At 40.3% G+C, this 144179-nt stretch overlaps 2 protein-coding genes across 2 annotated transcripts; both read left to right on the top strand.

The window, feature by feature from the left end:
* The first annotated feature begins 58911 nt into the window (after positions 1 to 58911).
* Positions 58912 to 95561, top strand: n4bp1 (nedd4 binding protein 1). The gene is made up of 12 exons (XM_076733052.1): positions 58912 to 59417; positions 69019 to 69246; positions 69826 to 69999; positions 74804 to 75312; positions 78553 to 78898; positions 80074 to 80409; positions 82035 to 82267; positions 89533 to 89663; positions 90104 to 90200; positions 90815 to 90922; positions 92938 to 93039; positions 93249 to 95561. The coding sequence occupies exons 1-12, from the start codon at positions 59106 to 59108 to the stop codon at positions 93622 to 93624; spliced, it is 2952 nt and encodes a 983-aa protein (XP_076589167.1). The 5' UTR covers positions 58912 to 59105; the 3' UTR covers positions 93625 to 95561.
* Positions 95562 to 113386: 17825 nt separating this feature from the next.
* On the top strand, positions 113387 to 143906 carry siah1 (siah E3 ubiquitin protein ligase 1). Its single transcript, XM_076732829.1, has 5 exons — positions 113387 to 113542; positions 135792 to 135848; positions 139609 to 139790; positions 140848 to 141144; positions 141663 to 143906. The coding sequence occupies exons 2-5, from the start codon at positions 135839 to 135841 to the stop codon at positions 142032 to 142034; spliced, it is 861 nt and encodes a 286-aa protein (XP_076588944.1). The 5' UTR covers positions 113387 to 113542; positions 135792 to 135838; the 3' UTR covers positions 142035 to 143906.
* Positions 143907 to 144179: the final 273 nt, after the last annotated feature.

Raw genomic sequence — 144179 nt, 5'->3', positions numbered from 1 at the left:
GCTTTTTTGGAGGCACTTTTATTCGGTTTTACCCATGGTTACCACAGACATCCATTGTTTGGAAAAATACAGGAAGCTGTTTCCCCGTGGAGCTCCAGCAGTGCTCAGAGGGCTAAAAAAAAACTTCCCCTGACATCTTATCAGCAAGGTGGTGAGTTGATGATGACTATTTTCATTTTTGGGTGAACTATTCCTTAAAGGAGTTATAACCACCAGCAGTAAAAAAAATGTTTTTGCTGCACCTTAATTAGATTAAATTGAAAGACTATTCTTACTTAAAATCTCCTTTGAAAATATTTCTTGCAGATGCATTGGACCTGTAAGCAGTGCCTCTTTTCCTCAGACAGAGGAGGACAGTTGTTAAAACACTGTCGGCAACAACCAATACCATGTCTTCATATGGATTGCTTGTGCGTTTTCAAATCTTTTAATGCACTCAAAGTTCATTTATCTGTTTGGCATTCTCAATCAGACATTGGGCAAGCAAGTAAACCCACAGTTGCATTTCATTGCCAATTATGTGAACTCAGGGATCCCTGCACTGAAGATGAGTTTTTCAAACATTTACACAGCCATTTAAAACTTAGACAAAGAGTTCTGTGTCCATATGAAGGCTGCAATTTTCAGAGGAGTGCAACATTTAATGCACATAAAAGCAGAGCACATAGTGGGAGTGCTACATCACAGTTTAAAACTGGAATAATGTCAAACATTCAAGGTCGAGATCAGCTGACTGAAGTAGAGGAAGAAAACCCTTTAAAGGATGACATTGAGGGTGAGTTTGAGTCCGTAGATGACATACAGGACTTGGAAATCCAACTGGAACGTAACCTGGCTGCACTTTTTTTGAAAATGCAAGCAATCTTACGCATATCTGAAAGTGCTGCACAAGAAGTAATTCAGCAGATCAACCAGATTCATTTACTTTCACAGCCATTACTACAAAGTGCAGTCCAGAGGATTATCAGTCAACGTTGTGGTGATGTGGATAATTCCATAGTGAGTGAGATTTTAGGTGTAGTTTCACAAAGTAATGTCCTGCTGAAGTACACCAATAAAGGAGGATCCCTATCAACAGCTGCCAGGAGAGCATTTTATATACTGCGAGAATTTCCAGTTGTAATGCCAGTTGAGTTTCTTCTTGACAGAGATAGTCAGTCTGTTGTATATGTCCCCATAATGAAAATGCTACAGGCTTTGTTAAGCAATAAGGATATTTTGGACAAGGTGCTGTGTGGAGAGATGAATCTATCAGAAGGATACCACTCATTCAGAGATGGCTCTCATTTCAAAGAAAATGTTCTTTTGAATGTGGAAGAGTTTAGGATTGCTCCTGGGTTATATATCAACGTTTTTGAAATGGCTAATCTACTGGGAACTTCCAAGAAAAAACACAAACTATGTGCCATATATTGGGTACTTGCTGATCTTGACTCCAAATATCGATCAGCTCTTCACTCCATTCAACTAGCACTTTTGTGTAAGGTCAACACTGTGACAGAACATGGCTATCCAGAGATTCTTCGTCCACTCCTTCAGGATCTTGCAACTCTTGAGGAACATGGTGTTTATATAGAACAACTAGCCGAAAGTGTCAGAGGCACTGTATTGTATGTAGCAGCAGACAACTTGGGGGCTCACTCTCTGGCAGGATTCAAGAAGAGTTTTGCAGCAGATCAGTTTTGTCAGTTTTGTCTGTGTAAGTGAGATGACATACAGGATAAAGAGGTCCAATCAGGTCTACACCAGCCAAGGGCAAGAGAGAACCATGATTCACATGTCCAAGAGGTTATACGTGACCCTACTGCTGCCATGATGTTAAAAGAGTGTGTCCATTACATGACTTGACACACTTCCATGTGGTGAATGGTTTCCCACCTGACATTCTGCACGACTTTTTAGAGGGTATAACACCAGCAGAACTGTCACTATGTCTAAAGGATTTGATTACCAAGAAGTATATTTCTTTAGACTCTTTGAATAAGGCTATTAGGCAGTTTCCTTACATACAATATACATTTTGTGATAAAGCTGACCAACCACAGATCATTCCAAAGACCTTCATCTCCAAGGGAACTACTGGGGGAAATGGCCATGAGAATTCCCTCCTGAGGCTGATTCCATTGATGATAGGCCACGATATCCCTGAGGGGGACCAAGCATGGGAGATTCTGATGCTTCTTAAAGATATCCTGGAGTTGGCTATGTCATCACACTTTACAGATGAGTTAATCCACGTCCTGGATTGCAAAATCTCAGAACATAGAGGATTGCTGAAGGAAACCTTTCCAAACTACAAACTTCATCCAAAACATCATTTCATTAAACACTACCCTCAAATGATAAAAATCTTTGGCCCGCTAGTAGATGTGTGGATGATGTGTTTTGAGGGGAAGCATAAATTTTTCAAAAAAGTGGTGCATGACACTCGCAATTTCAAGAATGTGGCACATACCTTGGCTGTAAGACACCAGAAGATGATGGCCTTTCACTTAGACTCCACAACATTCTTCAAGCCTCCTTTGGAAATTGATAAAGTGAGATCGGTTTTGATCGTATCTTTCCCTGACAATGTTCAGAGTTTGCTACATCAGCGAAATGCCAAGCAAAGTACAGCGCTAGTTGTATCGTCTGCTTATGTTCATGGTGTTAAATACAGCACAGATATGATCATTTCAGTTGGCAGTTGCTCAGGTCTCCCTGAGTTCAGGAAAATGACACACGTTGTTGTCATCAACACAGAAATCCTGTTTGTCTGCAGGCTTTTGACTGCGTGGTACGTTGAACATATACATGCTTATGAGTTGTGCCCCAGTGGGGCAGGTTCTCTCACTGTCACCCAGTTGTCTGAGCTGAATGACATTTTCCCCTCATCTTCCTACCAAGTAAAAGGCAACATGTATGCGACACTTAAGCATTACATATAATGCTGAATGACAGTATGTGGACTATGCGCTAAAGTTATATTCACTTTTTCTAGGACCATGGAACGCTACAAACTGAGAGTCATCATAACGGAACAGGACATACAGAAAGTGTCACTAGATGGAAAACCAGAAACGGCTGAAGAACTGAAGACCAAAATCAAGGAAAAATGCAAGCTGCAGTATGACTTCAGTGTTATGTATGAAGATCCTGACTTTGATAATGCCCTCTGCAACCTCGATGACATAGGGGACTTGCCAGCTACAAGAGCTACTGTGAAGGTGAGACATGGCCAAAGTTTTTTGACATTCCGAATTTCTCAGTTGATATGGAATTTAGACTGCAACAGGCTAATCTTGCATATCTACGAGACAAAACACACTGGAATCCACCAAAAGATGTGATACCTTGATACCTACCCAAGTGTTAAGCGGCTCCAATCTGTGGCACTTGCACTCATCATTAAACATTCCTGTTTGAGGGAACCAGGTTCACCAGATGGGTGTTCTGGCTGGAAGCATAGCTTGAAATTCAAAATGGGGAACTATCGCGGTAAACTGAGAAGGGCAGGATGTATAGAGGTTGCGATAAATGCTGGGAAAGGAGGTAGACCACAAATGGCTTCGAAAGGCCTCAAGAGACCCAAAATGTATGAGGGGCAGAGTGAGGATAGCCTAGAGGTTGAGAGAAAACTCCTGGTTGAAGAAATGAAAAAACGGAACCCCAGTGGAGCTGTCATTGCTTCAAAAATGGACCAGACCTTCCCATTGCAGAGAAGAGAGATTGTAGAGGCCGGACCTCCAGTGAAAACTTTGAAGGAGCGGTGGCCAGCTCTTTTTACGGAGAGACAAGTAAGTACTGAAATTATAATAGTAATAATATAATAAAGTAGTAAATAAAGTAATAAAGTAGTTTTTGCTTTGTGAGCCTTTTTTTTGCAGTACTCCACCCCCTCTTCTGAATTGTGACTTTAATCTCAGAATTCCGAGAAGAAAGTCAGACATCTGAGAAACTCTGACTCTTTTCCTCAGAATTCTGATTTTTTTCTGATTTTTTTTTAACCCCTGTATTATTGTTATTTATTTTTTTCAGTGGCCCTAATACTCTTCCTGTCTTGCGTAGTTCTGTCATTCTGCCTCACGACTAAATACTAAATGGCAATCTGCCAATTACTGTTGTAATAAAATTAAACTATTAACAGTTGTGAATGTATTTTTCCACACTGGCCCAACCCTATTTAGTCACCACGCTTTTTGATGTGTGTTGCAGGTGTATGCAGAGTTCAATAGGGTAGTCACCAAGAACCTACAGGTGGACTTCTTTGAGGCCCTGGACCGCCACACACCACGCTTTATCGAGATCTTCAAGGAAAAGAAAGGAAGTGTGGGACAGACCCTGACAGAGTTGGTGCAACAAGTTGATGCAGGGGTAAGTCTATGAAAGGCTTCTTCTTTCTTTATTTCTCATGGTAAGTTGACAGTGATTGCTGTTTTGCTGCTTCTTTTTTGCAGCAATTGTTTTGTACTGTAGCTGAATGCTGCATTATTTAGAGCTTAATGTGTTCATCGTCCACTTCTAGAAACCAGACTCCCTGTTCTTCCCCGTGTTCACCTGGGGTATCCTCCATAAAAATATACCCCCACTAAAAACATGCAAGAAGATCACCACCTGACCAATGGTGACAAAAGGATGGCAGCCCACCGCTCCTGGTCTGCCGCGGAGGAAGGATGACCAGGATGGGTTAAAGGCGGAAGACAAATTTCACCAGTGCATGGCGTGTGTGTATGTGCATGTATCTGTGTGACAAATAAAGGGGATTGTCCCTCTGATTCTTCTTCTTCTTCTTCTTACTTGGTGATGACCCCGGTGACTTCTACAACACCTGCCTCGTAAGTTCTCATAGGAGCATCTTAAAGGAGCTCACACAGTTATGGGGAAGGGGGAGAAGGAGAGGGGGAGAGGAGAAGGGAAGGAGAGGGGCAGAGGAGATGAGAGGAGAAGGAGAGGGGGAGAGGAGAAGAGAAGAGAAGGAGACGGGCAGAGGAGAAGGAGAGGGGGAGAGGAGAAGAGAAGGAGAGGGGAAAAAGAGGAGAGGGGGAGGGGAAGAAGAAAAGAGAGGAGAAGAACAGGAGAGGGGGTTTGGTTTTCAAAATCCCTTTATTGAGCCATTGCAAGACCTACTGTACAACAATAACAACAACCAACGTCAAACCCAGAGGAAACAAATAACTTCAATCAGAAGTTTACAATCAACTCCTCATCCTCCCCCACAGAGCACAGAACCCCCCCAACAGCCCATATTTGACGAAAAGCCAACATATTGTCCGTCATCCTATAATAGGCATGTTCTACTCTTAGTCTGGCTTTTAATAGGCCCTCCAGAACCGGCATCGGTTCCACACTGCCGACACTTTGCGCCTGGTTCTTACGCGTCAACCAAATGGCCAACTTGGCAGCACCAGATATAAAGTTAATCAGTGTGTGAGCACTCTTCTTCCGTGCACAGTACTTTGGGCCAAAGATGAACAAGGTGAAAGAAAAAACCTTCCCAAACCCCTGAAACCACCCTTTTAAATGTTCAAACAATGCCAACAGCCGAGGACACGGTACAAACAAATGAAACAAAGTCTCTGTCTGTGTACAGAAAGTGCACTCCTCCCCCACCCCTGGATCCAGGTGCGCTCTGTATCTGTTCGTGGCTATTGCACCATGTACAACCCTCCACTGGAGATCTGCGGTCCCTGTACAATGGGCAGCTTGTACAGGGACCGCCAGCTGCCTTTCGGGGAAACGTCTGTGCCAAAAAACTCAGTCCACCTCGATTCCTTCAGCCCTGTCAACTTGTGCAGGTTCAGAACCTTCACGCACACATGGTACAGTGCTTTTTTCCCTGCATCCTTGAAATTGTCCAGGTGAGGGGTTGCAAATGACAGCAGCTGACCTCCTCCCTCCTGCCACGCCCCCACTGCTGGGGTGATGAGTAAGGAGCGGAAGCTGTATTCACCCTCCTCAGTCCATTGATCGCACAAAGTGCGGCTTTCTGCGACCTCTCTCAGGTGTTGCCGCAGGGCAGCACAGACTTCCTGCACCACTTTGTTGATGAGCCTGACAGAAGTAATGTTGCTCCTCATTCTCAGTGTGTCCACAGTTGTCTTGATCAGATGGCCCAGTTTGGTGCATCCAGCTTCTCTGAGGCTGGCTCGCAGGCTGGCAGACTGCATCGTCTGAGTTCTCAGAAAGTTGTTAAAAAACAAAGGCTCCTCAAACAACCACATACCCGGACTTTCATCCAGGGTACGTGCAACCTTGAAAACCCTCCATGCCTGCAATATGGAGCTGTAGAAAGGTGTCAGGCCAACAAAGTCCACATCTTCATACTGTAAGAGGAAGAGCTGTTTATCATAGCCTAGGCGCCCAGCTCTCCTCAACAGCAGACGAGCCGTCCCAAGCCAACTTGGGCCAGAGGCATACAGCAGTCTTTGCGCAGCACGGAGTCTAAAGGAGGCAATCTTGGACTGGATGTCAATCAGCCCCTGTCCCCCTTCAGCCACAGGCAGATAGAGGGCTGCTGCCCGAACCCAGTGCTTTCCTGACCAGAAGAAGTCCACGATGGCCCTCTGAATGTCCTCCACCAGACTCCTTGGTGGCGTCAAAACGTTGAACCTGTGCCAAAGGGCCGAGGCGACCAAGTTATTGGCAACCAGAACTCTTCCCCTATATGACAACTGGGGTAGCAACCATTTCCATTTAGACAACCTCTCGCACACCTTCTCCTTAACACCCTCCCAGTTCTTAGCCTGAAAACCCTCTGTGCCCAAAAACACACCCAGCACTTTTAACCCCTCCTTCCCCCACTGAAGTCCTCGAGGCAGACTGGGCACTGCCCGATCCCTCCAATGACCCACCAACAACGCTTCACTTTTTGCCCAGTTCACCTGTGCAGTTGAGGCCTTTTCATACAGGGACAGGGTGTCTTGCAAACATTGAACATCCCTCTGGTTTCTAACAAAAACACTGACATCATCTGCATAAGCAGACACAGTTAGAGGATGATCAAGATCTAAGGACCCAGGCAAACAGAGACCACTGAGCCGATCCCTCAACCTGCACAGCAAGGGCTCAATAGCCAAGCTGTAGAGCTGACCTGAAATCGGACAGCCTTGCCTGATCCCTCGCTGTACAGGGACTGGCCGACTCAGCCCTGCCCCTGCCTTCACCAAACATTGAGCCCCACTGTACAATAAACCAACCCAAGCCTGAAAACCATCACCAAAACCAAAAGCCCTGAGTGCAGAAAACAAATATGAGTGATCCACCCTGTCAAAAGCCTTCTCCTGGTCCAAACACACAATACCAAAATTAACATTGGTATCAGACCTGCAAACATCAATAACATCTCGAATCAGGAAAATGTTGTCCATAATTGTCCTGTCAGGCACACAATATGTTTGGTCCATGTGCACAATCATTTCCAAGGTGTCCTTAAGTCTATTTGATAAGGCTCTGGAGAGTACTTTATAATCTGTACAGAGGAGGGCCACTGGCCTCCAGTTTTTAAGTAAGGCCAGGTCTCCTTTCTTGGGCAGCAGAGAAAGTACTGCTCGTCGACAGGAGACAGGAAGAGATCCTGCTCTGAAGCACTCCAGAAAAACAGCATGCAAATCAGGGCCAAGAATATTCCAGAAACGCTTAAAAAAGTCAGCAGAGAGACCATCGATCCCAGGTGCCCGTCCTGATGCCAACTGGTTGACAGCAACTGTCAACTCCTCCAGAGTCAGCTCACAGTCCAACGCAGATTTCTCTTCCAGGCTGAGCTGAGGAAGCCCCTCCAGGAGCTCCTCACGACACTCCATACTGCACTGCTCCGCCCTGAAGAGGTCAGTGTAAAAGTCCAAAGCATGGCTCCTCATCTCACCAGGGCTTGTGGTCACCCTGCCTCCTGGAAGATTAAGGCAGGTCATCTGCTTCCTCTGTGCCACCGATTTCTTCAGATTGAAAAAGAAAGAAGTTGGGGCATCCATGTCCTTTAGCTGGAGGAAGCGGGACCTGACAAGCACTCCCTTCACTCTTTCCTGCAGGAAGGAGCTCAACTCTAGCTTTTTCTCCTGCAGCAGATGACCCATAGCAGGGTCAGAGGCCCTATGCAACCCTTCCTCAATGTTCTTAATGCTGGCTTCAAGTTTCTGAACTGCTGCCTTGATTTTAACAGTGGAATGGGAGGTGTATTGCTGACAAAAAACACGAATTTGTGTCTTCCCAACCTCCCACCACTGCTTCAAAGAACTAAAACTGCCTTTTTCCCTTTCCACTGCTGCCAAAAGTGTTCAAAGCTCTGACAGAAAGTGATGTCTTGCAACAATTTGTTGTTGAAAAACCAGTGGGACTTAACCCTTTCTCCTGGTGAGCTGACCAGGTCTATGGTGACAAAGTGATGATCAGTGAAGCCAACTGGGCTGATGTTACTATGAATTAATCTGGAACTTAGATTCTGAGAAATGTATAACCTGTCTAGTCTGGCTGCACTCACCCTGTTATTGCCAACTCTCACCCATGTGTATTGTCTGGCTTGTGGATGCTTGACCCTCCAAGTGTCTAACAGGTCCAAGTGTGTGATGACATTATTAAGGCTCTGAGATGACTGTGGGTGGGGCTCCTCACCTGTCCTGTCCATAGTGAAATCCAGAGTACAGTTAAAATCCCCACCAATAATTAATTGATCCTGATGATAATTAATCAACTCATTTTTTAGCAAGGTAAAAAAACCTACTCTTTCAGATCCCTGATTTGGGGCATACACATTGACAAAACAAAACACAGAATTCTCTATTTCAGCCCTGACAATCAACAGTCGACCTTTCACTACTTCAGTAGAAGACAAAACCTTTGCATTCGTTGCTGGACTAAATAAAACAGCTACCCCTGCACTGAAATTGGTGCCATGGCTAAGGGTGTATGAGCCCTCCCACCATAAACCCCAATCTACCTCATCTACTGGATTACTATGTGTCTCTTGTAAAAAAAAAAGCACATCTATCCTTTTCTGAGTCGAAACTTCAGAAATTAAAGCGCTTTTCTGTCTGTCCCTCCCACCATTAATGTTTAAAGATCCTATTTTAAGGTTCTGCATGGAGAGGTGAGAGAGGAGAAACAGGCAAGAAGAAACAAGCAGAGAGTAGTGAAGATAGAAAAACACCGAGTGGTACATGATCATTTTACTTTTTTATTTGTCTAACAGGTCTACCAGTTTTTGCCTTTCTGAGAGTTGTAATGTGCTTTTTAAGGCGGAAACGTTTTTTTTTCATCCAACAGATCGAAACCAACCAGTCTCTTCAATATGTCCACAGATTTGATGAACTTTTCAGTGTCACTAAAGTAATCACTCACTTTGACAGACTTTTTGAAAGTTACATCAAGGAAGTTATTAATGTCCTCTAAAGAATAGAGATCATCTACATTCCTGTTGCTTTCACACACAGATACAGTGTCTGACTCTGATCCAAAGTCCATATCTCCTCCCTCACATGATGCCTGGCTATTGAGCACTTCACTGCAAATGACAACATTTTCTATGCCTGCAGAGCTCGTAGAAGCTGCTTCCTCTGCAGCCTGAGACTGCATCTCAGTGCCTGCAGACTGAGAGCTGCCCAGGTTCTCTGTGTCCACCAAGGCCTGTTGCTCAGACTGGATATATTCCTCCCTGTCATGACATTTACTAGCTGCGGCACGCACATCACCGCGCTCCGCAGCCGCACTCGCAGCCACAGGCCCAAACTCAGGCTCAAGAACCGCAGCGGCATCGGACGCAGCGTCAGGCACGGCACCTAGTGCAGCCGCGATAACGCTCACGGCGTCATCCACCACCGCGGCACCCGGCACAGCATCAGCAGCCGACTCGGCACCGCGCACAGCGTCATCTGCCACCGCGGCATCAGCCGACTCAGGCTGAGCCGTGCGGGCAACAGGTGAACCGCCCACCGCCCCCTCCCAAACTTGCCGAACCACGGAGCTCGTTTTCTAACGACTCGTTAGGGATAAACGGCGGAACACCGGACACGGTGATCCGCGTGGAGGGAACTGACAGCGGGGATACCTGCACAAACGCATCCCTGATAAATAGTGGTGCAGATTGCTGAAACAATCTTTCACTTGGTGATACAAGCACCAAAATTGGCACACAGGTGCTTCAGAACTCCCTCTTTCAGAAAAGCACGTTAGCCAACGTCAAAAACAAAATGGCTGCCATTTTTCAAGATGGCCGCCATTCGTACCAGTACGAAACAGTATTTGCACTAAATATTGTCAAAGTAATGACATTTTGATGATCTGTACATCAAAATGTATGTTTTTTGACACGAGGAATCGAATTCTGCAATCAAAATTTCAATATCATTAAGCGTTATAGTGATATGATGACAATTATATGAACTAGCACTGTCTCAGTGAAGTTACCGATGTGGTATCTCAAATTGTTGTGACAGAAGCACAATATACTACAACAGACTGAAGTGACTTGCTTGAATTTAACCTGGATCATTGTTTTATTCTTTGCATTTACAGCTACACAGTTGTGTGCACTTCAGGGTGTAGTGATAACATTTGCATGGTCCCCGACATTCACCCGTGCAACGACATTTTGTCAGCTGCTGGCAGGACTGAGCAATGGGTGGGAGGGTTGACCAGAGAACTTCCCAGGCTTCACCTTTTCTTTGCCAGCCCCAGTTGCCAGGACTTTCAGGTTGCATTGTACATTCTGTTGACTGGCCCCATATGCAAGCAGCTTGGAATGCAGATCGTCTAACATGCTGAACGAGAGATGCACTAGTGGGTGGAATGGAGTCATAGGGTCTTTGCTTCCGAGCAAACAAGTGCAGTCTTGCCTCATCAACCTTGGTAGTGTTGCTGTGTTTGTCATACATAGTGACAACAAATTTCTCAAGAATGTTGAGATCAGCATCTTCAATGGGTGGCACAGTGGCAACACTGTCGCCTCACAGCCAGAAGGTCCCGGGTTCGATTCTCGCTGCGGGCACCGGGGGTGTGTCCTCCACCATGCCTTCGGTGCCTGCTGCTTGAGGAAAAAGGTCTTTCTGTGTGGAGTTTGCATGTTCTCCCCGTGTTCACCTGGGGTACCTGGGGTGCCTGCTGCTTGAGGAAAAAGGTCTTTCTGTGTGGAGTTTGCATGTTCTCCCCGTGTTCACCTGGGGTATCCTCCATAAAATATACCCCCACTAAAAACATGCAAGAAGATCACCACCTGACCAATGGTGACACAAGGAGCCGGTTGGATGGCAGCCCACCGCTCCTGGTCTGCCACGGAGGAAGGACGACCAGGCGGAAGATAAATTTCACCAGTGCATGGCGTGTGTGTGGGCATGATGCATGTATCTGTGTGACGAATAAAGGGGATTGTCCCTCTGATTCTTCTTCTTCTTCTGGTAGGTGGGTACTGACTCAGTTTGCTGAACACTGGGCCCACTTCAGGACAAACTGCCCATGTTTGCCATGCAGTTGTCTTCCCTCTACCTCGAAAGGCCGAGACCACGTCACAGCCAACTACACTACAACTAACTACAATTCTAGTTGAGATGCATAAGGGGCTAATTAGATAGCATTTGGGACACTTATAGATACTACTGTCTAAAGTTAGTTTACCACCACAACAGTTAGTAACTACAACTACAGTTAGTACACTACAAGCCGACGCAGAACCCCATGCTGAGTTTCACAGCAGTGATGTCACCAGTGTGCCCTGGTTGTGCTTTGACATCACTCTTAAGGTATCACAAGCCAAAAGCTTTAATATTAATCTACATTAGTGTAACAAATAATTGGCAGTGAACTTTTTCACCACAGACTCGGCACAGAGCATAGAAACAGGCAAGGTTATAGTTGAAAACATCACTACATACAGTAATCTATGAGCCGCCATTTTGAAAAATGGTGGCCATATTGAAATTTTCAAGGCATAATTGGCTTAATTATATGAGAATACATTCATTTCATTTTTGGACCATAAAGAAATTGTGTTAATCGGAGATCCTCTTCAAAAATTGAAATTTGTCAGGTTTGCTTCTGCAGCCATCTTGAAAACTGGCAGCCATCTTGAATTTTCTGATGGCTAACGTTCTTTTCTTAAAATGTATGTTCTGAACGTCATTTGTGCCAATTTTGGTGCTTGTATCACCAAGTGAAAGATTCTTATGGAATATTGAGATAACCTGCCCCACTAAAACACGCCGCTCTCTATCAGCTGACACACTTGAGCCTCATCTTTCAGAAACACAACCACAGCCTTGTTCATTCGGGATGCAAATGAAAGATTATCATGGCCTACCTGTTCACCGGCAGCAAGCAGAACCTCCTCAATGGTGACATTATTATCCGGCGGCACTATCCGTACCCCCTGCCGGATCGACGGAGGTGGCGTCTCAGAGGACACCATTCCTCCCGAAAAAAACACCGGACAAAATCACTGATCACTCAGCCAACACTCAAAAAGTACTGAAAAAAGCTTACCTGATCATGTACATAGGATAGATGAAGAAAACAGAGAAATCCAGAAAAAAAAACGCAACAGAAACCCCTTCAAACTCCGCGCCACTCGCACGCCACCACCACGACTCGCACTCACACTCACTGGAAGTGGGAGGAGAGAGAGGAGAGGAGAGGAGAGGAGAAGAAGAGAGGAGAGGAGAAGAGAAGGAGAGGGGGAGAAGAGAGGAGATTAAATGGGGACATTTTTGAATTGACAATTTACAACACTTCCCTGATGTAATGTTTTTGTTTGGTTTCATCACAGGATTGTGACACTGATGAGACCTGGGCTCAGGTATCTGTCGGAGTGCTGACTGTTGTCCGTGAAGATGTGCAACTCATTCCAAATCAGCTCCACCTACACCCAGTGTCTACTGCCATCATTGTTGAGGGAGGTATTGTAATGGATGATCTCCAGAACCTACCTGAGGCACTTTGCCTTTTGTTCGGACTTTCATACGCATTACATTTAGAGTACCCTAAAGCCATGAAAAACACTTTTGGCTTCATTCAAAGAGTGATGCTTGGCCTGGGAGAGAATAAACTCTCGCCAAAATTGCCAAGTCTTAAAAATCTCTTGTTGAGTTAGAATGCAAAGGTACGAGTGGATTCAGTTGTTTTTTTATTGTTCACTAAGACACTCCACTCAAATTGTCAGCCCATGGGTTCATTAGCAAGTTGCTAGAGGCTGTAGATGTACTTATATTCATTCACACATATGTGAGATCCATTGCCAGTCATTACCCTCTCAGGCTTTTGTGCTCATTGAAAGAAGCCACTTTACACTTGATAGCATGTTTTTTTGTTTGTTTGTTTGTTTTGTTTTGTTTTTAATAATAATTGTTATTTAGTGATTTTTGAAGTGCACTTGTCAGCATGTTGGTTCTTTACCAAGGGTGGTCTTTAAACTTAGTGATATCAAAGTATTAAAGCTTTGTTGGATGTCATTTAAGGCAATCTTTAAAAAAAGTTGGTACAAATGGAAGAAAAATAAAAAACAATTGATATTATTGAACTTTCAACTGTGTTATTACCTTGATTTATTATGTTTAATTGTAATTCAGATTATTTTAGGAAATTTGAACCTGTTTTTCATTCCTCTATAGATATTTGAGCCACTTAGATTGCTGAAATAACACTTACTTGCTTTTTTCGAGGCAATCGGTTTGCATGGTTTTAGCAAGTAAGTCAGATTGCTGTTCAAGTATATATAACCTAGAAATGCTATATTTCACATACAATGATTTAGTAGATTAAAATAGTAATTCTGAGTAGTCTTTACTTTTTTTTACTTTAAGTCAAGAGTACATCTAAAGTAAGTTATCAAGTACACTCTAGTTGATTGCTGTAGTTGCTTAAACTCATTTATAAGTATACTCTACGAAGGAAATGCTAGTTAATACAACTTAAAGTACCTAGTTCTCTTTACTTGTTTTTTTAAGTGCAATCGGTTTGCATGCTTATTTAAGTAATGATAACTAATTGGATTTTACAGTGAGGGAACTTGAGGTCCTTAGCAAATAAGATGGATGAGCTTGTTGCGCTGGTCAGGACTCAGTGGGAATACCAAGAGTGCAGCCTAATGGCCTTCATGGAGTCGTGGTTGCATTCAGACATCCCGGACTGGAGCATGGAGCGGCTTCAGCTGTGTGCGGGCGGACAGAGACGTGGCTCTGAGTGGTAAGAAGAAGGGAGGAGGGATTGCGCTGTTTGTGAATGAGAAGTGGTGTAATCCTGGACATGTTACTGTTAAGGAACGTTTCTGTAGCCCGGACATTGAGCTGCTAGCTGTGGGGATGGGGCCTTATTATTTGCTTCGGGAGTTCACGTCCGCCATCATGATCACTGTCTACATCCCTCCAAAGGCAGATGGGGAAGCAGCATGTGACATCATTAACTCCACCATAGTGGAGCTACAAACACAGCAACCAAATGCATTTGTAATGATTACTGGAGACTTTAACCACAACACTTTGGACAAAAACTCTGCTAACTATCCACCAGTTTATCAACTGTTCCACCAGAGATAACACCACACTAGACTTACTGTATGCTAATGCAAAGGATGCATACAGGGCCACTGCCTTCCCCACCTAGACAAAGCTGATCACAGCCTGGTGTTGTTAACACCAACATATGTCCCACTTGTCCAGAGGCAGCCTGTGTCCACAAGATCAGTGAGAAGGTGGACTCAGGAGGCTAATGAGTCACTGCAGGACTGCTTTGAGACAACAGACTGGAATGTGTTGTGTGAGCCACATGGGGAGGACATCAACAGCCTGACAGAGTGTACTACAGGGTTCATCAAATTCTGTGAACAAACCATACTGCCAACCCGGACTGTATGCTGCTTTCCCAACAACAAGACCTGGATCACCAATGAACTGAAAAGTTTTCAGGTCAGGGGACAAGAAAGAACTGAGGAGTGTTCAACATGAGCTGAGGGAGAAGCTGGAGCTGAGGCAGAGCAGGGATGCCTACAGGAGGAAGCTTGAGGCCAAACTCCAGCAGAACAGAGTGAAGGATGTTTGGACAGAAATGAAGGAGATCACAGGGCTCAAGGCAAAAGGCTCAAAAATAGACTGCTCCAGCTCTGCTGTCACAAGGACCACTTCAGGAAATCTTTCCTGCCACGAGCCATCACACTGTACAATAGCAACTTAAACAGTTAATCCACCAACCTCTCAAACCTCAATATTTTACATATTATCTGCACTACTGCAATATTGCACACAAGGTCCACGTTTTACATTTTATTTATTTGGTATTTTGGTATTTTGTGTTGAATCTGGGGAAACCAATTGTTGTTTTAGTTGTGTTAAGTTGTTGAAATGATAAATGATCCTGGTTTGGCTATTTTATGAAAAAATCTCCAAAAGTGTGCGACTTTTGCTAGAAGACCAACATTCCAGAGGGGTACCAATACTTTCGTCCGTCACTGTAGAAACTCCATTCAGACTTTAAAATGACACAGGACTTTCTCATATTAAACTTTACAGTTTTAAGTGTTATGAAACTCTCACAGAAGTTCAGTCAGGAAGACTATTCTTTTGAATGCTTAGGCCTGTAGTTTATTTTTCATAACATCCCACATTCACTCTCACATATGCTCATTCATAACTTTTTTTACCATCATTGTCTGAGGCTGTCAATAACGATATCAGCTGGTCACATCTATCCAATAGCAGAGCAACACACGTTCACCATTAGCCCATCATCTCACTGTTGTCTTTTTAAATATGATTATCTCTCTGCTTTAGATCTTTCTTGCTGCCATGATGTGCGCATTCATGCTGCGGCCATTTCAGTGCGAATTATCCAGAAATTATCCAGAAGTTTTCATATTAATTTTGTTCTCAACCAGTCACAACCAATGTCCGACTCCTCACCCTAAGAGGAAGAAAGTTTGTCTCCTGCTCACACACAGTTTATGTGCCACTCCTGGACAGTCTGCTGCAGTCAACACATTGATTGTTGCCATACAGTCTCTGGCTAATTCCATCCACAGCTTTCCACACATGACTTCAGTCCCCAGAAAACTCCTGAGCTCCTGCCACATAATCAGCATTCCTTGTCAACTTAACTTTGTTGTTGTTTGTTTAACTTTGAAACTCTCTATATTCCCAATCAAACACCTAAACCAGTCTTCCTCGACACTTTAATACTGCTCATATGCATCAGAGGTTCTCAAGTCATTTCCTGTTCTGCTGGGGGAATATGTTCACAGCCCGCAGTTTCAGCATTCATCCTCCTGGTCTGCAGTCATCACAGTTCTCCAGCCTGTTACCAGTGCTTTCCACAATACCATGTGAACTGAGTGTTTCAAATTGAATGTACAGGTTTCAGCCACTAATGTCACATTGATCTGTCTCTCCTCTGGGTTCAGCACTGTGGTCACTTTTCTCCTTCATTTCATGTTAGGCTGCGGAATTTATCAGCTTTCCAAGATGTTTGTCTAAACTGTAACATTGTTTCATTTCCCAGTGACTCATGTCAGAGGAGGATCTATTACTGTAAACACTGTAATAGCTTCCTGGCTTGTTACCTCAACCCAAGGGATAAGTAACATTACCATAAATCCAGCAATAGCGCCGTGTCTGGAGTTTACCTCAAGTATAAGGCAAACAGACATTTATTTGAAGGGATATACACCGAACAGGCATAACATTATGACCACGTGCCTAATATTGTGTTATTGTGTCCCCTTTTGCTGCCAAAACAGCCCTGACCCGTCGAGGTATGGACTCCACTAGACCCCTGAAGGTGTGCTGTGGTATCTGGCACCAAGATACCACCAAGGCAGCAGATCCTTTAAGTCATATAAGTTGCGAGGTGGGGCGTCCATGGATCGAACTTGTTTGTACAGCACTTCCCAAAGATGCTCGACTGGATTGAGATCTGGGGAATTTGGAGGCCAAACCCATTGTGCTCCTCAAACCATTCTTGAACCATTTTTACTTTGTGGCACGGTGCATTATCCTGCTGAAAGAGGCCACAACCATCAGGTTCTGTACATAGTCTGCAACAATGCTTAGGTGGGTGGTACATGTCAAAGTAACATCCACATAGATGGCAGGACCCAAGGTTTCCCAGCAGAACATTGACCAAAGCATCACACCGCCAGCTTGCCTTCTTCCCATAGTGCATCCTGGTGCCATGTGTTCCCCAGGTAAGCGATCACACGGCCATCCACATGATGTAAAAGAAAACATGATTCATCAGACCCCCTTCTTCCATTGCTCCGTGGTCCAGTTCTGATGCTCACTTGCTCATTGTTGCCATTTTTGGTGGTGGACAGGGGTCAGCATGGGCACCCTGACTTGTCTGTGGCTATGCAGCCCCATATGCAACAAACTGTGATGCACTGCATGTTGTGGCACCTTTCTATCAGAACCAGCATTAACAGCTGGACCACATAGGCCAGCCTTCGCTCCCCACGTGCATCAGTGAACCTTGGCCACCCATGACCCTGTCGCCAGTTCACCACGGTTCCTTCCTTCGACCACTTTTGATAGATACTGACCAATTTAGACCAGGAACACCCCACAAGAGCTGCAGTTTTGGAGATGCTCTGACCCAGTCGTCTAGCCATCACAATTTGGTCCTTGTCAAACTCACTCAATTCCTTATGCTTGCCCATTTTCCTGTTTGTAACACATCAACTTTGAGGACAAAATGTTCACTTGCTGCCTAATATATCCCACCCACTAACAGATGCCATGATGAAGAGATAATCAGTGCTATTCACTTCACCTGTCAGTGGTCATAATGTTATGCCTGATCGGTGTACGTATATAAGAGACTGGCCTGTTATGTTGAGGCAGGATTTGGAACCAAAAGCAGACACGCAGAGAAGGGGTGAGGGTTAAATAGGAATTTATTTAATAGATAATGAAGAGAGACTCCAGGTATGCAGGAAACTGCACTGGAACGCACAAAGCTCAGGCAGTATGAGTTCAGTGAGGCACAGATGAAACTAGGTGGTGATGGTGGTGGACTAGAGGCTCGAGGCAGGTGGAGATATGAGGCTGGGCAGCGTGGTGGCAGAAACACTGGAGCTGGAGATCGGTGCAGGAGAACTCAATGAGCATAAAGAAAAAGACACAAGAGATCAACGTAATCGGCATAAGAGAAATAAAAATTAAATATAAACTAATACTCGCAGGTAGCACTAGCAAAGTAGTCAACTCTACCACTAAACAGCGGAAACAATCTGGAGACAAGTCCTCTGTAATCCACAGTCTTTATGCTGTGCTTAATTGTGATGAGTCTCAGCTGAGTTGGAGTCAGCTCCCAAGCCACTTGGAGAACCACGCCCAGCCACTGCCAAAAAAGGACACACAGGAACCAAGCCGCACACCTCTCCACAGTACACCAGAAAATACTAGAGTATCCCAAACCACCACTGGACCTGTATTTCTAAAGTCTTGTGCACAAGGGTATTTGCTCATATCTGGAATAAAACCTATTTTCAATTTCTCTTGTTTGCTTTGGCAAGTTCTCATACCACATGATGTGTTACAAAATAAACATTTCTATATCTGTTTATGCTAAATGAGTAAGCAAGTCCCATAAAGGGTTAGCATATAAGAAATAGCATGTATCATGTTGTTGAATTTATTGATTAAGCATGGAAACACTTTACATCAGATCACATGTACATTTATGACTTGCAGCAGATGTTATTTCCCTTCTTTACCCCAGCTGGCCTCAATTTAGAACCCAAATTATACTTTTCAACAGGCATTATTAATAGGTAGTCAACACACACGCCTAGAGGCCTAAGGATTCACACTCAAGGCCTTCCATTGAAGTGTTGGGGAGATCCACAGCATTTCTCCCTAGTCACAGATGTGCAAAGTGTTGTAGAGGAGTTTCACAAGAGTTTCTGTGTCTCACTAGTCTCTTGTCTTCTCTACAATTTTATTAAAGTGGTTGTAGAATATTTTAGTCTATATTTTTAATTCCTTCAAGTCTCTAAGTTTTCATATGCCATTGGCTTTATTGTGACTGTATTATGCTAACTGCTACATTGTCAGTGCATTTTGCTATTTGCTACATTGTCACTGCATCTGCAAACTGTTACATCATCATTGCATTCTGCCTAGTGCTACATAGTCATTACATTTTGCTAATTGCTACATTGCAATCACATTCCGCTAATTGCTCATCGTAATTGCATCTGATAATTGCTACATCACTGTTGCATTCTACCAACTGCTGTATGTCAGTGCCTTTGGCAAGTGCTGTCATGCCCATGGTCTTCGTGTCCCATCCAGAGTTGCCACCACTGGGTTCAGTGTGCCCGACGAAATACAGCAGCACTGATTGTTTGCTGGGCCTCTCTGCTTTTAATTTGATTCTAACAACTACAACTCCAAAATGTAACAATGAAAGACCAACAGCAATTTGTTATTCTGCCGTAATTTGTTACCATACAAGCTTGTATATGACTGGTTTTGTATTCCTTTTCACCTATTATTTAGCACACTTCTTAATGACAACTCCAGGTCACAGCGGACCTCTATTTTTTTCTTTTTTCTTTTTTTTTTTCAATTCACTGCTGAATTTCAGGTTTCCAGTGGGTTATCAATGATCATATGATAACAAAGTGGCAGGTCATGGAGACTTTTCTATGCTATCACTGTATTCAATCTTTCCTATACACTAGCCAATTATTCAGATCACTGCCGAGCTGACCATTTCATTCACTCTCCTCACGCATGCTCATTCATAATTTCTTTGCCATTATTGTCTGAGGATGTCAGTTAAGATATCAGCTGTTCTCATCAGCTGGTAACATCTATCCAATAGCAGAGTGGCACACCTTTACTGTTTGCCTATCACCTCACTGCTGTTTTTGTAAATATGATTTTCTCTCTGCCTTAGTTGTTTCATCCTGCCATTATGCAAACCCCTCCACCTCCCCATTTCCGCCTAGTCCCTGCAGATCTTCAGCTTTATTATTTCATCATCCTCATCAGTCATCAGCCACCACCACCACCACCACCAGTGTCTCGACTTCATGTGGGGATTTATCTTGCTGCTGTTCAGGACGATGCCCCTCACTTGTTTCTCATGATTGAAATGCAAATTTGAGCCTTCTCAGACTTTTCTTCCTTTACATTAGTGTCAAATGCCTTGCAATAGTCAGGAGGAGCTGTTAAATCATTTAAAAAATCCTCCCTTAAACTCCCACAGTTTTCACATACATAATTTATTCATCAAAACGTAGAAAACTTTGTGTCGGCCACAGACATGTGACTAATAATGCAAACTGACTTACATTTTTGGTTCCAGGAGTCGCCAAGCAACAGGAGCACCAGCAACTGACTCCCATATTACTGAGAGCACTGTTAGGATGGAAGCAGAAACAGCCACTTTCCTTAACTGGTGCAGTTCTCACATCTTTGACACAAAATACAAACACAGTGTGCTCAGTAAGATCTTCTATTTCTAATGATATCACTATTTAGGCAACAGGAGTTATTGTCTTTGAGTTAGAAGCAAGAGTATGAGAGGTTAGATTCTACATTAGTCTGACTCTCTGAACCAGGAGTACACATAGCAGTGACCATAACCATGGCAACCTTTTACTGCAGTTGGGTACACACAGTGGATTGAAATGAGCTAATTCGTTCTGTTTCACACACATACACACACACACACACACACACACACACACACACACACACACACACACACACACACACAGAGGACTCCAACATCCTTGCACTTTTTCAAACTTGTCTGCTCATTCATACTTTCAGACAGAAGACCCATTTAAACTACAGTTTCCACTTCATAGAAAGTTAAACCAGCAGTTTAACTGTTTAAGCGTGCAGTTTAGATCTCAGCCATTATTCATACGCCTTCTGCTTCTTCTTCTTCGTACAAACTTTAGCCAGCTATTCAGTTTAGTTCCCAGGCAGTGGCCAAGCAATGCAATTCATTCATCAGTGTACACAAATTTTTCATCCCTCATACCTTTCCCACCATTCCACTCTATTCGTACTGTTTGATCTACTCCTGCACACTTTAAGCCAGAAAGTCCATTCACACTTGCAATATTCCATATCTATCATACATTACGAGTTTTAAAATTAATTTAATTTTCTATGGCATCCATGTCTATAATACATTTTGTACATACAGATAACTCAATATCTTCAAAAGTCTTTCTGGGAAACTGCTGTAGTAATTAAAAAAAAAATTCTGATGATTTTTAAGGGTACTTTGGCTCTTCTAGTTCAGTCTTGTAGTGACTTGGCTTGTAAAAAATAAATGTGTGCACAAAAGCATCAGCTGGTGAATAGTGAGTGTGTTTTGTGGCTGTTACAGGAGTAAAGTACCACATGGGATAACTGACAGACTGGTGAAGACTGAAGTGAAGGACCAGGATTTATATGCTGTGATCATTGATTGCTTGATGAACTTCAGGAGTGCAGGTGGGCTGGCAGCAGGTGAACCACACCCAGTTCAGCTCAGGCACAGAGAGACCCTGAACAGGAGAGAGAGAGCACGCACGATGTTTTAAATCACATGAGAGGAGCTGGTGTGATTGGCAGTAATTAGTACCAGTCCAGGTGCAACATACACCACCAAGCAGGCATAACAAAAGTGATTAGCCACTATTTACTGGGCACCACACTTGACTACATTTTGCACCTTGCGCCTTAAGTACTGAAAATAGCATCCAGTGAATTTATCTGTGTCCCAGTAAATTTTCCAATACACCTTAGTAACACAGCATACAAAGTGTTAAGCTATACTCTACCCCTCTTTCTCACTGTCTCTCTCTCTTACTCTTAAATGTATTCGCAGCTAGTAGCTGCAGGTATGGTGATGTGTGTGTCTTGGTAATGTAGGTGTGATTACAGTGCAAATCAGCTTTCTGAGGTGGAGTGGTCCTTGTCACTTTAAGTTATTAATAACAGACCTTAATCTTGTTGCCATATGTGTGTGCACATATTTGTCTTTATTTGTCTGCCATCTGCAGTGTTAGTGAGCATGTACTGTGGGTGTGGATGTGCGCATATGTGTGTATGTGTTTGTGTCTGTGTGACTGGCCTGTGGATGTGTGTAACACATGGAACGATGAAACCGTCATCTCAAGTAAGTGAAGTGGTCCATCTCTGTCACCTTAGCTTCTCACCTACCTCCTCCCCACTCCCAACTCCCACTGCTAGACACACACACACACATACACACAAAGGAACAATGATGAGCACATAGATGCACATGCATCCACTACAGTACAGATACATTCATACATAAACAGCAAGACTCTCATTTGAAAATGAAGCAGAGAAAATAGAACTAATGGACAGATGCTGTACTGCCTGAATGTCCAGGTGGCGTTTTGTTCATTTTAGCTGCACATATCTAGCTGCACTTCAGTTGCAGATTGCATGTTGCACACAGTTGTTTGTTTTTCCCTATATTTTCACAGGCATCTTTTTAAAATGAAATTGTCAGCTCTTACTCCACTGCAGTTTTTTTTTTAATCTATATCTATACTGTATGAATTGAAAAGATTCTGAAGTGGTTGTAAACTTGGTAATAACACTCATAATATGCTTAATTATTTTCACAGTATTTATTCTCTGGTTGTGTCAGTCAGACAGTTTTTTCAGGTGTTTTTATCATGCATGTCTGGTGTGCACTGGGCATAATTTTTGTAATGTTCAGTGTAAAGAGCATACTTAAACACTTCTTCCATGTACTTGTACTTGCACTAAAAGCATTCAGAAATATGGAAAAGCTGTTAGTATGCTAGCCGAATTACATTGAATATCAAACTGGGATACTATGTCTGCTATATCCAACATTATCTGAAGCCATGTAATTAGTCAATAACACAAATTTCATTGTTTGTCACTCTCATTGTTCATTGCTGGTCATCAGATGAAAACAGCAATTGAAATTGAACTTTTTCTCGGACTTCAGGATTGTTCAAACCTGAAAAGTTATCTCCCTGACACTTTACTGATGTCAGTCAGTCAAAGGGTATAACAAAACAAACATTACCAACTAGACTACAAATAAACCAAAACAAGACAACTAGTCGGGGTATTTTAATAATTAAGTCTAAACCAAACACCAAAAACCCTACTATAATAACTACTATACTACAAGAAATGAAGAAAATCCAATACTATACCTTCCCCACCGGCCCTGATGCTGCAGGCACTTGGTACAGCCCAATTGCCACTTCCTGTATTTAACAGCTCCGTTCACTCAGCCGCATCCTTTGTTCAGGCCTGGCAAGATGTCCCTCCATCAGCAGCTGAACCCTCAACACTAATAACAAACTGGTAAAAGACAAACTGCAGTTTGACTGTACAGAAGAGACCTAAATGTGTGCATTACAAATAGAAACTAATGTACTGTCAACTTATACAAAAATAATCATGTATATGTTGTATGAAAACAAAAGCTATGGGTCACCTTTTATTTGTTTGCCATCTGTATGTGCAATGTGGAGGTTACGGCATCAACTTAATGAATAATTAAATGTAATGAAAACTAAGATGAGTGTAGGAGGGTAACTGACATTCATGCCAGCTGTGTGGCAGCAGTTGCAGCCATCACACTGAGCGTTTAGGTAATATGTTATATGTCTGCCAGATCTCATCCATTTATGGCTAAGTGGTCAGTTCTCAAATGTTATAAGAGTATGCATCCTTTAGAATTACACCCACGGTAATTTTAGGTGGCACAAGTCTGAATACAAGTCCTCGCTCCAGATCCTAGGAATTATACCAGTTGAAATGAAAAGATTAAATAAGTGTGTTATTTGCTCAGTGATAAATGGAGTGGAAAGCTTTAAGAAGTTTGTCTGCTCCAGTTGATTTCTAGGGATTCATGGTTTGTAAAGGCATTAGTAACATCAATCGTACAACTAGGTTGTAATGTGAATAGAGAAGCATGGTACACAGGGTATAAACAAGCAATGTTAATACGCATGGGTCCTGTATACACATCCTTAAATAAATGACCAGCTGCTCCAAAATGCTTATTAAAGGTCAGGCAGATCTCTTTGTGATAATACGCAGTTATTCTGTCTGTGAAGATTCATCCAAGTCATGGCACTTCTATTTGCTTTACAAAGTAATTACATATGACTTGCAGGTAAAGGATAAGTGGGTTTTATTTTTGATAGAATTCACTGCTTTCCGTAATTTGGCTGGATTTGAGACTGAGCGGTGAATAATTGTAAACAATAATTTGATTTGACTTTCCTTACAGAGGCTATGCATTTATTTCTCAGTTGCTTAAGGGCAATCCAATTGAATGGGTCCCAGGAGCATCAGGAGGGAGACCATACTTTGTTTCTTGCTTAAAGAAGAGTTGAGAAAACCAATAATTTGTCTTTCTGTGCTTTTTGAAAGGTGCATGTTTATCCACAATTGTGAGGAAGTTCTTTGAGGAATAATCTACGGTGGCCAACAAGGGCAAACGCACCGCACACGGCAAAACGCTGCAAACACAGGAATGATGCAAACCAAAAACACACAAACACACAAAACAAATGCAACAGAAAAATGCTGCAAGAGAAAAACGCTGCAGTCACAGAAACAAAGCAGAAGCAAAAACTTACAAACCCACAAAACAAATGCAAAAGAAAAATGCTGCAAATATCAAAAAACACACAAAACCCCAAAACAACTGCAAGAGAGAAATGCTGCAAATTCACTCCACAAAACGCAAGTGCACCAGGCCACTAGGGGGACTCGACCTGAGAGATGGACCAGTCCTGTGGGACCAGACCCTCTTGAAAGACATGAAGAAGAAGAAGAAGAAGAAGAAGAAGAAAGTCGGCTAAGTTACGGTACGTTTTCCTTTATGTATTTTTTTAAACACTTGGTCGTAATATTGTAAAAGACGTCTTTCAACAGGGTCTGGTCCCACAGGACCGGTCTATCCCTCAGGTCGAGTCCCCCTAGTGGCCTGGTGCACTTCCGTTTTGTGGAGTGAATTTGCAGCATTTCTCTCTTGCAGTTGTTTTGGGGTTTTGTGTGTTTTTTGATATTTGCAGCATTTTTCTTTCGCATTTGTTTTGTGGGTTTGTAAGTTTTTGCTTCTGGTTTGTTTCTGTGATTGCAGCATTTTTCTCTTGCAATGTTTTTCTGTTGCATTTGTTTTATGTGTTTGTTTGTTTTTGGTTTTGCATCATTCCTGTATTTGCAACATTTTGCTGTTTGCGGCGTACTTGCCCATGTCGGCCACCGTAATAATCTGATACAATTCTGCTTCTTCATTAAAGATATCTTTTGATGACAATTCTAGATTGTGTTTTCTTCAAATGTGTATTCTTAATACAAGCAACTGGGCAGTGATCACTTATTCCAAGGTCAAAAACACCAGTGGCAACAATTTAGTACTTCTATCATTAGAGATAAGATCTATTAATGTGGTCCTGTTATGATTTTTGGACTGGACATGGTAGGCTCAGTCATCAGCTGTGAAATGTTGAAATTACTGCACAATTCCTTGAGGTGTTAGTAGTGGTAGATAACCAATCAAGCTTAAAGTCACCTTGGATTATCATTTTTGAGTCAACATATTGAGAGAGTAGGTCCTCCGATTTAGTTATGAAAGAAGAGTCAACAGAAGGAGGCCTATAGATTTCACTTGGGATCTCTTTGTATGTCCTGCAGCAGACACATATAGAAGGAGTTATTTCATAAATTCTTAATGTGTTAAGGAGAAACCAGACAGTCACAACAAACACACACAACAGAGCTCTGTAGGTCTTTACTTAATGAGCTTCAAATGCAGCTCTCCCCTGCTGCGCTGAGTAGGGAGAGAAAGATGGACGCATTAGAGAGGAGATGAGGGAGGAGGAGAGTAAAGGAGGGAGGGAGGGAGGGCAAGGTGGAGTCAGAGAAGAGGTGTGGATGAGCAAAATGGAAGGAAAAGAAATGAGGGAGACAGTGGGGAGGAGAGGGGGAACGTGATGTCTGAGATGTCTGAATGAGTTATCGCCGTATTTATGTTTGTTGGTCTTTATGTTGTGTTATTGTGAGTGGTTAAAAGGATTTTTTCTCCTCTCTGAAGTATGCCATGTACTACAGTTTCTGTTATCGCTGGAAAAAAAAATGCAATTCCACATCAGGCTTCACTGACCAGGATAGAATCAGGAAATGTGTAAATGCAGCACAGCACCATTGAATCCTGACTCATTTCTGATTTTTGACCAATTTCAAGGGCAAGTACGTTAGTCTATATATCTATATATTATGTATATCTACAGTAAATGTGTATATGCAGTGACAATCCTGGTTTCCTATCAAGCTCACTGCTATATGCACAATACATGACAAAATGTCAGCTTCTTTTAGGGTACCTTGAGCTGCTTGATTATGGTCTGTATTTCCCTTTAAAACAGAGCAGCGTGGAGGTGACCGGAAGGATGAGAAGAAAAGAGAAAACACAACATGACAAAATGAAAAGTCACCCGACTTGTAATTTAATTTGATAATTTGACAGTTAACAAACGCTGAAACTCTTTCCATCACGTATCAATCCATTGTGACAGTGCAACTGCATCTTTGCAATAGCAGTTTATTTTGCAACACAACATATATTAAAAATAGTATATGTTGTGTTTAAATGTCTGTCCATGAACATTTGCTTTAATATAATACTCCTACTGTGAGCTCAAGTCTGTTTGCATTGAAATGTATAATATATTACATATGTCTAGCACAAACAGTTCACAGTATTGTGGCTGATGTGTCAAACAGTTCTAACTTAAAGGATTTCAAATACAGACATGCATATAATATTAACAGGTGACTGAAATTAGTGAGCCCAATGGTGGAGAGCAGGATCCACTGAAGAAAATATTTATTCATAACACAAATCGGGAGAATAACTTAAATATTCTTTACCTCTGATAAAGTACTACAAACCAACGACAAGTGCAGGACATATTCAACTACATGCAAAATATGTAAGTTGGTAGTGGTGTGGTACTAAACGATGGAAGGTCAGAAAGGCCATTGTTGCAGTGATTTTATTTTGTCCAGTGTCTTCAATTTCACAAGTAATTTTTTTCCTTATTTTGGGATAAAATGGGTGGTATATTATCTTATTATAATGGTATAAACATTTTGTTTTACCAAAGAAAACAAAAGGTTGTGTTGTCTTAGGATAACAATTTTTGTTTTCTTGATATGACACCATAATTAACTTGTAAGTGCAAGAAAACAACTTTTTTTCAAGATAATTATGTCATTATCATAAGATTAATGAAATTACTGCAAATTACTGTCTTCTGTAATAAACAAAATTACTAACTTTTTGATGAGATGATCTAGTTCCCCATTCATATGCAATTGTAATTAAATGTAAATAAAAATTCTATTAATTATTGTTTTATACCTATTGGATAAATAGGTTGAACTGTGAATTCATCAAACATTTAAATTACACTTTGTCATTTGAAATCATAAATCTGCTTGCTTATGTTTACTATGGTATATATACAGTAGTCGTAATTTTTTGCTGGAAAAGATAAGATAAGATAAGATAGACTTTATTTATCCCACATTGGGGGGAAATTCATATGTTACAGCAGCAACAAGACAGAGTGCAAGAAGTCAGAGGACAAGAAGAAGAAAAATATTGCACAAGTGTTATATACCCTATGGAATTTACAATATATACAATACGTACATCCTTATTTACTTATATGTACTACTCATTTAAAAATGACGATTGCACATGAAAACAGGAAAAAGTGACCCATTCACTCCACAGTGTGAGTGTTTCTTGTTGCTGTGATTTATCATGTCTGTGCATTGTGTGACAATTTCTGACTCTTTCCATTTACCTTCTCCTGAACACTGCAGTTGGTGTGAAAAGCATGCTGGCACACCATGGCAACCTTGACATGCTCAAACACACACACGGTTAGTGTTTGTCACTACCTTTGTCTATTTTCTGTGTTTTCTGTTTTTCTTTTTCTCCTTCCCTCTGTTTTCTCTCTCTTTCTTTGCACCAACACAACCCCACACACACGTATCCTCTATCCCATGTTCTCTGTGCTGGTCCCAACTCCAGTTCCAATTACCTGGTGGCTATGGCAGCAGGGCCCTAAATGGGTTGCAGCACCGAACAGGCATGTCTGCAATGGATCGCCCAGTGGGAGGGAAGGAAGAGGAGAAGGAAAGAGACAAAAGGAGAGCAAGACAAGGGCTAGAGACAGGATGAGGAATGCAAAGCAAGAGGATGAAAAACAGGAAGGGTTATACAGAAAGATAGGAGAAGATAGAGGTTAGACATGCAAGACAGGAAAGGAGGAGGAAGGAGTAGAACAAAACAGAAGACAAGAAGGGGTACAAGATGTTGAGGAACGAGGCAAATTTGTCTCCATTTTGTTCGGCACAATATCATCTATATCATGCAGGTGAGGTGGTTTCACTGATGTATCCTGTGTGTATGTTAACACATTTATGTCAGTCTGTCTCTCAGGTATCCAATATCTTTTTCCTCTCATCCCACAGTTTCACATGATTAATTTCTCTGTATTTTCTGTCATATCTTTACCCTTCTGTATGTTTTTCTCGTGTCTTCTGCTGTAATACCTCTTTTCTCGTTCCCTCCCTCTTGTCTCTTTCAGCTTGTGAGGAGCAAAAGGATAAGATGAGGAGGAGGAGGAGGAGGAGGAGACACAGGAGAAGGAAAGCAAGCAGAATAAAGGCTAGGAGTGGGTGAAAATGAAAAGGAGCTGTCATTTCCCACACAGCTTATGAAATGATCTCACTGAGCTTAATACAAGATACAATTTGCGTGATTTAAACTACATAGAAATACAAGCAAATTTCCATTATTGGTCTATTTTTGTTTTCAGAAACAAAAATGCAACATAAAAGGAACAGCATCCTGAAAACCTGCTGGATATAGTCAACAGTCTTATTAAACTGCAACAATAGATTAAGTCAAAAATGCCTGCTACCTTTAATACTATTTTTCAAAAATGCCAGCTCAAGAATTGGCAAGGTTAGCACTTTTAGAAGCAGAGCAGCTGCCCTTCCATATCCGAATTTCTGTTGGTTTCGTTAAGAATTTAAATATGGCATCCCAAAAAAGCAGCATTTGCTCTTGTGACAGGAAGGTTATTTGAAATTTTAATAAGTAGTATTTTTCCTGTCCTATTTAACAAATGAAATTAATATATCTTTACAATACAGCATTGTGTTAACACTCCAAGCATCTTCTCCTATGAAAAATCTGTTACTGGTGTATCAACAATTAATTTATGATTGATTGAACTGAATACCATAACTGTTTTCACATACAATGGAATATGATTATACACATAATATTGCAATTTGTAACAGCTGTTGATTAACTGCTGATACACCTACAAATATTCACAACACATTAAGCTTTACAGTTCACTAACAAATGTAATTCTAATAAGGTTCTCATCATAACTGTATATGATATTGTCAGTCATTATTTATTATTATTATTATTATTATTATTATTATTATTATTATTATTATTATTATTATTATTATAAATATTATTTACAGATGCATCATTAAACAAGTTATGAAATGATATATACTGCTTATAAATGTGAAACGGGTGTGTCCGGGCATAGTCTCTCTGAGTTTGTATAAATGTGCCAGTGTTTTCTGTGTGAAGTGAGTATCATGACAAATAGAAAATTACAATTTTATATATTTTCAACTTTTGGTCATTTCAGGTTTCTTTTTTTTCTGAAAAGCATCATCCTGCCAAATATGACCAGTGATGTGTAAGTCAAAAAAGCCAAGTCAAATTTTATTTATATAGTCACCCTCTGTCTTTAGATGCTCCATTCGCCAAGGTGACAACAAGTGTGACCTGTCCCTTACAACCTCCTCTTCTGCATAGAGACCAGTAAGACAGGCCACACCATGAAGATAGGCAAAAAAAAAAAAAAAAAAAAAATCACAGTATATAAATTTTTTTATGTCAAAAATATAGATATATATATATAGATTGTAAACAATATTATGTTAAACATGTTTTAAACATGTTAAACATGAACTGGTGTAGCATCAGTATCTTGCTGTCAACATTTTATGTTTTACTACCTGAAATGTCTTATGAATGTAAGTCATGTTTTTCATGTCTTGTTTTTGCCTTTTGTTTTTATTCTAAATCATGTAAATCAAAACAAATTTCCTTTAAATGGACAAGAAAGTGCTGAATTTACTTGATGGCCTTAATAGAAACTTGTGAATTTTGTGTTTGTGTATGTGTGTGTATGCCTCACGTCATGGAGACATAAATCACAGTCACATTGTGGGGACTCGCCTTCCTCATCGGGATAAAACGCAAGTCCCCATAGTGTAAATCATTAAATTTTAGGATGAAGACTTGGGTTAAGGTTAGGGTAAGGGTTAGACTTAGGCAAGTAGTGGTTATTGTAAGGGTTAGGGTAAGTGAATGAATGTAAGTATGAATGTATTGTGAATGAATGTATGTCTTGTGTGCTTGTGTGCCTGTGTGCTTGTGCGCCTGTGTGTGTGTGTGTGTGTGTGTGTGTGTGTGTGTGTGTGTGTGTGTGTGTGTAGATATTTTGCATTCCACTTTTAGACACTGAACACTACGGAGAGAAATATTAAACTGAAGGTGATATTAAAGACTGTGGGATCAGGGTATAATAAATAGAATAGATAAATAAGACATGTTTGGGTTTGTGAGCATCTACTGATAGATCTCAGTCTGTACAGTCTGTCATAAGGCAGTGTAATGCAACACAGACAATACATTAAGTGACATTAAAGAGGATATGATTTTTCAAATTGCATTATAATCACATAATGACAGGCCTGCTTTGGAGAAGAACACTGGAGATTCTGCATACTGACCAGTCAGATTTTTCTATACAAATACACATGGACAAAGATTACATATACAATACAAAACACTGGTCAAATCTTTCTGTTAGAGTGGACAATAGTATTACTTTCACTTATACTGACGATACCTAAATAGCAGATGCTTTAAATAGCGTTGATATCAACATCCAAGTGATGATTGTAACATGGAATTTCTTGTCTCTGAAAGCTGCACTGATTTGGTGGTAAATGTTACAGAAATGTCTGACATGTAAATAAACATGGATGCTTTATGTAAATTACAAATCATTCAAGGTAACAGAACCCTAGTTCAATGATTTTTTAGATCATGCAAGCATTTATTTGCCTGTGGAAGAGGTACTCAAACGTCTTGATTAAATAAAAATAATAACACCACAATGTATTATTCTTCATCACAATTAAAAGTCCGGCATTACAAAAAATGATTTCACAAATGTGACAGCAAAATCACCAGAAAAATACGCTTTAATCATCAAAAATAGAAGTATGTGCAATACCAGCTTTAACAAAGTCATCGAAATTTTTGGGTTGTTATTATTGATGAAATAACAGATAAACAGCATTTTATTGTTGTAGCTGTTCAAAGCAAATCTCAATTTAGCAGTCTGTTATTTTATTGGGTAGTTTAATCTATCCAAATGCAAGATATTTTTTAAGATGATCAGATCATTGATGTGTAAAATCTTAATCCACAAGTAAGCAGTACTGCGGTCAAATAAAGTAAAACATGCAATATTTCATTCATCCATTGTGGCTGCAATAACATCCAGGTAGAGGGTTCAGCACATACTCATACAAACTCGATTTAATCCCACCAAGTACTGTTTTCCTTCTACTGGTAATGCACGCAAATTTCTCTGTTGTTGGCTACAACAACCAACACAACACAACACACATCAGTATGTTGCTGCAATATGTAAATGTATTTTATAGACATGCCCTGTGTACACTGACTATAGTGCTTATATAATATACTTCTAATATTTAATATTGACTGTATAATATACTTTTCTGCCCAATAAATGCTGTTGAGATGCCAAAGCCTACCCATTGCTTAACTCTGAGAATTAATCAGAGTACATTTACTGACCTAAATTATGGGGAAGATGACTTCTTCCAAAACGCATGTGTGCCATGTGTATACCTCAATTTCATTCCTATTTGGAGCCAGTAGAAACATTTCTAACACTTTTTTTTTATACATAATTTTTGCTTCCTAAGATATGTTCCCTTACATTGCTAATACAGTGAAAAGTGGTCAAATCATGTGCCATCACTGTAAAAAAACAAACAACCAACCACAAAAAATACCAGGATATAAATTTTAAGTCACCTTGACCACCCATAACGTATGCATATTTGACATGACTCAATTTCTTGTCTTTTTATGATTTCCATTTCTTACAATAGTTGGCTTGGTAATGCCTGTCATCTGTACCTGGTAATTGTAGCATACATGCTCTAGAGTTTATTAAAAAATTCATTATCAAATAAAAGAATGAATAGACAGAAATGTAATTGTGGCATTGAATTGCATTTAAAAAGTGAATTGCAATTCGATTACCCAGGTTCAGTCTCTTCACAAACATTTGTGAACAAATGCACAAAGACGTAAATGTGGGTTCTGATGACACCGAAGTCGTGTCCTTGGTATATGGTCATGGAATTTGGGGGTTTTAAGACGCTACAGGAACTTTGAACTCTATTGCACTATTTTCGTGTGGATATATTTAGATTTAGTTCTGACTAGTGTTAGGCCACTAAAGAATTCATTGTTTACTCACCTGTGTATTCTTCCTGGTAGTGTGTTTACAGTTCCCAGAGAATTTTAGCATGTTTGTTAGCATCATTGTTTTGGTTTTCTTGCCCATAACTTATGGTTTTGGTTCTTTCTCACTGCTCTCTCAGTGTTATTTTCAGCTGCAGCATGGTGCTGTATTCAGCAAAAAACTCTAAAAACCTAGTGTACAGTTCATGCCCATCACCAAACTGCATACCAATACAGTATGCGACTATTTGGTGAACATAGCTTAGTTGAGCAGCTTAAAAGCCAAATATTTCCACCAAGAGTTGGTGGAGAGAAACACAAAGCTGAAAAGAGAGTGAACATTGCATTTAAATTCACCAGATGGCTAAAAATAACTCAGAAACATTAATAATATTCCCCTGTATCTGTTGGATGCGTATATAGGCAACTGTTAGCTGACAAGCTCGCCAAATAAATTTTGGCCAAAAATAATAAAGTTACCAATAAAATTAAGTGCAGGTTAAGAAAAAAAAACTATTATCTGTGCTAGTGGCTCATACCCAATGTCTTTGCAGTGCAATATTTTAAGCCCCAGTGCTAAGACAATATTTTGACTCCACTGTAGATAGTGTAACAACACCTTACTGAATGAAGAAAACATTAGAGACACCTTCCTGATTATGAGCTGTAGCTCCTATTGCACCAACCACATCCCAGTTTTACCAAAGTCCCAGCGTATCTTGTTGTGTCTCTCTATTTATAACACGTCTTTCTGTTAATTGGTGCAGTCAATAAATTCAGTGAGGGATTGTAGTTTTCACCTCAATTTACCTCATCAAAGGTGAAAGGGTGTGATCACAGCCTAGCCCACATTGTTTTGTCATTCGAGGAAAATAATGAAAAAAAAATGTTGTTGCTCTTCACATCAATTTACATGTGATGCTTCCTTATTACTAATCACCCACGAGCTGTAAACATGAGGTCACATGACAGGTAACTCATTGATTTTGGTTTTAGAGACCTCTCATCTTGTGGCATCAGCAGTACAGAGATCTGCACTGTAAGCATTATTTATCTTCTCTTGTGGGCTCCATCAGACATACTGTTTTGATTTTAACAAAACAATGCCTGTAAATTTTCTTCTCTCGTCTGTCTTCTTACCCATGAACCTGAACCAGTGTGAGTGTGTGTTTTTCCACGTATCCATATTTTCAGCGTGAATATCTTGTGTTCTTCTTTAGCACATGTGGGTGGGTGTCTGTCTTTGCGTGTGTCTGTGTGTGTCTGTCTATGTGTGTGTGTGTGTGTGTGTGTGTGTGTAAGTGCCTGTTTGGCTGTGTGTCCAATGCCAGTTGCACATTCTGCATCACCATTCATCTCAATTTAACAGTGCTCAATGTGTGACTCATTGCTGTGCATGTGTGTATATGTGTGTTCGGCCATCAGAGCCTGCAGATGTATAAATCATTGGTCGAGATTATGGCTGTTTTATTATTCATGATGCAGGCCTTTTATTGCCGGCGATATTTATCTCTTTCCTATCTCCCATGACCTGCAAGAAAAAGAGGGAGGAGGGAGGGAGGAGAAAGAGAAAGAGGGAGAATGGAAAAGTCAGTGTGTTCTTGCGTTTGGAGGGGGTGGGAGGCTTTAGCTGAGCTGCACATAAATAAATTTGTTAAGTGGGCGGGTGTGGTTGAGTATTTGTGTGTGTGTGTGTTTTTTGTTTTTTTTTGTGTGAGTGTTACCTTTGATTATCCCACCATGAGGTCTAGAATCCACACACAGCACATTTAACACATTTTGCTTTTTCCTCTTCACATATGCATCTTTTGCTCATTTTGTCCATGTGCTGTATTGTCTTCTGTTTTGCCATTTCTCATTCTCTGTCCTTACCATCAATTTACTGTGATAGTTGTTCTTTCTATCGCTCAGTCCATTTAAATCATTTTGGCCCTTGGATGCATGAGATGAATGTCTTACTCACAGCTATTTTTTATGGTCTGCTGTTGTCTATTTTTGGCAGACCAGTATGCATATTTGAAGAGTGATCTTCACTTGTGAATGTATACTAATCCCAAATTTATTTCGTGTTGGAATGAAATTAATATGCAAGAAGAGGAAGAACTTTATTAATTGTTATTGGTTTTTACATACACATAGACCCAAAATACATGCATGCACACACATAGAAACAGGAGGTCAGGAGGACAGAAAGAGCAACAGCAAATAGCATTGGCATAAGCATATCAACAGAGTAATGGTGAGACAGGTTACAATAGACAATTTTCCCAGCTGATGCTTGGACATAGTAGGAAAAGCACACAATTACAATTAGTCATTTTGGCAGACACTTTTATCCAAGCGACGTACATAAAAATTCATAAATGGCACAGCATCGGGGGCAGTTTTTGGGGTTCAGTATCTTGTCAAGGATACTTTGGCATGTGGACTGCCGAGGCCCCCGACCTCCTGATTGGTGGATGACTGCTCTACCTCTTGAGCCAGAGCCACACATGTTATTACTAACATTAACGATTGCTCTGTTCTGTTTAGTAGGACATGACAGTGTGACAGCATGGGCCCTGAAACTGAGGTGGCTTAATGGAATTTAGACATCATTCACTGTCTTATTAACACTTGTGTTTCATGTCAACACATATTCTGAGAAAAGTCCTATTGCTGCACAGCACATCTGCCTCAATGTGACTGCATATTACTTGTCAGCTGATAGCCAAACAGCTTTGAATGAGTCAGCAATTTTGTGAAGCCTCAGCGAAACAACTGATGCCAATCAGCTGAGGCAAACACCCACAGTGCTCTGCCTGAACTAAAGCCATTTTCACATCACATTTCTGTTCAATGAAATTAACCTGCACTCTGCCCTGAAAAGAGCTCTGATGTCACATTTCTGATGCAGCCAATAAGAAAATATTGATCAAAGCAACCACAGACAGAGAAAAAAGAAACCAGATAAAATAATGTATATAAAATAATTTTCCAAGTGCATCAGTGTTTCCACAAGCCAACCGAGCAAAGTCAGACAAAGAACTGTCAGTAATCTGTGAATCTGCCGGAGTTGTTCCTTCAGGCTTCAAATCCAGTGAATGAGAGACAGAGCAAATGTTTATATACCAGAATTGTAATGTCACTGTGCCTTAATCCTATGCTTCAGTTTATTTTTGTGTTCATGATACTTTTCTACCAGTGTCCATGAAGTGGGAGAAAGAATTCCATGATTTTCATTGACAGAAACAAAACAAAGATAAGAAAGCGCGCTGCATACAGTGATTAAACCAAGTACAGTCAGAAGATATCTGTTACCACATTGATCAAGAAGATAAAGAAGCTATTCAATATGCTTATGAAACCCATGAAATGTTAGTAAAACAATACACGCTGCTTCTGAAATGCTCCCAATGGACAGTGGCACTGCGACAGAGATGTGATAGAGCCATGGTGCAATTGGAAAACTGCACAGCCGCTTCCAGTTGACATGAGGGGTGAAGTTGCTGTGTTTTCCTTATAGGTTGATTCATACACAAATAAATAATGTCTGCTTCCTCTGGGCTCTTTAATTGTCTTCTCTTGGGATATGTAATTGTTTTTGATTTATTTTCAAGTGCAACCCAGAATTTAAGTAATTATTAATTAAGACCTAATTCTTCTTAAAGCCATTTGCTTGTGTCTTGTTTTTGTTATTCAAATTATCGCCACAAAATTCAACCCGCATGGATTCTGCTGGGTTTTCATTTCATGTAGTGAGGCCATTTTATCCAAGCGGTCCCCAAGATCCTGTAGTCTCTCTCTGTCTCTCCATCTCTATCACACACACACACACACACACACACACACACACACAGAGTCATGTGGAACTAAAGAGGAGCATGTGTCGCAGGTCAGCCTCCCTTTCACTTCACAGGTGGCAGTCACAGCTGTTCAAACACACACACACACACACACACACACACACACACACACACACACACACACATCCGAAACTGCAGAACAGAGATCCCTGGTGAATCACTGATGCAGTTATCACTATGTCGCACTGGTAGTCCTATTCCTATATTGCTTTTTAATCTTTGCACTGACATGAACAACTTAACCTGAATTTGACATTTATTTTGTTGTAAAATGTTTTCAATGAATTTTGAAATATCCTTACCTGTCTAAAAAAAAGTGGCTGATCTTTAGTGTAATCTTATGAAAATAAACCTCAAAATGAATGATCAAAGAAATCATAATTTGGCCCTTTAAAGGAAAAAAACAAAAGAAGGAAAAGAGGGGCACGACTCACCAATCCTACTTTTTCAATGGATATTTTTTCTGGCCTTGACAGATTCAAGCAGTCCTTTGTCCTTTTGCACAGCCAGAGAGAAGACCTTGCATGGCAAGTCACACTTCACAGATATTTGAAGTTCATTCTGATCAGCTCTGTGCTGCATCTCTTGAGTCTGACAATTTAATTTTAATCAGAGACAGTCCTGAACTTGTTGATCAGGTTTGCTTTTGTTTGTTTTGAAAAACTGCCACTTCTCACTGGTGGATTTTGTGGTATCCCGCCTGGCGTTCTGTATTTCCTACACAGCTAGCACAAACTCTAAGAGAGTCGGTCCATACTGACTGTCTCATTCTGAGGGCAACCACCACCTGCTAAAATGCATGCAGTGCCTCTCTTTGAGAAGCAAATATCAAGAAGTGGCTGTAGATCTTTAAAACAACTGACTCAATATCAACTGACAGCTGATCACAGGCATGCTTGCAGGTGTTATGAGTTATGTGAGCTGAGCAGTTAGCTCTCTGAATGCGATTGTTCACACAGTTCAATAACTGGTAAACTGAGTGATATTTTCCAAAGCTGACATAGGCTGTCATGTGTGTAATATCCACTTCATACTTTTGCAGACAGTCCATCAGAGCTTGATGTATGCCATTTGAACTTCCATCACTGTCTTTTAATGCATTTTACTATTTATCTTGTTTGAGGCATTGGTAGCAACTGAGAAATACACTTGCTCACCTTCAGATGAGGCCAGATAATCCAAAACACCCACACCAGTCTTTGGTCCCAAAGCATTCATCACAATCATCTCAGCTTTCGATCTTCCCAATTGCATCTTCTTCACAGCATCTGAATCATGAAACAAAGCACAGTTGAACTTAACATGACAGGTGAGATGCTGTTGTTGCTGAGTCCCTGTTATGGTACACATGCAGGGCTTCATTTGTTGCAATTTTGTCATTTTCCTCTGTACAAGTGATGAAGAATGCATTGATATTGCTTGCACCTTTAGCTAGTGTCGCCTTCTTGTGCATTTCTGTGGAGACATGCTGTGTTAGTTCATTGTCCCCACCATGGTCAACTGAGAATTCCTGGCGACATAAAGCACAGAAGACTTTCGTCCAGTCACAGCTGATGGGCCTTTTTGCTTCTCATTGTTTGTTGTAGCTGCACACCGTTTTTGCACCAATTGACACATGTACAACTGGTGTGCAGCACATGTGGGGGCCTTTGATTGGATGACAAGTGATCTTACTTGGCATGATCAGCCCTGATCTTTTTTCATTGTTATTGCGTTGCTCCTTTTCAGATGAGACTTGTATCGGATCTAGGATATGTAAGAGTACCTCCTACTGGTCAGAACAGGCAGTCAATATATGGGACAAGGCAGGTCTTGTATGGGACCAATCAATTTAGCCCAATATACAGGACATCTCTGCTAATAGCTGGCATCAGTTTGCAACCAGACTGATAAGTGCAAACTATTCTGCACAAAGCCACTAGCAGGATTTCAGCAACTCAGCAGACTAACAGCACAACATCACATTGATGTTGGCAACATTACAGTAAAACTAAGCGGTACAATACAGCAGTCTAGCTGTTGAAATTGCTGTCACCTCAGTCTCAGTTTTGGTCCCCCTCTCTCCACGTAGTACAACACAATGAACTTTAATAAAGACAATATTCCTTTGCTGTGTGCATCTGGACCACAAATAATGAAAAATATTGATTTGAAACATCTTTAAGTCGATATTACTCTCTGTCATCAGGGAGCACAGAAAGAAGAGAGCTCAGAGTCGAGTTGCCATTCTGAAGCTTACAGCACCATCTAGTGGCTGATGATGATGAAAGGTTGGAAATTTGAGTTTGGAGCAACAATAGGTTATTGGCTTGTCTTGTAGACTACAATACTATATGTGTGTATAGATCTTTTAAACATCTAATGTGTGTATTTGTGCATTAATCACATATTATTGAGTGTGAGGCTGTTGTGTGTCACCTGAAACAAAACAAGCTGTCCTCTACTATAAATTAACACAGATTTCCTCTGCCAACTTTTGGATAGTGAGATCTAAAAACATCACACAACTGAGAATATATGTGGTTCTTCCTTTTTCCATTTATTAAAAAGCTATTTATTTCTTATTAACCTGATTCCCAGGCTGTAGTTGGCTTTCAAAAAATATTAAACCTTACTTTTCCATGAGCAAACTATCATGTCTATTGAATCTGATAGGGGGTTAAGTAAAATATATCGAAATAGTGGTTGTGAAAGGAGAGGACGTATTCAACTCACCCTGATGGTGACATCTGATGTCTTTATCTCTTATTATTAACTAGTTGAAAAAGTGGGCAGGATCACAAGCTTTTGCCATAATTCACTGTCTGGCTGCTGCAGGTCCTGAGCAGCAGTGATGTATGTCACAGTTTCCTTTAGAAAGTGTAATGCTAGCACACAGAGATGGAAAATGTTCTTCCATCTGTCAGTGCAATAATATAATGTAACATCCCAGTGGTGAATGTCACTGACAGAAATCATAGTCTGTACTGTCATCAGAGCAACGTAAACATCAGCAGTATATTGAATGGAGACATTCAACTAGAGAATATATACAGTATATTGTTCACATTTGAAAGTTAACTAAGAGGTCAGGGACTGTAGAGAAAAACCAACAGGGATGGAAGGAGGAGGCCAATTGACTTTTTAACTTTTTTAAAAAGTAGTATCCACCCTACCATTAGTTATATTTCATTTTATTAAAATGCAAGAAAACACAAAATTGGGAAAAGAAAAAAGTGCTACAATGCGAAAAGTTATTAGACTACCACTGTCACAGAAATAATGATCTGGACAAAAGACCTATTTTGTCCATGTAATTGTAATGATTTAAATGTATTTATTTTATTTTATTTTTGATCATAAATCTTGCAGGAACAAATTAATTAAATTATAAATAGGGTAAGAAAGACAAAAGGCGTTCTCCTGTTTACCCACAAAAGTCAAACCAGAATTACATAACCCTCTTACCTTTCTCAGCCGACCCACTAAATCATTTTTGGCCAATCCCTTAATGACATTTACACCAAAATGTTTAGATCTTAACAAATGGCAACAAATAATGGCATGGCAACAGAAGCAGAAGGGAAATATTACATTAATTTACAGCCCAGCAGCAAGTGGACTATTTCTATCAACTGTATTTTTGCAAATTCGCCCAAATTAAGGTGTAGTGACAGAAACAATAGACACACATGCATAGAGCCTTTGATTCTCCATGTTAGGTGTTGTAGTCTTCTTGTACTTAATCAGTGCAATAATCTGTGCAATACAACCTGTACATACAGTCTGTAAATGATATTTACAATTTTTTTAGGACGACGTTTCTTTTTATCCCACTCTTTTGTATATACTTGTTTTTAATTTTGCACTTGTTACACTACTCTATCCACTTTATTGATGCTGCTGTAATTTGGAATTTCCCCTCGCAGGATGAATAAAGGAATATTTAATTGAACTGAATTGAATTGAATTGAATTGAATTGAATTGAATACCTTAGCGTTGTTTCATGTGAAGATCTTCTCAAGTGCATACAGGATACAATCAGATTTTCAAACCATTTTAAACCAACAGGCTCTAATGTTTGCATGGCCCAAAAGTTTCAAGAGTGATGGTAAGGGTGGAAAAAGGTGGATGAGACTGTCTGCCTATTTAAATGTAGATGTAATGGCAGGATAGTGATGATGACCTCTTGACTTTAGTGGAGGTTGTGGTTTTGCAAAAATAATGGAATTTTTTGTACAGCCTTTTGAGATATTGCTGTGTCACTGACATTACTGAGTCAGTTTGTTGACTGATTGATGATGATTGATTTCAGACGGCACAGGGCAACCACAGTGTGTATTCTGGGGGAGAATGTCGCAGTGGTTGAGGATTATAAATACCTCAGAGTGCACCTTGACAATAGACTGAACTGGAAAACTAACATCAATGCTGTTTACAAGAAGGGGATGAGCAGACTCTATTTCCTGAGGAGGCTCAGATCATTCAACGTGTGCAGCAAGATGTTGGAGATCTTCTAGCAGTCTGTTGTTGCCAGTGCACTCTTCTTTGCTGTAGTGTGCTGGGGGAGCAGCATCAGAGCCAGCGACACCAACAGACTGAACAAACTGATCGGGAAGGCCGGCTCCATTATTGGCTGCAAACTAGACACTTTTGAGGAGGTGGTGGAGAGGAGGGCACTGCACAGATTGTTATCCATCATGGATAACCCTGAACATCCTCTTCACCACCTGGTGGACAGGCATCGGAGCTCCTTCTCCAATAGACTGCTCCAGCTCTGCTGTCTCAAGGACCGCTTCAGGAAATCATTCGTGCTACCAACCATCAAACTGTACAACAGTAATTTAAACAGTTAATCTCCACCAACCTCGCAAACTCCAATAGTTCAGTGTTTACATATTATTTGCACCACTGCAATATTGCACATATTTTTTCTGGTATATAGTTTATAGCTATGGCTCTCTCTCTCTCTCTCTCTTTCTCTCTCTCTCTCTCTCTCTCTCTCACTCTCTCACTCTCTCTCTTAAAGAATTGCTGTCATTCTGTGTTATATACTTAGTTATGAAGTGTAATGTAATGTAACGGAATGGATGTAATGGTTGCCTAGGTCCACCTTGTGTAAAGGTATTTTGAGATGGGGAGAATGTAAATGTTTGTATTTTTATTGTAATCTCCCATTACCTTCTATGTGAAATTAAGATTAAGATTTTTACTTTATTAATCACAGCATACATGTTACAGGAGGGAGACTGCACACACGCCACGCTTAGTGAAATTATTTCTCCGCATTTGACAATCCTTGAAAGTCCTTCCTCCACGGTAGACCAGGAGTGGTGGGCTGCCAGCCGACAGCGGCACCCAGGGACCCGGGGACCCAGATCCTTGGTTAGGTGGTGATCTTCTTGCATGTTTTTAGTGGGGGTTTTTTATGGAGGATACCCCAGGTAAACAAGGGGAGAACATGCAAACTCCACACAGAAAGGCCCCTTTCCTCGAGCAGGCACCGAAGTTAAAAACAGAAGTGACACTGGACTTCAAGGAGAGAGAGAGAGATGAGGCTACATCGGCGTTTGGAGGTCAGCGGCATGTGAGGACAGCCTAACTTTTGTTGTGTTCAGGAATCTAACCGAGGAATGGATTAGCTTTTTTTTTTTTTTTTTGGTGTGAATTGTGCTTCTGGATCAATTCAAGCGGGACCTGGATTCCAAATGGGACATATCTGATGACATAGCCTGTTTTTTTGTACTGATCAGAGCTATGACACTCATCACTCACCTGCCTCTCCAAGATGAGTTTTTTTGTTCTTTTCTTCTGTCTTTGACTTCTGGGACGGATCATCTTTCATGGGACTGATTTAGTTGCTTTAACAAACTCAAGAATCCTTAAAGAACACTGAACTTTCAGCATATGTGTTATCTTAATTTGAATTGTTTGTTACCGGCCATGCCACACTTGTTCTTTGTCTAAGCCATCCCACAGCGGACGCGATTTAAGTTTGTTGTCACTAATAAATGCTCGTAATCAGAAGCTGCCAAAGCACTTTTGTTAATTAATGATTTCAACATAAATTTTGGTTGTTGTTTTTTGGTTCATGTCTGTGCTTTAATTTATGAGCAACACATGTGATCAGTTTCTGGTGGCCTAACACACACACATCCAATCCACCCCTGACCTGTAGATAGTGCGTAATAGCTTTTCCCCTTAGGTTTTTTTTATGAATAAGGAGAATTGTTACAGAGTGGTGGCCCATACAGGGATCAGGAATGTGCCATTGTTATATAGATAGATAGATAGATAGATAGATAGATGTAGGGAATTTTTGATGTTCTTTAAGCAAAGCAAATTAAAGTTGCACTAGAAGCTCCCCTGTTGCTGAGTTACCTGTTGTGAATGTTTTTAAGGTGCTACCACAGGGTTTATTTTTGGCAATATAGTTTGCTGCATGCTATTTATTGTAAATGTAAGTTGTTGACTCCTGATTCCACCTCCACTGACTGATTCTGACCCTGACCAGCATGTCACCTCCAGACGCAACTGAGGCAACATCACAGAGATAACCAGCTTTTTGGAATCCATGTATGTAGAGCAACATGAGAAGTAGGGTTTTTGACGAGTACGAGCATGATACGAGTAAAACTCGTCACTATGAGGAAAATCCTCATTGGGTAACTGACTGTCTTCACGCTCTGTGATTGGCCAGTCACACACAGCGCCCGCCCCCTCCCTACACAGACGTCTCTAGCTCACGTTGCTCTCTTCAGTACTCCTGGTTTTCTTCAGCTCGCCTCTATTTCGGTTTGTATGATATTTAAAGTTACTTGGTGAACTTGTTTCGTAATGTACGCAGTGCATTTGACAAGACAGAGCTGCCTCTACTCCGGTTGGGTTTTTTTTGTTTTTTTTCTACCGTCTGCTTGCTCATAGTTTGGCTGGTGATATAAAGTCAGTTGGAAAACTTTGCTCGTACTGAACGCGGTGCTTTTGAGAAGAATACAGTGAACAAGGCTGACATATTATTTCCCTGTTTGCCATCACTGGATGTTTGCATGAATCATCAAGTTCACACAGATCATTAAAAAATAAACAGTCTTACAGACCACTTACACACATACACACATATAGCTGAACGCACAAAGTAGCCTATATTAATGTTTTTATTGTACATCAATTTCAGACTTAATGTACCGATTTATAGCCACACCCATTTCCGTTAGGCCCCGCCCACTCCAAGTACAAGTACAGATACAGATAATTTAGATGGTTGAACAGATACAGATACAGATACAGATAGTGGTGTACTCACTCATCCCTAATGAGAAGGATGAACAACAATGTGGTGATGAGAAGGTGGATGCTACAGGGATGCTAACAGAACAGCTACCGGAGTTACAGTGTGGAGTGGAGACTTAAGAAAATCGGCTCAAAGAAGCAGTCAATAGCACATTGAATCGTGAAGAGGGTCTCAGACAGTGGCGGCTGGTGAATTTTTGTCTTGGGGGGGGGCGCACTTAATTTACCAAACCAAAAAGCGGAGTTGGCAATGCCAGACCACAAGAATTAATGTATATTATGTTTACAAATAGATAGTTAAATGCAGGTGAATGTTACCAGTTCGTGAATTTGAATTTATCTCCCCAGTGTTTGATATATTTTGCTCCAGATAAGATATAATTGGTACACACAAACCCTTAAAATCTCCTTTTCCATCATTAAACAAACCAAGAATGTATAAATATATTTTTTGAAACAATTCATTTTCACATCTTCCAAGAGTACCAAGTGTTTCTTCTGTCCAGCTAATTGTTTGGAACAACATATTTATATTTACATACTCAAATAAAAAAAGAAGAAAAAAAAACAGCAAATACATACACATGAAACCAACAAACACTGGACATTTTGTTTAAAAAAAACAATCAAACCATCAGGCTTAAAGCCCAAAGTGCTTCTGTTAGCTAACATTTATATTAACAACCTTAAATGACAATGAAAACACAGCAAACCCTCATATTTAAGACTATCAAAGCAACAAAAAATTGTCACTTTGTATAAAGAGGTATTAAAAACAGCGCTTGATCACGCTTGATCAGTTCGGAAAAGCAGGCAAGGGAAGCAAAATAAAGCGCCTGCCTCACTGCATCACGTTAGCCAAGACGTCTTCTCATACCAGCTCCGTGAAAAAGAGCGAGTATATCTCCTCCCTCTGTCTTCTGACTGCTGTCTAATTAAGACATCCTGCCAGTCAGGTTCGAGCTCCTTCACTCTCAGTTTCTCCTCTCGAACGGCGTTGTTTTCAGTGACTTCACTGAATTTTCTTTCTTCATTTTCTCCTTCTTCGGCTCTCTCTGTGACTAGCTAATGATCTTGTTTGCTAATTACTCCGACACTCTGCTTTCAATGTCACTCGCTTGGCGGTTTTAATTACAGGCTCGCGGGTGAACAATCAGCTCGCTCTCTGCTGCCACCCCATGGCCGGTGGTGTGTATAGCGATCAGAGGGAGAGCGGGGCGCTGTCACTGCCCGATTTCCGAAGCTGCCCGATTTGCAGTGTGGCCCGTGTACGCATGCGTGACCGTGCCGCCATCTTGTACGGCAACACTATTTAGACAAACTTATGGCTGTCATGTGGTGCTTCTATATACTTTAAAATAGTTGTCAAAACCTTCATTAGTGCATAATCTTTGCATTGTCTTGCTGAATAGAGAAATAAAAACTTTTACTTACAAATGAGTAATATTTTAGCAATGTAACAGTACTTGTAGTAGAGTACAGATTTTCAGTGTTCCACCACTGATTACCACTATACCACTGCTGCGCAACTTCTCTTGCCTGTTTCTTCTGTTTGCTGTTTTATTGACATTGACTGCTAAAGATGCTTATCATAAAAGATACTGAAAATTATATTATATGTAAGTTCTAAGCACAAGCTCGCGTGAACAAAGTTCTAAGCGCTAAGTAAGGCAGCGACGTAATGAAGTTTGTCTAAATAGCGTTGCCGTACAAGATGGCGGCACGGTCGCGCATGCGTACACGGGCCACACTGCAAATCGGGCAGCTTCGGAAATTGGGCAGTGACAGGTGCAGTCAGCCTTGTATTGAAGAGGAACAAACTGCGCATGTCAAAGTTATAACGGGGGTCAATGGGGAAAGATGTGTGCGCCCCTGGCCGGATATATGTCAGCTATTAGTAACTGTAGACAACGTAGGACATTTCTAATCTGACTATTTAGTGCAGATTTTACATTTTAGTAACTCACTTCAGACTATGTTATTCATTTTGCCTTTTTAAAACATAGAATATACTTGTAAAAGTCATTTTAAAAAACGTTTTATTAAAGGAAGGGCTGTGTGATTCTACATGATGTGAGACAGAGGGGGCGGCGCCCTAGGGATAAACGCTAAGAGGAAGAACTACAAAAGTCCCTAAATAAACATCGCTCTTTTGACAGGCCAGCTAGCTCTTCCAATCCAGCAAGGTGGTGGCCACCTAGCCATCAGGCATCAGATGTGGATGCCACATTCCCTACCCTCCAGGCTGCTGCAGTGAAACCACCTAGTATTAGAATGGAGTTTCCTCAATTTGGGGAAATTCGACAATGCCAGGGGGCAAAGAATTTAAGTTTTTGCGCAAGGCATGTAATGAACTACAGTGGGGGTATGCAGAGGCTGAGGTCAACTTTTACATGGCTGTAATGGACAAACCAGAAGACAAGGAGTCCGCCATTCCGCTTTTGGAAGCCCAGCCCAAGGTTGTTCAGCCACTGCTGCAGAAGTGGCCATCAGTTTGTACAGAAGCCACTGGTGCTGCCAATGTTATCAGGCATAAAATTCTGACAACTGATGAACTGCCAGTGCGAGGGCATACAGAGTCTCTCCTCAAAAACAGGCGGTCATAGAGGGACAGCTTAAGAAAATGCTGCAGGATGGTGTCATAGAGCCGTGCACATCAGCTTGGGCCTCTCCAGTGGTATTCGTCCCGAGGAAGGATAAAACTCCCCGTTTCTGTGTGGACCACAGAGGGCTCAGTGCAAACCAAAGACTGTCATGATCACGCACATGGGTCTTTTTCAGTTTAAAAGTTGTCGTTCAGGCTGCAAAATGCTGGTGTCACCTTCCAACAGCTAATGGAAAGTTGGAAAGTGTTCATCAATTGGTGTATAGGCCTTTCTTCCATCTCTGGTTACAGGTCCCCATGCCAGGTCTCTTGCCATTCTCTCAGTGACTTTGCATGCGTTGAATATCTCCACAGCCCTTTTCTCACCTTTGCTTTTCTTACCTCTCTCACCTTGACCCACACCCAAGTCTCTGTGCCCTGCTTCTGAATGGGCTACTGCTGAAAGCAGGTTGACGTCATCATTGTCTGAGTCATCATCTTTTCCATCAAAGTCGCTGATCCGGTCTACCTCACTGTCGACTCTCGCAGAGGCAGCTGGACCTCTGGGACATTGGGCAGCGGTGAGGACAAGGAGCCGGGCAGTGGTGAAGATAAGGAACTGGGCAGCAGAGCCTCTGAGATGCTAGGCAGCTGGACCTCAGGGACGAGACATGGCTGGAGGCTAGCTGAGCTGTGGAAAGCTGGCTCAGGGACCAGAGCTGATAGGAGACCATTGGGTCTGATGGCTGGGGAGCTGAGACTGATGGATGGCAAACTGACTGCCTCTCCAGCCTGGCTTCAACACATCAGGAAGTACCCAAAACCAGGCTTTATTATATAGGTGAGTCTCTAAGGAGGTTAGAGCTCCCAACCTATACAGATGGTCCAGGGAACCGTTCAAACAACAAAAAACCAAATACTGCCAAATGGCCTCAACGTCCTTCACTTCTTCCGACCGGGGAAAAATGTCTGCTGGGTTCATATTTGGTAACGTCATTCTGTTGCAATGCTTGGCCATCAAAACAACAGGCACTGAGCCCAATTATACAAACCTAAATAAAAAGGCGCAGCGGAAGCCAATTCAAATAATTTATTTAACAAAATAAGGCAAGGCAACAAAGGATTTTCAGGAGGGTGAGGCAGGTGAGGTCAAAACCAAAGTAAAAGTCCATAAGGCCAACAAAATCCAACAGTTCAAACATCCAATCCAAGAAAACAGCAACAACACATGGGTCAAAACAGAGAAACCAGGGACTCTTACTCAGAAATTCACTGGGAACAGGAAAGCCACACATAAGGGATGACGCGACAAAGACAAAGGGACACACTCTAACTTAAATAGACAGGGGAGGAGAACTAATTACAGACAAGTGGACACAATCAAATAATCACAAGGGTGGAAAAACACAGGAAGTAAAGAAAACTAAAGAAAACACTCCAGATCCTGACACTCAAAGCCTCTTGTAGGGCCTTGAGTCAGGGATGAGTGACAGACTAGTTGGGTTATTCAGCACCACCACCAGGGTCTGACTTGGTGTCCCTCGACGGATGCTCCCTCCCCACCTTCTCCTGGCAGTTACTGTGGGCTGGCAACTCTGTGTGGCCTCACTAGTTGCCTGGCAACACTGTTTCCTCTCGTTGGTTGCTGCTCCTTTCAGTGCTCAAACAGGTGTCCTCTCTCCCTGTCTCACACAAAACATTGGCTGACTCTCCCATGGAGTTCTTTTGAGTACGACGATTGCCATGTGTTAAAATCCCGAGTCACCCCAGTAAAGAAAATATTGGACCAGCTTTTCCTTTTAGGAAAAGATTCTCACCTCCCTCTATTTCCCCCTGTTTCAGTCCCTTTCAGAATGTGTTGTTTCTGGTGTCTGTAGCTTTAAATGCAAATGAGCTGCTCCTCACTTGCCCACGCCCGACTCATAAACTGTTACCATGATAATGGGGAGAGTGTAGACTCTAACGTAGCACTACCCATGTGAAAGTAGTGAACATTGCGGCAATGAACACACCTAGTTCAACCGTACATGTTTGAACCTGAATTGGATCCTGAAGAAGGAGGGGAGACTCCTGCAGAACCTCAGACTCAGAGTATTCAGTTGAACACTTCTGAATGGTTAGTCAAAAAATGTCTTACTAGAAGTAACTAGAAGCTAGTGGTTAGCCTTACATCGTTCTCAATGGAAAAACACACGCTACACCATGCAAGAGTTCACGCTAATCTACAAAAGAAACACACAGCTAATTATTTGTATACTTACATGTCCCTCATCTGCAGGTATTCAACGCAAAGTTGGAAGTGACCCTGTAATGGTTGCCTAGGTCCACCTTGTGTAAGGTATTTTGGGATGGTTAAGAATGTAAATGCTTGTATTTTTTTCTGATTGTCATCTCCCCTTACCTTTTTTTTTTATGTGAAAGTAGTGAATATTATCAGTGACCATATTGCTACAGCAGAGATACAAGGGACTATGAATTTGACTTTTTGTTGTTATTGGTTTATTTTATATTGGTTTATTTTATTTTATGAGTGCTTCGGAGGTATTAAAAGCAGGAGGTGACATTGGTCGGGAGAGACAGGGCTACATCAGCGTTTGGAGGTCAGTCGTGTGGGAGGACAATCGGCCTAACTTTTCTTGGTTTAAGGTGTCTAACTGAGAATCAGAAGTTTCTTAAGAACGTTCTTTAATTAATAATTTCAACATTAATTTTGGTTGTGGTTTAGTTCATGTTTTTGCTTTGAATTTTTGAGTATAACTTGTTTGATCAGTGACAGTCGCTGGGGGTGGCCTAACTCATACACATCTAATCCACCTGTGACCTATAGGTTAGCAAGTAGTAGCTTTTCCGCGTAGGTTCTTTATGAATAAGGAGAATTGTTACAACCCCTAGTTTAGAAAAAGTCTGCCTTGTACTGACCGAGATTGGAGAAACAGTCAGTCTCGAAGTGGTTAGCACACACCAAAAGTTTTTTGCCAACTGTTTTGTCAACAGGATGATTCCTAAACCAGTGCTTTCGATAACAAAATGGCAGATCTCTGAGAGGTAGCACTGTATCTGGTGGGTGGATAGACACTGTATGTATGCTCTGGTGGGGTGGTGGCTGGTGGGTGGGAATATTCAAATGTGCCAACCAATGACGTCATCTGGAAACTGCAGGCAGGGTACTTTCAGAAATCCGTATCTCACTCAAAAAAGCATGGACGGTCTTATTTCACAGTTTGTATGTGTGTGGCAGCACCAGAGACCCAAAATAACACCCCAAATCCCAGAAAAAGTGAATTTTTCATAATATTGGATCTTTAAGCTGGTGGCAAGGAGATGCACCTAGCTTCCAACTACCTACATCCAGGCGCCTACCCTGTGTCCTCTGATACTGCACCTGACATGGCGTCTGTTCATTTCTTTAGACTAATCTTTAAGAACCATCAAGATATTAGTCACACAACCTATTACATTTTACTACCATCAGTGAACAATGAACATAATGGACTGTCCCACACTTGTACACAATTTGTAGATACACTGTGTGTGTGTGTGTGTGTGTGTGTGTGTGTGTGTGTGTGTGTGTGTATATATATATATATATATATATATATATATATATTTTAAATCTTTCAGTGAATAATAACTGAAAGTCAATCAGTAAATAAATCCATTAGTGGAGAAATCAACAATTAGGACATATAATTCTAATAAATAGCTGTAGCTAAAATCATTAATCATCTAATTGAGAGAGATTGGTTATCTGGCCAGTACAACCTGTCTCTTCTTGCTGAAGTACGGAAACTAGAAAAAACGCACGACTCCGTCCAAAGTCCCTAAGTTCATTCAAAGCTCCATCCTTACTGCAGCAGTGAGTGAAGAAGAATTTAAACTCCAATTTATAATCCAGTCTGTTGGAAAATGGTTATTCCTCCTGTGCTCTGTCCTCTTGAGCTGACTGTAGATTTTTCTAAGTCCTCCTTTGCGATGACAGGCTCCTCACATACTCCTTCTCTTGAGTTGGCTTGTGGTTGTAGAGATGTAGGAAGAAGAACCCTGTTTTCTCCTTTTTTTGGCTATTTTATACCAATCTCTCTTAATCTCTCCTATCTACTTTTGGTAACTTTCTACTAAGCTTTTGGCTTGTCATGGTTTAGTACACCCACAGTACAGTCTATGTTTCTTCCTCTTTTAGGTATCTACGTGACTTCCCTTTTTTGGTGCTGCTTAGTGGAAACCTCCTTAGTGGATTACTTGCTTGCTTCCACAGCCAAGATCAGAAATTGTTTTTCATTAATTTAGCCCAGCTTACCCAGCTTACAGAACCTTGTACTTGATTCTATCACTCTTATTCCTATGATTTCATTATATCATTTGGTTACAATAACAGCATCTCAAATTCAATCATTGTTATAACTTATAATATGACAAAAAACTCATGTGTATTACATCACCATACAAGGACTGGGTGATAAAAGTCCTTTTATTCACAGTTCTTATGTGTGTCAATTGACAATATCTTTTAACATTTTGTCACCACCACACAAAAAGTAGGTAACTGCTAACTGGTAAGTATGATGAGGTTGTCTGACGTTCATTGAGTGTGGTTAGTTATTGGTTTAATTAATGGTTTACAATTTAAAATTGTGTGTTTGTATTGCTTACTGACAGTGGCTGATCAGGCTAATTATCAGCTACTTGTACCCAGTTTCTAAAGGCAGTACACAGTAAATGGTTGCCCTTTGTGTACTTGCTTTTGAATTACTTTCCTAAACATGACATGCTTGATGGTGTTGTCAGTGACTCCTGATGAAACTTGAAAGCTCAGCATTCCAGTTGCCCTTTTTTTTTTTTTAGCTTCCTTTGACATTAACATTTCTTCACACAGAAACAGCTAATATTTCTCTGTATAATATGGCTTCCTCTAAGTGCATGGGTGTTGTAACTTTGTTAATCTTGATTATCCTTCACCAATTTATAGACATTATTTTATCATTAAAAATAGCAATAACAATTAATACCATGAGTTTTTCACATTTCAGCAACATCAGTACAATTTTTCAATAAACTGAGTCCTGATTGTTGATTGGATACAGTTTTGCCTTCATAATATGTAATTATTACTTACAGCACCAACTTATTTGGCCTTGATGTACATTTTGACTGCAATGGCCAAATAAATTTGATTCAGCTCAGGCCAAAGTGCCCTAAACATGACTTAATTCCAGGCCTGAGTAGAAATGAGAAATTGTAAATTAATGCTACTAATGCCACTGGACAGAAGTGTCGACATGATATAAAAACTTTCTTTGATCATGAAGCAATTCTGTTAGTTTAGTGTATGTACTACACTGCAGACTGGAGTCTTTATTAACCATGACAAACAGACAGAAAGATCTGCATTTTGGCTTCACTTATCTCCTCTATGAAACATCTGTATCTTCACTGAGATGCATTATAACTAGGAGGAGCTGGTCACATCTCTCCCCTGCACTGAAGCATGGTCTCATCTCATCTCCTTGGAGTTCTCATGCATTAGTTCAGTGCTGGCTGTGTAGTTGCAGTGGCTGTGTTGATATAAAGTATGTTGGTGTCAAATTTGCGGTCTGAGCATGGCTTACATTGTTCTCATATTAGTATGATTGTATGAAAATATTTTTTAAATTTATACAAGATAGGTACAATGTGTGAAATTTCGCTGAAGTTTCAACCATATTAGATGTAACCCCCATAAATTTACCATATAATTTATTTTATTGTTAAACTCATTTGTTCATAGCAAATTACATTTCAATTTAATTTCTTTGTGTTTTACACATGTTCAGCTGTAGTTGAAACGTTTGTGGAGTTGTGTTTCACCGGAAGTCCAAAGGGGGGCGGTAAACGCCATAGAATAAGCTTTTCCCAGTAGCTAAGCGGGAGACAAAGAAGGAGTAGGATAGTACGCGGTAATACGCAGTAGAGTTTGAGCAGGTATATGCATATATACGGAGGTACGAGAGGAAGAAAAAGGGAGAAAAGTTATTTTTAGTTGATAAAGTTTGGTTTGATATTGTTCAGAAGATACTCACGTATTTTTGTTTTTGTTTTTTGTTTTTTTCGGGACGTTTGGTTGCCGAAGGAAGAGAGCAGGATTAATGTTGAAGTGTTTAAAATTCTCCGGTCAGTGTAATTTTTATTCTTGTTAGCTCTAGCTAATGTTAGCTTAACACGTGTATGTATGAAAAAAAAAAAAAAAAAAAAACAATCGGAGAAACGTGTGTGACTGAGACAGAGGCACTTCAAAGCGTTTTAGGATTTGAATTACAGAAAATGTAAGTTATTATTGCTGGTAGACATTATTGTTGAAGAAATACTTTTTATTTGTGGGCATGTTTGTATATGTTTAATATGTGAACATGTAAGGCAGCAGTGAGCATGAAAATTTTGTAGAGATAAGATCTCCAAAAATAACTTGCATACTGGAAGAAATAATTCAATATTAACTGAGGTTAATTTATATGGTACACAGGTTGGGGTTTTTTGTGTTGTTGCTCTCTGAAGAGGACGACCACAAAGTTTTCCAGCAAGCGGGAGGTTCGTTGAGGATCTCTGCCATTACATGTGGAGAGAGACAATCCAATAGTGTCCTGGGATGCGTTGGATTTCCGCTCATAGAAACAGATAAGCATGAGTGAAAGTAAAAGACTAAAAAGGGGGCCCCTAACTAACTGAGATCTGACTATAACAAAAAGACATACTGACCTGACTTAACAGAACAGGATTTAAAAAGAAAAGAAAGACACTTATCTTGGATTATTGAGTTCTTCATTATTGTAATAAATCTGTTTTTTCTGTTCTAACTAAAGTGCATTTGTGTTTTGCTTACCATCCTCCTTATCGGGCCTGTGTGTGAGACATTTATGTAGCTATTTACTAACAATTGGTTAATATCATCTTCAAGTAGTGGTTACATAAATTGAAAACATCATCTGGCTAAAAATGTCTTTCTTCATAGCCAGATGTTAGGCAGGTGTCTCATGTCCCTTTTTCTTGATAGACAGACTGTGTTAATATGCTGATTATGAGCCTACGCATATAATATCTTAAGAACCAAAGCTCTGTTAACACCTAGAAATGTTGACTGGATTGTGCTTTGAAGTTGTTATGGCTCTTAAAGGCTGTGGATGTGTAATGTGACGTTGATCGTTTGTTTTCATGAACAGCCAGATTCTGCGTGATTGGTGCATGCCATTATCTCCTTCTGAGAGGGATGGTCAAAGTGTATCCCAGGCTAAGGGAGATATAAAAGGAAGCACTGAAGCACCTTTTCTTAGCACTTAGAGAATTCGTACAGCTCTTACCATGGCTACCACTTAGATACTTCTGGGTCTTTTCACTCAGTTACAAACTATTTGATCGCAACCCTGGTCTCCTCTGGGTCTATGACATGGTCTGCTTCTGACAATGGAAAGTCCTCAACGAAAAATTTAGTAACTGCAGCATTACTTGTGGAGTGGAGTTTGAATGTTTTTGCTATCATTGTCTGGATAAGCATTTGACTCTGTGATTCTTGCATGTGTGTGTGTGTGTGGAGATGTTCTGTTCCAGCCATCATCCAGTGAAGTTTATTGAGTGCTCACAGCCAGATTTCAAGATCTCCTTTCTTCCCACTGTTCTGGTGGAAGAATGCAATGATTATTTAAACAGACAGACTGCCAATTAAAGGAAAAATGTATCTATCCTTTCCTTGAATATTTTATGGTATTGTAATAAAACATTTTGTTGAATGCAATTGGTGGCCGTGTTTCTTTCTTTACTTAAATTGAGCAGCTTCTGCTATTCACTGATATTCTCTTGTTGTGTATGTGAATGTCTTAACATTAGGATGTGAGTCTTTATGAGCATAGACGCACAATAAAAATATGAATACATACTCGCTGTAAATCAGCCGTGGAAGGAGTACATGGATTATTTACTTAAATTCAAGTAACAACACCAGTGTTGACATACTCTGTCACTTATTTTACTGTAAGTGAAAGTCCTGCATTCAAACTTTTATGTAATGGAAGTACCAAGGTACTATCCTAAAAATGTACTTACAGTACAAAAGGTAAAAAAAAAAAATATATATATATTTTTTTTTTAAAAAAAGTACTCATGTAAGTAGTAAAAAGGAGTAAAAGTACTCATGCAGAATGGTCTATGTCAGAATACAGAAATAAATACACATTCTATGTTAATATTGACAGAAAATTCTTGCGAATGTATTTACTGCTGACCCCGCCTGAAGCCATTCAAACAGGTTTACAGCAGGATTTGTTTGAAACTGCTGAAACCTACTGTCACAACTGGGCTTGGACATGAACCCAAATGCACAACTCAAGAGACAAAGTTAACACAGACAATTTATTAAGGACAAAGTATGAACAGAAAATCACTCTAAACGAGGAAAATCACAAAATGCACTAAATAAGGAATCACTCACTAGGAGGAAATAACGAGAACAAAAAACACTCAAATGAGGAAAGCGACTCAGGCTATGGCAAAGGCAAAGTATCAAAATAAGTACAGGTAAGACAAAGTATCAAAACAACTAATGGCAAGGCAATGACAAAGGCTAAACAAAGTATCAACATAATACAAGACCTGGAATAACAAGAAGCTTGGCATGGGGCTGGCGTGGTTCTCTGACATGACAGACAAGATGAACTGGCACAGGATAAAGGGAGACAAAGACTATATATACACACGCACACACAAGGTAATGGGAAACAGGTGGAGATAATCAGGGCGGGGCAGACAATCAGAGACACACGAGGGAAGGGCAAGTTACCTGAAACGAGAGATGTCAAAATAAAAGCCACGAGACAACATAGACACAAGACAAAAACTAAACATAACATAATTTCCTGGACATGACACCTACAGGACAGGTTCTGGGCAAGATGGTAGAGGGATAAGTCGCAAAATCTTGTAACTGAATAGGCTGGACTTAAAACTTGCAAGAACTTCTCTCTGTTTGATTCAAAATCTATCAAAGATGTTCAGGATCTTGTAAGTGAAGCCAGTCACTCTCTAACAAGAATATTCTAATCTACAACATGGCCAAAACTAATGCTAAAGCTAAGGCACTCCTAACACATAAAGACACTACTAAATTATTTTGTAAGAATCCATTTCACTGAAAAACTATTCCCCAAAAGACAAAACTAAAATGACATCCCACACAGATTTTTCAATTAATACACTAAAAACAATGCATCTAACCTTTCCTTTACCGCCAAAACTATGGAAGTACATGTAATCCGCTAGTGCTCTGGGGAGCCAAGGGACTCTGCGTTGTGTTATGTTGTGTGATGGGGTGTTGTGCGGGGAGGAAAGGAGCACTGGACACAGGGGTTCTGGATCATGCCAGACAACTGATGTGCTTTATTGGTTCACACTCACAGTCATCACAAGTTGCTGGCTTCATCACCTTGCAGTAGCAAAAGCAGACATTTCTCATAAAACAGTATTTCAGTGCAAAAAATAAGCAGTACAAAATAATAATCTATCTCTGAAAATAATAAATTACAAAAGGTTCAAATTAAATAAGGCACTCTTAAAATATGTAGTGTGAAAATAAGTAACAATCACGGATGGCTAAAAGAAAATGGCTCAATAACTAATACTTTTACTACACCGTTTCTGCTGAACGAGTGAACCACTTGTACATAGTAAGCTAGTGGATATTGAAGCCAATATTCACATATAAAACAGGAGCGCTCACTTCTCAAACCCAAGCTAAAATATACCTCAACTTCTTGATTAACATATTAGTGAGCAAATTAACCAAGTTAAAGATTGTGACACAGACATTATAAAAAATGCAGAAACCTAGCATAAACCGTGCTCACCTTGTGGTAGCAAGATCAGAATATTAAAGTGAGATGGGAGCCCCCAAAGAGCAAGCATGAGTAAACTATGGTGTCCTGTAAGGAGCCAAACAGCCATAACAGCTACATTAACAGCGCAGCAGCGAACCCTTGTGGTTACATTCAGGTTACTGCCTTACATACATGTCAGACTTATGAATGACATTTACTCTGATAAAAAATTACTCAGGCTACATTTTAATCTTGATGATAATACATACTAATTTTGTGAAACTGCATTGATCACTAGTGTTCTTAAATTAATCAGTTTACAGTTCTATAAATCAAATTATATAATAATCACTAAGTGCACTTCGTTTTCATTTAGTGCTGTGATGTGGTAAATACTGAAGAGGTGAACCGCTTACTGTTTTTTCTTGTTATTTTTCTTGTTTGTACATTATGTATCACTATTTCTTGCAAGCACAAATTGTCATGTTGTGTATCACAATGACTGTCACCCTATTAAAGTGTAAGATGATGAAGTTAGATTCAACTATAATTCTATTTTAGCAACATTTGGGGGTATTCTTATTATCTATTTACTAAATGATAATTCAAAGGATCAAGAAAATGATTTTCAGGTAATACCTTATGTACCCCCCCCCCCCCAATAAAGCAAAACTGCACATTTCAGAGTGGCCTTTTATTGTGGCCAGCCTAAGGCACACCTGTGCAATGATCATGCTGTCTAATCAGCATTCTGATATGCCACACCTGTGAGGTGGGATGGATTATCTCTAGAAAGGAGAAGTGCTCACTAACACAGATTTAGACAGATTTGTGAACAATATTTGAGGGAATGTTTTTTTTGTTTGTTTTTGTGTGTGTGTGTGTGTGTGTGTGTGTGTGTGTGTGTGTGTGTGTGTGTATAGAAAATGTTTTAGATCTTTGAGTTCAGCTCATGAAAAATGGGAGCAAAAACAAGTGTTGCATTTATATTTTTGTTCAGTGTAATTCACATCATTTATTAACTGTACTGATTTTTATTTTCTAAAATAAAGCTTATTTTATCAAAAGTATGTGTGCATGAGAATGCTTTGTCTTTTCCCAAATGCCATTATTTACATTTGTCTCTTGTGTCTTAATGAATTCTTTCATGATTATTGAGAGGCTTATTAAAGCTATTTTAATGTGTCTGTTGCTATCCAAGATAATCTGATCTCTTTATACAGTAGACACATATCCTTGCATGGAAGCAATCTGGCACTATCTGTATCCCTAATTTGGATAAACAAAAATACCCTCATTAGTGCATTTATGTTTTGATATTTCACAACTCACTGTTACTGAGGCATAGACCACTTTATTGAATAAAGGAACACTCACAAAAAATTATTTATAACAATATCAATAAGTTATACAACAAACTAACATTACTTAGCCAAACTAAAAGTGCAAATGAAAGTTTCTAAACACAAAACAAACACAAAACTATTTTAACAATATATAAACCCCATCATATATGTAATAAATAATAATTTACTTTTTTGAAGGATTGCAACATGTAAATGTGTAGATGTAATTATATTTTTAATTAAATATATTAAAAATAAACATTTTGACCTGCCAAACATATGGACTCACTGAACAGGTATCATTAGTGTTTATTAGTATTAGTAATAGCGAAAATATTCTGTTAAAATTATTCAAATTACTCAGATTTTTACTTTTGAAGCAAAAAAGGTATTTACAGTCTCTCGTAATCCGTTCAGGTAAATCATTTCATGGCACGAGAGAAGCCGTAGACATCGCTGTGGCACCGTAGACTAGCAACTGTACAAAGTGGGCGTAACAGTGGGCAACCGTCGACTCCGGCCCAATGACATGCCGGTATCTGTAGACAACTATAGACTCTGAGCCAATGGGAGGCCGGGAGTCGTCTTCTGGTTGGCTGGGTGCGACATATAATCTTTATTATTATTTAGTAATCATACATATGAGGAAGTATGTGTGTATCGGGCACTATGTCCTTTCCTTTATTCTTTTTATGTCTGCCTTGTAAAACACATGCTTTGTAATTGTATATTGTGTATACATATGAACATATGTACACAAACATATATGTATATATCAACCTTTATTCTGATTATCAACTACACAAAATATGTTTAACAGACAAAACCTTTATTGAAGACCAATAGCCTACAATCTAGTCTTACATATTACAATTATACAAAAAATAAGGATTCTCTAAAAAGCATAGTGTTTACAGTCAGAACCAAGAACCAATTAGCCCTTTAATCAGGCGACAATCAGGAGCTTCCCAGATCATGCCCCTGGGTCTTGCAGTCGGTGGAGCGCCGCTGCGGCGTCTGGCTATCGTAACTGCGGCCGCCTCGATCTCGTGAGGTTACGCGCTTCTGTATGACGTCAGAGTCAAGTAAATCGGGATCAAATCGTACACAAATCTTACCGGCATGCATCGCTTACATCGATCGCTGGTGACAGATTCTGCCCAGGTCTAGCTAATCTCGAACGAGCCTATTCTCACATTATCTCGTAGACGCATTAGTGGTTTTACAAAAGTAACAGTCTCATCTTACAGGATCTTCATCTACGGTTTTGATGTCGTTGGAATATAGGTCACTCTGCGCCTTGTGTTGATGGTTTGTTTTCACCACATCTTGACTGATTGACATCATCGACTCGCCATGAGGACCACGCTTAACTGTCGTGTATTGATGACGCCATTACCGGGACTTTCCGGATACGTCACTCGGGGCTTCCGACTTATGAAGCAAGCTCTCCGTGTGTTCATGTTATGAGACACTGTAAATGTCGGTTCGTTGCTCTGGAGAACACACCAAAAGAGACCATGAAAACGCCAAAGGTTACTAACAGCGCCGAAAGGTTGGAATATTGAGACGTCGTTGTCAGGAGCGACGGTCAGACTGAGAGGCGGAATGTCAACAACGCGGCCCCTCCTCGGAATGAGACGAGTCACCGAGCTAACGTGCCCGGAGCAGCCGACCAGTAGGCTCCCTGTGTCAGTCGCGAGGCAACAGCTAGAGGCCCCGACTGTGGACGAGTTTACAGTGCTAGAGGACAAAGAAGAGGAGCTGAAATGTGCCAAGCCTCGAGTGGAGCAGGTTTTTAAAGTAAAATTCACAATCATTGGACTGTTGGACCACACGGGACAGCCACACGGTAGCAAAACATCACGGCAGATATGGCTGCAGCTCAGAGGAAACAGAGAAGACGTGTCAAAGGCGAAGGTGAGGGCTTGTACTACAGTTTCACTTGCAGTTTCAACAAACCAATAGTTCACTGTGAGACAGAGTTGTGATGAACACAGTCACAGGTCATAGACAGTACATTTCAGATTGAGAATTATTTTTACTAGTTCATGACTCGTGTTTACATGTCTCGGTTGTTTGCGTTAAAATAATTCACAGTTGTATCATCATATAGTTATGTGAAACTTGTGTTACCAACCACAGCTTGTGATTAGGGAGCAAACTGGAGGCTAAATGACATTACAGTCTAGTCACAATAAGAGTGGTGTCGTGTTACAGGCAAGTCTGTGAGAGGCCACACTGCTGGACAATCAAAAGATCATCATGAGGTGAAAGAAAAACTTTTCAAATTTAAAATTTTCATTTTGCTGGACAGGTGAACCAGGGTAAAACATTCTTTAACAAGATTGACATGCAAAAGGTAGAAGTGACAGAAACTAAATAGTTGAGAACTCAGTTGTTGCAGTATGAGAAGCAAACATAATGCATAAGTCTGTAGTTTTTGTCAGTCCCTATCATACATATGACCAGTTGCAGAATTTTCTCAATCATCATAGAGTCTCTCTTATTATGAGGATGTAGTAATTAAGAATGTTTTATTGTTCCAATGTCTGTTACGCAACTCTTTTTTCCAAATAAATATTTTCTGGCCTAATTGGCTTTATTGGCCAAGTATGAGTGCACATACAAGGGATTTGACCCCGGTTTCATTACATTCAATGTACTTCCATAGGGAAAAAGACATTCAGCTCAACAAGAAGACAATAAATAAATGAATGAATAAATAAGACTGAACAAGAAGTTAAGAAATGCAAAACTATAAAGTAAACAATAAGCAATATATACAATGAATGATTAGGCAATAAACAACAGTGAAATTTACAGTGTGCAGGTATTTATGTTAACAGTGACAGGGGTTGATGAATGTCCAAGTTAAAGACTGCATTAGTGGATTATAAATAACCAGTCAGTGGATGTTTTGTTGGGGTTAGTGATACTGTATGACTAGCTAACTGTTTTTCAGGATAAGCAGTCCTGATAACGTCCTGGGGATGTCCATATGGGACCTTTGTTGTTGTTTTTGTTTTTTGTTGTATAAAATTGTATCTGACTTCTAGATACTAATGATTCTCTGATTACAGTAGTCATCTATGACTAGTAGTCATGAATATGCAGTATTCCTTTGTCTTCATTTGTGTATCATATTCTTAATTAGATTATTTAAAGAATAATCAAATAGTGAAATTAATGAATCATTATTTTTCTAAGGACCATCTCAAATCACTTCAAAGGCTCTTGGGGCCTTCCTGGTTCACTTTGGTTCAAAACTGTCACCTTTGTCATCCAGAATGTGGCAGCACTGTTAGTTAAACAGGTCTGCATGCAACTCAGTGACATTATCTTACACAAAAGTCAACTCTAAACACAGCCATCAATTTAAAGGAGATGCATTTACTACACATACACATGCAAATAGCTGTCAACATCTGTAGCATTTATTTATTTCTGTGTGATTTCCCCATACAAGAGCATTGTTCACACTTCTGTATCTTGTGTCATGAGTATGTTTTGTAAGTTACTCCCCCTATACCCAGCTGTTCCAAGCTCTGCCAGTAAACTGAGAAATTTCACTGTCACTTCATTCAGCTCATGATAAGAGTGATACAGGAGTCATAAATAGCCTCCTTCATAACCATACCAAATTATATTGGCACTTCCTCTGTTATTCCCGTAACAAAGCAACTTTTTTTGTTATGTACACCACGTTCCAAATTATTATGCAAATTGGATTTAAGTGTCATAAACATTTAATTTTTTTTTTTCAATTAAATTCATGTATGGTATTGTGTCTCAGGGCTCTTTAGATAATTGAAATCAATCTCAGACACCTGTGATAATTAGTTTGCCAGGTGAGCCCAATCAAAGGAAAACTACTTAAGAAGGACGTTCCACATTATTAAGCAGGCCTCAGGTTTCAAGTGTTATGGGAAAGAAAAATGATCTCTCTGATGCCAAAAAGCATCAAAAGTGCAATACCGTGGACAATGTATGAAAACATTAGATATTTTCCGAAAACTTAAGGGTGATCATCATACTGTGAAGAGATTTGTGGCTGATTCAGAGCACAGACCAGTTCCTGCAGATAAAGGCATAATGAGGAAGGTTTCGATCAGACAAATTCATCAGATTAGGAGAGCAGCTGCTAAAATGCCATTACAAAGCAGAAAACAGGTATTTGAAGCCACCGGTGCCTCTGGAGTCCCGTGAACCTCAAGGTGTAGGATCCTCCAGAGATTTGCAGTTGTGCATAAACCTACTATTCAGCCACCCCTTAACAATGCTCACTAGCAGAAACGCTTGCGGTAGGCTCAGAAATAGAAGATAATTTTCAAACAGTCTTGTTTACTGATGAGTGCCGTGCAACCCTAGATGGTCCAGATGGATGGAGTGGTTGGTTGATGGCCACCATGTCCCAACAAGACTGCAAAAATCATCTTCATGCATGACAATGCACCATCTCATGCTGCAAAGAACACATCATTGTTAGCTGCTATGGGCATAAAAGGAGAGACACTCATTGTGTGACCCCCATCTTCCACTGACCTCAACCCTATTGAGAACCTTTGGAGCATCCTCAAGCAAAAGATCTATGAGGGTGGGAGGCAGTTCATATCAAAACAGCAGCTCTGGGAGGCTATTCAGACATCCTGCAAAGACATTCAAGCAGAAACTCTCCAACAACTCACAAGTTTAATGGATGCAAGAATTGTGAAGGTGATATCAAAGAAGGGGTCCTATGTTAACATGTAACTTGACCTGTTAAGATGTTTTTGATTTAGATAGCTTTTGATTTCAGTAAATATGACTTCCTAATGCTGCAAATTCAACAAATGACCATTTTTAGTTCTTTACAACCTATGAAATGTTTTGAAACTCGGTTGTGCATAATAATTTGGAACAGTGCATTTTGTGTTTTTATTTTTTAAAAAAAAATTTGAATTATACTCAAACGGTTGATGACTTGAAAATTATACTGACTGTGATTTGCATCGACTTTTTAGGAAAGTCTGAGAAAAATATCATTTGCATAATATTTTGGAACGTGGTGTAGTTTCAAGAGAAAGCTGCTGCACATGAAAATGGTAAGGGTGCTCCAATCAATGGGCCACCGATCGTTATCCGCTGATATGCATTGTTAATAGTTTGATCTGTGGTCTGTATTAAGGCCAATCAGAAGGGCCGATCAGATGACACAGAACGGTAGCAGCAGTTCTACCAGGTCTCTGAAAAAGGTAATAAATTTGCAATTTGCAAGGTGTGCTTCAACGTAATGCACCGTAAAAATTTCAACATTAGACATTTGTCTGAATTGTGAGGCGAGTTGGCAACAAGCGGCTCCTAGACCCGAGAGAAAGTACCACAGACTGGCTCCTTGCATGCTACGTTTGCTTATATTGCTTGCTTTTTGGCAGGACAGTAAAAGCTGGGTTCCTGCTCTCACACAAGCAGTACGAGTCTACCTCTGTGCACCACACACAAGTGTGGATAGCAAGTGACTTTTCAGCGCAGCAGAAATCATTGTAGATGAGAAAAGGAACAAGCTGACCACCAAATGCAGAGTTACTTATGTTTACAATGAAGCATATGCCATTGATGCTTAAGAAGCAACCTTTTAGCACTATGAATCATATTGATCTCTATTCCCTGTTTCTGTGTGCTGTGCACTTTATTGCCCATGGTCAGTTAAATGCAGAGAAAAATTGAGAGTTAATGACTCGAAACAATATTTTGGCTATAACCGTTTTTTTTACAGTCGTTGCAGTTTTTACAGTCTCTAAAATTGGAGTAAATTGATAAAGGTCCTGTGTTTTGTTCTGTCTATTGGAATTTAATTTTGTTGCCTCACTATTCATAACTTATTGTTCTAATTTATTATTTTTTAAACAGAGGGAGAGTCAGTTGACATTAGTGATCAAGTAGTGTTTAGGCCTTGGAGGGTCTGTCTGCCTTTGTTGAAAGCTAATTAAGTTAGCTGAATTTAACAGCATTTACAGCTGAGACGAAAGTATTTTTCTCTCTTCATGAGCGATATTGAAATAGAAAGTACATCCCTGATACCAAAAAAAGTAGGACACTGTAAAACATGTGATCAGTAGAAATGCACCATCAACGTACGTCCCCTGTAAGTGTTTGTTTTTGCTACAGACGGGCTCAGATTGTTGTAATAAGTGTCTGGCAATATTATAGACACCTGTTTTCACCAAAGCCACCAGACTTGATTTACAGAAACAGTAATTTTGTCATTGCAAATACCAACACACTTCATTCAAACGTAACAAAAACAAATAAAACTCATCAGAACCTTCTTGGTTCATCTTTACACTGTTCAATGTGTATTATAAAGTATAATACATATATAATACATGTTTATTATAAAGTATAATGCACGTTATATAATATTTTAATAATATAATAAAAAATACAGTATAACTAAGAATATAAACAGATATTTACATCAAAAAATGTGTGTAGTTTTGGGTGATAAATATAAACAATAAGCAGTATGTGCAATATTGCAGTATATGCAATGCTTTCAGTGCAGCCACTCAGTCAAACGTTTTGACACACCTTCTCATTCAATGGTTTTCCTTTATTCTTTTCTGCATTGTAGATTAATACTGAAGATATCAAACTATGAAATAACACATGAAATTATGTGCACCTCAAAAAGAGTGTAAAGAAAGCAAACTGTGTTTCATATTTTAGACTCTTCAAAGTAGCCATCTTTGGTTTGCACTCTATTGGCATTCTCTCACCCAGCTTTCCAACAGTGTGAAGGAATTCCGGTGTGTATGCTGATTACTTGTTGGCTGCTTTTCCTTCACTCTGCGGTCCATCTCATCTCAGTGTGTCTCAGTTGGATTTATTGGGTGATTCAATGGCCATGAAAATATGCCATCTGATACAGCACTCCATCTCTCTCCTTCTTGGTCAAATAGCCCTTACATAGCCTGAGAATGTGTTTTGGGTCATTGTAATGCTGAAAATCAAATTCAGTTCAATTCAATTCAGTCAGAAGTTGTCTCAGGACACTTTCCATACAGAGCTGGTGCAGACCATACTCACTAATCACAGTAACAGTGACAGTTCATTAATAGACTCTTAACTATATGTTGTATATATATAGCATAGTATGATACATTTATGTGTGTGACAGCACTATGGATGGAATAATAATGGAAGTATGACTAACAGTAGTGGCATTTGCAGTAGATGTCAGGCATGGCCATGGCAGGAGATGTAGCTATAATCCTCAATCCAGGTTCTATGAGCTCTTTAAGATAAGATGGTGCCTGACCATTCATGGCTTTGTAAGTAAGGAGAAGGATTTTAAATTCTATTCTGAATTTTACACGGAGCCAGTGCAGAGTGGGTGATATCGGAGAAATATGATCTCTCTTCCTCATTTTTGTCAGAACACGTGCTGCACCCTTCTTGAGCAACTGGAGAATATTTTAGCAATGAATTTGGGCAGCCTGGAATTGCAATAATCCAACTTGGAAGTTATGAATGCATGGACTAGTTTTTCTGCATCATTTTGAGACAGGATGTGCCTGATTTTTGCAATGTTACGTAAGTGAAAAATGGCAGTCCTTGAAATTTGTTTTACATGGGAGTGAAAGGACATATCCTGATCAAAGATAACTCCCAGATTCTTTACAGTGGTGCTGGAGGCCAGCGCAATGCCATCCATAACTGCTATATCATCAGAAAGTGAGTTTCTAAGGTGTTTAGGGCCTAGTACTATAACGTTACTTTTGTCCAAATTTAGCATCAGAAAATTCCAGGTCATCCAGGTCTTTACGTCTTGAAGACATGCTTGTAGTCTAGTTAACTGATTGGTTTCTTCTGGCTTCATTGATAAATGTAGCTGGGTATCATCTGCATAGCAATGAAAATTTATTGAATGTTTCCTAATAATGTTCCCTAAGGGAAGCTGGCTTTAGCGAGCACAGAGGAGTCATCACCAACGTGCAAACTAAGAGCGATCTGAAAAGTAGGATTTAAACCATCTTAGTGCAGTTCCCTTAATGCCAATGAAATGTTTCAGTCTCTGCAATAGGATACCATGGTCAATGGTCCAGTAAGACTTGCAGAGAGACAAGTCTGATGCAATTAGAAGGTCATTTGTAACTTTAACAAGTGCTGTCTCTGTGCTGTGATGCACTCTAAATCTTGAGTGGAAATCCTCAAATAAACTACTGATTGATCATATCTAATAAAGACGAGCCAATTAAGGGTAAAACTTCTCAAAGCAGCTTAATTGGGTTAGAATACAGGTTGATGTTTTGAGATGACAAATTTATTTAAATTAGTTGGTAAAGGTCGACAGACAAACAGCATAATACTACAGGTTTAATAACTATTTCTATGGTTTCCTTGTTTGAAAATAAATCAGTACCTATTGAGGGCAGGCAGTGATGATCCCATGATGGTCCCATGATGGTTCCATGAGGCACAACCCCAATGGGAGCGCATGTCCCTGCAGAATGCTGTGGTAGCCATGCTAGTTAAGTGTATAATTGAATTTTGAATAAATTGTCAGTGGTATCAACAGCAAACCATCATCACACTTCCTCCTCCATGCTTCATGGAAGGAACCACACATGCAGCTGCCATCTGTCTACTTTCTCGGCGTCTCATAAAGACACGCTGGTTGGAACCAAAAATTTCCAAATTGGACTCATCAGACCAAAGTACAGATTTCCACTGGCTCATTGTGTTTCTCAATCCAAGCAATTCTTTCCCTCTTGTAGTAGTGGTTTCTTTGCAGCAATTTGACTGTGAAGGTGTGATTCACACAATCTCGTCTGATCAGTTCATGTTGACTAGTGTCTGATGTAGAGGTTTCTCTGCTTGAACTCTGTAAAGCATTTATGTGGGCTCTACTCTGAGATTTTTGAGGCTGATAATGCAATGAAGTTATCCTCTGCAGAGGTAACTCTTGATCTTTCTTTTCTCATATGCGTCAGTCTAATCAGTGATTGATGGTGATGCGCTTGATGATACATTCAAAATTCTTGAAATTTTGCAGTGACCTTCTTGTCTTAAAGTTATTGGTTCTTGCCATAATATGAATTACTAGGTTGATGAATATGGTTGTTTACTGTATACCAACACTTTTGGCAAAACACAACTGGTGATCTTGCAGAAGGCAATAAATTCCACTAGTAAACTTCTGACAAGTCACACCTGTTAGTTTGAAACCATTCCAGGTGACTACCTCATGAAGCTCATGGAGAGAAAGTCAATAGATTATTTGTAGACGTATCACGGGTTAAATTCAAATAAAGGGCAGGAAGTGAAAACCAAAATGGTTGAGATGAAGGTTTTTACTCTTTTTACTCTGCTAGTTTAGATGAAATTACAAGAGAAAGGTATAAACACAAAATCAGAACAAATGTTGGATGTGACCCCAACGTTATGAAGAGGAGCGATTTTTCAGCTGACCTGAAAGATGTGCATGCTACTAAGGCAGTAGATATAACCAACTACCTGCTCATTCAGACATCGTTCTACTCTAGAAATGAAATGAAAGCATATGTATGGAGGCATACAACCTTTTTGTCAGCGGTTGGGTCCACAGTCTTGGTACCAAGGTGCTCCGGGACGACTGTTGTCTTGTTTTTGCGTGAGTAGCTTTTATTGTCCTGTGGTCAATGTCACTTTTAAATTACGGTTGTTTGCTAGGTTAATCACTCACAAAGGTCCGGTGAAATGCCACTAAAGATCATCAAGAAACAAGACACAGAAGTCATTGCAGTTCATTGCAATTGCATGGCATGGTAAGTTATTTACGTTCACCTGTCTTTTGTGAACCTGTTAACCATGAGTTAACAAGTGTTAGTTGTGTTGCCTGTAGATGTTACTTTAAATCTCTCACCATAGATTTAAAATAATAGCTAATTCAACCATTATCTGACTCAGCTCCTCCTGACCACCGACGAAGGATCACAAACCGTTTTTGTTTTTTTTCCAGTGCTTATCACTCAATTTCTTTCAGTTTTCACCCTTATCAACAACTTTTGGTACTCAAAAGCTAAAAAAGCAAAAAACCCTCATGGTTTCTCGGTTTGATCAATTTGAATAACTTTGAACGAAGTGAAACAGCCATTTTGAGAGTGTGTTATAATGCTTCCTATGCAAAAAATCACCTCCTGCCCTCCATCTGCAGTCTGCACCACTACACGAGTGATGTTATATGCAAACAAGCTGCAGTGTGCAAAGCTGTCATCAATTTATACGGTTTCAACTTTGAAGAATCTAAAATATGCAGCACATTTTGCTTTGTTCACACTTAATTGCATACCACATAATCCCACTAGTTATTTTAGTTTTAGTTAGTTTTGTTGTCTGCAGTATTATTTTACAATGTAGAAAATATAAAGAAAAACCATGTAATGAGAAGGTGTGTCCAAACTTTTTGACTGGTACTGTATATTGGTTTGATATCTTGAATGCTGATTACTTAAAGCCTAACTCCAAAATAAAGCCAAAATACAGTCACTCTGTTTTCCCTCTATGACCATGATATGTGATTTTGACCAGAATTTAATTACTAGAGCTACTTGCATCTTTTTTGATTGGTGTGGTGTGTGTTTTTTACTATTACAATTTGTAATTGCCAGTAGACTAATACTGGTCTTCTTTCATTATTTTAGCACTTCTTTGGTCATGTGCAATGGGCAGATGTGGCTGCATGTCTATGAGCTCTGCTGTTTAATATTGGGAATAAATGGTGATATTTGTTGGGTCATGGATAATCAAAAAGCGAGCGATGAGAATTAGTGTCTTCTTATAAAGCATGCATTTTGGGGGGTTTATATTGATTTTTTTGTTTTTTCAATGGTGTCCACTGGTCCTTCAAGACTGCATAACCGTTACCCCTGGCAAACTAGTTTTCTGACTTCACTACAATAAATGAAGGTGAATGGAATTTAGTTTTTGGTGTTCACAATATTGGAAAAATAACAAAAAAACAAATGCACAGGCATTTCAGCATTTTATCAGTAATAAAACCCAAACTACTAGCAGCTATGTTATCTCAGCTCATTTGGTTATTTCAGAGGACCTACTGGAAATCCCATCTCATTTTATTGATTGTTTAATTTCATAAATCACATGCAAATATTTGTGATCTGGTTCACAGAGTATGGAAGTCTGACATCTTTCTTTCTTTCCCACTCTTTGTCATTGTTGAATATTTCATAATCAATGAGAAGTTTGGTCAGTACCTGTCAGAAGAGTGTATACCTTTCGTATATGTGTCACTAAAATTGTTGTACTGATGGACTGTTGAGAGTCCTGTTGGGCTTATGTAGTTTTTACCAAATCATTTAGTAGTTAGTGTGTGCCTCTGCTGTGCTTCTTAAATGGCCACATCCATTTTCACTGCTTTCTTTCTTTTTTCAAAATTTCCAGTTTGTCTGTCAAGCTGCAAAAAGCAGTTTTCACCATACAGTATGTAGTAATTGTAATTGACATACAGTAACAGTTTTTTCTTCTCCTTTTGATGTAGGAATATGTTCGAGGCCTGTGCGACCCCGAACTGCAGAAAGAAGAACGGTACCCAGTGGACATGCACTGTATTTTTGCTGGTGCTCGGGGCCTCTTCCTGGACAGGCTCATACGGGACACAAGTGCTGAAGTTCTAGTTCCTGAGCCAGGCTGCCTGCGGTTGTTGGGCCGGGCTGAACCTGTAGTGATGGCTCAGAGCAGAGTTCAGCAATTTGTAGCATTATTCCAGGTAGAGGGACTAATAATCTGTGATCACACATAATTTTATTATTCAGTAGTGTTGCCTCGATGGATGGACATTTTATAAGTGATATCATGAACGTGAGCACTTCAGAGCCACACTGTTCAGCCACATTCATTCTTCACTATTCTGTACATCAGTAATGTGTATTTTGACTTGTGAGACAAGACTTTACAGCAACTTTCATAGTCTACTGAAAATTTTAATCTTCCAAAGTAAAGTTGAGATTGATTGTGTAGTCGATCAACTACAAATGAATGGGCAGCAATTTTATCATTTAACATTAAGATAATTTTTACATACATACCTAAATTAACTGGTTCCAGCTTCTCAAATGTTCAACATTTGCTGATTCTCTTTGCCCTATATGATAGTAAATGAAACAACTTGTGACAAAACTAGCCTTTTGAGGCCGATTTTCAGTAATAGGCCAAGCTATTAATCATTTAATAGACAAGTTAATCAAAAGATTAATCATTAACATAAATAATAATGAATTGCACTCTATTTAAAAGAAAAGAAAAAAAATACACGAAAGCATGAAGTGTGTGTGTGTTTTGTATCCAGGAGAAGCGAAGTCTGCTAAGTGACAGAGAGCCTGCAGTGAAACGAGCATTCAAGTCCTTTGTGGAGGAAAGGGATGATAAGTACACTATGGAGCTTCTCCTGCTGCCCAGTGCCCTGAAGGAAGAGTTACTGGGACTGGCCTATAGCCCTACTACCACAAACGCATCCTCCCTGGTTAGTGTTTTTTGATATGATTTATTATGATTTATTACAGTATGGCATAACCACTTTGTCCAGCTGAGTGCCTTTGGATAACTTCAGCAAATTTAAAAAACAGTAAAATGTATCTACTGGGTAGTTTGGATTATAAACTCTAATAGATGTCCCTGTCCCATGCATGTCTGGATCATTGCTGAACTTCAAAAATACGATCTTACATTAAATCAGTGTTAATTTTGTCAGCTGTTTCTATGTGCCCACGCTGACAATAGCCATGGCCGGAGGCATGGTTTGTCAGCCGTCTGTCAACCAAAGGAACAAATGAACAATAGATTGGCAGTAATGAAAATGGACATGTGTCTTGCACACAGCAACATTCAGACTAATCTTTAAGCCTTTTCTCATTTTCTGGAAGAAAAAAACAAGCATACTTTCTTTTCCAGGCTATTTTTTTTGACTGATTACATTGTTTACAACAAGTTCTGTCGTCACCTTCATAGCATCTTCAACCACACAGACAGTGGTGCTGGACAGATACTCTTAAGGTGTTTATTATATATATATGCACACATTGCACAGCAGGATTTTTTTCATGACGGGAATGAAACAGAAAACTATTGCTTTTTAGTATACTTTATTTATTTATTTATTTAGTTAGTTAGTTAGTTAGTTAGTTATTTGTATATATTATATGGCTAAGTACTCCAGGAGACCTTATTACCATATTACAGCCAAACCCTAGAAGTAATTCTAGTATACGAAAAGTCAGGGCATTTTAGTCTCATCCGTTGCTATTTCAGTCTAGTTTTAGTCATTGAAAACTGTCGACATCTTAGTCATTTTTGGTGCTCGGATTTTATTGAACATTTCAGTCAATCTAGTCTACCCAAAGTTTGTAGTCGCTTATTTCACATAAGATTTTTTCATATCATTATCTGATGAAAAACAGGCTGAATGAATAAGAATGTCAGCTTTGCAGAAAGTGTCTGGTGCACTATCAATTTGAAATATACATCAAGATGAATTTTAATACCAAATCAAATCGCAGAGCAGAGCAGAGAGCCATTTTTGGGACACTTCTGAAGCGGAACGTGCCCAGCGGAATTGGAAGCATTGTCTAGAATGGCAGCTATCAGCTCTGTCTGACACGTTGTGGACGGAATGCAGACTTTAGGAGTTTAAAGGTTAATGGAGTCATAATTTGCAACTAAGATGCAAGGATCCATGCTAAATGCACGTATGCACCAATGCACGTATAGGGTTACTTTCAAATAAAATATACATAATGCAAGCCTGTTAATGCAAGTCCTTCCCTTATTTGTGGAAAAAAATAAAGAAGCAGCCCAATTTCAAATTAATAATAGTATATAGCTGCATCATATTTACTTTAAAAAGAGCAAACATTAAAATATACCAGTTTATATTTAATTATGACTCCGTCATCCTTTTTTTTTTTTTTTTTTTTTTTTTCTCAGTCACTTACGGCAATCCACTGTTGAGCCTGAACAAAAAACTAAACTACATCAGTACATGGTCCAATATATAAATATACTATATTTGCAAAATAATAGCCTATTAAATGATTTTTTCACTTGATTAATGTGATTTCTGTTCCTGAACGTCACTGCAGAGCTTATATCAGGACTGTAGGACATGACTTTGATCTTCACACAGGATTGCAAGCTTTCATCCATGAGATGCGAGCGATGTTTGCTTTTTATGTAGTTTGTGCTGGAGAAAATCTGCTCGCATAAGTGATGGGAAAGGATAATTCGTTTTTCCTCTCTTAACTCACGCAGTCTTTCCCTAAAAGCAGTTTGCATTGCGATGACTGCTCGCTGTAAATATTCGTAATTTATCTGATTGTGTGCTTCTTTAAACTCTCTCAAAGAGGGGAAGTGAGACGGTGCCAGACATGTACACTACTTCTCTGTACATCTCTGGCAAACGCTGTCAAGCTTGCGCTGAAAATTTGGAGCCAAATTAATGTCCCTAGTTTGTTGACTGGTGATGTTTGCTGCCATCTTTATGGTCCTGTCCTTGACAGCCTTATCTCAAATTTTCTGAACAATTTCACTTTTGTTTTTGAAGTCCGTCGATTGATGCTTTTTTATTTTAATGAAATTCTCCTTCTGTTAACGGCTTTCTGCCCCTGACTATCTTCTGAGCTGCCACAAAACTAGCAGCAGTGGTTGAGTTTGTAGATTCTATCCACTTCTTGAAAGTATGTTTGCTCTGATCAGCTTTCTGCAGCAGTTCCGAAAATGTTTGTCTCCAGCTTGGTACTTTTCAGCAGTCAGGCCGCGACCGGTTACGCATGTAGGATGTCACATATTTTGATTGACAAAATATTAAAACACTTTTTATCTTAATGTTCCAAGATCACCTCGATCTCCAAAATAAGAAGTATTCAATTGAAAAAAAAATGATAACACATACAATAAAGTAAAATAGCCATTATTTATTCACATTATTTTTTTCAAAGCTGCAGTGAGCCACGGCAGAGGGACAAAAGAGCGTGGGTTGCCAACCCCTGTTCTAGGAGGACAGTGGGGATGCAAACGGTCATGAAGAAATGCAGGAGCTCGCTCGTTCAAAGCATTAGAAATGAAAAGTTACTAAAATTCACTGGTAATCAGTGCAGTTAAAATCAGAGTAATATGGTGCATTTTTTTTGTTTTGCTTGTTGATAATAAAGGATTATCTTATTTTATCTAAACGTGCAGTTTTATGTCCTCTGCGACTGTCATTGCCTAAACTTGGTGCTCTGCTTGGTAGCTCAAGTCCCAGGCCATGTAAGAACATATTTCACCATATTTCAGGAAATGCATATTGACTTATGCAAGAGGCACATCGCATCAGTGTCAGATACCAAATTCCCTGTTACACGGCAGCTGAAAGACCAAATGAAGTTGGGAAATTCCACCTGTTTTTCATCATGTATGAAATAGACAGTTGCCCCCAAGATGTTTTCAGATTTTAGAAATTCACTCCTAAGGGTCATTGCAAAACTGCCAATGGCATCTCGTGTTGTAGAGAGACTGTTTTCTACAATTAATAAGTTTAAAACGCTTGTCTGTTCATCAGTGACTCGTCTGAACTGCTTAACTTGATTGTCACTGGAATATGAGCTGGCACATTCATTGGCTAACAGTGAAATCATCTCCATATTCAACTCCAGGCCCCACTGCCGACACATTGTGATGTAAGATGGCAGCTCTGCCCCACAAGCCACCCATAAAAAAAACAAAAAAAACAAAAAAAAAAACCGCTACTTTTATGCCAGCTGTGACCGTTAAATGACAATGAACATTGTGGTCATTGATAGTGGATATGATGCAGTCACTGAAGGTGCACTGGAGTAGAGCTGCAACCGTTAGTTTACTGATCCATTAATCGATCAAAAGACAATTAATTGTTGTGATAACCAATTAAACCTTTCAGTAATTTTTCAGTCAAAATTGTGAAACAAAATTTTGCAAACAATTTTGGTTGCAACTTCTTAAATCTAAGTATTTGCTGCTGTCATTTATTATACTACATGAAAGTCTTTGGGTTTTGGACTGTTGGTTGGAAAAGAAGCAATTTGAAAATGTCACTTTGGGCGCTGGGAAATTGAGATTAGCATTTTTCAGTTTTTTGATATTTCATAGACTAAATGATTTATCGTGAAGTTCATTGGTAGATTAGTTGAAAATGAAAATAACCATTAGTTGCAGCCCTAAACTGGAGTTTTAAGATTCTTGTATTGTTTATCACTATTTATGAATGAAAGTAATTTGTTTACACAAATTTTTGGCTTTCATTTAGAGTGGTAAAGTTGATTGTTTTCTGTTTGTTCAAGGATATGAGACATATAACCTGCTGAATGGAATGATGTCTTGGCTGTCAATTTTATCACAGTTATGCCTGCCAAGTCATGTTAGAACCTATTATGTCTTAAGCATGTATTTCATGATTTGGTAGTAATGAAAAACTATATAAATGTTCAAAGTTTCTTTTTTTGTGATCACGTGTTAGTTTGGGATAGCAGGATGATCATGGAAAATGTAGACAAAAACAAAACAGAATACCTTGACCTTTCCAGTTTTTAACAGCCCTGTCCAAATGTTTTTCTGCCCACACCGCTGTTCTGAAGGTCTGTTTGTCCTTGGCTCAAGGATACCTTTAGATTACTCACAAAAAGGCAGATTGTTAATTGTTCCTCTTCTGCAGAAAACTCAAGAACTAAGCATTTCTGAGACTAAACAAGCTTGAGACATATTTTTGATAGCTGATGTTGTTCTGTCTATGTTTTAGTCTGATTTCAGGGTCAATAAACATGTACAAAATATATATTACACTGCGTGTAAACATAAAGCCATCTAAGGTTTTGAGAAACTCTAGCATTCCTGTGGGTCTGTGATACATTTCCAGTGACAAATCTGTGATAGAAACATATGCTCTTATCATGTAGATGTGCAGTTTTTTTTCTATTATTTTTAATATTTTGGCAATAGATTTAATTTTAGCTTGCATTTTAAAAGTTTCAGACCATTCGGGTACATTGATTAAACTTGCCAGTGTATAAAAGTGTAGAAAAGCTTCTTTGTGTCAATTTGTGCATTTGGTTGCCATCCTAATTCAGAGTAACTTATGAAACAGTTCAAGTCAGATCATTTTGGCAGCTGGCAGAAACTTGGTAAGGAGAACCACACACTACACTCAGGGAAGTACGATATGAACCATGACCAAGGCAGGCATTTTCATGTTAGGGGAATTTTTATTGTACTTTCTTATGTGTGGTGATTATAGTGATTGTCATGAGTTTCCTCTCCAGGCTCAGCTCAACCAGATGCTGCATCCCAGCATGGCAGAGGTTGACCAGGATCGCTCACAGAGTAGCACCCCTGTGACGGAGCTCTCCAACCGCATCCTTGACACCAGCTTTGAGGAGAAAGGAACGGGAGCAGCATCTGTCATTGGAGGGAGTAAAGCAGTAGGAGCCCTGGGTCACGAGGCTGTCCTACTCAATGGCACTAGGCCCTCACACAAGCGGCGCTCATCTGAGAGCGAGACTCGGGACACAAAGAGACAGTACTCTCTTGAGCGGAGGGACGAGTCACCAGATAGAGCCAGAGAGAGGGACCGACAGAAGGACAGAGAAGGCCGGGGAGGCAGTAGCAGCTGTAGATCCAAAACCCCCTCTGCTTCATCATCCCTCTCCTCTTCGGCAAAAGCAAATACAGTAGTCGGTCCAATAATATTGGACTCCGGAGAGGCAGTCTCAGATGATGGTGAGGCAGTCAGCCCAGAAACCAACCTCCGCTGCTTGGTCAATTTCTTCAGGTAAAGGTCATAAAAGTTTGAAATGTTTGCTAAGGAATGAATCATTATCAAATTTGGGCTATTAGGACTTACTTGTCGCCAAATTATGTAGTTATCGGTCAAGTGGAAAATGGGGAGTTTGACTTTGTATTTATATTTTCTGTTTGGTTTTGAATTAGGTCATACACAGTTTTAGATGAATTATGAAGTTATTCATCTTTTTCTTATGTGTAAAATTACAGGTTTACATCTTTCAAGTTAGTCACAATACACATCTCAATTAGTGGATGGGCATTTCAAACAAGAATAGTAATTCATTTGTCTTTTTGCAAGGAAAATTGTTTCCACCATCCGTACAGCATACACAAATGCATCAAACTGGACAGAAAACAGAATACATCCAACACCATACAGCTACTCCCAAAACATTCTCAAACTTCACATGTACAAACACTCAAACTCAGGCACATTACAGTCTGGATGTTCTATTCAGTTCTGTTATGGTAGACAGGACTCTGTTGAACTTAACTTTCTTCCATGCCAGCAACCTGTAATGGCAACCAGAAGGGAGAAGTACAAAGTGTGGGGTTGAGAGAGTGACTGGGGTCAAGTGCTATGGTGTATGCTGTTGAGGTCTGGGAGGTTGGGGGTTGGGAGGCCAATGATCTCGGTGGCCATGTATGTAATTTGTGTTAGTCTGTTCTTGATGTTGATGGGGATGTGAGTGGAGTTGGAGGCTGACCTGCATGTGCTGGAGGAGTAGAAGACCAGTTCTTTTGTTTTGGAAACATTTATCTGCAAGTGATTGTCCGTGCTCCACTGTGTGAGATGGGAGATGGAGTCAAGGTAGCTTACAACCAAGTTGTTGTTATTGTTGAGTAATGCAAGTACAGCAGTGTCATCTGAGTATTTGAGGTATGTGATGATGGGTGAGGGGCTGCCACAGTCATTGGTGTAGAGGATAAACAGGAAGGGGCCTTAGGACACAACCTTGTGGGGCTCCAGTGTTGGTGATGGAGAATGAGGATGTTATGCTGCCTACTCTAACAGATTGTGGTCTGTCACAGAGGAAGCTGTGTACCCAGTGGATGAGAAGCGGTGGGACATTCAGGTGATGGAGTTTCCTGATCATCTTGTGGCGCTGGGTGGTATTGAATGCTGAGCTGAAGTCAATGAGGAGGAGTCTGGTGAAGTTACTGGGTGATTCGAAGTGTTGTAGGAGGGGGTGGAGGAGACATGCTACTGCATCCTCAGTCCACCTTTTGACCTTGTAGGCAAACTGGTTTGGGTCCAAGAGTGGTTTGACAGCTGGAAGGATGAAGGATGTCATTTCATGATTATTGAGGTGAGTGGAACTTGGCGATAGTGGTTTGGTTCTGTGGGGTGGGGTTTCTTGTGTACCGGTATGATAGTGGATGTTTTCCACAGGGTGGGCACTGAGGCAGTCCTGTAGGACTCCCACAAGAGGGCAGTGCATGATGGGAGAGAGCTCCGTAACGTACTCCTTCAGCACCTGTGCCTGGATACCATCCAGCCCAGGAGCCTTGCCCAATTTACAGCGGCTCAGCTGCCGGCGTACATCCTCCACAGTAAAGGGAACGGGCTGTGTTGACTCAGGGATGGGGAGGGTCTCTAGTATCGCCTTACATTCGTCTGAGCAGTCCATGGTGTCAAACATAGTGTAAAAGGTGTTCAGGTTTTCAGCAAAAGAGATGGAGTCAGTTATTGCAGGTAACTTGAATTTTGGATCAAGGCCAGTGAGTGTTCTAACTTTCTGAAAAGCTTGTCTTGAGTTCATGGTGCTGAATTCCAGCTCTAGTTTTTCTTTATGCTTGAGTTTGGCTTTCGTTTTCGATTTGGCCTGTTATGATTTTGAGTGAAACCCAGTCCTGCTGTTGAAAGGCTTTCTGTTTTTTTCTAAGGTTGTGCATGATATATATATATATATATTTAATATAGTCTGTGATGACTAAGACCCTCTCGTTCAGACTTTCACCTGACAAAATGTCCTAGTCTGTGCAGGGTGAGCCCTGCAATAGCGCAGTACTGTCCTCCGTCCACTGGTGGACCCTGTTGGTCCGGTGACTTGTGATGTTTCAGTTCCGTTCTTTAGTGTGGAAGCAGGAACTCAAAATTCTGGTCAGAGAAACAAAAGCCGTGGCTGAGCATAGGAGATGTACATGTCGGTAATGTTTGTATAACATAAGTCCAATGTGTTCCCCTCCTCAGGATGTCCACATATTGTTGGAATGCAGGCAAGACAAAGTTGAGTCTGCAACTGTTAAAATCCCCACTGACAAGCACTGGAGCCACAGGATATTTGCCCTGCATGTGGCTCATGATATTTTCCTCTGTTAGATTTCTGCCTGCAGGACACTGGGTGGCTTGATCCTGCAGGCTGTGGAAGACCTGAGTTAGAGTAGAACTTCCAGGGTGTAGGTGAGCTATTCCCAGCTATTCCTTGCGGTAATCCATAGGATGATTAATATGATCCAGATTGCTTTGTGCTGGTCAATCCGCATAATGAAAGCAGTACTGAAACTACCTAGACAACAGTTTTACACATAAATAGCACAAACACCAGCAGTTACGTGAGGCAGACAAGTGTACGGGCAGTGTCGTCGGAGCAGAGCATGCACTGAACTTGATGAAGGATGATAGTGAGACATTGTGGTGGCTTTCGTAAACAAGAATTTTATTTCCGCTGCAGCTGGGAATGCATGGCATTCTAACACCAGTAAGCTGCAACCTGAGCTTATTTAGGCACTTTTACAGTAACTATTGTAACTCCCTCACTCTCTGTAGAATGTACTTTACTGTGGCTGAGATGACATGCAGACACTCTTCACTCACACACACAAATACACGAGAGATCTACTTCCAACAACATTTGATGAACTACATCACACCCATGCAGGTTTAAAACAAGGAAAAACACATTTTGAAGTCAAGGTGATAGTCTTTTTGATTTTTGGGGGGGTGGGATTTAATGACCATTTGAAAATTCAAAAATCACGAATGATCCCTTATCTCCATATGTACATAGAAAGACTAAGTAATTCCTAATTGTTTCATCTGTCCATGCTGACTGCGAAGACATAACTTCTCAATGGTATTTCAATGTAAGAGATGGAGGTTAAAATCTATGGTCATTCTGTGTAGAAATACAGCCTAGTGTTCAGCAGAAGCTAATAGGAGGCTTCAGACTTAGTCAAATCAAGTGGGTTTTTGTTTGTTTTGTTAAAACTCAAATCTCTTCAGAACCATGGGTTACCAGCAGGAAGTGGTGGAGCGTGTCGTCAAGGAGGCGGGACAGACAGAGGATACTTTCCTCGTCCTGGAGAAAATCGTAGCGGAAACCAGGCGTTGTGAAGAGTGGTCAAAAGGAGGTGAAAGAGAAGGACGATTGAACCCCCCAGACACTCCCTCCTCTTCATCCTCCTCCTCAACAGTCTCTCGATTCAGAGAGAAAGAGCGCGAACTGAGCAGAGTGTTGGTTGACCAGGGCAGGTCTACAGAGAACATTAAGCCCAATCAGCATGGAGGCAGTAGTAACGGTCTGGGCCACCGGAGGCAGTGCAGCGGCAGTGAGACCAGCACTCAGCAGGTACATCCCTTCACAGAAAGACTGCTGCTTCTCAGTTCAACATTTTGATTTTTCTTCTTGTCCTTTGATAAAACACCAAAATTTAGTCCAGCCCCATAGGCTGTGAGATGAGACAAAGATCTGACTCTCTTAGCATAAATAAGTTTGAATGTAAATGTCGACTGAGTTGCTTTTTTGCAGGGTAAATTTCAGATAATGTAACATGAGGTACTTGGCAATGTTTTTCTTTCAATCCTGTGAAGTCTACATTTGATCTTCCCTTTTACATCTCTCTTAATTTAATTCCCATCACTCATTTAAATGTTTTCTTCAGAGCTTTCTTCTACCCTGCGCTCTGATCTTTTCATGTCAAATCACTTTCATTAAATTACTTCTTATCTCATGATTCATCTTACTGGATCTTAAATACTGTTTTTGTTATTTCTTCACATACTGTCACCTCATTTCATTGCACATTTTGGCTCCTCCAGCCAGCCACAAGTTTGTCAATGAATCATCTCTCTCATGGCTTGACAATGGGATGAATTGAATATGGTTAGAATCTTAAGGCACTGCTTTCATATTGATTAAAGGTATACTATGCAGGATTTTCCTAAAAAAGCAACATACTCTTACAGAAGTAATCCCTCTTAATCATCATTTATGACCCACTAGAAATGTGTGGCAGATAAATGTGCCATTTTTCTTCGGAGACCCTGCCCCCTGCCTGTATTTTCTTATTTTCTTCTTATTTTGTTGTGGTCGGGACATTCCTGGGCTGCAACCTGTGGACAGTTGGTGTATAGCCCCCAACTAACAACAGTGTGTTCAATGCAGGTGAGGTCAGGACTGTAGAAATAAGGTGGAAACCAGGTGTCAGACCATAAGCAGCATGCATCTAAGAGGCAGCTATGAAAATGGTGCACACAGCACTGAAAACTGTTTACAAATGTTAACTGACAATTCCTGCATAGTAGACCTTGAAGACTGATATCTGCTAACAAATGTATGGTGTTATAAAGTATGATAAAAATGGACTTTCAAATGATATTGACTAATTTGTTTCAAAACTGAATTAATGAGGGATTTTACACAGTATTTACTTCGCATCATTAATCAAGACAATCAATCAAGATTGTGTAATGCATCCAGTTTTTCTCCAAAAATAACAAAAATCATGTCAAATCTCATTTCAGGCCATCACTATCAAGAGGAGCTCTAGTGCTCAAGGAGGAGCAGGAAACTACGAGGTTATAACCATTGACGATGACGATGATGTTATCCACACGAATACCAAAACAGCAGATAGCAGGACGTCCCGCATGATGACAGTGGCCCACCTGGACACTCAGTCAGGATCCAGAACAGACTACCTTGCACGGGGAGGGGGCAGCATCTCACAGAGGGACTACTTGTCGAGAGGTGGGACTCAGACTTTGGGAGGATCAGTGAAAGTTGAGAGTGTGACAGCGCTGCGCAGCACGCCTCAGTGGCTCACTGCCACCACCACCTCTTTAGCTTCAACCCCAAGTGTAGGTATTACTTTAAAGTCCCCCTCCACCCATATATGTGTTTTGCTTATGGTTAATTTACTTGGATATTTGAGCTACACTACACTTCCCCCCTGCAAAATACTGTATGTGCACAGTTTGACATTAGAAGACCGTTTTCACAGTAATTTGCTTAAGGAGGAACTTTACTCTCAGTTTAAGACACTTAACTGCCAAAAATAGTAAATCTTTGATCCCTATGGATTAATTGCAACATTTTACCTTTTACTGCCCGTTACTTTTTAAATTTATCATTCCCAAAATCTTGATGCAGAGTTGCAATGAAAAGATAGACAAGACTGATGTGTGCTGTGTTTTACTCTGAAGTGCAATGATTGGATTATGGAAGAGTGACTCATTTAAAAGCTGTCTTTCACCTACATTGAGTGAAATCCCTTAGGCCACGACTTTGGGCATTTTCAGTGTTATATCTGGGAGTGGGAATGCTTGTCGTTACAGAAGTAGATTGTGAAGTCTTCAATATCTGCTGCTTTCACGTTGACATACAGCTCTGCTCGCTCATCGGAGCAGTTGCAGTCTCTGCCTGTCTGTGGCACAGTAGCCTTCAGTATTGATAGGCTATTACTCAAAAACTACAGGGTGATGACCCCAGACAGAAGTGGCTGCATCTGGGCTAAAATATTACATTTTTAACTTAAATTAACCCTGACTCTAGTTTTTGTCTGTTTGTTTGTTTGTTTGTTTCATATTTTTTATCTAAAAAACTATCCAACCCTTGTCTCAAAATTGCGATACAATCTGAACCACAAGTTTTGTGAGTTTTTGCACTTCTACTGACAATGGATTTCAGTGAAGTGGAATCCATAGTTTAACATTTGAAATTAAAAATGCATATTGAAAAAAAAAATGCATCAATTAAATCTGCATATTCACACATAACAAAGGAATATCTGATGTAATTTTAAGAATTTTTAAAAAGATAATTGATAAGTTATTTGTGTTAAAATTAAAAAAAAAGAAAGAAATCATCCAGTATTATTTATTCAAAGCAGGGTATTTATGTGTCTTTAAATATGCCTGGAAAGTATCTATAATATGCATGTTGCTGCATTGGTAAGGAAGTTAATTACTCCTGCTGTATTTGCAAATTTTCTAAATATTGTGGTTGTCAACTAGATATTAAAAGAATCTGTTTTACTTCTAAATGAAACTGATGAATAATGAAACAAAATGAGACAATATTTATATTTCACATGAAGAGCTGAGCTAGTAGAAAACACCAGAGAGGAATCACAGCATGATTTCATCTGATATGCGTTTCTTTATTTGAACTAGAGAATGAGAGAACTTTTCTCTGTAAATGCAGATTTTTACTGCTGCTGCATATGTTTTCAATTTGTTTGACAAAGACCAACTTTGATACTTGAACTACAGAAGCTTAAAGTACTAAAAAGTCTGTTTGTACAGCTGCAAAAGGCTTAAAATATTTTTACCATGTCACTTAGCTTTTCCATGCACAATTTGGCTGAGCTATGATCATAAATGTGCCCATGCATGGACTTGGATTGGTGATGTGCTCATTCATGTCAATCACCTCCTTGTCTTTCCGTTATTTTATACGTCATGTTTTTCATTGTTATCCTCAGTCAGCTCAGCCCAGCACCCGACCCTCAGCCTCTCCCTATCAGACCATTGGCCACATGGGGTTTCATGGAATCGGAGCAAGGACTCCTGCAAACGACCCCCCACTTCCCCCAGTGACTGGTTTGGCCCGTTTCCATCAATCACTGAGGACTCCCTACACTCTGAAGCTGCCAAATGAGCCGGGACGTCAGGAGCTCAGACACATCATCATAGATGGCAGCAATGTAGCTATGGCGTGAGTCTGCACCACACACACACACACACACACACACACACACATACACACATATACACAAGCAAATTTAAACTGTCTTCACATCCTTGCCCTGAAACATTTCACTGTCATGACATGATCTGTCCCTACTTGGATGTATGAGAATGTTATTTAAGTAAAAAAACAATCTTGCCAGTTCAAATCAGGCAGCATTATCCACACAAATTATTCTAAAAAGGATTAAGAAATAGCATGTCAGATTCTGCAAATGAGTTTGATCTGTTGAAATGTCTCTCATCTGTGTGCTTCGGCACATATCAAACTCCTTCATCAGGTGTCAGTTTGACAGCATCATGGGTTTTTAGGGGGATTTTCTGTTTATTTTTTAATATCCACTACAGCTCAGAGCTCAGAGGATATTGGTGACACTTCTGATATTTATCCTCCATTGAAGGCACATTTTTTTAATGCAAAATGGAAATCAAAAAAATTGAATCAGGTGTGGAATGTTTACATGCAGGCATTATTTGCAGTAATTTTATTTATTTATTCAGATAAGTAAACTTTGCACATCATTACCATGTGGAATTGATTGAAAACTGGGCTAGCTCTTAACCTGTTTAGAAAGCAGTATCAGAACCTGGATATTTACAGAAGTGGATGTCTATCAGTAGACTGAGGGAAATAGTCAACAGCGGAAGCTCTAGTTTGTGACGGGCCACAAGACAGGTGTAGATCATCAGGTCCTCTGAACATTATAACGACAAAGTACCAGGTCAAAGTTGATAAAAGTGCATCAGTGGGAATCACAGCACATTACAGCAACTCAGATGCAGCATTTACCACTGGGTTGTGTGTAAAGACAGAGTTGTAGCTCCTTTGATAACAATTAGATTTTCACACCTGTAGTACATGCACCACAAGCTTTCCCATCAACATGACCATTATCTGTAGTTAAGATCACACACACACACACACACTCATTACTTTTGGGTGAGTGTGACTGACAGCAAAAAACAGTTGTAACAGTATGATATTGCCGAGTCTGGGTGTATTATAGGGATGTTTTTGAGAAGACCTTTTCAAATAAAAATTTTGTGTTTGGAGTTTCTGTTTTATCCAGACAGTGTGTAGCAAAGAGGAACTTTGCTGTTGTTTTATTTTACAAGGAAGGATGGAGTGCACTTGCTGCTGATGTGTCATCACAGTGTTCAACCCAGATTTCCTTGTTCTGACATCTCACTTTTACAATCACTTCCTTTAAAATTGTATATCACCCCCCCCCCCCCCCCCCCCCCCCCCCCCACACACACACACACACACACACACACACACACACACCACCACCACCACCACAACACTCCCCTTCCTCTACTCTGTAAGAATACAGAATAGAATGTAATATTGAAAACATTCTCATGGATCTGTAAATTAAATTGTTTGTAGTGGGGTTTTTTTTTCCAGTTTATTCTTGAAAACAAAAGCCACAATCAATTGATGATGATGATGATGATTGTGTCCCTAATACAGGTTTTAGGATGAAGATATGTCGTGATCCTGAAAGAGTTTATTAGGTTATGTAAACTTATTTACAGTTTCCACCATGATTTTACTAGTTGCCTAATCCCTTCATGCTCTGGTGTCATTCATGGAACAGCCCTGTGTGTGTGTGTGTGTGTGTGTGTGTGTGTGTGTGTGTGTGTGTGTTCACAATGTAAACCAATGTAAATTTTAGGGTGAAGACTGGCTGGGGTTACGGCTAGGTTCTAGGTTACAGTAAGGTTAGGGTTACACAAGTAGTGGTTAAGGTTATGGTTCGGGCAAATTTCAAGGAAATTAATGTAGGTCTACGTAATGTCCCCAAAAGAGATGACAACCTAACGTGTGTGTATCTGACTGTTGATCTGCGTGTGTGTGTGTTTGTGTGTGAGACTGTTGATCTGCATGTGTGTTCTCTGCCTTATGTTTGTGTGTCTGTGCTTGTAATGCCATGTTACAGAAAATATTTTGTAATCAGTTACATGTACTGTGCAAGTACCAGGAAAGTGAGTCTGGTCAGACCCTTGAGCCTGGGCAAAGTCAAACTACATAATGGAATCTTTCTATTGACACACAACTCCTCTCTTGTTTCCAGGAAGAGAAATTCAGTCCACCCACATTTATAAACAAAAAAAAGAAAGATTGTTCCTCGTGTTGTGATATGGATTCATGTGCATTCTGCTTTTCAAACTCATTCAGCTGTAGCTTGATCAGCTGCAAACACCATAACTTTCACTTATTATCTTTTTTGTTTGTTTATTTGTTTGTTTGTTTTGTTTGGGCTAGACCTATGTTTGCTTTGCGTCTCTGCTTTCCCACAGCTCATGTGAGGCCAAATTGCTGATAAAGATATGTAACCTAGTTCACAGGGAAGTTAGCAGTAGATGCATAACTTACAGAAATTCACATGACAAGGAAACAAGAAGAATAAATAGAAACTCCTTCATAAGGTTAACAATTTGAACATTTTAGAACAGTTTTATTTCTCTTAGGAGGTCAGTTTGCAAAATAGTCTGACTCACAACTTACCAGTAAACATGTCAAGTGGACAGCTCAGTCTTAGCCATACTTGCAATGAAAATGTGGAACTCTAGCTAAGAAAACAGGGTATTGTGGTAGCCATGTTTTTGTTTACATAACTCTTCTTCATGTACTGCACTTGTACTTTAAGATTTCCCCTCAAAATAATCTGATTTACATTTTCCTCAACATGAAAATGTTGGTTCAGTGGTTATCACAGTAATAAAGACAGATGTCTGCTCTGTGTATCCTGACGTCATGATCAATGTAAGGGTTTGGAGGTGTAGACTTTAGTTGAATACCTGAGGCCATCAAATAAATAACCGAAATACACTGATAAAAAAAAATAACATAAAAAAATATTTGAAAATAAATAATTTCCAAGGATGTAACTAGTGTATTGGGTCTGTGGCTTGTAGCAGCCCACTTCCTGCTCAGTGAGGCTGCCCACTCTCAGTGTGTTTTTCATCTCTGGTGGTATTTGTTTGTGTTGTTTTATGGTTTTCTGTCCTAGCTACCCTTTTGTTGTTCTACAGCTGTCAGACATGCACTTACAGACCATGCACGTCACTACCAACAATGTGAATGCTGTTTTGTGTGGGGTACCACAAAAATAATTTCCAGGTTTGTCATTATGTCTGTTGCTAGGGAGGCCATTGAGACCAGATTAGCAGTCACTGCTGTCCTGCTAATATTTGAAATATTTTTGCACCATTGAGATATGATTAGATTTCAGTGTTCACAGCATTGCCTTATTTGACAAATTCTCTCTCTCTCTCTCTCTCTCTCTCTCTCTCTCTCTCTCTCTCTCTCTCTCTCTCAATCTGAGGGGACTGTACCTTATTGCAATCAGTCATATTTTTATTTATTTATTTTTATTATTTTAAATGTTATTGTTATTCCATTGCTCAAAGTTGTACTGAAGCATATACCTTATATACGTGAAAATGTCACAGGTGGTATAGACACTTTATTAGGTGCATCTTGGTAGTACCGGGTTGGACCCCCTTCTGCCTTCAGAACTGCGTTAATTATTCATGGAATACTTTCAACAAGGTGTTGGAAACATTCCTCAGAGATTTTGGTCCATATTGACATGATAGCATCACACAGTTGCTTAAGATTTGTTGGCTGCACATGCACGATGCGAATCTCCCGTTCCACCACAACCCCAGGGTGTGGTGTTTAAATGATGCTCGATTGGTACTGAGGGACCCAAAGTGTGCCAAGAAAATATCCCCCACACCAATACACCACCACCACCAGCCTGAGCCTTTGATGCAAGGCAGGATGGATCAGTGCTTTCATGTTGTTTGTGCCAAATTCTGACTCTACCACCTGAATGCCACAGCTGAAATCAAGACTTATCAGACCAGGCAATGTTTTTCTATCTTCTATTGTACAATTTTGGTGAGCCTGTGCAAATTGTAGCCTGTTCTTAGCTGACAGGAGTGGCACCCGGTGTGGTCGTCTGCTGCTGTAGCCCATCTGCTTCAAGGTGTTGTGCTCTCAGAGATGGTCTTCTGCATACCTTGATTGTAATGAGTGGTCATTTGAGTTACTGGTCCTTTCTATCATCTCCACCATTCTCCTCTGATCTCTTACATCAACAAGGCATTTTCGTCCACACAGCTGCCGCTCACTGGATTTTTTCTATTTTTCTGACCATTCTCTCTTAACCGTAGAGATGGTTGTGTGTGAAAATCCCAGTAGATTAGCAGTTTTTGAAATACTTAGACCAGCCCGTCTGGCACCAACAACCATGCCACGTTCAAAGTCACATAAATCCCCTTTCTTCCCCATTCTGATGCTCGGTTTGAACTTCAGCAAGTTGTCTTGACCACATCTACATGCCTAAATGCATTGAGTTGCTGCCATGTGATTGGCTGATTTGTGTTAACAAGCAATTGAACAGGTGTACCTAATAAAGTGGCCAGTGAGTATATATACTGTATGTATAATAGCTAAGATACTGCGCAGAACCCTCACACTCCCAGGACCAGCCCCCACCATGGGGGAAAAGGAAATAACAAATAAAATAGGGCGTTAAAAATAGGGGTTATTTGCTTAGCTGTATTTACCATGTATATGCAGATAGGAACAAGCCTTTTACCATGTCATAAGTAGAGGTAGATGAAAACCCTTCTAAAAGAAATGAAAAAATGAAATATTTAGTGATATAATTAGTTGAATTGAACTTTAATTAAATGAGTTGACTAATTTAATGAGAATGAATGAAAATAGAGTGATTAAAAGTCCTCAATTAGCATGCTCAATCAAGTTACATTTCACATGATAATAGCTAATTAACAAAAACTAGCAGATGTTAAGTTATAAACTGTGTTCTTTGCTGTAGGCTGTTATCTGCTGGTTAATCAAGAAATATGAAATATATTCATTCCAGTAATACTGTACAATCAAGTTTTGACTGAAAGCCTGCAGTCTCTTAGCTCAGACAGTGCAGTAGTGTTGGCAGTATGTGGGCTGCCCATGTGATGGGAGAAAACACTGTGCATGCATAAGGTTTTAATTTTACTGAATTTCTTAATGAATGGGATGTTGGCAAATTATCTGCACATGTGATGGAAGAGTGCACTGCTGAATGCAGTGAATGTTTACAGTTACATAAAAAAAAACTGTACCTTTAACAAACCATGCCATAAGACTATTGTTAAGCTAATGTTTAGTGTCAGGTGATAGCCGTGCTGTCCTGATGGTCTAGTGGTGTAGACACATGCCTTTTAACACAAAGGTCACCTCAAATCCAGCTTGGCACAAAGGTGAATGATCACCTGTTTCTATCTATCTGTTCTTAACTTTTGTGGTTTAAAAGTTGACATTCCACATCTTGTGCTGCTTTGTAAATTGCAAAGTCAAATTCCCAATTTCCTGTGACAATAGCTTTAATATTGTTTTTCTCTGCTAAAAGTCTCAGTTTTTTAAAATTTGGCATTTTCTAAAAATGGACTATATATGCTTTGCAGCTGAAAAATGATATTTTAATGTCACCTCTGCTTTGTCTTAAATTAATCCTTACACTGCGTATATTGTGCAAGCCCGGGCTTAACATAATGTAAATTGATGTCTAACTCCACCACTCTTTGTCACTTTGTCCTCCTTGGCGTCAGTTGGGGCTGCATTTTCAAGTCCAAGTAGTGATCATGGAAATTTAACCACAAGTTTTCTGCCCATGTTTTTGTCATCAAATTTGACACAAAAAGGAAAAGTTGTAAAGCAATAACTTCCTCTGGGTTCACGAAGTAATGTTATATCTTTCCAACTCTGTGCTGCTCTCAACGCTTCAGGCACATAGGCCCTTGGGCTGTCAACAAATATTCTAAATTCAATTTATACTTGAATTGTAAAAAATCCATACATTTGAATGTGAAAATGAATATTTGAACGTGACAGAAAAGCAGCACCGCTGCAGCAGCTGCTTTGAGCATTGTATGGCAGACAGGAGTCACAAAACCAGTTTCTATTGTCCAGTAATTACTGTTTTTTACTGGGAAAATCTGTTGAGGTCGGACATATTTAAGTCTGTGTAGATGTGTAAAGGTAATTGTGAAGATATTCCAGCTCCATGTGCTGTTTCCCCCACTGCCTCTTTGATGTCCACCCTCTATCTTACTCCTCTCCTGATTCAGCGAACTGAGAATTCATTTCAACCAATCCAGAATTAGTTATGATTGTTGGAGTGGTGAAAAGATAAACAAAGAAGGTTGAGTTTTGTTTTCTGTCACGTTTGAAATGTGTTTTAGCGATATAATGGCTGTTTCTGATTAAAGAAAGCTGATCTTTTAACAAAAATGTATCTCTGTAGGGATCTTTTCCACGATGTTGTCAAACACATCAAAACAGTCTGAGACACTCAGTGGACGTACATTGACAGTGTAAAAACAGGGGGATTAAATTGCAGCATGTTTCATGCCTGCCGGCTGCAGCATTCTTTTTCAATACTGAAAGAAAATACTGTAGATCTTTTAAAAGACATTTGTTAAGATAATATACAAATAGTATGTCTCTTGTTGTCTTAGTTGTCCCTCTTATGGACATAATGCACATAAATAGACATTCGAATGGTTCAAACCTATACATTTTTTTAGAGGTAATATTCAAATGTCATTTTTGGCCAATTTTGACCGTGCTAGTAGGCCTGCAGGTTGGACTAGCATTGCCTTCATGGGCCACCAAGTGTACAAGGGAGGCTTGGACACTGTTAATACCACTGTTTATACCTGCCAGCAGTTTTTTTTGTTTTGTTTTGTTTTTATTCTTTTTTGCTTTTTTTACTTTATTTGCCAATATGAGAGCCAATGTAATACCAGTGCTCTTTTTTTATCCAAATTTAAAATCTGCATACCTCACTGCATGAAACTCGTAGGAGTTGTTTCTGTGTAAAGTAATATAAAGCCAGAGATTGCTGTGGCACTACAAGCTGAGTTGGTGCCCCCCTAAGATTTAATGAAGGTAACTGATAGTGGAAACACTAAATTTTTGTAGTGACATTGATGAAGTAACAGTTGTTAGTGTGGCTTAGTCATATAATAGCAGAAACTCAATGAATCTGCTTGATAGGATCAGTAAAGCCACTGATACTAATCCATTTACTTGAAACAATTTTGTTGGTCATGGCAGTGACGATACAAACTGTAGCGTCAAACAGTCCTGATTTGTCTGCATGTCTCCTGACTGTGTCCCTCCCTTTTTCATCCCCATCTCTCCAGTCATGGCCTTCATCGCTTCTTTTCCTGTCGAGGAATAGCACTGGCTGTAGAGACATTTTGGAGACGGGGCCACAGGGAGATCACAGTATTTGTCCCTCAGTGGCGTCAGAAGAGAGACCGACTCACAACAGGTATGCGTGTGCAGTGTTCAAGGAATAGAATAATGATGTTTTTCACAGTTTTGGCTCTTTAGCTCATGCTAAAACCGGATTTAGCAGTTCAAAGGTCTGACTTTCAGCCTTCAGGGTGTTTGTGTGTGTGTGTGTAAAGAGAGTATAGAGCTTTTTATACACACTGTATATGGGGTCCAATTAGTGCTGAAATCAGCACTATAACCTCATAGTCATAACCTATTTCATTTCAAATTCAGTGTTAAGGTACATCCGTCCTAATATATACCAAATATATTTGCATTTCAGGAGTCCTGGTAATGAAAACTAGAACATTTTAAACCATTGAACCAACAAATCTGTATGCATGCAATGCACTGTATGCTAACCAATGTGTGATTGTTTTCTCTTTCCATTTTACTGTCATATAATATCAATGTAATTGGCTTTATTTATCACAGAGCAACACTTTCTAAACCAGCTAGAAGACCTGAGACTGCTCTCCTTCACTCCCTCCAGAGAGGTCTGTGGCCAGAGGATATCCTCACATGATGACAGGTACACACACATACAGTTTTACACCTTTGATTATACCAGATACTTTTCACAAGGGTGTCCACCAACCTTGAATTCTTTATATCTAAACAGTGGCAAGAAGGCAGACACAGGGGAAACACATGCTTCCTTAGAGCCAGGGTTGAACTACTCTGTTATCTCTGGCCATTTTGGTTCCACTATGAACTTATCTCTTCCTATACAAATATTTCACCCCACCCATCACCAACTACAATCATACTTTATTTTAATAATAAACGTGAGTAAGTTCAATCACCAGAGGACAGATCCAACAGAGGTCTGGTAAAAGTGGTGTATTAGGATTTAAAATACTGCAATGCTCTGTTGTGTGATGTTGGGGAGATGTTTGGGCCAGATTGTGAATTGTGAAAATCTGACCCCTCAGCATTTGAAAGCAACTATATCTGTCCTCACAGAGGTCATTTTGTGTCAGGGGTTAGTAAAAATAACCAACTTAAAAGCTCATCCTGACTCAGCTCACAAGGTGTTCCACTACCAGTGGATTTCCCTCTGTGGGCTGTAGCAGCTGAGCTTCTGACCATGAAACTCAGGGAAAATTCTGAGCATCTAATCCACACTCTCTCTCTTTCTGGCAGGTTCCTGCTCCACTTAGCAGAAAAAACAGATGGGGTCATTGTAACAAATGACAACCTGAGGGACTTTGTCAACACCTCTGATACCTGGCGCAAGATCATTCAAGAGAGGTGATTGTGTGTTTTGTCTACACAGCTCAGTCAGTCATTCATTTACCTGTTCCCTTCCCCAGTGTGACACTGGACAGTCCTGCAAGGCAGGCTGTCAGCTGGATGACACATGCTAAGGATGTAGTTTTTATTCACTCTAAGTGTATTTACATTTTCCAACAATGTTGTAGTGCTTAAGGGGAAGAACAAATCTGAAAAGCAACATGTGGGAAAAAAAGTTGCAGAAGAATCAGAATTAACTGTGTGTATATAATACTATATAATAATAACAAGAAGATTGATTTTTATTTTATTCAAAATTAAATTATCACCCAGAACCAAAAAACTATAAAAAGATCTCACATTTTTAAGATTACAAACAGATACAATTACAGCTATGTTTTGTAGGTTCATTTTGATTTTACATACATTGTTTTCATTTCGAAGAATTTCGTTTTACTTGTTGTTGCAACTCATAACAACTTCATTTGATAAATGTGTGTCTTTATTTTTCTAGATGAATTACTTTGAAGAGATTTAGTAACCAGGTCTTTGTACTGTTCACTTACATATACTATATTCTGATAAAATCCTTTGGTTAACAGAATAGCGTCTTAACTTGAGTAAAAGTCATGAAGAAAGTTTGGATTTTTGTCTTTCAAAACTTTCTTGATTAGAAACTTCTCCCTCTTCCACACCAGACACAAGCATTAATACAAAGAGTAAGGGGAGACTTTGGTAGTTGTCTGTTAGGATGTGTCACAAACTCCAGCCTTATTTACACAGGAAACAAGCATCTGCCCAGCTCCTCTGGTTCAATCTGTGTGTCACCCACGTGACACTAAAGGCTGGTTGTTCCCATTAACAGACTGCAACTCTTTCTCATGTTGTGTTAGACTCTGAAGGATAATGTGCAGACAGACAGTGGTATGACACTGACACTGTCTTACTGACACTTAGTGTGACTTACTGTCATTCCACCAGGATCTCATGGTGGTTGTTTTGGGATTTTTGATTGAAGCTTTTCTGAGAAATTGCAATGCATTGTGCAGGTTTTTGTACAGTATGTTAATTTGCTGTGGGATCATGTGTAAAATTACAACTGTAGAAAGAAAAGAATAGCATTCATGTTTAGTTACCCAGTGAGATAAATGCTTTATGGTTTTGCTAAAATGTGAATTGATAGGGCTGTTGCTGCTCGAGATTGGTGCAATATACTTCTTGGGAGTAAGTGCTGCCTGACAAAACACAGAAATACTGTACATCACAGCTTCACAAACATATTACTCAAAAGTCCACATCTGATTTTTGTTCAAGGTCAGAGGTCTGGAGTGATTGGCGATAACAAAATAATATTTAATCCAGTAGTTAACATCACATCTCTTGCAACTGGGCCTTCACAAAACAGAGACAAGCGAGACTCAGACAGTTAGTCCATATTTATTTCTGATTCAGACATATTCTTACTACTACATTCACACTTGTAGGAATTGTGTGCTAGAGAAAATGGGACACACACTGTAATTGTGATTTAGGAGCTGAACATTAATGTGTGAACCCTGCAGCAACAACACACAAAACAACACTCACCAAACGTTGTAAATGGTAGGAAAATAAGCCACTTTAAAACCACATTCATCTGGGGACAGGATCGCTGTTAATGATCTCCAGCTACACTGTATAAAAAAAAATAGTAAAACTGAGTTTGAAATGGAAAACTTTCTAACATATTGTAGCCTATTTATAACCTCCTCAACTAGATTTGTCTAACTGCCAGAATTTCTCTAAGCAGACACTGTGGGGCCTCACCAAAGAAAATCAATTTATTTATTTAGGCCTGTTATTTTTGCATATGTTCACTTTCTTACAAAATTAATGTAAGTTTTATGGGTTAGGTTTAGGGTTAGGGTTAGTCTATATGGGTGTGAACAACTTCTAAAGAAGGTAAAATCCATGATGATAACTAGATACTGAAGTTGAAAATCTCAGACCTCCACCAAGGAGACAATTTATTTCTTTTTATTTTTCCCTAATAGGCTGCTTCAGTTTACTTTTGTGGAGGACCACTTCATGATCCCTGATGACCCTCTGGGGAGAAATGGACCTCATCTTGACATGTTCCTGCGTAAGGACAACAGGTATGTTTTGCCAACAGATGTGTGTGTGGTTCAGGCCCAGAGGAAACCTCTAAAATCTGTCATTTTTATTGGAATGACTTGCATTTATACTCATGGCTTAATAATCGAACTATTGTTGGGGCTTGTGTTAAAGTAAATGTTGCCTGTTGCACATGTTCTCCATCACATCCTTTCACCCTGTCCTCCCTCTCTCTGTTTCTCCCTGTCAGGAAGGTTCCAGTCACCCCTCCCCCCCTGAGACCTCCAGACTTCCGTCCATCCTCCCAGCAGCAGCAGCCAGTTTACGTCCAGGCCCTCCACTCGGCTCCTTGGACTCCTGACTCCACGCCCCAGCCCCCTCCCACCCTAATGCCCCACCCTACTGCACACTGGCCCCACTCTGGTCCTCCCGAATGGCATCCGCCCCGCCGTTCACCTTCTCCTTCGCCCTCACCCCCTCCCCAGCGGTCACCGGGAGAGACATCAGAGTTGAAACAGAAGTTGTACGACATCTTCCCTGACCAGAAGCAACGAATCGACCGCATCCTCAGTGACAACCCGTACATGAGAGACCTGAATGCTCTGTCTGGGCTGCTGCTGGGATAAAAAACTGGCACCGCAGACAGACATGCAAGAATATACACATTAGCATAAAGATAATTTATTTCCTCCAGCCTGGAGGACACAGAAAGTTTGTTTGAAGTATTATTTTACATTAAGACTGATCATCAAACTCGCTGCTGTTGGCAAAAAGTTTTGAGTTGTTTTTTTCTGATTTCTTTTTCTGTTCCTCCTCATTTGCTCTCAAAGGTGAACAATGCTGGTGTGTACAGAAGCAGAATGTTAACCAAAGGGCCATATTTGTCAACCAGCAATGTCTATATTGATCAGTTGGTAACAGACCAGTCCAGATGTTCTTCGAATGTAGTACTGGGAGAAATTATTTCAGAGCGCAGCACATGATGTGTTTCCTCTCCAAAACCTTTGTTTACCATCAAACGCTTAACATCTCTGAATAATCAAGCCATCTACAATTTGTAACATTGACAGCCTTTACTTATATTTCTTTTTAGTTTTTCAACACATTAGTTATAAACTTGTTATGTCCTGGAACAGAGCGAATTCATGGTTTATCAGGCTGTACCAGCAGTTTGGAGTCATTCAACATCAACAGGGAGTGTACAGTACCACAAATTTTTTGTTTGTTTGTTTTTTGTTTTCACTCCATTTTCTTTACAGTGTGCTGTTCAGAAAGCATGATAAGATCATTATCTTTAGCATCATAAAATCGCCATTAGTGATGATTAAAGTTGGACAAACATCCCAAAAAGCCATGTTTGGATAGTAGACGCAACTTTAATTTCCGCTTTGTGACAACCAGATTAAAGAAACTCCTTTAGGCACGTATATGGCCAGAAATATTGGCATTCATTTCAGATTATTGCCTGTCTGAATCCAGATGATGTTCTTTCCAAAATGTTAAAATAATAACAGCTAACACACTAAAAGGTGTTTTTTTTAAAGGGACCATTCTTTTTCAGACAGAAATCTTATTTTTTGAATGTTCATATTAATATTGAATTACTTGAGAATGGAATTGTTTGGGCAGAAATTGGCTCAATGATCACAAGGAAATTCTAATGACTTTGAGTATCATCAATATGATATTCGACCCCTTTTTCTGTCATTAGACACATGCTGTGTGTAGCTTCTCATATGTGGTTTAATAACTGATGTCTGAAAAGCTGTGGAAGAACTCAGGTGCTTAAAGTGAATATGCTGCTCTGATAGTCTGTGAGGAAAATTTGAAGTCTGGTTGAATCTGTTCCAGCATCAGTTGTTCCAGTTAGATACACTGCTTGACGGTGTTTACAGGAGGATGCAGTCATTAGTTCTACATTAGCATTTTGTTCTGAGATGAGTTGTGAGTTATCTGCCTCAGTCCAGCAATACATATGTCAGTTCATCTGGCGTTGGATGGAAACACTACAAGAGTTTGGATTTATCCTTTGTTGATTGAGTTGAATGGCCCAGTTACATTTTAAATCACACAACATATGTTTCCTCACCAAAAAACCTTGCTAAGACAACACTTACTTAAGTTACATTTGCAATTAGTGTAGATAAATTTAATGCACTGAAAGTAAGTGATGCTGTAGTAAAACAAGGTTTCATTGATAAATCTTCAGAAAGCTTTTTTTTTTTTTTTTTTACCCCTCATACACCAAGAGAGTGTGGGCCGCAGCTTACATATTTGATGTGTACCTAAGTTTTGTAATATATAAACACTTTATTTCCTTGTAATAAAAGAATACCTGCACAAAAACTTTACAAGGTGTCAAGAAATAAGTTTTGTTCGTATTTGCTCTGTTGTTGTTGTTCGGATTACTGAAGGATTTTTGTTTCTCTTTTGTTGTATTATAATTCACTTGTGTATATTGATTTCTTTTTTGTAAATAGGCATTTTTGGCTACGGTGCACATATGGTTTTATGTATGTGAAAAAAATTAATAAAAGTGGCAGTCCCCATAAAACTTTGTTCACATGGCTGTACAGTGCTTACTGTTAATTCCCCTGCACTCTCATCTATTCAGTTTAAGTTAGTTCTATTTGTATATAACCAAGTCACAACAGAAGTAGTCTCAGAAAACCTTCCACATGCAGGTCAGGACCATTCTCTTAATCTACACTGACCCAGAAATCCCCCCATGAGCAAGCACTTGGTGACGGTGGCAAGGAAAAACTTCCTCATGCTTTCTCCGTTCTTCTATTGCTCATTGAAATAATCTTTCAGAGGCGACATTATTGTGATGACCAAAAGTTTACCATTGAAATAAAAATTTTGACATTTTGACTTTGACTGATAGCAATGTAGATGTTTGCACAATGGCTTCAGATTGTGTGTGGTGTTTTGAAGAACTCCTTTTGAAAAACTTATTTGTCACTGGTCTCCAGGTGAAACTCCTCACTGTCAGCTAACTACAGCAGCCTATGACCCTGTGTGTAATGGTGGCACCTTAGTCAGGCCAAAAGAGAGGTTAAGAGAAACAGGAACAAGAAAATAAATAAACAAAAACAATCACATTGTTACAAGATCATGCATCAGATATCCAGATATCCTTCTCTGCTCAACTAATCAGTGTTTAGTCTGAAGAATACAACAGATTTTACAAGTGTGCATAGTGTAAACTATAGTCACCCAGACTGTTTCTCTTTATCCCTACATGTTCACAGATGCAGTATATGCTTTGGCCTTTAACTACATCCCAAGCCACAGTGCTGTAGCAGGTTTACCTTTGCCAAGCTGTGTGTAAGCTACGCGCCCCCTACTGACATTATGCTATAACATGCTCTATACTGCTGCACTCGTGTGCACAAGTTTGGTATGCCCATGGCAAAGCTTGCCAATGGTTGTTTTTTGGCAATATCTTTGTCATTAAAATTTTTTATCATTTGATCTTCCATGTATTCCTCAAACAGGTTGTCTTTGACATGAGGCCATTTGGATTTGTATCTAATTGTTATATTTTTTAAGTAATTGCATTTTTTGTATCAGTACCATACTTTTCCATACTTGGGGTCAAAAATGACCCCAAGCATTTTCTATGGAATTTCAAAGTTTAACCCTAGGAACCTTTGATTTTTATCAACTGTGACTGTCAGGTATACATTTACTGTCAGTCCACACATCCTATGCCAGCAGTCTCACCACCCTGAAGGTTATTTTTACACAGCAGCATACCTGTAAGTGTTATCATCATTTTTATACCTCATAATGTATGTGCTGTTATAAAATATGAACTTATTTTCCACATCCATGAATTTTGTGCGATAGTGTTGTGTTATCATCATCAAATTACTACTTTGTAGTTAGCTACACTCGCTAACTGAGCTAACACTAAGCAAACTAAGCAAACTAAGCTAACACTAGGTAACTAAGCTAGCAAACATCATTGCATTTGTTGTGTAGAGAAACAGACTCTTACTATGATATTTATAGCTTCCTGTAGTAAAATCTAACCCATTAGATGGCCTATTATACTATTATTGATTACTTAATGACATCATAAGTGTGTGTGCGTGCACATGTATGTGTATGTGTGTGCATGTACTTATGCAGCTACATATTGATTCATAGTTTTGTGTGCCAGTCAAAAAAATCTTCTTTTATGTTCTCATCTAGAGTATCATGGCTGCTAGGATGCCTGCAAAGATTTCTTGGGACCTTGCCATAGAAATGATACTGGAAGATGATGAACCCATCATGGGGTTTGACTCAGGATCTGACAGGCCATCTAGACATGCAGGGTCACAAAGAGATCAACGATTGTGCCATGGTTTTACCATCTCTGAGATTTTGGCTGTGACCTCAAAGCTACATTGAAAAATGACATTTAAAAAAACTCAACATGGATCTTCAATGTTTATAGTCAACTAGACTATGAAATGGACAACTGTCTATTAAACTCTGACATGCACAAGCGTTCAATTACAATAATGTAACAACAAGCACAAAACACAGTTAGTTATTGTACTTTGAGTTTACAGCCCTGTTAATCCTGTCAGTCCCCACCATAAGAAAGATGTCACCAGTGCACACCCAGCTTTATGTGGTTATGATTGGTGTTTAAATACAGCGTAGATGTGTGTCGCGAGTGACCTTCAAAAGGCCTTTGACACGGTTCAGTACGATATACTTTTGAACAAACTCAAAGCTCTGGGATTTTCCCATTCATCTCTTCAGTGGGTGAGGTCATACCTGGTTGACAGAGAACAGGTGGTGGATGTGAAAGAGACCTTGTCCTCACCACTTAAATTAACTTGTGGAGTTCCCCAGGGGAAGATTTTGGGTCCTCTCTTTTTTTTGTTATATGTTAATGACATGCAGCCAGCCATAGATTGTAATTTGTTTTTACTTGCAGATGACTCAGCAAGTCTAGTCTCTCATAAAAAGAAATCAGAGGTGGAAATGCTGCTTAGTTTAGAACTCCTCAACCTCAGTGCTTGGTTAATGGACGACAAGCTGTCTCCACCTTGGCAAGACAGAGTCCATTCTTTTTGGGTTCAGAGATAGACTGTAAAAGTCTTTGGGGTTTAGGGTAGTCGTAGGGGATGCTGAAATTACTTCCAAGGAAGTGGTCACTTACTTGGGGTGTATAATAGACAATAAATTAACAGGAGAGTTTATGGCCCAACTAGTCATCTCAAGGTAAGCCAAAGGACTAAGTTCCTGGTAAGAATATCCAGCCTCTTAGATACAAACACCTTGAAACCCCTTGCCAATGCTCTTGTTCAGTGCCATTTTGACTATGCCTGTACATCTTGGTACACTGGCACTACTAAAGGCCTCAAAGACAAACTACAGATCCATCAAGATAAACTCATCAGAGTGGTCCTCAAACTCCATCCTAGAACTCATCTCTTTCCTGACCATTTCTCCAATCTTAGATGGTTCAGAGAGACTCTCAACTGATACTGGGTTTAGTTTATAAGATAAGAAATAACCTGGCACCCAAGTATTTGACCAATCATTTTACTAAAATTAGTGACTCACACAATTATTCCACCAGGGGGAGTTCCACCGATTACAGGCTCTGCCGGTTTAAGAACTGTTTGGCAAAGTTTTCTTTCCTATACTCAGCAGCTGTCTTGTGGAATGGCTTGCCTGCCAACCTGTTTGTTTGTCTTGTTTTTACTTGCTTGATTTCATTGTTAGTTGACCCCTCTTCTCTTTTGTCCTCAGTGTTTTTAGTATATGTAACTTGTTACTCTCTTTCCATCTTTATGGACCACAATGGACACAAGCCTTTTGGCTTTATTGTGTTATTATCCTTTTGAACACTTCTTGCTGAATGTTGTTCAATAAAGTTTTCAATTACAGTGAAAGGACTAAGGCTAAGACTAAACATATTGAACACTTTTGGCCTAGTTGGTATAACAAAAGGTTTGAAAACACATACACTAACTAATAATAATGGAAGTGCCTGAACCAGAGCCTATTCCTCGCCACTGTTGCCAAGTGCTTGCTCATCAGGGAATTGTTGAATTGTTGGGTCTCTGTAGATACTTTTATCTACAGAGACCCAGTTTGGCCTGTACCAGCTCTATATTGAAAGTGTCCTGAGGCAACTTCTGCTGTGATTTGACACTATACAAATAAAATTGAATTGAATTGAACTGAAAGTGTTAGGAGGCCCTATAATATTGTTAAAGCATTCATAAAGCTTTTACATTGTTTTACATAACATGAACCCTGTATTTGACTCCGTCTCTATTTTCCTCACACACTGCTTCGCCATCAGATTTGAATCATCCTGAAAAGCGATGGTCATGTGCTTTGATACCACAGCAGGTCTGAGTCACTTCTGCAGATTATTCACTAGAGGTCATTGTGCATTAAGCTATGACCACTAGAACTTTTGTCTTCACCAGATCCCTCATATACAGTACTAGTCAAAAGTTTAGACACACCTTCTGATTCAATGGTTTGTCTTTGTTTTTTGTTTTTCTTCATTGTAGATTAATACTGAAGACATCCAAACTATGAAGGAACATGGAACGATGTAGTAAACAAAAAAGCGCTAAACAAACCAGAATATGTTTTGTATTTTAGATTCTTCAAAGTAGCCACCATTTGCTTTGATGACAGCTTTGCACACTCTTGGCATGCTCTCAATCAGCCTCATGAGGTAGTCACCTGGAATGGTTTTCCAACAGTCTTGAAGGAGTTCCCAGAGTTGCTGAGCACATGTTGGCTGCTTTGCCTTCCCTCTGTGGTCCTGAAAGTGATGGAGTGCTGAGAGTGATGGAGTGCTGCGCAGCTCTCCATCGCTCTCTTTCTTGGTCAGATAGACCTAACATAGCCTGGAGGTGTGTTTGATGTCATTGTCCTGTTGAAAAACAATCAATGGTCCCACTAAGCGCAAACCAAATGGGATGGCATGTTGCTGCAGAATGCCGTGGTAGCCATGCTGGTTAAGTGTGCACTGAATTTTGAAAAAAATCACCAACAGTGTCACCAGCAAAGCACCCCCACACCATCACACCTCCTCTTCCATGCTTCACAGAGGAACCATACATACAGTTGCAATCAAAGTTATTCAACCCCCATTGCATATTAGTCTTATTGGCAAAATATACAACTTTTCAGCTGTTTTCAATAAACAAAGTACACAAGAACAGTTGAAATAGTCTAATAAAACTAATATTACCATGGTTTTTATCCAAATTCAACACAAAATGCTACTTTTAATCACTACTGCTGTCTCAAAATTATTCAATCCCCTGTCTCAAGCACACCTGATGCAACTAATCAAAATTACCCAACCCCCTGTTTCAAGCACACTTCAGCTGTGTCCCAATTCAGGGGCTGCATCCTTCGGAGGATGGATTTGAAGGCCGATTACGTCATAACGCTGCGCGAAGGCTGTCCCAATTCGTCCAAATTCGAAGGATCCTCCAAATGCAGCCGACAAATGCGTCCTCCTTTTCCCTGTATTTGGAGGATGCGTCGCTACTATCCTTCTCGGCCTCCCATATCCCAAGATGCTTTGCACACCGATTGGTTTTTTAATAATAGCGACCTGTTGATATGAGGAGCTCAGTTAACAGTTAGCCTTATTAAAACCCTTCACTTACAAATGTTACAAGCTCGCATGTCAACTAATATCTTATTTTGGGTGAATACTCGATTGTGATTGGCTGCAGGGTGTCCGTTAAAAAGTGTTGTAGGACACCTACAAAAAAGTTCCGGTCAAATAGCCTGATTGTTCTAAATTGTTGCGCTGGCTCAAACGCTAGTTGGTAACTGTGGCAACAGAAACTCAGAACATACGTTATTTCACAGTTTATTTAACACAACGGCAAGACAGTAGACAACATGAGTGATTTTATAGTTTCCTTTAACCACATTTAATGATCAGAGTGAATGGTGGATAATATTTCTTGCAATAAAAATGATTTAGGAAACTATCTGTGGACTTTGAGTCGTTGAAACAAAATTTGGCATCATCCTCTGGACACACACAAGCTGTAAGAGGTGCACTTGCCCTCTGAAATGATACTTTGTATCACGTAACATAACGTTAAGCAATCATGTCACTTCCCTCCACTGATTAGGTCTAATATAACAGTTGCGCCGACCGAACTGCAGGTTCTGTGGCCAGAGCCGGTTACCTTGGCAACGCGTCACAACGAACGATATTAAATAGTCCACTCAGCCGCTTCTTGTTAAAAACTTACGATTTTAATGGTAAAAAAACAACATTAACGTATTAATAATTGATTTAATATTTATTTCTTTCGTAAGTGACCATGGTATAAGCGGGATAATGCCCTTCGAGGTGTCCATTATCAGAAATGAATGGACGACGCGGAGGCGTGAACCGTCGGACGCGAAGCTGTGAAGATATTCACATCAGGTGAATTTGTAAGTTGTATAATAGGCTACATTTCGCGCCTCTTACAAGGGATAGGAGCTGTACGGGCGCATTTCTGCACCCCGTACGTGTGTTTTTCCCGGGTTAGGAGGGAAGAAGTTATGACGTCGTGACGCAATCAGGACACGCTCCGAAGGCTAGACCGTCTCATTTACCGATAGTTGATGTGGCCGACGGAGGATCCTCCGCAGGACCCAGCCTCCAGAGACCGCGTAGGCTGGGTCCTCCGAAGGATGCAGCCCCTGAATTGGGACACACCTTTAGTGCAACTAATCAAGGGCTTCATTAGTTCAGGTATGCTTGAGATAGAACACATAAATACCTGGACTGGCTTGGAGTTTGGTGAGATTGACATTTGATTGCATGTTAGAACTATGGCTAAGTCAAAAGAATTATGCAAAAAGTTCAGAGAAGAGATCATTGCCTTGCACAAACAAGGAAAGGGATAAAAAATGATAGCAAAAGCTCTCAATGTTCCTAGGGATACATTTGGAAGCATAGTTCGCAAGTTCAAAGTTAAAGGAACAGTGGCTACACAACCTGGCCGCGTGGCAGAAAGAGGAAACTATCAGCGGCTGCCACCAGATTCCTGAGGAGGCAAGTGGTCAAAAACCCTGGAGTGACTGCAAGACACCTGCAGCAAGACTTGTTGGCAGCAGACACTGAGGTTCCAGTTTGCACAGTAAGGCGCATACTAAACACTGAAGGGCTCCATGCCCGGACTCCAGGACGTACACCACTACTGACCCAAAAGCACAAGAAAATTCGGCTGCAATATGCTCAGAACCATATAAATAAGCCACAGAAGTCTTGGAATTCTATTCTGTGGAGTGATGAAACAAAACTGGAACTTTCGGGCCTATGAAACAGTCGTATGTCTGGAGAAAGAAGAATGAAGCATATGCTGAAAAGAACACCCTGCCTACAGTGAAGCATGGCGGTGGCTCAGTGATGCTCTGGGGCTGCTTTGCTGCTTCTGGCAATGGAAATCTGCAGCATGCGGAGGGCACGATGGATTCAGTCAAGTATCAAGAAATCTTAGGAAAAAACGTCATGCCATCTGTGAGGAAGCTGAAGCTCTGGTGTCATTGGACCTTCCAACAGGACAATGATCCCAAGCATAACTCAAAGTCCACCAAGGCTTGGTTTCAGAAGAAGAAATGGAAGATTCTAGAGTGGCCGTCACAGTTGCCTGACTTCAAACTCATCGAAAATCTCTGGTTGGATTTGAAGAAGGTGGTTGCAAAATGCACACCCAAGAATATTACTGAACTGGAGGCCATTGCCCATGAGGAATGGGCTAAGATTCCCCAGGAAAGCTGTCAGAAGCTTGTGTCTGGCTATTCATCACGTTTGCAGCAGATCATAACAGCAAAAGGGTGCTCTACTAAGTATTGAAGATGCTTGTCATGAAGGGGTTGAATAATTTTGAGACTGCAGTAGTCATTAAAAGTAGCATTTTGCGTTGAATTTGGATCAAAACCCTTGTAATATTAGTTTCAATGAACTACTTAAACAGTTCTTGTGTAAGTTCTGCTGAGAAATTGTATATTTTGCTAATAAGCCTAATATGCAATGGGGGTTGAATAATTTTGATTGCAACTGTATAGAAACCATCGGCTCACTTTTTCTGCGCCTGCGCATGGCAGGTGGAGCCAAAAATCTCACATTTGGACTCATCAGACCAGAGGACAGATTTCCACTGGTCTAATGTCCATTCCTTGTGTTTCTTGGCCCTAGCAATTTGCTTCTTCTTGTTGTTCTTCCTCAGAATGGCTTCTTTGCAGCAGTGCAAACCATAAAGGCCTGATTCATGCAGTCTCCTCTGGACAGTTGATGTAGATATGTCTGCTACTTGAACTCTGTGAAGCATTTATGTGAGCTCTAATCTGACGTGCTGTTAATTTGCCATTTCTGAGGCTGGTAACTCTGATGAACTTTTCCTCTCCAGCAGAGGTAACTCTTGGTCTTCCTTTCCTGTGCTGGTCCTCATGAGAGCCAGTTTCATCATAGCATTTGATGGTCTTAGCGACTGCACTTGAGGATACGTTCAAAGTTCTTGAAATTTTCTGACCTTCATGTCAAAAGTAATGATGGACTGTCATTTCTCCTTACTTAGTTGAGTGGTTCTCGCCATAATATGGATTAGAACAGTAGTTAAATAGGGCTATTCACTGTATAGAACTTTGTACCAACCCTACCTCTGCACAACTCAACAGATGGTCTCACAGTATGTTTACACGTAGCTGGCTATTTTCATAAATGGACATTTCGCCCTCTCTGTTTTCAAAAATAAGCGCGTGCACACATGTCCATTTTCAGAAAACTTTTCGTGTACACTAACCCGTGTATTTATGCACTTCGGAGTGGGGGGGGGGGGGGTAGAAATTAACTCTTGACAAGGCACACCTGTTAACTGAAAACCATTCCAGGTGACTACCTCATGAAGCTGATTGAGAGCATGCCAAGAGTGTGCAAAGCTGTCATCAAAGCAAATGGTGGCTACTTTGAATAAGCTAAAATATAAAACATATTCTGGTTTGTTTAGCGCTTTATTGTTTACTACATCATTCCACGTGTGTTCCTTCATAGTTTGGATGTCTTCAGTATTAATCTACAATGAAGAAAATTAAAAAAAAAAAAAAAAAAAGAAAGAAAGAAAAACCATTGAATGAGAAGGTGTGTCTGGTACTGTACACCATCTGTGACCTCACTGTTGGCCAGAAAAAAGTATATAAATGTGGGCAGAGACACAGAACAGAACAGAGATAACTGATCAGCAGAAACATCAGCACACTGTTCATCATATCCCAGCAGGCATTTCAAAACAATGCGACTCTGTTTGCTCCCTCCAGGTTGAGAGACTAATCTTTAAAGAAAAAAAAAAAAACATGCAACAGGAGAAACAGTTGTTGGTTTTGCATGTATTATTTTTACACAGACAGCAGTGTGATCTTATCATATATGATATTATCCCCAGAGTGAAGCATTCAAATCTGACAGCAGAGAGAGGGAGTTGAGAATGACACTTTTCACTTATTCCATCCACTCATTCACTGCTGCTATCATTCACCATTTCCATTGTCCTCCTTTCAAACTTAATAGAAAGGCATTTTTAAAAAGGTGCTTTAAAGCAAAAAAAATAAAATAAAATAAAAAAATCACTGTGTTTCAAACAGATCAGATTCAGCCCAATCCCTGCCAAGCAGACACATGGATTTAGATTTGGTTTGGTTTTTAAAACCAACAATAATTCCCTGTTTTCATGTTTGTTTTGTTTTGTTTTGTTTTGTTTTGTTTTGTTTGTTTGTTTGTTTTCTTTTTTTGGCTCCAGGTGTAAAGGTTAAGTCAAAATGTCCTGGGATAAAGATGAGATGGATGCATATTATCATACTATTATTTATTCATTATTTTCCAAGAAGAAATAAGGCCCCAGAGATACAACAAATACTCATGTACTAACACATATCAGGTGCAACATTCTTCTTGAACATTTCTTGCAAATGCATGTGGCTTGTGTTTTAGGCAAACTGATTTGCCAACACTGATCCATGACTGCAATAGAAAATACTGATGCTAATCATAATCAGGTCTGCTTCAGCCAAAAAACAGCTTTGGTGAAATTCCCTCCAGGCCTGGCAGTCTAATTTGGGACAGATTTGGGTGCTTCTTTTTGCAATAAAATGCCGTTGCACACACAGCATATGGCTACCGGACAACTAGTTTGGCAGCACACGAGGTCCTGACCCAAAAGTTGAGAAACTCTGGATGACAGAAAAATAGAACAAAAAACATGTGGGAGAACAAAATAGTTTTGTCTCCTGTGAATTTCTAACATTGGACACGTTTTACAGATGCATTTGGCTCCCCTACACAGTTCAATATGGAGTCACTTTACAGGATTCATTGTGAATGACACCTTGGGCTTATTCCAAAGAACTTTTAGGTTTCTTAAATTCTTTAGAATAACCCTTGAGGTTCCTTTAAGCATTAAATGGTTAATTTAGATCACAGAATAAGCTTCCATTTTATTAACAATAATGATCATGATAACTACAATGCTTTATTTGTTATTAGAAAAAAAAAGGTCTTTAAATAATCCAAATCACTTTTAAAAGGGCACCATACAAACAACTCTAGAAAATGTTCCATTGTCTGTACAAACCTAATATTAAGTCTTTTTGTGGATATCTCAGGATAAAAATCCTGGGTTTCCTAACAGAGCCTTTTTTATGATAATGTTGAGGCACACAACAACTCAAAAATCATTTTTGATTTCACAGGATCTCAAAACATGTACCAAACTTCTTTATATTATAGTACAATAGCTGTTAATGGTATGATTTGGCTTGGATTCGTGCTGGTAAGATACTGATGCTCATTTTATACCTGTGTTTTTTTTCCACACTAAATGAGGCAACTCAAATCTAAAATCCTGCCTGTGTCACTGTTTCATTGTTTTTCTGAGTCAGACTCTTTCCTCAATTGCCTTTTTATTTCTCTGTGTTCCTGTGTGTGTCATACACAACCCTGTAGTTATGGTTATCAAGACATAAACAATGCTGTTTGTGTTGTATTTGTGCTTTGATCACAGCCTATTGACCATAATTTAATGGCTGGATTTCATCATCACATAATTATTTTATCCACCATGAAGTTATTTGGTGGCTGGAGGACTTTGGCTACCCAGCAAGCTGGTGAGAGGAAATGCATGACATTATGTAATGTGACACAGACTTTCTTGAATCCTTTCTGAGTGTCATAATTCTGTTGTCATCATGTGGGAACCCACATGCAACAGCCATCCCATGTGACCCATTTTGGACTTCAGGGCATGCTGTAGTTTAATCAACCAGCCGCAAGACTGTCACAGGCAAAAATAGTTTGACATTCTGAGAACCATAGTGAGAGTTAGGTGGGAAGACTGATGCTCTGTTTGCCCACCTCTGAAGCTCACTGATTAACATGGTATATCTCATTTGTTTAATTTGAAGTGTCAAAACAATAAATTGTGGTTTTCTAAGGTCTTATGCCATGCTATCTTATGGTATCCCTTTATATAATAATTTAAATATAATAGTTTCATCATACAAGAAGCGTCAGCAGCCATATGATGAGGCTTAACAAATATGATTATGTTAGACAATTGGCCTTAATTTTCAGACAAATATACACAAAGCTGCTCTTGTACAGTAGCACATCAGTAGAAGCAGCATCAAATCAGCAATGCTTTAAATTTCATTCCCAATCCAACCAGCAGCCTGCCTCATACTTGCCCATTTCCCACATTTGACTTGCTTGAGTTGTAAGGACAGGGGTTCTCAGCAGTAACCCAGTCCTCACTAAGAAACCTGAGAAATCCACAGCTAAGAATTTGCATTGGTTTCAGAATAAAAATCTCCTGCCAAACACCGTTATGTCTGGAATTTGCAGATGAACAGTTCTGCTGGCTCCCAGTCAGCTTCTTCTTCTCCCTCACTGTCCTCTTTCTTTTACTTTGTCTTTCCACTCCACCCTCTTTCTCTTCTTGTCTCCATTCTTCCTTACATCCATCACCCATCTCCTCACTTCCTTCCTTCCTTTTTCTCAAACTCTCCTCTCAACCCCATCCCCCCTTCAAACCATCTCCCTTGACCTCTTCCATCCACATTTTCTCTTTCTCAAACTTCTCTTTCTATATCCTCCCCCTTTTCCCCTTTTCACTGGGTTCAGAAAAAAACATAACAATATGTACTGTATGTTGTTATGTGCAACCAGAAATTCAAATTCCAACAGCATACCAGAACAGCTTAACATCCTCTGGGGCCTGGATCTCCCCTCTTCCTCTCCCTTTCTTCCCCAAACCCTCTCCCACACACTCCTTGCTGCTCTCTTTGAGATTCATTCCTTCTTTGTTTGCCCACTGTGAAAAACTTTGTCTCACTGAATGATGAAAGCGCTGATATCCTTTTATCCATATTAACAGAATTCTGCCTCGTGCAATCACCTCAGTCTGCTCTGAAAATCTGCTTTGCCCTGTAGAAATGTTTTGCTCATTGTCTTGGTAAACGTGCATTGCATTCTTTTATTTTGCTTTCTTTAAGTTCTGAAAACAAACCTGAAAAAAATGAAAAAGTGTCATACACGCTCTCATTATATCTCTGCTGCAATTTGCTGTACTTTGACATTGTAAAGAGTCTCTCTCTCTTGCCCTCAACTTCTTCAAAGTGCAGCTACAAGGTACCAAGAAATAGGATCGTGTTACACTAACCACTGCAGAGCCTGACTGGTTAACAAGTTGCCTGTAAATGTCAGACATTGTTTTATTACTTCTTACTGATAAGATATTACTGACCCTGGTAGATTTCAGACTTTCTAACTCTATGTGTGCCTAGTCACTCTTGCCTCAGATGTTGCCTTTCTGGCTGTCTCACAGAGGTGAACAAATCTTTGCTATTGCCCAGTGATTTTAGAATAACTGGCCAATGACGATCAGGTTAGTAAATACAGTCCTTAAAAACCAGCTTCATGAGCATTAATGGAATCTTTATTACCAACATTTTTATTCTATTATCTGGAGTTTACAGATGAATGAACAGTGAATTTTATTTGAGGCTTACGTGCTTCTCTTTTATTGATGTACTTTGTAGCCTACCTCATTTTTTTACTGTAAAGCACATTGTTAATTTGGGAAAATCTTTTTATTATTATTAGTTATAGTAGTAGCAGTAGTGTAATTCATAATATGTAAGGATGTGTATGCTGTATCTTATGATATGTGGGTTATTTGAGTTCTATGTTTTTGGGGTAAAATATGATATATGCATTGGATAACAAGACTAAGGGTCTACAGTCATGGTAGCGGCTCAGTAAGTTTTTACTTAAGTAGCAATGACAATGCTAACATGCTGATGGCTAGCAGATTTTTTCTTCTTTTTTTTTCTTTTACCATGCTCACCACCTTTGTGGAGTTAGTATGCTATCATTTGCACATTAGCACTAAACATAAAATGCTGTTGAATCTTATGGGAGTGTCATTAACAAGTAATGTTTATTTATTTCTAAGTATTTAGGTATAAACCAAATATTGGACCAGTTTAGATTTTGGCCTGATCATGGTGCTAAATGAGAAGTTAAGGGATTAACAAAGTTATTATAATTCATTGTAAGTGAGAGTTGGGGATATGCAGTTTTCCCCTCCCTTTCCTATTGTGTCTTTGTGTTTACTTTTCCCTCTGCCTCCCTCTCTGTCTCTCCCCTGTCTGTCATGTATGTTTCACTGCAGGGTGTGGCTGACAGGTTTGGTTTGGCCTCCTCCTCTCCTGAGCACAGCTGCTCTCAATCAGACAAGACTCACCTGCTGCCACAGTGTATAGGCTCTTATGTTTCCACACAGTATTCGTTGAATCATCCGTTTATCCACATGTTAACGGCCAAGACCTGAAGACTGTCCTAAGTATTTTTGATCTCTGTTTTTCCTGTTTGCTTACCAGCCTTCCTGACTCTTGCTTTTATTTTGCTCTGGTGCCTAACTGTTGCCTGTCTCAGTCCATGCCCTGTTTGTCTACGCCATGTGAAAAGACTGGATTTGGACACTCATTTGGCCTGTTCCTCCTCAGTCATCTCTCCAGTGTTTGCAACTCTTCTGAATCCGTCTGTTGCACATTCCCTGAAACATTTATTAAAACCATTGACTTTTTTCTTGTCTCCAGCTTCCTCTGTCTGAGTTGTAGAATTTTGGGTCGTTTTGCACTAAAACTCTAACATCAATAGATATTTCACTCAACACCACAAATGTCTCATCGTGTAACTAGTGGAAAAGTCACCACAGTCAGTAGGATGAATTTTCTCAGAACAATGGGAGTCTGTATCAAATTTTGTATCAATCTTTCTGGTAGATTGAGAAATATCACATGATAAGTCTGCCCACATTCACACAATATGTTACATGCTACACCAGAGACAATAAAATAGTGGATTTATTTTATGTCAACAGGACAGATCACCCCTCACCTTTTCTTCCCTTAGAACGATCTGATGACAAGACAACCTGGTGCACCTCCTGCATGTCTGCAGACCTCTCAGACACATACAGACTTTGATGGACTGTTGTGATACAGTTGTGTGGGAAGTACTTTGTGATGCTCATACGGAAGACATCATACAGTTTCATGCACTGGGCTATGTTAACATCTGTGTGTGTACCCACCAGGACTGTATGGTGTTTTTTCATAAACCACAAACCTTGATTACTTATCATTACTTATCAGCTGTGGTTCAGGAGGTAGAGTGGTTGCTTACCAATCAGGAGGTCAGTGGTTCAATCCCTGGCCTCAGCAGTCCACATGCCAATATATACCATATGATTTCACACACCGCATTAGGGCCTTTTGTATCTTGCCCCAGGATAGTTCATATGTAGAAGAAGAAGAATCAGGGGGAGACATTCCCCTTTATTATCACACACACATGCACACAGCACACGGAGGTGAAATTTGTCTTCCGCCTTTGACCCATCCTGGTCGTTCTTCCTCCGCGGCAGACCAGGAGTGGTGGGCAGCCAGACCGGCGCCCGGGGACTCATTCTTCTGTGTCACCATTGGTCCGGTGGTGATCTTCTTGCATGTTTTTAGTGGGGGTATATTTTTACGGAGGATACCCCAGGTGAACACGGGGAGAACATGCAAACTCCACACAGAAAGGCCCTCCTCGAGCAGCAGGCACCGAAGCATGGTGGAGGACACACCCAGTGCCCGCAGCAAGATTCGAACCCGGGACCTTCTTGCTGTGAGGCGACAGTGTTGCCACTGTGCCACCGTGCCACCAAATTCACACACCGATGGCACACTGTACATGTATGTTCAGGTGGCTGACGCTTTGGATAAAATGCCAAATGAAAATGCCAAATGATTGATGCCAAATGATTGATTGCAATTGTACTCCTGACACAAAGGCTTACCACAAGAAAAATTAAGGTGTTTTGGTTAGAAAACAAAGAGGAGCTGAAGAATGTGCAGAAGGAACTGAGGAGGAGAATCAGGGAGGAAAACAGCATCAATGAAGTTTTTTTTTTTTTTGGGGGGGGGGGGGGGGCTGAAAACCGTCTCTGGCTACAAAGAACCCAACTCTCAACCCATGAGGGACCAAATGTGGGTGAATAATCTCAACTTTCATGTGCCCCTCCACCTAGCCAGTCCTCCCTGCTGCAAGCCCCCTTGTCTGCAGCCCCCATGGAGTGCCCCAGAGCCACTTACACTCCCTTTCCAATCAAATTCACCTCACAGCCACCTGTACTTCCACTGCATTTACTGTCCTATGCCCTACCCCAAACCCCACAACCAACAAAGGGAGCACAACCCTCCCTGCCCCAGTCATTGCCAGCAGGTTGACCAGTGTTACATAGAACTAGCCAGTTCCCTATCTGATCCTACCTTGGAGCTACCTTCTGGGAATCCCTCCAAGGCATCTCGCCCTGCTGTTGCCAGCCTCCAGTGCTGCTGCAGTGTTGCCGGCCTCCACCTCAGATCACTTGCAACTGTTCTCCGGTCCTGCACTCACCACCAGACTCTGGTCCTGATCTTTAGCCTCCAGATAGATCCTGCCTACATCTCTGGCCTCCAGCAGGGTCCCTCCAGAGGGGTTTCATCTTTGCCACCAACCTCCTGCCCAACCCTCAGAGATGTCCTGTCTTCACCACCAGTCTCATCCAGCTGTCCAGACTCCTGTCCCTACTCCTTAGCAGCTTCACATGTGTGGTGATCCTCCTGCCCAGGTGGTGCTGCCCATTTTTTCTGCCGTCTGGTCAAGCTCCCGAGTGACTACACCCATCTCTTCAGCCTCCTTGTCATCCTCCAGACCTGCTCTGCCTCTCGGTTCTGCCCCCAGGCTGCCTGCCTTGAGTCTCTGGCTCCACTTCTATCCTGCCCCAGGCCATATGCCTGAGGTCTCTGGCTCTGCCCATGTCCAGCCCACCATTTTTCAGCTCCCAGGCCATTTCACTTCACTGAAAATCACAAATGTCAACCCCATGGTGGCGTAAGAGGTGAAGTCAATGTATTACCAAAGACATTAGCATTCATAATGTGGTGATGATGAATGTCTATATAGATTTATATAGCAATCCATCCAATAGTTGAGATATTTCAAAGTGGTAGGCCAACCAAAAATCCCATGCCTAGAGCCCAGTGCTAGCAATATAACAATATGATTATATTTACTATGTCATTTATAGTATTTTACAGTAGTAGTTGTAGTATTTTAATTACTATATTTCCGTATGTTATTTGCCTTTCTTGTCTTCTGAGTCTGTGCTCAGGTGGCTGTTAGCCTACTGGGACAATGTATTTACATAACCAATCCCTCTCCGTAATCCCTGCCGGGGTAGCCCCTCCCACCCCCACACTCCTCTCTGTCTGCTTCCAATCTCTCCTCCTCCTGATGCTGTTGGTGGTGGTGGTGGTAGTGGTGGGAGGGAACTCCCTTAATGCCTGGGTAGTGTGTCCCAGGCTCCAGATTACTATGAAAGAAGCATCAAGGCCTCTTAACTTTAATCTCACCCAGTTACATGTATGATTGGTATCAAGACTGAATCACATGGCTTCATTCTCAACTGCTGAGTGACTGACTTTATGTTGGCGTTTGTTTGTTTTTGTTTCTGTCATAGATGATAGTTCCAAACTGTTGTGCATTTGACTGGGAGAGTCACCTTATTGTAATTTGCTGATAAATATAATAACAGCTGCCCAAATTCTCTTATGTTGTGGGGTTTTTTTGTGTTTGAGTTTTTGTGTTTATCTAACCGAATATTGTAGAACAGGCCTTCTTAAAGTCCGGACTCTGGTCCACATCTGGACCAAATGAAACAATCCAGAACCAGCCCATATTGTCAACTGGTACCCCGCAGACCACATCCAGCCCACAGAATATTAATGAATTCAGAAAATGCGTGTGTCTAATGTTACTCACCAATGGAAGAAGTCCAGGAGAGAGACTATTCTTGCCAGGTAAAAAGTCAGAATTCAGCCGCTCTGCAGATAGTCATGGAGAATGACAAAACTTGTTTATTAGATGCACCTGGGTTAATTTTTGTTGGCCTGAGTCGCAAGAGTATTTTTGTTTACTTCCTGGGATCCCAAAGAGGAGTGTATTGTTGAGATAAGCCCTCATTCATTAGTAGTTGAACTGTGGATTTTGTATTGAAAAAAGTATGTAATAGTTCAGAACTGGAAACTCACAGAGAATTGCAAAGCTTGTTTATTAGATGCAAGAGGTGGCACTTGGTTTTATTTTCAATGGCCAACTGCTATATTAAGCCCCAGAAGAGGGTTTTTTTGTGGTCAGTGTGGTGTCTCTGTTCCGGAATGGTCTCTAATGTTGTTCAAATTTGATAGATTAAATAGTGTGTCATTAAGGAACACAATGATTCAAATGTTCCGGTTTTAGAACTTTTTCAATGTATAGTGAAATGTTAATGATGCTTCTCACAGGAAAGTTACAGGATATGTAAAAGTGCTCAAAGTAACTGGGCTTGTTTCTGCAGACTTTGCCACTCATTCAATCGTCATTATGTTCAGTTTTCCTTTAATTAAAGTACAACACAGATGCAAGGGTATGATAAAGATAACGTATGACAAAAATACAGTGAATTGTGGAAGTTAAGTGTGTGTGTGTGTGTGTGTGTGTGTGTGTGTGTGTGTGTGTGTGTGTGTGTATGTATGTGTATGTATATGTGTATCTTATTCTGATTCTCAGGATAATGCAAGTGTGTTTGTTTTGGGAAAGAGTGTGTTTATTTATGGACTAATTTTTCATTTTTATTCAGTAGCAAAAAACAATATAAAAGTCTGAAATTCGGTCAGGAATTTCTTATTAATTTATATATCAGTTTGTATCGTGCAGAGCGCGCTCCCGCGACAAAGTTCAGTAACTGTGCGCGCTCTGGAGCAGCTGGTACTTAACGACTGGCGTCTCGTTTCTGCTACAGGAGAAGCAGTGCTAATGTGTGTACCGAGCTAACGAATGAAAGACGATAAAGAGTGATCCTGTATATTACCTCGCTATATATTCACCCATTAATCTGCAGTGAGCTGAAGGATATTTCGTCCGAGGTAAGCGGGTGTGTCGTGGTGAGTGAAACATTGGATTTTCGAGTGTAGTGTGTGTTGGGGAAAAACGACAGCCCTGTTGTAGCACACGTTAGCCTCCCGCATTATCATGGTGTTAATGTTGGCTGTTAGCTAGCTGTGCTTGGCAAAAAGCTGGCTAGCTGTGTCGATAGCTTGTTAGTTGTCTTGATGTTTTAAAATGCACGCTTGTGTGCGGTGTACGGTCGATTGGCATGCATGGTGAGCAAACACGGTTGTTAACACCCACATAGCTGTGCATTAAAAACCTGAGGGTGTATGTTTCTTAGCATGTTCACATACTTGCCAAGCTAACAAGTCACCGATTTAGCTAGCTAGTATGCTACGGGGCACTGCTTTACGGCAAGACAAGGCCTTGTATGTCTGTTACAGTGCTAGCCAGGCTACGCCATCGTCTGCCTTGCCAGACAAGGCGATTTTACTTTTAAAACAGGTCAGTTCAGGTCAACAGAAACCTCTTATGCCATTGTTTTCTGTACCAGCGTTACAGGGATAACCTGGCTCAGTGATGGCTGTCGAGGAAGTAATGACTAACGATAATGTTTACTCAAACTAACGACAGTGGCTGCTCACAGAAATCAGCCGTTACTGCCTCTCACAGTGTGTTTGACCTGTCTGAAAGGAGAGGACGAATGAATGTCAGCTTTTAATCATTTTTCTTTAGGTGATCTGTTTTACTACACGTTCACCTCCAGTGCATTATTCCTGGCGAAGTGTTCTGAGCTACGCTGTCAGAAACAAAACTCTTAAGTTACCTCGATCAATTAAAGGAGCCTCATCGTTGCTCACTTTTGTCTGTTTTTATTTTGACTATTAAGCTCCCGCGCAGGTGAATTTATGCAGGCTATGTCACCCCCCCAACCAAGTCCACCATAATTGGTCAGTTCCCAAAGGTCTAAGCAGGCACCAGCCACCAACTTTCGTGTCTTCTCTCCTGGTGGTTTTCTTTTGCAGCCATGGAATCACTTTGACTGAGTGTAGGTGCGTGTCTACCAAGGATCTCACATCAGTGACCACTCGTAAACCAAAAATTTCACAACCGTAAATGTTCGACTGCTATGTTACGATATCAACAACTCACAATATGATAATACCTTGATATTTAGGCCACAATAACATATCTTTTACGATATTTAAAAGCAAGAAAGAAATTATTTTTTATTATTATTTTATGTTCATCCTTATTATTATCATGTGTATCTTTTTTTTTTTTTACATTATGTCCATTTTGTCATTTTTATGTAAATCACTCACTTGGTGCATGTGATTTCCTTCTTGTAAAGCATTTTGAGCTGCAATTCCTGTACAAAAGGTGCTATACAACTAAAGTTTCTTATTGTTATTATTGAAGCAAGGTTTAAAGTGTGTGTAAAGCACTTTGTATGGGGACAGTCTGGCCTCTCTTACTTCTACATCCATATTTCATGCATTGTCTGTAATGACAGCAGTACCTTAATGATTGTTGCTATTCTTCATGTTGAGTTCCACTCCAAAACAGTAGATTTCAAAACCTCTGCTCTGTTGAATCCAGTGTGTGATTGGAGAAGAGGCTGCATCTGTGAGACAAAACTTTTCATTTCCCATTCTCTGGTCATAACATGAGCTGTGACTGTAATCTAGCTCTGAGCAGCTTGTGAGGCTTTGTGTCACTTAAGCTTTTGTCTCTTGGTACAGAGTGTTGTCATCACTGTGGGACTAAAGTGCGGCCTTGGTGGAATTGTATACGTTGGCTCCAATGTGTTTACTACCCTCTGAAATTCATCGTTGTTGACCACAGAAAACGGCCTTAAGTCTTGGGCTGTATGTTCACTGATGCATCCTGTTATTTCTTCAGCTCTTAAACTGTTATGGGGCAGCGAGGCTCCAAATGCTTCTTTCAGGCTCCTTTGGCCTGGCTGAAGCTTTGTTGTTGTTGTGATTTGAGCTTTTCTGGGTGGCGATGTGCCAAATGGCTTCTCATGTTTGATGTGATTCCTGTAGTGTAGTTGACCATTGTCAGGCAGTATTAGCAAGTTATTTTGCATTTCTCAGTTTCATTTTCAACAATTGTTAGTTCTTGAAATGGGAAAAACTGGAAATGTTGCCATAATTTTCTTGTTGGGTTTATTTTTAGCACTGCTTGGTTTCTCATGCAAAGGATAGTGGGAGTTTGTCTTCTTGATGATAACTATGATTGTGCCCTCTGCTGTTCAAACAAAAACAATATGGCATCAGGCCATATTTCTATCGCGATATCACAATATTTGCTATATCGTTACATCCCTATTGACTGGTAATCTGACCCAAAATCACGGACAAATTAAAAACAGTAGCAACAGTGGTTTCCTTCACATTTTCCTCAGGTAAATACTACCATTTATATGTCTCTGTCATGTGATATTAGCTTAGTATTTGTGCATAAACTTTCTAAACCATATACATTTGTCAAACATTTATCTTTACAGGTGCATTTGTGAGGAGTGGCCTACAGAGCCCAGTGAAGTAGAAAGTATCTATTTTGAAGAGATATAGAGGTAATGTGTTAGCATGTAACGTTACATGGTGCACAGTAACTTGCGTAATGTTAACACTTACAGTAATGCCAGGGTGTGGGAAATTCAATATGAAACAAATAGAAGATGTGACACTGAAGTCAAGTATATATATTTCTCATAAAATGACATCTAATAAACTTAAAAGTTATCAAAGAAATAGTGTAGTGATTACTGCAGCCACTTCATGTGTTATTCTCTATTCATACATTACTTACATCAGACCGGTCATATTTTTGTTTTCAGGATGTTAAATGGATAAGGTGTTTTGACCCTTCTACAAGCATAAAATCTGTTTTTCATAAAACCTTTGTGAAAAGACTATTTTATTTTATTTCTCTACTACCACAGGACCCTTACGTGACCAAAACCTCCTTTATAAATAAAACGCCAATGAATTGGAAATATAAATTGGGTTTAATACACTAAGTAGCAAAGCTATAACTTTAATGCTTTAATATAAGAAGTGAAGGTTTTCTTGTGTGCTGAAGTTGTGTCAGCTTGCAATGAAGCTCTCGGATCACAATGGTCATCCTGACACATCGTCTGATGGATGTCAAGACTTTCTAAGGTTGCTGGTTGCTGTGTTGTCTTCAGGCCTTTTCCTTGACTAAAGCATGACACCTGCCCAGGAATAACTTCCTCCTCTGATGGTTTCATATGCTATGAGGAGAGTATGGTAGGTCCAGGAAGACCTCATCAAACACAGCTTTATCAGGTTCTAGATAATCTTTAAAACATGGTAGATTCATGGTTACTTACATTATACTGTCTTGTTTTATCAGGGCCAACTAATTTGGTTTCGAATGAGGGAGAAGCATGTAGATGTGTTGTGTTCACAATACTAATGTCAGGATGATTACAGTATGACCAGAGGAAGCCAAAATGGCAGAACATGTGTAAAGTGACCCACCCATTGTAATCGTGTAATTCTTGAATATAGCTTGTTAAAGCATACAATATATTTCATTTCTAGGAGATCTGACCATAGTTACTGACATTTAAATGTTTCTTCTTCAGTTCACTTTGTTTAAGATTTAGTCCCAGAACTGATTTTTTAGTATTTGTGGTAATTGCAGTATTTTCATGCATTATTCTGAGCACTGAAAGTTCTTTTTGTTGTTTGTTTCTTTTTGTTTCTTTGACTATTCTCAGCCATCACCACTGAGCGTAGGGCCTCAGTGGTGATTAGGACTGCCACGAGTAGTCGACTGGTCACGACTACGTTGACCATCAAAATCGTCGACAACTAAATTAGTCGTCGACGATTTTGATGGTCAACGTCGTCGTTTTTTTTTTTTTTTTTTTTTTTTTTTTGAAGCTTTGTTTTTCTCTCAAAACTACCGCTCTACCCTCCGTTGCCTTGTCTGCCTTTCTGTCCTTGACACACATGCACAGTAGTGGTAATTGTCATCAGCCGTGACGTCACTGGACTGCCTGACCAGTATCATGGCTACCTGGCAACGGAGCTCTAAAGTTTGGGGGCATTTTCACGAAACGAAAGACAAGCATGTGCAATGCAAAATCTGTAAGGCAGAACTTGCATTCCATGGCAGTACGACGGCAATGCACAAGTGTCTGAAAAGGAAGCACGTCGTTGTGGCTGGTTCAACTTCTGACGACGAAGAGGGACAGTCGTCTCGCTACGCTAATTGGCTAGTTAGCCGCTAACATTAAAGTAAACATTGAGCTACTTACTTATATTGGTAGCTGTAAACGTTAAAATTAACGATGACGATTTCATTAGCCTTACCACACACGAAAAAAAAGAGAGCAAGCCTTTTTCCGGCACATGTAGATACTAACTTTCCTGGCTATGAACAAGAGCCTTGTATAGATTGGGATTATATAGAGTCAGAGTGTAGTAAAGTTGAATACAGTTGTGAGCACTGAGCACAAAATGCACTTTTGTTATATTTGAGTGAGACCAAAACTTAATTTTTGTGGATAATGACTTAGTTTCAAGTACCTACCTCATTTGCTCATTTGATTTTGTACTATTCAATACTTGAAAATGTAGTTATGTTTCATGCCAGAGACAAATGAAGTATTTATTTTTGTGTTCTTTTGGCCAGTGCCTTGTCCTTATTTTACTCAGCTGCACTTTATGCTACATTTAAAGAATTGTTTGTTGCTACAAAGTTCATTAAAAGTTGAATGAACTATCATCTTAATTGTCTTTATTTTTAGTTGGCACATACCTTAAAGACTTCAAGCTGGAAGCTAACGATGGTTATATAAGAGCAGCTGCATGCTGGTGCAATAAGCTGCAATTTACGTATGATCTGGCTAGTCGCCTAATTGCAAAAATAATCGGTGACTAATCGACTATCAATAGCCCAGCTTCTCCACATCACTGAAGACCCTCCTAAAGAGGACTGCCAGTGAACCTGGAATAAAGCACTGAATTAGACTGCATTAGTTTCAGCAGATTAAGTAGCTACCAATACATACACTCACAGTTGTATGGATGTTTGAGTAACTCGATGTGGGTTACACAAGATGAGTTACAGTTACTGTTACATGTGCTCAAGTCACATTTTTGAGTAAATTGTGCTTATCAGGGCAGTTGTACCACTGATGGATCCCTATGCTGCTGGGCATACTTTTTCACTCAAGTAGATTTTTAGAGAAAAAACATTACTTTTACTCAGTTACATTTGAATGCATTTGTAATGCTGCTTTTATTTATTATTTTATGCATTCATGCACATTCTGTTAAGAGGTAGGTGGTCAGCTTGTCCTAGGTCTGTTGGCGCACTGTTATTCTAGAGCAGCTACTCCTCCACATGATTCTGTTCAAAGCATCATAATGGCTGAAGCTACAGCAGGAGTATGGCTTCCAAAGCCATGCATATGGCTAACAGCTAATAATTACAGATGACTAGGTTGTTTGCAGATGGCGTCATACCACTCTTTTGTTGTGGGGCAGATCGAGGGCCAGAAGTGATTTTCTGCACAGGACTATAACACTATAACACACTCAAAATGCCATTTTTTTTGCGTTGTTTACGGTTGCTCAGATCGATCAAACCAAGGAACCAGGAGGAGCTAAATACTGTTGTTCATAAGGGTGAAAAATGCAAGAAATTGACTGAAAAATAGTGGAAAGAAATTGCTTCTTAAGTGTCTACTGTTGGGAGGAGCCAAGTCGGCTAATGGTGGATAGTGCAACATTAGCTATTGTTTTAACTCTATGGTGAAAGACTTAAAGTAATGGCTACAAGCAACACAATTAACGCTTGCCAGCTGTTGACTGCTGTACCTAAATAACATACCCTGTCTTGTTTCCAGACAATCGTCATCTTCACTGGCGTTTCGCCAGACCTTTGAGAATGGTTAACCTAGCAAACAACCGTGATGTAAACGTCATCCGTCAGCACCACAATGCTGAATGTTTGCTGCTAGGTTAATCCATTGGACAATTAAAGCTACGTACACTTGACAAAACAAAACGACTGTCATCCCAGAGCGCTTTGGTACCAAGGTCGTGGACCCAACCCCTAACAAGATAGTTGTATGCCTCCATACTTTTTTCTGCTTTCATTTGTTTTCTAGAGTAGAGAGATGTCTGAATGACCACATAGTTGGTTATATCCACTGCCTCAGTAACAGGCCAATCGTTCAGTTCAGCTCTTTATAGCATAAGAGTCACATCCAACATTTGTTCTGATTTTCGGTTTATACCTTTGTCTCATAATTTCATATGAAATAGCACAGTAAGAACTTCCCTTCATCTCATCCATTGCAGTTTTCACTTCCAACCCTCTGTCTGACTTTAACGTCAGGTGATCGTAAACAACCTAACAAGTGCAGAGGGCTCCTGTTGTGACATCAGTTGGATATCAGAGAGCTGTGCTGATAGAACAGTGTGTCTGTTGTGTTAATGCTAATAATTTTATTAATACACACACAGTGTATTGTCCCTCAAAGCTACTTCTCCTGCTTCCTGCCATCATGTACACATTCAAGCTGATGGTGTGCAAACAGTGTGCATTTAGTCATGCCCACTGGCATAGCCTGATGAAGAGGAAAGTTACATACCAACTTATGCACACACACACACACACACACACACACAGACACAAAGACAAATTACTTTTGTTTTGTGTGGACATGACTGATGTCATGTTTTTACAACAGATGGTCTATTTCAAAATGAAGAAGTGAACACACTTGTATGAATTTAATAGGCAATTATTGATGAAACATCACAGCATTATCTTTAATTAGCCTAAATTCACTATCTTAGATGAGACATTTTCAGGAAGAGGTGATTTTGACTGACCTGGATGCGGTGGTCTCACTTCTAATCTGTGGCTGTCTGTGACGGGAACTGGGATTTAGGATAACTATACTGGCCTTTATCAAAGTTTAAGGACACTGTAATAGTGTTGGGTGGTATACCGGTTCACACCTAATACCGGTGTGTATATTTTTGTTAGGATATGAATTTTTAATACACCGCCATAGTGTTCGGAACTCTGTGCTACACAACACTGTTTCAGACGGGACCCTTTTCAATGTTACGCTTCTAAACACGCATTGTGCAGGGTGGTGAGGGTAAACTACTGCTCTGGTGTTACATTATGGTGAAGATGGATGGGATTCACACTGAAAGATCTGAAATCGAAGCTGCAGAACTAATAGAACATGATAGACAGAAGAACTTAAAAATAAAAAAGAGCAAGTGTTGTCGGCAGAGGCGGCAAAACGTGCAATTTGCTCCACCACCGTAGCCGCAAGGATGTCTTGGAATATCAAGAATGTATGAAGTTAAAATCAACACAAGAAAAGTAAAAGAAAAATTGAGCCAAATATCACTTCAAGATTCGTTTGCTGGAGGGACTCCCTATGACAGAAAAAGCAAACGGTGGATCATGATTACACACACTATCACTGTCCACCTAGCCAGAGACATGGTCCCGGTTAACACTGTAGAAAAAGAAGGCTTCAGGCAGATGATCATTACATTGGATCCCAGATATGAAATACCTAGCAGAAAATACTTGTACCAATTAAAACCTCATCACGAGCGCCCCCTGCACAGGGGGCAGCGTGAGATGCATGCAGTTCAGATGATCAATGCTCACACTAGGAAGCACCAATCCTAACTTGTAGCATATCAGAATGACGAGGAGAAACTCAGCTAAAAGCCTCTACCAAGCATTGCCACCCAAACGAAACATAGTAATTCATACAGAAATATACGTGCATGTAACAAAATGATGAAAATAGAGTATGTCCATTTCACCACTTCACGCAAACCACACAAGCTGATATCATATGAAAGCAGCAAGTCTGCTGATCATGAAGATGTCTGCCTCCAGACACAGAGTACTGCTACAGAGTAGCAGAAAAAAAGCTTCAGTAAATCATAAAGATCATGATCATGATCATCAATCATGTCTTACCTTTGCTGTTTTGTGGTCCAAAATTATTATATATGCTGAAACTTTTTGACATAACAGACACCACACACTCGCAACTTGCTGATATCACTTAGTTAGTAACATATGTCAATATGTTATCTTATCTTATCTTATCTTAATAAATAAGATCTCCTGTGTTTATATTTGTATTTAGAGCTAATCAGCCTCTTCCTTGTGGTATATTAAGTATTGTACCACAACTGCTCATTAAATAACCTGACTGCCTCTTCTCTTTTTTTTGGTGAAATGGAAGTTTTCACTATATTGATATGTATGATTCCGTCTGTTTCATCTAAAGAGAATACATTTTTATTAAAATCCTTCAAAGTCTTCTCTACATATGAATCAGGACCACTGGGTTACTTGCAGCTCATGCAGGTCCATCAGGGGCAGTTTCCATCTTAATGGATTTGCTTTTGTTAATTCAGTTTTCATTTATGTGACGCCAAATCACAACACCAGTTGACTCATGACGCTTTCCATATTGCTCAAGACTACACCATATAGAGACCCAAAAAATTCACCCATGCGCAAGCACTTGGCAACTGCCGCTAGGAAAAAACGAAAACCTTGAACAGAACTTGGCTCAAGGTGCCTCAACCAGTTGGATTTAGAAAGAGAGGGAGAAAGAGAGAGATGCACAGCAATGACAATAATAACAATAACAGCTATAATAATAATATAAATATGAATGATAGTAAAACTGCTAGTATATACTGCACAACTTGAAATCCCAGTCTGCCTCGAAATCTTTGTCTGGGAGAGACCTAAAACGTTAACGAAGTACTAAATCTAAATTAAATCAATATTTGGTGTTGCTACCCTTTGCCTTCAAAGCAGCATCAATTCTTATGGGTATACTTGCATAAAGTCAGGGATTTTGTATGATTATCCTCAGGTGTATGATCTACCCATTTACCAAACAGGTGTGAATGATCATCTATGTCACATGGAGGTTGAAACACGGTCATAAACAGAAATAGTTGTGAAAGAGTACTAAAACTGAGTGAACAGCCAACGTCTGCTGCCAAGACGAGGTTGTAGAAGACAGTTTGATGTCACAGGTCATACACCATGGCAAGAACTGGCAGAAACCAGCGGGCCCCAGGTACACCCATCTACTGTCCGGAGAAGTCTGGCCAGAAGTGGTCTTCATGGAAGAGTTGCAGGCAAAAAGCCATACCTCCGACATGGAAACAAGGCCAAGCAACTCAACTATGCACGAAAACATAGGAGCTGGAGTGCAGAAAATAGCAGCAGGTGCTCTGGACTGATAAGTCAAAATTTGTAATTGTAGTAGAAGGCAGTTTGCCGAACAGCTGGAGAGTGGCACAATATTGAGTGTCTGCAAGCAACAGTGAAGCATGGTGAAGGTTCCTTGCAAGTTTGGGGCTGCATTTCTGCAAAACGAGTTGGAGATTTGGTCAGGATTAATGGTGTCCTCAATGCTGAGAAATACCAGCAGGTACTTACATAATGCAATACCATCAGGGAGCTGATGCCCTGAATTTATTCTGCAGCAGGACAACAACCCCAAACAACTATCTTCAGTGTAAAGAAGAACAAGTCTTGGAAGTGATAGTATGGCCCTCACAGAGCCCTGATCTCAACATCATCGAGTCTGTTTGGGATTACATGACAGAAGGATCTGAGGAAGCCTACATCCACAGAAGAGCTGTGGTTAGTTCTCCAAGATATTTGGAACAACCTACCAGCCAAGTTCCTTCAAAAAATGTGTGCAAGTGTACCTAGAAGAATTAATGCAGTTTTGAAGGCAAAGGTTGGTCACACCAAATATTGATTAGATTTTGATTTCTTTTCTGCTCATTCACTGCATTTTGTTAATTGATGAAAATAAACTATTAACACATTCTTAGTTCACAGGATGTGTCTAATGCAGTTAGGTCAAATGTAACTTTGACCATAGCTCTCTGTGCGTTATGATGCACTCTAAATCCTGACTGAAAATCCTCAAAGTATTGTTGTGCAGAAATTCACAACCGGGACTGTTTTCGCAAGGATTTTAGAAAGAAAGGGGAGGTTAGATACAGCTCTATAGTTGACAATAACTCCATAATTTAAAGGAATTTCAGTTAAAGTTAAAAGCTATTTAAGCAGACTAGTTGGGATGGGGTCTAAGAAACAGGTTTAAGTCAGTGAAGATTGATGGGAGTCAAGTGCACTTAATCAGGAAAATCATAATCAAAATAGCGCTGCAAGAGATTTAGATCAGATTAGATTCAACTTTGTCATTGTCAGTGCGGCACAGAGACAACAAAATGCAGTTTAGCATGTAACCAGAAGTGCAAATTGTTATAAAATCCAAAATATAAATACATACAGGTAGTGCAATTAGCATGAGGAATAAGCAGTATGAGATATGTGCAAGTAGTGCAAGTAATTTCTATGAAACTAAAACGTGCAACATGGTATGTAAACAAGTGACGTGTAATAGGTAGCAAGTGGAAGTGCAGTAAAAAGTAAAAAAAGTGTAAGTGAACACCTGAGCCATATAGTGTATATAAAGTGATATGTGCAGTATGACATGGGCTGAGTTGTAATGTTCATCTTTGTTTGTAGTCTTTTGGATACTGAGTGAAGGCCACAAGGTGGTAAGAGTGGCAGCTAGTTACAACAGCTCCGACTGCTTTTCTTTGCTTTAGTGTGTTTTTGAGCCTTTTTTTTTTGTGTTTCTTCCATCACTAGTGTTGGGCGAACGTGTTCACCTACAGGTGTACAGTTGGTGAAGCTAGTGATATGCTTTTTACTGTTTTCTGGACTATTTAAAACCACATTGGCAGATCAATTCAGCCACGGCTCCATTGTTTACACACGAGAACAGCTGTTAGCTCCGTGCAACACGAAGGTACCTCTGCTGGAGAAACTGGAGATCCCTGTGGAAGTAAGGAGAAAGAAGAGGGGATGCAGAGCTGGAGCAAAGTGCAGTGAGAAGAGAAACCATTCATACCGTCTCTTATTATGGGGAATGTGAGATCTCTCTCTAACAAGATGGTGGAAGAGCTATGGTACATACTATGGTGAATACACAATCGCCAACCATAAGGTATGTGAGGAGATGATCTGACGAGTCCAGTACGGCACTGATGGACTGGTTTGAAACCACTGACTGGGAAGTGTTGTGCAGTCTGTACGGAGAGGACATCGACGGTTTAACAACCTTCATCATGGACTACAGAAACCTTTGTGTGGAAAACACTGTGCCAACCAGGAAGGTAGTGTGTTTCCCAAATAACAAACCCTGGGTGTCCCTGGAACTAGAGACCCTGCTGCATAAGAAGAATAGGGTTTTTAGACCTGGGGACAAAAATGAGCCAAGGAGGGTGCAGCCATTGTTGGACATGTATCATGAGAAGGAACTGGAATACTAGGAGGTCATCACCAACTTTGTCAAGTGGTGTGAATTGAACCACATGTACATAAACACCAGCATGACAAAAGAGATGGCGATAGACTTCTGCAGGACAGTTCCCAGACTACACCATTCAGCATCCAGGGTTTGGATATTGAGATTGTGGGTGAGTACAAATACCTTGGTTTTTACCTCAACAGCAAACTTGGACTGGACCAACAGCATAGATGTTTTGTACAAGATGGGCCAAAGTTGACTCCATCTGCTGAGAAGTCCTTTGGAGTGTGCTGGAGACTGTTGTTGTAGAACATTGTATGACACTGTGGTGGTCAGACTAAACAAACTTTTCAACTGTGTTACATATATTTGACTGAGCAATAGTACGAAACGTTGTTTTATTATCTATAGCTTTCATGTGCAATTCAAATATTCAAGGCGATATTATTTTATACTCTTCTTGTATATATTGTACATATTGTTATTTTTTATTTTGCATCCCTTTTGTCTATTTGTTGTTTTTCTACATCACCTTTTCATTCATGTTTTTCTTCTTGCTATTATTGCTGTCTATAACATTTTAATTTCCCCAGTGTGGGATCAATAAAGTTATATCTTAAATATTGGTTTAACAGCTGTTTCTGATGTTCCTGTGTTTGAAGACAAATTGGTACCAGTTTAGGGCAGGAGGTAATCAATTTTGTCTCTAATAGTTAGAATTGTAGATCATATCATTGAAGAAGCTTGAAGTCATTATAACTGAGAGCCACAGAAATATATGGCTCAAGTGAGTTATGACACTGTCAGCCTGGCTGCAGTGCTGAATTTCTAAAAGAAACATGGGGTTGTTCATATTTTCCAATTTCAATGATGAGTAGTAGGCTGCCCTGGAATTGCAGAGGGCCCGTCTGTGTTTTTCAAAACTGTCTTGCCAGGCGAAACTAAATTTCTCCACATTGCTCCAATATGTGGGAGATAACTCTTTTATTATTATTATTATTATTATTTTTTTTATTTTTTATTTTTTTTTTTTTTTGAGGGACCAAAGAATCAAGTGTCATACACAGTGAGCACTATCAGCAAAATGATCAATTTTGGAAGGACTAAAGTTATCATGTCTGTTATATTCAGACATGGCACTGAATTAAATGTCAATGGAATCTTTCTTTAAATTTGGTTACAGCACTATCAGGTTGATCTAGTGTTGATAATAGGCTTGAATCAAAAATTGTAACTCCTTGGCAGGCACCTTGAGGAATGTGAGTGTTAATATTGCAGGTGGCAGTATCTTGATTTAGGCTTCTTTGTGACACAGCCAGGTTTCAGTAAGACAAAATAAATTAATATTATAACTGTTACGAAGGACGACTTTTAAGAGGCTTAAGAGTCTTAAGCTGAGGAGAAAATGATGGAAAGAGAGGAATGACATTTACTGAAACACTACGGGTTACATTGAGCAGATGTAACGATGTAACACCAAAAATTAAAGTGATTATAACACTTAGATACTTGGCAGCTGTAAAAATTTAGGTTCAACCTTCCATCAGCAGAGTGATCACACAAACAGTGCTCTTACAGCACTGTAACAGCCTCATATTGTGGAGCAATACAGGCTCACAAAACTGCATTCACGGACATTACAGGCTTCCTCACTGTTGGTTTAATGGACGGCAGAGTTATATTAATGGCAGCTATGTCAATTTACACAGCTACTTTACGCTGGCCAGCAATCATGGAAATTGATGAAAGGTGAGGCCTATTAACAGGGGACACCCCACCAAATAAATCATCCACTAAAATTACCTGCATGACATAACATAAACAAATAAATACATCAGTTTGTAAACTGCACAAGTAGACCTGTGTTTTCAACATTTTGTAGGCTACTTTTAAAGCGTGGCTTACATTTTATTCAGCAGAGATGTTCACATAAAATACGTTGTTGCATAATATAAGACTAAATTCTGTGATTAGGCCTATCAATTTCACTGTCCATCATCACAAAGAATGTCCTATCTTTTTATCAAGCAATCACATATTTCAAAGATATGCATCATACCTAACGAGATCAACCACACCTTCTCACCAACATAAAAAGTTTCAGTCCCTTCCTTGCTCAAAGCTCAGAATTTTCCTAAATCACTCCTAAGATAGGACTCTTGCCAAAAATTTAAGTTAGGAGCTCTCTGTTTATGAGTCCACAAAAGTTGTTGTTGTTGTTTGTTGTTGTTGTTGTTGTTGTTGTGCTATTACAGAGATGGTTTCAATTTTATTATATGGTAAATGGACTGTATTTGTATAGTGCTTTACTGCCCTCACTACCACTGAAAGCGCTTTTTACAACACAACTGGTCTCAACTGTGGGCTGTCATGGTTCTGGTTCAGTAGTAAACTCAGATCAGTTCTCAGATTTCCAAAAATGAGAGCTGCTCCATCGAAAGTGGGATGAATATGGTCTCTCCTCATCAGAATCAGTAATTAGAAGAATTGGCCAAGTATATGTCTATATACAAGGACTTTGACTCCAGTTCATAGAGATGAGGCAATAAACAATAGCTGGGTCCCAATTCAGCGGCTGCATCCTTCGGAGGAGGAATTTGAAGGCCGATTACATCACAACGCTGCGCGAAGGCTGTCCCAATTTGTCCCAATTTGTCCAAATTTGAAGGCTTCTCCAAATGCAGCCAACAAATGTGTCCTCCTTTTCCCTGTATTCGGAGGATGCATCGCGACTATCCTTCGCGGCCTCCCATATCCCAAGATGCTTTGCGCACCAATTGTTTTTATTTTAACAATGGCGACCTGTTGAGGAGCTCAGTTAACTGTTAGCCTTATTAAAACCCTTCACTTACAAATGTTACAAGCTCGGATGTCAACTAATATCTTATTGTAACTGTGAAGATATTCACATCAGGTGAATTTTTTCTCGTAAGTTGTATAATAGCCTACATTTCGCTCCTCTTACAAGCGACAGGAGTTGTCCGGGCTCATCTCTGCACCCTGTACCTGTGTTTTTCCCGGGTTAGGAGGGAAGAAGCTATGCCATCGTGACGCAATCAGGAAATGCTCCAAAGGCTAGACCGTCCCATTGACTGATATTTGATGTGGCCGACGGAGGAGCCTCCAAAGCCGTTGCCTCCGGAGACCGCGTAGGCTGGGTCCTCCGAAGGATGCAGCCGCTGAATTGGGACACAGCTGTTATATACAATGAAATTGCATACATAGGGATTTATGTTGACTGTGACAATGAGTGATGAATATACATGTTAAAAACTGGTCATTATTGGATGGTAAATGGCCAGTTAGTGGGTATTGTCGTATCAGAGGGTTAGTGACACTGTATGTCTAGCTAACTCATCCATCAGGGTGACGGCTTTTGGGAAGAAACCGTTTTTGTATCTGGTTGTTTTGTTGTTCAGTGATCTGTTGTGTCTACCAGAGGGGAGAAGTTGGAACAGGTTGTGTCCAGGATGTGAGGGTCTGCAGTGATGCTTCTTGCCCATTTCCTCAGTCTGGAGGTGTTTAAGTGCTGAATGGAGGGCATGTTGGCACCAGTGATTTCCTCAGCAGTCCTTATAGTCTGTTACAGTCTGTTCTTGTCCTGTTTGATGTCAGGCCCAAACCAGATAATGAAGGATGAGAAAAGAATAGAAAGGACATCCTCGTGTTGTACCTTTTTGGTGATTGAGGCTATGTTTGAAGTCCACCTTAGATCCTGGGAGATAGTAAATCCCAGAAACCTTCTTCCACAGTGGAAACGGTGTTTTTGAAAATGGTGATAGATAGCGTTGAGACGCTTTTACTAAAATCCATGTCATCTCCACAGTTTTTAGCGTGTTCAACTCTAGGTTGTTCTGACTGCACCAGACCTCGGCCATCTGCAGCACCATCTTCGATCTACTAGATCCTGGAACCAGAACTAGGTCTTTGCTGTTTTTACTGTCCTGACACAGCATCACCAGCACATGGCTCGTGAATGGAGCTCAGCTTTTCCTCAGAAGAATGACAGCTGTTCCTGCTAGCCTGATGCAGAAGGAGTGTGTGAGTGTGTGTAAGTGAGATAGACGTAGACAGTGACTCATTGGCTCTGTAACAGTGAGGTAATTCTAGATCTGTTACTAATTCCAAAGGGAGTCCCTGCTTGCTTCACCACTCTTCTTTGTCTGTGTGTACGCATGATGCACATTTATGTCTGCATGTTAAAACACAAGTGTGTGTGTGTGTGTGTGTGTGTGTGTGTGTGTGTGTGTGTGTGTGTCTGTGGAGTTAGATTTTGTCTCTGCCCTGACATCCCAGCTCTGTGTCGATTCTCCATGGTAACAAGCTGCACCGTTACTCAGTTGTGTTTACTGCTAAGGAAAAGAGATAAGTGCCAGAAAAAGAAAAAGAAAGTTAAAGAAGTTATCCTCTAAAGGAAATGTTCATATTTTGTTTTTGTTTTATTCAATTTACAGCCAGGGCTGGCTGCCACACACATTCTCAGATATTCCTGCACTATCTAATGAAATGTCCTTAGTGTGGGTGGCACTCCCTAATAATCTAACTTATTTTAATTTAAATCTGAAAATGTCATAAAACTCAGCAGCTCATTGAGCCAGAAGTATGTACACAAAGTGCAACATGAGTGACAGGGGCAGCAAATTACAATCAGTGAAGGAATTATCTTTCACCGAGTTCACTAAGTCTGCAGTCTGTGTCAGCAAGCAGGTTGCCAAGTGTTTGCTCTAGGAGAATTGTTGGGTCTCTGTAGATAAAGAGTATGGCCTGTACTCGGTCCTGAGACAACTTCTGTTGTGATTTGGTACTATATAAATAACATACCCTAACCCTAACCCTAATTGAATTGAATTGGTCATATTAACAACCAGAGCTAATCTATAGTTGATCCTTCGCTCTGACTAGAGCTCCTCGTGAATCTTACAATTTGTACCTGACTCAAAGAACCGGAACCAAAATGAGTTGGATGGCAACACATCTGAGCCCAGACAAACCTGAATCCAGAAAATGTGGGTAACTGGTGCTGGGTGGTATGGCAAAACAAATGTATATCACAGTATTTTTCAAAATTATAACGGTTTCACGGTATATGACTTTTTTTTTTTTTTTTTTTTTTTTCATGCATAATCGGGTGTTCACAACATTTTCTACTGGTTGAGAGAGGAATTACTGCAGTAGATTGACTTAGGATGGTTTATTTTACTGTCATGATGAGGAAATATTGTAGAATGAAGTGAAAAATGAAGACCTGAAGTGACATTTGTCTCAATTTTTCTTTTGCTTTTCCTGTGTTCCACAGTTTACCCTCACCACACCTCTCACACTGCGTGTTTAGAAGCGCAACATTGACAAGGGTCCCGTCTGAAACGGTGTCATGCCGCGCAGTTTTCTGAATGTTGTGTATTCAAATACACCGGTATGGTGGTATATTAAAAATGCACATCATAACAAAATTTACACCGGTATTAGGTGTGAACCGGTATACCGCCCGGCACTAATGTGTGTGCAATCCTGACTAAACTCAATGGAGACATCCTGTGCTCCTGAACATAAATAGCGAGTTTCATTCAATACCGATGAAGGGGGTCAAATCGTGGAACTTTGAATCCACAACATTGAAATGGTGCAGGTTGTGTGATGATTAACGAGTGTGAGATTGGTCTCGCTCCTTGTTTAAACAGAATTAAACTAGCTGAAGTGACTTTGCTCTCCTTTGTGAAGCCTGAAATCCACTTGTTGCTGCTCCCGGCTTTAATTTTGCCCAATTGAGTTGCTTCCTTCTGTTGAATGAAAAAGGACTTGAACCCAGAAACTCCCCTTGCAGTTGTATTTTTTTTTCTGTTGTCACTGAATCATCCAAGATGCATTGTTGTGCTGCGTGTGAATGGGGCTGATGTCTCTCTTTCTGTGTGCACTACCCAAGCTATCACTTTCTCTCTGACTGACAGATGGATTCTGGCTCACAGTCATATTTTGTTTTCACTTGGGCCTTTTTTTTCTGATTGGCTAGGTTTTTGTGTGTGTTTGTAGAGGGAGCCAGAGTGTGTGCAGAGGTGAGTCTATAGAAGAAATGAGCAAAGCAGAGTTGGAATTTTACATAGCTAGACTGATTGCAAAAAGTAACCAAGTTATTGTTTTTAATCGCCTTGTGGATTCTTTTGATCTAAGAACTATGTCATATTGTTTGAATTGCAAATTGTGGTTTTTGCACAAATCTGTTATTTTGCAAAGGCCTAGACAGTGCTAACAAACACCACAATTTATTTATTTTTAATTCAGCATTGTACTGAGTGAGATACATATGTGTATTACATTGTGGCAAACAGTGAGAAGGAGAGTTAAAAGAAGGATAGAATGAAAAGAAGAGGCAGTGAGAAAGTGAGTTATGGTGTCAATGAGGGCAGCTGCTGGTACAGCCTGCAGCCAGACAAGGCTGAAATCTGAGACTTGCTCAACCACAGGGCCGGGTGGAGGGAGGGGGTGGAGAGAAGGAAACACAAGTGGAAGAAAGAGAGAGAGAATGCCCTTTGAGGAGAAAGAAAGCAAAGTATGCAGGCACAAGGCACAGCAAGCATGCAAGAAAGTATAGGGAAAGAGTGAGGAGAATGGAGAGATACTGACACAAAAGATGGAAGTTTAGTGGGGCAAATAAAATTAGTAGAATCAAGTCAAAGTCTGTGGCAAAGAGAAATGATGGTGTTGTGGAGAAGGGGTTATGTGTTTGGGTAAGGCGCTGCCAAGAGAGACACAGGAAGCGTTTTAGTGAGCATGCTCTGTTTGGACTGACATTGGATGCCGGCTTAGTTTTTCTCCATCTTGCACACAAACACACCCAGCAGCAGTGACCACCTACCACACTCCAGAGGACAGAAAGAACATGGCTTAGGAGGAAAAGTGTGTGAGAGAGAGGCAGAGACTTTGTTTGGGAATTTCCTCTCTTGCTAACTACAGCCTTCTCCACTGCCACTGGGAAACCAAGATAGAGCAAGGCTTTGTTTTCCAGTCGGCAAAGGATTATCCTTCCAGCAACTCTTTAACACCACACAAGATTTGTTTTTCATAGAAGGCATCCTTTCTTTTGTCATGGGAAAAGTGCTTTTGTGCTGCAAACCTGCAATTTCAGAAAATGGTTTTTGGAAGTGGATATACCTGTTTAAAAAAGCAGTGCAGTGGCGCAGTGTGTAACAGTCCCTGAAGAGCTGGCACCAGGAGAAGCAAAGGTGGAACTTGTAAAAGAATAATTATCCAGTGTTTGAGACAATCTACTGTGGCTTTGCTAAACTGTCACATGTTGCCTTTAGTTAGTGGTTGACTGGAAGCAGCCAGCAGCCAGGGAGTGGCAGGTTGACCGCACACTGACAGAGTGCTTACAGACTGTTGACTAAATTTGAGTTTGTCTGTTTCTCTGTGCTGCAGCATAAACATCTAACAACCTGCCTAGTGTAATTTTTAGTTTGTCTGATGGATGCCTTTTTTGCATGCTGTTCCAGGGACTGAGGGAGGAGTTTTTCTATTTTGTAGTTTCTTTGATTCCGTGGACACAGACGTAGGCAGGTCTCCTCCTGTTGTCCCATGCCCTGGTGGGCTGTTGTTTTTCTGGGTATTAAGCCTCTCCACTTGCCATTGTCGGGACACAGCCCTCTTTTTCATTACAGCTTTCCCTGGACCCTCATGAGCCTGTGCTCCCTAAATGGGGAACCATGAGTATAAAATGTGATCCTCTGTTTTGTGGTGTGTTTTGGGCAGCGTCAACAGTGTGTGGTTTCCATGGAAAACCCCAGAGAAAGATGGAGTTGAGGGGCTGCGTGAATGCTCTACTTCTATGTCTATGGTCCAAGTGAAGTCGAAGGCAGCCTGCGTAGAGCTGCAGGCTCCACCCTGGAACTCCTTTTTCAGACTCTTTTCATGTGTAGCCATAAGGAATTTGCACAAGATGAAAGGTAAATGAGCTTTTACAAAACTACCCATGAAAGCTCACTTACTTCTAGAAACATTTACACCTTTTCTGCTCATCAGCTTTATGTGTTGGGTGCAGTAGTCCTTGTAGCTGCAGCCAAGGGGTTTTAAAATGACATTCCTGTGCTTAGTACAGCTGCAGCTCTGTCTGTTAGGCTGATAAATTGATACTTTGTGTGTAGGGAGCTTGACGAGCAAACGTCACTGTTGTGTACGTACTGTTTGTTGAATAGCTTGTGTTGTGTGGGTGAGTACAGACAGGGCTCTAAGCAAGCGTGCCTGTGTACATTGTGAATATGTGGTGGTGTGTGAACACTGTACTCTGTGTGTGTGTGTGTGTGTGTGTGTGTGTGTGTGTGTGTGTGTGTGTGTGTGTGTCAAAGTAGAGTGGGCCATGAGTTCAGAAAAAGAATGGCATATTTGTGTTGAAGCCCCTTGTTTTCTGCCTTCCCCTCTACTTATGCTTCTCATGTCTGTGTCCTGTGCATTCTTCAATATCCTCTTAGCTGTTATGCATATTCCCAGTTATTTGCTACCCTTCCTTCTTTACTATTTGTTTCTTTCTCTTTGTCTCTTTTTTCTTTGTTTTATTCTCACTTTTCTTGACTTCAGTGTGCAATCGACAACCTCTCAGGATTGTATTTTCCTCTTTTGTATCCATTTTCCATCTGTAGTGCTGAAGGCATCTGTTATGTGCAGTCTTCTTGCGATATATGAATTTTTGTGTTTATGTTTTGTCTAAGGCAAGTTGGCAGAGTAACTCAGGCAACTTAAAAAAATGTAGTTTTTCGTGATGAAATGCTTACATACCTTAAAGCAGGGGTCTCAAAACTTCAACATCAGAAGAGCCCCTTTGGCCCCTTTCCCAACAAATAAAATTCACGTGGAGCCACAGAACTTTTGACCCCCTAAAATGAAGATAACACAGCATATAAAGTTCTATACAGTTATGCTATGTATAAAAGAACTGTAGTTTGTTGAATTTATGAAATCTAACCCTACAAAAAGAAAACAATTGACATTTTATTGCTGTTTGTAACAAAGGAAAACAGTGGCACGTATAGGATTACTTTCAAATATAATATACATAATGCAAGCCTATTTGAGTCCTTCTCTTATTTGTGGAAAATAAAAATGAAGAACAGCCCACTTTAAAATTAATAAAACACATAGCTGCAGCATATTTGCTTTAAAAAGAGCAAACACAAAAATATGCCAGTTTATATTTAATTATGACCATTTCAGTGTGCCGTCGTCCTTTTTGTTTTTTCTCAGTCACATACAGCAATCCACTGTCGAACTCAACATGAACAAATCTGCTACATGTTGAAAAGGAAGACTCAATGTTCGGACCTGATTCTGCAGACATTATCCAGAGTTCATATGAGACAAAACAGCTTTAGTGTCTCTGCTGTATATTTGGGGTTGGCAGCATAATCTAGCAACTCAGCTGCCTTGCTAGTGCAACAGTTGGGGGACTGTTGGAGACTCAAGTGTTGTCTTATGTGAGGTTGTTGTTGTTTTTGTTTGTATGGAAGTTCCAAATACAAGAAGAAAATGATCAAATCTGATCAATGTGGTATGGTATGCTTGTTTTAAACCATTTCTCAATTGGCCATATCGTCCACCCCTACCTTCCATGATGCACTCAGTAGTTGCCATTAAGAGGTCCCTTCCCAATGCACTTCCAGTGCAAGTGAGGGGACGAAAGCCACAGTTTGAGCAACAGTCTATTCAAAAGCTATGCTTTTGACATCCAAATGAAGCAAATCAAGTACATGTATTACAAAATTAACAGTCATTTTAGTGTAAAAATATCTCTTTTAGTTTCCCTGCTCAGTAGATAGTATTTGTCTGTTGAGTTGTAGCAGAGGGTTAGAAATAAAAAGAGTGGATTTTGTTCTAAAACGAATAACTTTGGAAGATATCAAATTGACTTATATAATTCTAAGATTGCAGTCTCATATTACATAGGAACTACGTGAATGATGTAACAGATGGGGGAGACAATATATGAATGGGAACTAGAGTCATGTTTTCCATCAATATGATTGGGGTCATGGGTGGATTTTTAGTATGGATTTACAGGAAGGATAAATGGATAATAACAGTGCAGATTGTCTATATATCCTTCGATGGAGATGCTTGATCTATGAGCCTACTTGTTTTACACTATATCAGAATTTAACGTTTACATAGCACTAGCTTACGTACTGTCTCAGTCACATAATTTGACTATTTGAGTGAATGTAAACTTTGCAGTTGTTGTTCTAAAGCTTGACTCCTGAGAACTGTGGGAATGTCACTGCACTTCTTAAATGAACAAGTACAGACAGCTGGCAGTTATTCTGGAAAATGATCTGCATATTATGGCCCTAGCACAGTAGTTGGGAGCCACAGACTTAACGCATGGAGCTCTATCTGCTTTATGAAATATGAATTAACAGTGCTTGGAAAATTGTATGGAGCCAACAGATGGCACAGTAGTAATCAATGATTTTAGAATGCTAGTCTAATCTACATTCCATTAGCAGCACAGTAAGTGGCTTAAATGCCTTGAAGGAGTATTGCTTAGTCTGTGAAAGTGCACAAGATGGGCAGTGCCCTTCCTGGTCTTAATAGTGTTGCAGAGATGGCTACCATAAACATTAGATTGTCATTGTGTAAATCAGATCTGATTCATATGTGAACCAACTTGAACATTTGTAATACCCACTGTGAGAAATGACAGAACCAAGCCATCTCTCTGGCCAGTGAATGAAGATGTTAGCGTACCACCGAGAACTTCATATTTAACTCAGTGTTGCTTCATGGTTATTGTAGGTTTACTGTTGTGGTGTGATTAGTTGGCTTGATTCCTAGTTAGTATTTTCAAGCATTGTTCCTCAAAGTCGTGATTGTTTACCCTCTGTTTTTTATTCTTTTTTCAGAGGTCCCCACATTTCAAGAAAAGACAACAGCCTTATTTGGAAATCTTATGGACGAAGGTGGGTATTTAATGTTTCTGGTCATGTTTTTTCCAGCCCCTTTAACCGTCTTCCTTTTCATGTACAGTTGTGTTCGACAATTGTTCCAATGTCATTTAAACTGTCCTTATGTGTGTCCTGGTCTCCTTGTAGTAGCTCCAATACAGGCATGCAAAATGATGTTTCTGGCTGCTACTAGCTTTCATTACTCTTTTTGTTGGCACACACATACAAAACTCGATGTTAGAATGCTCTCTAGAGAAATATCATCTCTAATGAGTTGCTGGTTCTATATAATATCCATTACATTGTATAACCTTAAACCCAGAAGCCTTGTAAACGGTAAATTCAGACTGTAAAAGCCTCTTCCAAGCCACCTGCTAACAACAAAAGTTTGCTGGGTCTTGCTTGTCTGTACTTTTGTCTTTGTCTTGGCATTGTCACTTCTTATGTGCCAACTAAGTGATACCTTGTTTAGCCCTCAGTGGCTCTTTTGGCTGGGCTTGTTGCTACCTGTAGCCTTAATGTGCTACCAACTTGCGATTGTATCTGTTTTTAGCCAGGCAAGATTCGTGTCTGATGTAATTCTTAAACCAATAAAACAACTCAGCATGTCCCTCTTAAAGTGTGTTTTATGGCTATGACCATTACACCATTGCCAGTTCTACCATTGAAGGTGTTTTGGGTGCCCAAGAGTGTGTGTGTGTGTGTGTGTAGAGCTTGGCCAATCAGACCAATGTCTTTTATCACAGCAATGACAACTAAGCTGGCTTTTTCAAAGATTGCTGTGCACCAGTACACAAGGCCAAAGCATGATCGATCCACCCTGGTGCTTGACAGTTGGAGAGGTGCTCTTTTCAGGAAATGCTGCACCCTTTTTTCACCAAACATAACTCCTCCAGAAGTTCTTTTACAGTCAAACGGGGACCTTTCTAGATTTCCTACAAAGTTCTCTCAGAAAGTTTTACATTTCATCATTACATGACAAACTGAGGAAACAACTACCTGAAAATGCTTTGTGTCTTCTTTTAGCCTTCCCCTGCTTTGTGCTCCTTTCCTTTTTTCCACTACCTAATCTCGCTTAAAAAGACAATGTTTCTACCCTGTTTTAGTAATTTTAGTCTTACATGCTAGCTGATTATGACCTGAGCCTTGGCCGAGCTGAATGTCCTCCGCTAATTTGGTCCCACTGCTCTTAGTGCTGCTGCTAGCATGCTAGTCAGCCAAGATGTTCTATTAATAGCTGCTAAGGCCTTATCTCCGTCATAGCAGATGTGTTTACAAGCCGGCAGGCACAGTTACGGCTATCTAATACTGTCTCTCATTAGGTCCAGTTTTTACTTCTGCAGTTGGCATGTGTGTGCATGCAGAGAGGCCTTACTCAGACAGATGCACTGGCAGTGCTGCCAGCTACCAAGCCAGACATAGATGGGAAGCTTATGTAAGTAGCAATGATGTAGACAAAAGCATTGCATTTGGTATTCATGGTAACTGGGAGAACCCAATACCTTCTGGGAGTGGTCAAAAATGTCAACACAGGAAAATGCAAATCAATCAATTTTAAAAGATTTCTTCAATCAAAGCCCAATAAATCATTCAGTGATATATTGGGCTTTGATTAGAAAACTAAATCCGATCAGTGCTTATCAAAGTTAAAGGTTCATCGCTAATCATTGCAGTCGTCATCAAATCCTCATAAAAGAGGTAAAAAGACAACAAGCACTTCTTTTTTTAAAAAAAACAAGTAGAGACTGAGAAAGCCACATTAACCACAAAGATCCTGATGTGAGATTATACATGCACAAATGTTTTGCATGAAAAGATGCCATAAGACCAACTGTGATGTTTCCTGACTCCAGCAGTATTTTGTGTTTTTGCTAAATTAGCTGCTAGGTTAGGGAAATTGAGCAGCCATGACTAAAGCTTTGGCACCATTTTATTGGTGGGTGTTAATTTCCCAGCTGTTGTACTGTCTACATATTGCTGCACTGTCTCACCGCCTGATTCTCTTCTCTTGTCTTTGCCTCCCACACATACTATCCTTTCCCTCCACATTTGCTCCTCTCTCTCTCCCTGTGCTACATCTATCTGTGGGTATGGCTATAAAAAGATGAGCTATGCCAGGTAGCAGAGTAGGTGGGGACACTGGCATGCACAGTCATCCCACCCAAACCCCGTATAGCCCAGAAAAGACCTGACATGAGAAACATCTGCTTTATCCTGCAATGTCCACTCTTTGCTTTTGTACACATTTTTCATACCTCGTTTCTCATTCCTTGTAAGTTTTTAGCTCTTTGTCCACCTCATACCTGACGTACTTGCCCTGCTTAATTCTAAACTTTGCTGTCTCATTCCTCTTCTCTTCCTGCTCCCCCTCCATTCTTAATCAGCTCCTCCTCCCTCCTTCCTTCATCTGCAGTAGCTGTGCTCTGGAGATGAAGGCGCTGGTGATGCCCTCAACACATACCTTTTGTCCTTCCCACCACTTTACTCCTCTCTTCTCTGCCCCACAGGCCATCCCATACTCCATCCCATACAAACTGGTTACCAAGGCAACTGGGCAGCATACACTCACCACATTAGTTCACTTTATATATATATATATATATATATGTGTGACCAAGAGTCTGTGCAGGTCTGACTTGTTGCTGGAACAATAATAGACATGTTGTAGGTTGAGACCATAGAGACTGGCAAATAGTTACAGAAGGGTACGTTCCTCATGTACTGCCATAGAAAGATGGTATAACCCTCCATAAAGACACCTTGTGCTCCAAATGCCTGCAGTTACTAGTTTCTAAACTGCTAGAGGCTGCTAGATGCTGTGGGTGCAGATATTAGGTAGCCTGCAGCACTCAAAGTATTTGGGGTATGTGGTAGGATGACTAGTGTATGGTCATCAGTGTGGGTAACCACACTGATTGCTTCTGTTAGGCAGTAAATCTGTTTAATATTTTATAACTGATTTTCCATGTACACACATCCTGAATCTATGAATAATGTAATCATCCTGTCACATTCTGTATTTGATGACATAGATCAACTACTTTATCCTGAAATGTGTGTTATTGTTTATGGGTGAACATGGAGTGGATGGCCAACCTGCAGAGGATTGCAGCTGTCCTTTACTTTCTGTTACTGAAAGAGCTACAAAGTGGTGAGCATCACCAACCAAGATTAGCCTAGCATGTACCTGCAGGTCAGCATGTAAACAGTAGTGCAAGTGGTGAGAGCATATAAGGAAGAGTTAAGTTATCTTCCCCACAGGACAAGACTTGTTCATTTGAAACTATGATCTCTCAGCAATGATTGTGATGAGGATGAAAACTGTCTCACCTGGTAATGTAATAGATTTGTAACTGCGCCAAAATAATGGTGACAACTAGAATGAGCTTGTGAAAATTTCTGTGCAGCAGGTGTGGAATTAGCTTGCTCAGACATGATGACTGAAAAATGCAATATTTATTCATCAAGGTAAAAAAAAGTATGAATTTCTTATTTTTCTGAGGAACATAATTTCACCATGTTGTCAGTCTCAACCTGGACATCATCTTTCTCTTTAACCACATCTCTATTTAGTCAAGTGCCCATCAGCTTTGATGTATAAGTGTCAGAGGTATACAGCCAGAGACTGAGAGGGCATAACTCATAGATGTATATTAAGTAAGAAATGTTATAGGGAGTGGTGTAGAAAATTGTCCATACTTCTCTCTGGTATGAAGACTTTATGTCTCTGATATAGTGTCTTCATTGTGTCCCTCTCCTTCTCTCCCTTTATCAGAAATGAGTCGCCAGACTGCCACCGCGCTGCCCACAGGAACCTCCAAGTGTCCCCCCTCCCAGCGCGTGCCCACCCTCTCAGGCACCACTGCCTCCAACAGTGATCTGGCCAGCCTGTTTGAGTGCCCTGTCTGCTTCGACTATGTCCTACCCCCCATCCTGCAGTGCCAGTCCGGACACTTGGTATGTACTGTCAAGCCTGGAAAGTAAGCAGAGCCGGTTGTTGTCAGCAGTAAATTTCAGATATCTTATCGAGTGTCTTAATTGCATTTCATTTTAAGTTAGCTGAATGCGTGTGTGTGGTGTACACATACTGCTTAAAGTAATCAACATTGTATCTAAGTTTCCACATGGGGATGAATTGTTTTATTGCCAGCTTAGTTTCACTGTCCGGCTTTATTACAGTGTTGATTTAGTAGTCAAAATGCCATTAATAGTAGGAATAACACAGTTTTCCATTTTGTAGGAAAGGTTTTTGATGACCATAGTGATCACCCATTGGACTGCATTTAAGCTCAGTGAGAGCTTGCATGGGAGTGATAAGTTTTCAGTACTACAGCTACCATTGTGTATAAATTGTAAAAATGAAATGACACAAATTAACATTTTTATAAGGTCTGCGGTTCAGTAATACATCATGACTACAGCTGTTGAGTTAAAGGTGGGATGAGTCATTCTGGAGAATGATTGTTCGTATCTTCTCATGGTCCACTGGCTGGCTGTTCTGTGTATGCCCTGAAAAACAATCTCATTCTTGCACAGCCCTGACTTTGTAAATTGGATCAGATTGAGCCACGCAACACTACTCCAGCCAGTCATCAACAGGTGGTGTTTGTGCTATGTACAGGACAATGGGAAGGGGAGGAAGATGGTGGGAGAGAGGGGGGACGGTAAATCTGGCACACTAACATCTAATTATATTGTGAAGAAGGAGAGACGGTATTATCAACAACCTTTATCTAGAATGACTCCCCCCATCTGCAAGGCAAATACTGTCCCTTTGGAGTTAAAAAAATAACATGTTATTGATACTGAATTGCAGTGTTATTAATGTAGTCATGGTCGATATTAGTCAAATACTAAGAAAGTCTTAAATGTTCACACTGGTGTACCAATAGCCAATCAGAATACAGAAAATTGGGCGTGTGGTCACCTGATGACATTTTAGAGAGAAGAAGAGAAGAGATGATTATCTCTGGAAAGGAAAAACCCTAACTCATTTCTATCTGTCCCTTACCAGGTATGTTCCAACTGCCGGCCCAAGCTCACCTGCTGCCCCACCTGCCGAGGCCCCCTGGGCTCCATCAGGAACCTGGCCATGGAGAAAGTGGCTAATTCTGTCCTCTTCCCCTGCAAGTACGCCTCATCAGGCTGTGAAGTCACCTTGCCTCACACTGACAAGACAGAGCATGAAGAGCTGTGCGAATTCCGGCCGTATTCCTGCCCCTGTCCTGGCGCCTCCTGCAAGTGGCAGGGCTCCCTGGACGCTGTCATGCCTCACCTGATGCACCAGCACAAGTCCATTACCACACTGCAGGTCAGACACTAACTTGTCTCCTCAGCTTCTTTTCTGAAGGAAGCTTACTTGACCCATAGGGACTTAAAGTCAATGGATCTAAGTACCAGCTACTTCAATTTTGAGTGAAGTGAGTGAGTGAATGCATTACGCATGTCCACCATGCCACATTTAACAACCACCAGACTGTTTGTAAGAGGCAACTGTTGCCTGCCACACGTTTGGTATTCTAAATATGGTTTCAGCCAACACTCACTTCTACAGTATCACTGTATTTCAGTGCTTAATAAATAATGTTATGCAAGAGAATTTCAAATTGTATTTGTTTGTTTATTTTTTGTTGAGGTTGCTCATTCTGAATATAGTTTGAAATGCAGCCATTCTCACAAGTATAGGAAAACAGCAATGTCAGGTTTCCCTGTGAGGTGCCTGTTTTGGCTGTAAAAATGTTTGTTCTCAATTCTCAAGTTTAACGACTTATTATATTGTATCATTAAGAAATAATGACTAAACTTTTCAACCTGTGTGTGTCTGTCCAGGGCGAGGACATTGTGTTTCTGGCGACGGACATCAACCTGCCGGGCGCGGTGGATTGGGTAATGATGCAGTCCTGCTTTGGCTTCCACTTCATGCTGGTGCTGGAGAAGCAGGAGAAGTATGATGGCCACCAGCAGTTCTTTGCCATCGTGCAGCTCATCGGGACTCGCAAGCAGGCTGAGAACTTCGCCTACCGGCTGGAGCTCAATGGGCACCGGCGCCGCCTGACTTGGGAGGCCACGCCGCGATCCATCCACGAGGGCATCGCCACGGCAATCATGAACAGTGACTGCCTGGTGTTCGACACGTCCATCGCACAGCTGTTCGCTGAGAACGGCAACCTGGGCATCAACGTCACCATCTCCATGTGCTAAGAACTTTCAAGAGAAGAGGGTCAAAAAGTTACAGATTGTCAGGGGGCATTTTATAGGGGGTCAAATCAGTTGTGACCTCACAGCACCCCCTCCCCCCACCCCCACCCCCACTCCCCCCGCCTCACCCCTTGAGACGTGGAGCTGGACTGTCTGATTGGGCAGCCGTGGAGGCCCAGGGGGTGGGATGGATGGATGGATGAGTGAAGGAATGAATAAACACAAGGACATAACTATGTAGTGATGGCTATAGACTTCTAAACATACCCACACATAAACATATAAATATATATATGTGAGACTTGTGCACACACATGCAGTCTCACACTCTCTGATCATAAACACAAACTGAAAAGCTGGTCAGTCAGCAGTTCATCAAACTCGTCTCTTCAACTGATTCCCCACCAATCTTATTTTAGTGTCTCTTGTTTCTCTTCCCCTCAGTCATCCTCAGACATTTCACACACTACAGCTCTCGGACCTTCACTCAGAGACGCTAGAGGCTGGTCACCACTGAGCGGCTCAGTGCCCCAACAGCTACACACTGAGGAAAGGCTCAAGTTAGATTGCAACATGGACTCCTGGTCAGTGCTGGATAGTTAGCCAGCTATCTAGCTTCCACTTCGCGTTCCCTGCTGTTTTAGTCCTCCTCAGTACCCGTCAGACCTCCCAGATGGAACGATACCAACAATTGTAGGGCTACAACTGTGGAGATTTTTGGTATATATCTTCACATGTGACTGACGTGGATATCGATGGCTGGGACTGGAACCATCACCCCTAGACATGGAGAGCTGTAGCACACTTAACCATAGACACCCAGCTTTGTCCAGGACTGCAGTAAAGGAACTCAGGCACACCTGGTTTCCTTCTGGTCCACAGCGGTCCACCCAAGGCTAAAGGCTCTTTAAGTAGTTGACTGTCGTTGTTGATAGTTATTAGAACAGACTTTGCTCTCATACTGTATGGATTGAAGAAGGCCCTTTGAGACATCAGTCCTGGATGTTTTTATTTTCATGGAGTGGACGCATCAGTTTAGTTCTTACACACACAAAACACACGCCTGTTCTTTGTATTGCTGGCTGTGTGTCCAGGTATAATAGTGGCTGAATTGATTGTGTGTCAGAGAATTATTGACTGAGGATTAGAGGGGCCTTTTTTGTTTTTCAGAACGAGAAAAAAAAAACACTGCATTTCAGTTGTCACAGTTTTCTTTTGGAGTTCATTTCTCAAGTCTTTTGTTTCTTTTTGATTGTTATAGGTGTTTTTTTGTATCAGAGGAGGGAAGAACTCTTGATATTTGTGTGTATGTTTGTGTGTGTGTGTGTGTGTGAGTGAGTGTGCGTGCGTGCGAGATGGACATGAGGCAAAAAGCCTGCTCACTGTCTCCCCTCTCCTCTCCCTGCTCTTCTTTCATTTCGACTCTGCCTCCATCTCACTCTGTCTACCAGTGTCGGCCTCAACCACTGTTTGACTGATCACCCAACCAGGAATGAGGGACATTTTCTACCATTACAATGTTGCTATTATTATTAAATGGAGATTATCATAATTATCATTTTTTGTAATGACTTTTAAAAACAAAGATTAAAAGGCAGTTGTAAAACTTGTGGCTAAACTTCAGTGTTTGTAGTTAAAAAGCAAGTTGTGTCGTTCTTCTGGTTTGTTTTTTACTGATTTGGACTGTTTTTCCTCATCAATTTGTCTCTCCGTCCTCTTGTTTGTGTGGTAAGTCTTTTTTTTTGTGTCTGTGAGGAGGGAGGGAGGTCAAGCCAATCATCCTTCCCTTTCTCTTCATGTGGAGTCTCAGTAATGTTGCTGCTCTCCCTCAACTTTTTTTCTGTTTTGTCATTAAATAAATCTATCTTTTTCATACCTGGTGCCTTTTCTTCTTTACTGTTATTGTATGTGTCAGATCCTGATGATGGCTTTTCTTTTTAAGTCAAATACTGATGAGTGCCGATTTATTTGTCCTTGTACTTACAGGTACTTTCTGCAGTTTTTGACTGATAGTGCTATGGAGCAACATGTTCATGAGTGGGTCCCTGTCTTGTATGTATCGTGCATTATAATGCACCTTCACATGAGGGACACTATTGACATTCTGCTGATGGATTCAAAGTGATAGTTGGTGTTTGCCACATGCAA

The sequence above is a fragment of the Chaetodon auriga genome, chromosome 6 (assembly GCF_051107435.1).
Source record: "Chaetodon auriga isolate fChaAug3 chromosome 6, fChaAug3.hap1, whole genome shotgun sequence".
Classification (NCBI taxonomy): Eukaryota; Metazoa; Chordata; class Actinopteri; order Chaetodontiformes; family Chaetodontidae; genus Chaetodon; species Chaetodon auriga.
Note: the sequence above shows the minus strand (reverse complement) of the source record. Positions and strands in the feature narration are given on the sequence as shown.

Bases quoted from the DNA above. Each gene is read 5' to 3' on its own strand.
- n4bp1 (XM_076733052.1), top strand. From the start codon at position 59,106: ATGTCAACAACGCGGCCCCTCCTCGGAATGAGACGAGTCACCGAGCTA. The intron at 75,313-78,552 runs GTAAAGGTCATA...AAATCTCTTCAG, and splicing joins TGCTTGGTCAATTTCTTCAG to AACCATGGGTTACCAGCAGG. The intron at 93,040-93,248 runs GTATGTTTTGCC...TCTCCCTGTCAG, and splicing joins TTCCTGCGTAAGGACAACAG to GAAGGTTCCAGTCACCCCTC.
- siah1 (XM_076732829.1), top strand. The intron at 139,791-140,847 runs GTATGTACTGTC...GTCCCTTACCAG, and splicing joins AGTGCCAGTCCGGACACTTG to GTATGTTCCAACTGCCGGCC. The intron at 141,145-141,662 runs GTCAGACACTAA...GTGTCTGTCCAG, and splicing joins AGTCCATTACCACACTGCAG to GGCGAGGACATTGTGTTTCT.